This window comes from Lynx rufus, unplaced genomic scaffold (genome assembly GCF_022079265.1).
Source record: "Lynx rufus isolate CCGP_SWC_20201006 ecotype Redwood Valley unplaced genomic scaffold, mLynRuf1.p SCAF_21, whole genome shotgun sequence".
NCBI lineage: Eukaryota > Metazoa > Chordata > Mammalia > Carnivora > Felidae > Lynx > Lynx rufus.
This window is the reverse complement of record NW_025814836.1, coordinates 20,169,243-20,313,421: the sequence shown is the minus strand read 5'-3', so window position 1 is coordinate 20,313,421 and position 144,179 is coordinate 20,169,243. Positions and strand designations below refer to the sequence as shown.

The 144,179-nt window shown below is 38.7% G+C and overlaps 1 pseudogene; it reads left to right on the top strand.

The window, feature by feature from the left end:
• The first annotated feature begins 136,164 nt into the window (after nt 1-136,164).
• Nucleotides 136,165-136,278, top strand: LOC124517464 (uncharacterized; annotated as a pseudogene).
• Nucleotides 136,279-144,179: the final 7,901 nt, after the last annotated feature.

The following is a 144,179-nucleotide window of genomic DNA, read 5'->3' as shown; positions in this document are numbered from 1 at the left end:
TTTCACTGTGCTTTTTTGTAAAACACCCTAAAGCATTTTTGGAGGAAATATAGTGAAGAAAGTGGAGAGAAAGATGGGGAGGGCAGCGATAAGAAGGAAGAAAGCAAACAAAGAAGGAAAGACATGAGATATTTTAATAAATAAACGGCCTATGTCTGTTTGAATTATATTTCTGGCAGGGCTGCAATGACAAAATTTTGATTACAACAGATCAAGAATTAGGAGATAGATGTTCGAGAAAGACATAGAATAAATATTTGTGGGATGCAGGGTCATCGTCTTGGAAATGATTGCCAACAAGGCTATTCATCTTTCCTTAGGAAGTGAACAGTGAATCTAAAACCAGAGCTTGAACCTTTCAATAGTTAACTGTTGAGAGAGTTCAGGGTTAGCAAAAGCAAATCTTAGTATTATGGTCTGTTGTGGTATAGAGATTGTGAGGGTCCCATCCTTGCCTTCAACCTTCAGCAGGTTTGGAGGGCAGGGACTTAGGGTGGTGTGACTGTATTCAGGGCCTTTGGTTATTCTTAAAACCTGCCGAGGCTCTGATGCTCTGAAAGAGGGGGAGAAAGCCAGCACATAAGCAAGCAAATAAAAGATACTAGATCAAAAAATCTGTTTAAAGACAGTACATACACCAGCCCCAGGGTATTTCAAATATTTATAATTCTCTACATATTTAATCTTTAAGAGTTCTTGAGATGCTCTGTTCAGAATGTGATGCTAACATCTGTGGCTCAGTGCTGATACTGTCAAAGTCATTGAAGACATATGGAAGGTGAGAGATGAAGAAAATGTATGAAAGAGACAAAATAATCAAAACTCCTCAACAGGTCCACATGACTAGATTCATAGAATGACAGAATTGAAAGGGACCTTGGAAATCCCATCTCTGTGTTTCACAAAGAGAACACTAAAACGTGTGAAGGTTTCCCAGCATGTCTATACTACTTAGGACTGGATATCTTTAGATAGAACCTTGGAGTTTTCATAGGAAATAAACAAACAGTGGCTTACCAAAATCATACAATATTAACTTGAACAAAACAGGACAATCATGGCATACGTTGGACTAGCACATACCTTTATCCTTCGATAAGGAAAATATTAGTTACATAAGTTAATAAAGGCAGCTGTCTACCAGGACATATTTATTAAGAGTTCATCTTGGTGTCGCACTAGAAGGAACAAGGAGAAATGTAGGAGAAGCACTTGATAAGGATACACTCCCTGGCTGTCAGAGAGCTACCATTTTAATTGGGGAGAGGAAATCACAGAAAAATGTACCAAATGATTCATGATTGCTCAACAATGTGTAACCTGTATGGGCTATGACATAATGACACTCGTGCCCATGCCACAGTTCATCTTGTCCAACATTGACCCACTGAAGACAAATCATCTCTAAAATTCTGTATAGGTGATCATCTCAAATCTGCTTAATTTGTTGAATAACAACTCACTTTTTCCCCACTGGAACCCATTCCATTTTAAAACATTCTAAATTGTGGGGTGCCTGTGTGGTTCAGTCAGTTGGGCATCTGAGTGGCTCAGTCAATCCGGCATCTTGACTTCAGCTCAGGTCATGCTTCTGGGGTCATGGGATCAAGCCCCGTGTTGCACTCCACACTGAGCTTGGATCCTACTTGAGACTCTCTCTCTCTCTCTCTCTCTCTCTCTCTCTCTCTGCTCCTCTCCCCAGCTTGTGCCTCTCAAAAAAAAAAAAAAAAGGGAAAGAAAGAAGAACATTCTAAATTGCAAAAAGTTTCTCCTTTATATCGATCCCAGGCTCCCAGCCATTTCCTATGTATACAGTCATAGAAGAGAACTCCGTTTGCCCTTCTATACAGCAGTCCTTTGGATATTTTAAGGTATTTACCATGTTTTTTATTTCCATCCTGATTGTGAATTCCTTCAATCATTCTCTCTACAACACAGATCCAGGTCCCCCCACTACCTGAGTGTCCCCCAGAACCCAACCCAACACTTTAGGTGTGGTCTCATTGGCTCAGAAAGAAGTGGGATAACTGCCTTTTGTTCTGAAAAGTTCTTTCTATTTCTGTTCTTGTTGCCTAAGACTGCATTAGTATTTTGGCAACTACATTGCATAGTTGACCCATACTGAGTTCAAAGTCAATTAAAACCCTTGTCTCTTTTTCACATGTGTTATTGATAAATACCACCCCCCTCCCTGCCAATTATTCATGTGTGCAATTGATGGTAGTTTTTATTTTTAAATTTATATTTGTGCCTGTTAAATTTCATCATGCTATGTTCAGTCCATTATGGCAGCTTTTGTAACATTTTTTGGGAGGGAATCCTTTTTAGGTTTCCTTCACTGCTCTGTGTCATGCACAGGTTGATTTAGCCACATGTGTTTTCATCCAAGTTAAGGAAAAAAAAACCCAAACAAAACAAAACAAAAACCAAAAACAAAAGCCTGTGGCTTAGGTGTGGGCCCAAGTCCTGACTAAAGAATGGTGTTCTTGCCTCGTGAAACCTACCCACTGGTTATCAGTCTTTGTATCTTGTCATAGTAAAGGTAGCGTTGGACGTGAGGCATCCCGAGATTGGACAGCAGTGATCAGAAAGAAGTTCCTCGGAATGTCAATAATAGTGGAACCAAGCAGAGCTATGTCACAGACTTGAATTATCTGTTTATTTAAGAAAGGGTCCTCCAGTGGTAATTTAGAATAGGGATCAGTTTAGCTTAATTAATATTTGAGCCCATATTTTCTGTAAATTTTAATAGGAACATTTACTGAATACTCCATTCGTTTGGGCTGCTATAAAAAAGCACTATGGATTTGGTAACTTACATAAAATAGGAATTTACTCCTCACAGTTATAGAGGCTGGAAGTCCAAGATCAGGGTGCCAGCATGATCAGGTCATGGTAAGAATCCTCTTTGCTTGCAGGTTGTTGACGTCTTGTATCATATGTGGTAGAAAGAGACAGCTGGGTCTCTGGCCTCTTCTTCTTTTTTTATTATTTTAATTTTTATTTATTTGAGAGAGTATGTGTGGGAGAGGGGCAAAGGGAAGAGAGAGAATCTTTTTTTTTTAATGTTTATTTATTTATTTTGAGAGAGACAGAGAGAGAGGGAGAGAGAGAGTGGTTGTGGGAGAGAGGCAGAGAGAAAGGGAGGGAGAATCTTAGGCAGTTGCTATGCCAATGTGGGGCCCGATCCCATGACAGTGAGATCATGATCTGAGCCAACATCAAGAGTCGAATGCTTAATGGACTGAGCTACCCAGGCACCCCTTTGGTCTCTTCTTAAAAAGGCATTTATCCCGTTCATGAGGACTCTATTCTCATGACCTCCCAAAGTCCCCACCGCCAAGCACCATCACATCGAGAGGTAGGTTTCAACACATGAGTTTTGGGAGGACACCAACATTCAGCGCATAACAGATGCCTAACAAAAACCGGGTATATTACACCTGGATCAGCAAAGCTCTGATCTACAACCTATGAAAGGGATGGATAGATATCTTTAATGTAATTCTACTAAAGGTGGATAGAGGTGGTATGATAGTGAGTTTACCTTATTATTTATTTATTTTTTAAGATTTAGTTACTTATTTGGGGGGAGAGGTAGTTTGCGTGCACAGGTGCAAGCTGGAGGGGGCAGAGAGAGAGCGGTATGGAGTGAATCCGAAGCAGGCTCCGCACTGTCTGTGTGCGTGCATTGCAGGGCTTGATCTCACAAACCATGATTCATGCCCTGAGCCAAAATCTAGAGTCAGACGCTTAACCAACTGAGCCACCCAGGCACCCCACCTAGCCTATTATTTAATGGACTTTGTGGCCTAAAACAAACCACTTAATCTCTGTAAACTTTAATTTTCCTATATGCTAAGTGTGCCTAAAATTCTCTACTTGGCAGTAAAGATCAAAATCACAAATAATATCCATCAGACACATCATAGTCACTCAGCTAATGCTAGCTCTTACAAAAGAAAAAAAATGGCAAAAAAATAAAGTAAAATAAAATTGAAATGGAGAAGTTGAAGATCATTATAGTGTCAACCCTGAAAGACCAGAAGAAAGGGTGAAAATTATATAAAGTATTTCCAAAAGTGCCTCCCTATAGTCAAATTTGCATTAGCCATTGATGTATAAACAATAAGTTTCTCAAAATGATATTTACCTGGTCCCCCTTGGCCTCCTTTTTTGGCAACACTTCCTTAGCCATAATTGTATGTTACATGTGTCAGCCAAGAAGAGGCTGTAAAGCAATGAAAAATATTTATTCGGGGTCTGAGGGATTATGATTCTGGAAGCACAGCTGATAGGAAACTGTTAACAAAGTGTGCTCTGAGCTGCCAGCGGAGTGCAGGCTTCTAAAGGAAAAACCCACAAGGTCACATAACTTGTTTTGAAAGAATTATGACTAGTGCTGACAGAGTTAAACTGACGATCTAATACCCAATTCTCTATGTAGCTAACGGAGGTTGCATCATCTCTGTTTTAGTCCAAAGCAGGATGTGTTCCAGAAGGGGTTCAAGGTGCAGCTGACAAGTTGCAATTGACAAAAGTCAAGAATTCATGGTGTTCGAAAAAAATGGAACAGGTGACACGAGTGGGCCTTGCTTCCTCAATATCTTCCAGGACCATCTTCTGAATGTCTTTTAGCAATGTTTACTTCACTTTGGGATGTTCTCTCATACTTGTACACAATTAAAAGAGGTATCCGTAGATTTCTTTAAGAATATTCTGAATTTTGGTTTTCCACTCATCTGCACTAACCTTCATCCCTTCATTTCAAATCAGTGAGGCCTGTGTTTAAAGAACTCCATGTTACTTTCCTTTATTTTGTACATTAGAGGCAGAGAGCATGTTAATGCAGCCCCTGGTGGTCTCTGGGAGGAAAGGACAAGGTGACAAGGTGATGGATCTCAGGTGGTCCTCCAATAATAATTTTTTATCAGCTCTTTTAGAATCCTGAGATCTGTGTGATAAAGGATAAGGTCTGTGTGGCCAGTACCCCTGGCTGCCTTCCTCATGATTAATAATCGGGTGTAGATTAATATTTTAAAAGTGCACAGGGGAATAGTTCGTGAGATGACATGGTGTTCATCTCCTTCCTGCCACGCCCCCCTAGACACGCCATGCCGAGCTCTGTTGTGTGGATGAAGGAAAAAAGAAAGCACGATCTGGTATATTAAAGTCGAGCTGGTGCCCAAGCATTGGCATTTTTCCTGCCACAATTATTTCATCTGGCATCTTTCTGCCTTAGGCAGAAGCAAGGCTACCCCCTCACCATTCAGGGTCTACCCTTTTCTTTATCATCACTCATGCTCTATTGGGTTTAAAATGAAATTAAGAAACCCTACACCAATAGCCCCACTACTGCGTTTTAAGTACTTGGCACTCCTTATGCTACTGCTGAAACGTTCATGCTAATGTGTTAACAAAATCGCATACATTAGTGCAGACTTCCTGTTCCTTTAAAGTCTTGCGGTCTGCGCAGTCGCCTTGATGCCTAGCTCGCCTGCCTGGAGGAGGAAAGGTCCCTAAGTATGCTGCTGCCTTCCTGCCCCAGAATCCTCCATCCAGCCTGGAGTCACGATTTGCCAGGTGAGAGTTGCTGGCCGGTAAGCTCATCTTCGAGTCTGGACTGTAGGGCAGCAAGGATGTCAGGAAGGGCAGCATTCACTCAGAAGTACGTCTGGAAGGAATGGGCTTGGGTTTGGGGGAGAGAGCAGCAAGCTGAAACCCTTCCTAGAAGGATCTGGCTGTCTCCTTTTTGTGGTGACTGGGGAATCAGTGCCATGACAAACGTGGCACAGCTGGGGGACCGAGATGGGGGTCATGGCTCTGCCTTCTTTCAGCTGGTTCCCTGTGCCATCCCCTTAAGCAAGAGCCACTAAAGAGAAAATCTATTAGCAGGCTTCCCTTGGAGCACTGGGGGCAGCAGCAGCCCCGTTATCCGTCTTTCCCATTCGCCCCATGCCAGCGCTCAGTGAGGCAGCCAAATGGAGCTGCCCACTTCGCTGTACCCACTCATTTGACTTATTAGTAAGATGGTAATTATGCTGGGGAGGGATGAAGGGCAATGAGGGGGAGGTGACAGAAGCAATTTGTTGGTGCGATGGGATGACAGCCCAGGCACCTCCAAATAAGTGTCTAGGAGAGAGAGGGGAGAGAGGGGGAGGAAGAGGAAGACGGACGGGGATCTGCAATCAGGAGCGAACATTTCGTGCGCCTTTTTAGACCCTTGGTTACAGGGAATGGCCTCTATAATCAGGCCATCCGCCCACATATCCTTATGAAACAGCTACCCACACCACAGCCCAAAGGGGCCCCTTTTAATAAGGAAAGTGCATCGCTTATGGGTGTTTTTTTTGTAGACAGTCATAGCTCCCTATTCCTTTTAACTAGCTTAGTGATATCTCTTTCGAGAGAGTTAAAGCAAAGTTTGTGCTAAATTTAGACAAGCTAATATGAAGTCTTGCCCAGCAGCTGGGCCAGGTATTCAAAATGAGGAGCATCCTTGATGCGGTCGTTCACCAAAAGTATTTGTTGAGGACCTACTAAGTACTGGATACTGTCCCAGATGCTGGGGACATAGCAGTGAATCAAATAGACACATCACATTGTTTACATTCCTATAGACTTCACATTTTTGTGGGGGGGGCACAGAATATATATCAGCAAATAAAAATTTTAGTTGGCACAAAATAGGTTAGTGACTTGGGGGTGGGGCAGTTTTAGATTGTGTGGTGAGTGTGTGCGTCTGTCAGGAGGTAGTATGTTTGCCAGAACCAGTCAGGCAGAGATCTGGGGGTTGGGGGTGGGGACAGTATTACTGACAGAAGGCAAAGCGATGTAAACGACCCTAAAGTAGAAGTGACGTGGGCATTCTGAGCGACAGCAACGGCGACAGCAACAGGAGGGGCTGGAAAGATTGTCAGCCAAAGATGTGGTGAGGGACGCCGCAGGAAGGCGGGCAGGGGATTTAATCACCAGCCACGATGAGTTGTTTAAATTTTATTCTAAGAAAATGGAAAATTACTGAAGAGCTTTCATCAAAAGGTTGACACGATCAAGTTCATATTTTTGGAACCTCTCTCATGCTGAATGGAGAATCGGTTGGATGGAGGCAAGAGAGAAAGGGGGGAAACCTGGGGGCTGTTCCTCAGGACAACAGATTTGAAAAGGCTGGCACTCAAAGGAAACCAGTGGATTTGAAGGCAGAAAGTGTCATAGCCCCTATGAAGACGGGCAGTGGAATCAGCAGCTATTGTGCGCACCTGTTTCATCTCGGCCACTGGCCACTCTGACAATGTTGTTTTCACTTGTTGCCTATGGCACTGCTGGGCACCTCCATTTTACAGACGGGAACTCATAGACGTAAAATGCCTTGTGCCTTGTTCCACCTGCTCATAAGTGGTCGAAACAGAATTGGAACCTGGGAGTCACCTCTGAGGTCCAAGCTGTCCCCACTACACCACACTGCCTCTTACTCGAGGAGACGCTCGTTGCCCAGCACCAGAATGGGTCTGAAGCACAGGACCCCAGCGTTGGTTACTACTGTCCTCAGAAAGATGTCTGAGGAAGCGAATGGCTGACCCGATTGATGAAGGCATTGCATTGCTGGGTACTAAATTAGTCTACCCAAATTCTTGCGCATGCACTGAAGGTTGGTTCTGCAAACCAGGTGATGTCTGACTTGGAGGTTAAGTAGAACCAGGTACACAGGAGGAGGGATACAGAGATGGGAGAGTACGAGGCAGTTTGGTTACGGAAATGACTTGCCTAAGGTCTTATCAGAGAGTAAATCAGAGGCAAGTGGTCTCAAAACTCACATCTCCCTACTCTCTCTCCAGTGAGGCTGCATGGGTCCTGGGAAGGCATCAAAGGACCTAAGTATAAATCCCAGAGCTGATTATCAGTAGGCCTCAGTGTCTTCACCGAAAGAGAGGAATGGTATGGTCCACCCCTCAGTCGTGCAGTAAAGAATAGATGAGATAATGAATTGTGAGATGCCGAAACACGAGCACTGGCCCAATACAAATTCTGATGAATAATAACAGTTAAATAGTAGTTTTATTAGGGACCCTCTCTGATCGCATACTTGCACATTTGAATATTACTGTGTTACTCATGCAGAAGTATTGGAAATGATTCAGGTTCCTTAATCTGCTAAAAATGTATGTATCACTGAGAAATAGATCTTGGGTAGTTTCTTTGAAAAATCTGCTATTCATCAATCCACAGAAACTCGTGCACGCACTTATTAATTCAACCAATATTTTTTAGACTCTAAAAATACAAGATAATTGATATTTTGGCCAACTCCTGGGGACACAGAGAACAACACTGAGGATTCCAACAGGCACATATCCACGGGATTCTTGAAGTATAATGTGAGAGATACAAAAAAATATATGTGGGTGGGAAGAGAGGATAGTCAGAAGTAGCACAGAAATATGGAAAATCTTCATCTGCTGGTGGTTATTTTTTTAGCTTGTAATGATCACTGCCCAAAGTCTGAGGGTCAATACCTTATTTTGTGATTTCCATAGAGTTCTCAGGGTGTCAGAGAGAAAATGGTCAAGCGACCCTGTTAAGGATGAATGCTGTTACCCAGTTCAAAGTGACCTCATTACTCTCTTACATATGTGACTGTCTCCTTAATTTGACTATACATTCTCTAGTAAAGAGATCAAATCTCCTCATGTTTATTCCTAACTATGGCCACGACATTTAAATCTTTGCTGACACATCCTAACTGTCATCAAGGGATGCCTTCTTATCCCTAAGAATCTACCTTGTTTATGGATTGTGTGGAAGTTAAAAGCCCATCCATTCCATGGTTTCTTTTTTTATTACTTAATTTTTTTAAATTCAAGTTAATTAACATACTGCGTAGTATTGGTTTCAGGAGTAGAACCCAGGGATTCATCTTTTTTTAAAAAACTCCTTTTAATGTTTATTCATTTTTGACAGAGAGAGAGAGAGAGAGAGACAGACAGAGTGCAAGCAGAGGAGGGGCAGAGAAAGAGGGAGACACAGAATCTGAAGCAGGCTCCAGGCTCTGAGCTGTCAGCATAGAGCCTGACTTGGGGCTCAAACTCACGAACAGTGAAATCATGACCTGAGCCAAAGTCGGACACTTAACTGACTGAGCCACCCAGGCGCCCCCTTTGCAGTTATTTCTATAGTAAGTGTTTAGTCAAATACTGTTCCAACCAAAGACAGTTCATTGTCCTAGCAGGAGTCCAGGCATTAGCTGTTAAAGTCCTTATCGGACTTCAATAAAATTGGGTTCTTCTAGGAGTTGCTCCAACCACTCTCTACCTGCATAGTTTGTATTTCCGCCTGTGTTCTAGTCAGAATGAATTCTTTGTAAGCATTGCTCACTGACACTTTTGCATCTTTGCAGACTCTAGTTCCGAATCAGGGAAGCTCAACATCCACCTTGCATGCATAAGTCCTACTTAAAAGGAGACTTTTTTAAAAGAAGAGGTCCCTATCACTGGGTTAATGCCATTCTCCCCTCAAAAACGTGGGTACTCTGGTCATACCTCTGTTAACTTCTACAATTGGTCTTAAGAGTTTGATCACAAGCTTCTCACTCTCTTTGGTTTCTGATCACCTGGGGGCAAAGTCACTTTCACCTCCGTACCCCTCTCCACACATCATGGCTGGTTCATGAAATACATGAAATAGCTGCTGAATGAATGAAAGCGTAAATGCGTGAACAAATGAACCAGTGAACGATGTGGTGAATGACTACCCCTCTCACTGTCTCTGTAATAACAATGCATCTGTTTTGAAAAGAACTAAAAGTGCCACAAATATAACATTGTCTTGTTTTTCTCTCCTATTTCTTAAATTGCCGCAGCTTTGACAGCAACTGGATCATTTGGTTGCAAACACTGTGATGTGTTTTGGCCCTTGAATCCTATACATTATGGCATATGAAAAAAAAAGTCATAATTTCAAGATGATAATTTGAATGCAAACAGATGGTATTCAGTGGTGGTGCACATAGATTCTTGCGTCTTGCAGGTCATGTTCCTCACCACCCCCCTCGGGAAAATACTGCATTTGCCATATTTCTTTCCCCACCTCCCTATCCCCACCCCTCCAGCCATATGTTTCATAATGAGGGCACTTAAAATATCATAGAATTGGCCTATCCTCATGATATTTAAAATGTGAGATGTGACAATATCTTAACTTCAAACACATGGCTACACAGGAGAAGGGGGAGAAAAAGCAATGGAAAAAGTTCACACCATGTTATTTTGAGTGGAGGTCGGCAAGAAGGGAGGGGGCATCGTGTCAGGGATTTCAGAAAACCGAAAAAAAAAAAAAACGGTTGCTTTGGCATAATGCATGAAAGATGGTGTTTGATGAACATGCGATCGATGTTTTTGAGAAACAGACCATCATCGGTTGGAAAATATACATTTTAATTTATAGAAGCAAAGAACTGAGCCACCTAGAGATTCTGACTATCTGTTCTCTAGTCTGGAGAGCAGGAGAGAGAAAGGTCACCCATCTGGTTCCCTGGGTGCGATGATTCTGATTTGCTGGGATCGTCTGCCTCCGGGTCTGCCACGGGGGGAGCTTGGCTGGGCTTAGCTGTGTTGGCAGCAGGTGAAATATCAAATAGAAAGATGATAAATAATAAATGGGCCCATTTTTCATATTTGGATGGAGGGAAATGTTAATGTAGTTAGGGAAAGTTGGGCTGTCTTGTTCCAAACAGCTAGGCTTTGATAATTTCAAGATTGACCATTCAGTCTCCAAAGGCCTTGGTTAGTATTTCTGTCTGCCAGGAAGTAAAGAAGAGCTGTCCTGGCAGAGGACCCACATGCCTCAGTTCCTTTTTGAGGTCCAGCATTTATAGGTTCAGCTGGCTTTTGAATTCCCACTTGTCCTTAGGATGAGATTGGTAGATGTGAGAGCTACCCTCCTTCCACACTGCCTACTTCTGAAAGAAAAAAATTATCCTACTGATATTTACCATACAGAGGTAGGAGTACCCCCAGAGGGCCATAGGGACCCACAGTGAGTATTCAAAGCCATTGAGTTAGCATGGCATTTGTCCAGTAGCATAAACTTTACTCCAATAATAGAAAAGGACACATTACTTCTATATCAGAGTAAACACAACTGTGAAACAGAAGGCAAAAATTCACAATTCTAGACCGAAAGCATAAATGTAAAGGTTAAAACGTAAAAAAAATAAACTTTAAAGACATGTTCAGGCTTCCTGCAAGCCTCTTTGGCTATATGTCCCGATCCCCGGGGATTTCATTTCTGTCTCCTTTGCCATTAGTTCCACATGGGGGGTCGTGAAGGAAGGATGGATGAGAGGCACCCTCCTACAATGTCAGAAGCTGGTCTAGCAGTGTCAGAAAAGCAAATTACTCTTCATTTCTCATCTCATTGTTTCTCCTTTGCATGTCTGTAGGACAAAAATCAGGGCACACTCCCTGTCTTCAAGGAACTGACCATCATTTGGAAATGGAGCCTTGAAGTGGGAGTATGAAACCAGAGAACTATCTCCTGGACACCTTACATACTAACTAGTGGTTTGGAGAACCAGCGTTCATTACTGAGATTGGAGGAATGGCGTTCCTCTGGTGGCAAAGGACATATTCAGTGACATATGTCTCCATTGGTCATAATCACTAATTGCAAATGTGGAGACTTGGGAAAAAATAGGTCTAGACACCTATTTTGTAGCTCAGCTAATGTTCTTCACTTGAAAATTAATTGGGGAAGAATTATTTCAGAAGGATGATCACTGAGATGTCAGGCTCAGGACTACCCTGCAGAAATTCTGCTCCTGTTCCGTCTTTCCTCTGCAAGCCAAGTTTTCTTCAACCTCCTTATTTCTGGTAAGGGTAGCACAACCAACCCAATTATCCAGGCTTGAAACGTCATCTTTAATTACCTTGTGTCTCCCATACACGTTTTCTCTGTTCTAGTCCCATCATCTTCTGTTTTAGTTCATTAGATTCTAGGTTTGGTACCTTCGAATTCTCTTTCCATCCATCTTCCACACTGATGTCAAAATGATTTCTCTTAATTACCACTTAATTTCTCAATTATCAGTCTGATTGTGGTAGTTTTCTGATCAGAAGTGGCTCCTCATTGCCTACTAAATGAAATGTAGCCTCCTTTGCTTTGCCACAAATGACACAATCTCTGTAAAGTTCCCCCTCTCCTTACTCCCTCCCCATCCCTCAGCTCAGAGCAGAGAGCACCAATTTCTGTCCTCTGAAATGATTGCCCCATTTTGCCACGTGCCTTTTTGTTTTCACTAAGTCTTCCTGGAGTGCCCTCTTCTACCCGTTCTACTTAACAGCATCCTGGAGGCCTTCAAAGAAGTCTTTTCTGGTAATCTCAGCCCATAATGTCCTGGTCCACTTAGGAAGTTCATAATGCTGTCAGAGTAACTGCCATACACTGTTGAGTTAGAAACACTTGGTCAGCAATTTTATCTTTCCAACTAGATTGAAAACACTAGAAAGGCAGGGAGCTTCAGCTCTGAAAGATTCCCAATGCTTCATGGAGTGCTTTGAATATAGTAGATGCTTAGTAAATATCTGTTGAGTGAGTGACTGGATTTCTTAAGTGAGACACTATCACATAAACTTTTCAGATGTTTATTAATATTCCATGCAACACGCGATCACTTACAGAATGAACTGTTTGCTTTAAAATGCTGCCTGAAAGAGAGATTAATTGCTCTGTGTGAGATTAACCTGCAGAGCAGAGAGGTGAGGCTTCAGACAGAGAATGGGAAACTAGTTTAAACTCATAAATTAAAAGTTCTGCAGAAGAAACGCTGCTTTCCTGGAACAGATATGCCAGCTTATCGCCAAGTTCAAGATCAGTTCAAATCTTAGATATCTGTCAGAAACAATGTTGTTTTTACTATGAATATTGTAGATGCCGGTGCTGGCCTCTTTCTCCAGGATGGAGTGAACTCCAATTTCCAGGGGGGCACCATACTTACTCGTATTCATTTTTACCTAATGTCCTATTTCTGTCCAGCCAAAATATCACAAGAAACATTGTCATTTTGTCCTTAAGCCCCTTGACTGTAATGGTTTCTCAGACATTCCTTGCTTTTGATAACTTTGATAATTTTGAGGATTCACGGTTGGATATTTTGTAGCATATCTGTCTTTTGAGAGGCAGCCGATGTTTTTGTAGACTGGGGTTATGTGTTTCGGGGAAGAAGGACCATGTTCATCTTATGCCAAGGCAACCTACTAACCACATGACTTATCACTGCTGTTAACCTTGACCACTTGCCTCAGGTAGGATTTGTAAGGTTTCTCCACTGTAAAGTTACTCTATTTTACCCCTTTTTGTCTGTATTTATTTAAAGGAAATCCCTATGCCCAGTCCACACTTAGAGAATGGAGGGGGGAGTAGATTCCATCTCTATGAAGGTGGAGTAGCTACCTGATTTATTTGAAATTCTTCTGCATGGGAGATTTGTCTATTTCCCACCATTTATTTAGTCATTTATTTATCCAATAACTTATGTATATCAATATAGGCTTGCATATATTTGTTTTGTATTTTGGGCTATCATCCAAAATTATTTTGTTGCTCAAGTTCTTCCAGCTTTGGGCATTTAGAGCTCCTTCAGTTGTTACTATATACCTTTGACATCTTCCTTTCATTGTGTGTGTGTGCGCGCGCGCACGTGCTTAATGTTTAGCAATTGCTTACTTTCTGGCACTACAAGATTCTCCAGGTTCTTCTTGACTATTCCCAGCCCCAATCTTAAAATCGGCCATTTTCCAAGGTGTTCCAGTTATTTTAATTGGAGAATGGCATTAGAAACCACGATCAGGATGGCCAACAGACACACGAAAAGATGCTCAACGTCACTCATCATCAGGGAAATACAAATCAAAACCACACTGAGATACCACCTCACACTGGTCAGAGTGGCTAAAACGAACAAATCAGGAAGCTAGGGATGCTGGAGAGGATGTGGAGAAATGGGAACCCTCTTGCACCGTTGATGGGAATGCAAACTGCAGCCACTCTGGAAAACAGTGTGGAGGTTTCTCAAAAATTGAAAATACGACCCAGCAACAGCACTGCTAGGAATTTATCCAAAGGATACAGGAGTGCTGATGCATGTACCCCATGCATTGGGGCACATGTACCCCGATATTTACAGCATCGCTTTCAACAATAGCCAAATTATGGAAAGAGCCTAAATGTCCATCAACTGATGAATGGATAAAGAAGATGTGGTTTATACATACAATGGAATACTATTTCGCAATGAGAAAGAATGAAATCCTGCCATTGGCAGCAATGTGGTTGGAACTGGAGGTTTTTATGCTGAGTGGAACAAGTCAGTCAGAGAAAGACAGATACCATATGTTTTCACTCATATATGGAACTTGAGAAACTTAACAGAAGACCATGGGAGAAGGAAGGGGAAAAAGTAGTTACAAACAGAGGGAGGGAGGCAGACCATAAGAGACTCTTAAATACAGAGAACAAAGTGAGGGTTGTGGGGGGCAGGGGAGAGGGGAAAATGGGTGATGGGCATTGAGGAGGGCACTTGTTGGGATGAGCACTGGATGTTGTATGTAAGCAATGAATCACGGGAATCCACCCCCAAAACCAAGAGTGCACTGAACACACTGTATGTTAATGAATTTGACACTACATTGTATTAAAAAATAATAATAATGAAAAGAAAAGAAAAGAAAAGAAAAGAAAAGAAAAGAAAAGAAAAGAAAAACCAAATCAGGGGGCACCTTGGTGGCTCAGTTGGTTGAGCATCTGACTCTTGATATCGACTTGGGTGGTGATCTTGCAGTTTTGAGATAGAGCTCCATGTGGGGATCCACAATGAGCGTGGAACGTGCTTAAGATTCTCTCTCTCTCTCCCTTTGCCTTTCTCCCCTGCTTGTGCTCTCTTGCTCCAAAATAAAATAAAATAAAATAAAATAAAATAAAATAAAATAAAATAAAAAGAAACAAAGATCAGGGTGATAAATAGTTATTGCTGCCAGGGTACCATTGCTTCTAGGCTTTCTCGCTATCAAAGCAAGGAAATATGTGTGCATACTCATCTATGTATACACATATATCTGTAATATTTCCATAGGTGACCATCTCTATCTATGAGCTAAGTATGAATTCATTCTGATATCTCCAACTGTAAATATTCCCACAGGGATCATCCTAGCCTCATGTCCTTGTTTATCTGTAACCTCTCACTCTAATAGTGAGAAATATGCTTCCTACCATCTGCCATCCATTTTAAATTGATTAATGCCAGGATGTACCTATAATGCTTTCATAATTATTAACCGATACTTCTGTGAGAAACAGTTTTATCACTTAGAGTACTTTGGTATGGAGAGATCTTTTTGTTTTCCATAGTATAGACTCCGCTCATTTCCAAAGTTACTTAGATTAACACCTTTTCCTGAACTCTTCAGGGCGTTTGTTTCAGACATTTGTAATAGTTGTATTATGTTGTCACCACCCACTTTCCATACTTGGGTCCCCCAAGTGTCTCAATCTCCTTTTATTCTTGCATGCATGAATATTCACTCTTTGTGCTACATTCCTTGCAATGACTGATCTACTTACCATTATAATAGTTGTGGCTTTTACACATGGCATATCATTGCAAGCATGCAATATGTAACCTTTTCAGACTGGCTTCTTTCACTTAATACCATTTATTGAAAGTTCAACTTTGTTTTTGTTTGTCTGTTTGTTTGTGGCTTGATAGCTCCTGTCTTCAAGTTATTGAATAGTATTCCATTCTATGATTGCCACAATTTAATTATCCACTCACCTATTACAGGACATTTTGAGTGTCTCCAGCTTTTGGTCATTATGAATTAAACTTCTGTGAACTTTATGTGCAGGTGTTATAAGAATATAAGTTTTCAAATCAATTGAGCAAAGATCTGGGTTCACAATTGCTGCGTTGTGTGGTAATACCATGTTTTAGCTTTGTGAGAAATTCTCAAGCTGTCTTCCAAAGTGACTGTATTTTGCATTCCAACCAACAATGATTTAAAAGTTTCTGTTGCTCTGTATCCTCACCAGTAGTTGATATTCTGATTGTTTGCATTTTAGCCATTTTACCAGGTAGGAAGTGGCATCTTGTTTTTGCATTTCCTCAATGACAAATGATATGTTTATTTGCCATCTGTATTTTTTCTTTGGTGAGGTGTCTAGTCAGACCTTTTGCCCATATTTTCCTAAAGTTTATTTATTTATTTGGAAAGAGAGAGAAAGATCACATGAGTAGGAGAGTGACACACACACACACACACACACACACACACACACAGAGAGAGAGAGAGAGAGAGAGAGAGAGAGAGAGAGAGAGAGAAGGAATCCCAAGCAGGCTCCAAGCCACCAGCACAGAGCCCTTTGTGGCACTCGAATTTATGGACTGCAAGATCATGACCTGAGATGAAACCAGGAGTCTGATGCTTAACCGACTGAGCCACCCAGGTGCCTCTCTTTGCCTGTTTTTAATTGGAATGTTGGTTTTTTTTTTTTAGGAGTTTTTTATTTTAGGAGTTTTTTTTTAATAAGATGGATATAAGTACTTTACCAGATATGTCTTTTGCAAATATTTTCCCTCAGCCTATTCCTGTCTTTTCCTCCCTTTTTCATTGAGATATTATTGACATAACACCACTGTAGAAGTTTAAATCATACAGCCTAATTGTTTGACTTTACATATATTGTGAAATTATTGTTGTAGTATGTTTGGTTAGCATCTATCATCTCATATAGATACAATAGAGGAAAAAGGCAAAAAAAAATCCTTTGGTGAGAGCTCTTAGGATTTACTCTTAACAACTTTCACATATGCCATCAGCAGTGTTAACTATGGTCACCAAGCTTTATATTACTTCCCCAGGATTTACTTATCTTATGACTGGAAGTTTGTACCTTTGGCCTTCCTTCAAACCCCCTCCTCACAATCTCTGCTCTGGAAACCACAAATCTGATCTCTAAGAGTTTTTTTCTGTTGTTTTTTTTTTTAACGTGTGGTTATTATTTTGGTTTGGTGTGGTTTTAGTTTTGTTTATTTGTTTTAGATTTCATATATAAGTGAGATCATAACACATTTGTCTTTCTCTGTCTGATTTATTTCACTTAGCCTAATGTCCTCAAGATCCATCCAACATTTTTATTACAAATGACAGCATTCCCTTCTTTTGTTGTGACCAGATAATATTGGATTGTAAATATATACAACAACTTCATTGTCCATTCTTCTGTCCATGGACACTTAGATTGTTTCCATATCTTGGCTGTTATAAAACAAAAATGCAGGTAGCTTTTCCAGTTAGTGTTTTAGTTTCCTTTGGATATATTCCCAAAAGTGGGATGAGTGGATCACATGGTATTTCTAGTTTTAATTTTTTGAGGATCCTCCATACTGTTTTTCACAGTGGCTGTACCCGTTCATAGTTACACTGACAGTGAACATGGGTTCCTTCTTATCCACATCGTCAACAACACTTGCTATCTTAGGTCTTCATGGAGGTGTGCCTGTCTTTTGTTTCCCTTAATAGTGTCTTTCCCAGAGCTGTATATAATTTTAGTAAAGTCCATCTTATTAAGGTTTTCATGAGTCACGCTATTTGTCTTATGTTTGAAAACTTATCACGAAACTCAACATCATATAGATTTTCTGCTATATTTTTTTACAAAGTTTTTATTTAAAAAATTTTATATTTTTGCATTTTACATTTCAGTCAATGATCCATTCTGAATTATTTTTTTTGTAAGTTGCAAGGTCTATATGTGGGTTTTGAGTTCCTTGTTTTATTTTGTTTGCATATGAACATTCAATTGTTCTAGAACCTTTTGTTGAAAAGATTTTGCATACCTGGAATAAATAAATCCCACTCACTATGGTGTATAGTCAGACGTTGTTGGATTTGATTTGCTAGTATTTTTTGTGGACATTTCTATCTATATCTATGAAAGACATATAGCTACAGGATTTTATTCCTCCTAATATCTTTATCTGGTTTTGATATTAGGGTAATTCTGCCCTAATACAATGAGTTAGGAAATCTCCTCTCTGGTTTCATTTGCTGGAATTATAATTTCTCGATTTTATTTGTTTGTATTATTTCTTCCCTAAATGTTGGTATAATGTCCACTGGACCAGTATCTTAAAGTTTTTCATTTACAATATTGGTGATTTGTATGTCCTTTCTTTCTTCATTGTTTAACTCAAACTAATGTCTATCAATTTTATTGATTTTTTTCCTTGAAAAACAACTTCAGTATCATTGATTTTCTTTATTGTTTTCCTATATTCAATTTCATTGATACTTGGTATTTCATTGATAACTGGTACAACTTTTTCTTCTTTCTTTTTTCTTTCTTTTTCTCTCTGCTTGTTTTAAGATTAGACTTTTGTCTCTTTTTAGCTTCCCAAATTGACAGATTAAGGCGTGCCTGGGTGGCTCAATCGGTTAAGCAGCAGACTATGGCTCAGGTCATGATCTCAGGGTTCATGAGTTCCAGCTCCACATCAGGCTGTGTGGGGCTCTGTGCTGACAGCTCAGAGCCTGGACCCTGGTTTGGATTCTGTGTCTCAGTCTCTCTGCCCCTCCCCCACTCATGCTCTGTCTCTCTCTCTCTCTCTCTAACATAAATATACATTAAAAAATAAATAAATACAGTAAATAAAGCATCAGATTAGATTATATTACTGATTTTATATCTTCCTTTTTTTCTAATACAAGATTTTAATGTTACAAATTTCTCTCTAATCAGTACTTGTGATGTATCCCACAAATTTGGTAAGTTGAATTTTCATTTTCATTCAGTTGAGTATATTTCAATTTTTTCAAGAATCCTTTTTTGCTACATGTATTGTTTAGAAGTGTATTGTTTAATTTCCAAATATTTGATAATTTTCTGGCTTGCATTCTCTTACTGATTTGTAGTTTAATTCTACTGTGGCCTGAGGACATATTTTGAATGGTTTCTATTCTTTTACATTTGTTATGCTTTGCCTTATGGCTCAAAATGTGGTTGTTTTGGTGAATTTTCCAGGTCAGCTGAAGAAAAATTTGTATTCTGGTTTTGTTGAATAGACCGTTCTATAAATGTCAATTAGGTCAAGTTAATTGATAATGCTGTTCACATCATCTAGATCTTTGCTGATTTTTTTCCTGGTTAATACATCAATTACTGACAGAACTGTGTTGAAGTCTCTAACTACAAAAGTGAATTTATCTATTTGTCAGTTTTATCAGTTTTTGCTTCATTTATTTAGAAGCTCTGTTGTTAGGTGCATATACTTTCAGGTTTATTATATCTTCTTGGAGAATTGATCCCTTTTTCATTACACATTTTCCTCTATTTGTCCCCAGTATTCTTCCTTGCTCTAGAATTATCTTTGTCTGAAATTAATATACCTACCTTAACTTTCTTTTGATTAGTGTTTGCATGGTTTATCTTTTCCCATTTCTTTACCTTTAACTTATATGACCCTTTGTTCTTAATGTGGGTTACTGGAAGTCAACATAGAGTTGTGTGCCAATTTTTATTCATTCTGACAAATCTTGGCCTTTAAATTGGTGTATTTATACTATTAACTTTTAAAGTGATTACTGACATACTTGTTTTGGGCTGTTTTCTATTTTCTGCCTTTGTCCTTTGTTTCTTTTTTCTATCCCATTTTATGATTTATCTAGTTTTAAAAGAGCATTTTTGTGCTTTCAATGCATCTCCTTACTTAGCATATCAATTAAGTTAATGTTTTAAAAATTTAGTAGTTGTCCCAGAGTTTGCAGTATACATTTACAACCAATACAAGTCTACTTCTAACAACACTCTATTGCTTCAGTGTAGTGCACATGCTTTATAACATGTGATTCTCAAATCCTCCCTCTATCCCTTGCAATGTTGCTGTCATTCACTCTTATTATCCATAAATTATATATTATAATCACCTAATAGATTACCACTATTATTATTTTAAGCACTAATCTTTTAGATCAATTACAAATTATAAAAATAAAACTTTTTTCTTTCTTTTAAAAAAACTTTTTAATGTTTATTTATTTTTGCCACAGAGGGAGAGAGAGAGAGAGTTAGAGCATAAGTGAGGGAGGGGCAGAGAGAGAGGGAGACACAGAATCCAAAGCAGTCTCCAGGCTCCGAGCTGTCAGCACAGAACCTGACGTGGGGCTTGAACTCACCAACCACAAGATCATGACCTGAGCCGAAACCAAGAGTTGGATGCTTAACTAACTGAGTCACTCAGGTACCCCCAAAACTTTTTTCTCTCATTTATTCCTTCTATTATGTTCTTTCTTTCTTTATGGAGCTTCAAAATTCTAACTACATCGTTGTCTTTCTGACAACTGTTTTTTAACACTTCTTGCAGAGAAGATCTGTTTATGAGGAATTTGATCAATTTTTACTCCTCTAGGCCTTCATTTCTTCTTCCTTTTTCAATACTAATTTTACTGCATATAACTCTAGGTTGTATTATTTCTTTAACACTTCCAAATTTCATTCCACTCTTTTTACTTGCATGGTTTCTGATGAGATTCTGTCATAATTCTCATTCCTGTTCATCTAAAAGTAAGGTGACTCTCTCTCTCTCTCTTAAAACGCTCTCATTGTTTTTGGTTTATGAAGTTTAAATATCATAAGCCTAGGTGTGGGTGTACTTACCTTATTTAGTATTCGCTGAGCTTCTTGGATCTTTGGTTTTATTATTTTATTAGTTCTGGGAAGTTCTCACCCATTATTACTTCAAAAATTTCTTCTGCTCCACTCTCTCTCTTTGCCTTCTTGCATTCCAGTAACACATATGTTACATCTATGTAAATTGTTCTAGAGTTCTTGCAGTGTCTGTTTTTGTCTTCACTCATTTTCTTACACCTCAGTTTGAGAAGTTTCTATTCACTAATATTAAGTTCTGATTCTTTTCTTAGTCATTTCCAGTCTAGTGATGAGCCTGTCATAGGTATTCTTTGTTCTTGTCAGCATTTTTGATTTATAGAATTTTTTGATTCCTTTATGAGTGTTTCCATTTTTCTCCTTATATTACCTATATATTCTTCCATAATGTCTAATCTTATTTTCCATTAGAACCTTTAACAATTTAATCATAGTCATTTTAAATTCCTTGGCTGATACTTTTAATATCAGGTTATATCTGAGTCTGGTTCTGATGATTGATTTGTCTGGCCAGACTGTGTTCCTGCCTCTAGGCATGCCTTGTAATTTTTTGTTAAAAGCTAGTCATTTTGTATTAGGTAATAAAAAGTGAGATAAATAAGTCTTTAGTGTGATGATTTTTGTTAACTTGGATATAAAAAGGGCTGTGTGGGTTTTTTTAAATGTTTATTTATTTTTGAGACAGAGAAAGACAGAGCATGAACAGGGGAGCGTCAGAGAGAGGGAGCCACAGAATCTGAAGCAGGCTCCAGGCTCCTAGCTGTCAGCACAGAGCCCAGAGCGGGGCTCGAACTCACGGACTGTGAGATCATGACCTGAGCCGAAGTCGGTTGCCCAACCGACTGAGCCACCCAGGCGCCCCAAGAAGGGCTGTGTTTAATATTTGTTATAGCTGTAGGTACCAAAGACTTCAAATTCCTATAGTATCCTTGTTTTTATTTCCTCTAGACCTTAGTCCCCCAAGTCCTTCTTAAAGTCTGTGTTTTGCACTTATTTCAGTTATAATCCACTGTGTTTATAATGTAGTACTGATGTGGTAGTGTTCAGTGTGGGCGGATGGGGAGCACTGTGTATTCTTCCTGTTAAATCAGTCTTTTAGTGGGCTTAGGTCTCAAGGCTGTGTTCTCCACAATTGTCTCTTCAGTGTCATAGTATTGTTTTCCCCTAGATCTCCAATTCTTTCCTTGGATTCAATGTTTTCAACTATTTCCTTGAAACTCTGACTCCTACTGAATATTTTTTCCTCTTAGATGATATGGGAACCCTGAAAGGGAATAAAAGGAATTATCTTCCTAGCATAAGTGTTTGGCAAAGACTTCTCCTGGGATTTTCTTATACAAAAATCTCTGAGTATATTTCACAATGTTTTCTCTTCTTTTTTCCCTGCTAGAGTGAGGAGAGGATCTTTCTCAAAACTCCATATAAGAACTCTGTCAGGTACCTGAAGATAAAGCCCATGAATATATGGGAGTCCATCCCTCCAAGACAATGCTCTGCAAAAGTTTCTCACTCTCATGCTTGTCCACACTCAGCTTCCTGCAATTCATCTTAAGTGATGAATTGCTACTTAAGTGACTCTGTCAGAGGTCCCCGAGACCACCCCAGGTTCAATAATTTAGAAGTATTCACAACACTCAGATATCATCATACATCTATGATTTATTATAGCCAAGTGATACAAAGAAAAGTTATCAAAAGGAAAAGATGTATCAGTGAAGTCTGAAGGGAATCGGGCACAAGCTTCATAGAGTCTTCTCCCACGGGAGGTACACAGGATGCTCTCAGCTTTTATGCAGTGAGTGTCACAATGCATATGCAATGCTGCCTCTAAGGGAAGCTCATCAGAGATGCTATGCCAAAGGTTTTTATTGGGGTCACCCTCTGCCTAGCAGATATGAAAGTTTGAGTCTCCCAGAAGGAAAACAGGTGTCAGCCTAACACCACCACCACCTGGTTTATACAAACAGTCAAAGCACAGTGGGCATTATTGTCAATCCTGGGGATGGTGACAATCTTTCTAAAATGCAAGGTCCCAGACACCAGCCAAAACCAACCCTGCAAGCAGGTCTTAATAAGGCTAGCAATCTCAAGCCAGCTGTGTTAACTTTTCTGCACATTGTTCTGACCAGTTTGTGATTCCAGAGGCTTCTGCGTCAAACAAGCAGATTTCAGTGGCTCTAGCTCTCTGAATTTGGCTCTCTCCCAAGATTTCAGGGTAGTAGTTTATCCTATAACCTCAATTCTGTGAGGTCTAAGGAAGGTCATTGTTTTTTAGTTTTCTCAGCTTTTTCTTGTTGGAAGTTATCGGAATGATGAGTTCCAAACTCTTTATATGTCAGAGCTGAAACTAGTAGTCCCAGGGAACAATTTTCATATCATAAATTCTCCTTGAGAAATGTTCTTGCAATAAATCTAGTGTTGTAGTTGACAACAGACAGGTCTTTCTCTTATCCCTGGGGAAAAAAAAAAAAAACTAAACAAAAAAGAAACATACATAAAAGAATGTCCAGAGAGTGTGTGTGTGTGTGTGTGTGTGTGTGTGTGTGAATGACCAAAGAGCAACATCTGTCAAGTTTTAAATAATTCTCAATGTCTACACAGTAAAATTCTATAGAAGGATTTCTATAGGATACTTGTTTCAGCCCCATTCAAAACCAACTAAAAAAAATTGGAAGAACAGGGCTCAGGCATTGCTTTTTGTTTTTAATCCTCTCACATTAAAAAAATGTAAAATCGCATTAAAAGTAACAGTTGATAGAAAAGAATCAGGGAAGCCAAATCTTAATGAGGAATGGAGAAAAACTTCTTATGAATGAAATCACTAGTCTGAGATTGATCTCTGTCTTCCAGCTCAGGTTAGGCTGGGAGGTAGCAAGCCCTGTCAGTTCAGCAAAGGCTGGAGAGGGTATACTGGCAATATCTTTCCCACAAGGTCACCTTGCTTGGTACAGAAGGACAAGTAACAAGCACGGGTCACAAATAATAATGATGATATTCATCAAAGAAGAAAGTAAGATCATCTGCAATCATTAACCACGAGAGCCAGAGGAAAGATGATCCCTGAGATGTAGCACCAGCCAGCAGATGACGAACAAGAAAATAAATATCAGCAATCTTGAGATGACCTGAATCAACTCCTTCGAGAGGAGCTTAAATGTATAGAAGATTTCTATAACTAGCGCATACGGTGTACGCAGATTATGTACATGTATGTAGATAAGTAAAGCATATTGTTCAACCTTACTTTCAGGAGATAATCTTAAAGGAGCAACATTTCACATATACATACAGAAATGTTCATTATAATTGTGGTAGTTTGCAGTGTTGTCCCCAACCCTTACCCTTCTCAGCTTCCACGCTTTGTCCCCTGTTCTCTTGCAGTTTCTCTTAATATAGGTGGAGTGTACTTTGAGCCTGCATATGTGGTTTGCTTTGAACAACGTTTACAGGCAGACTTAATGTCCACGAGGGTTTGGAACGCGCTTGCAGAGTAGGGCTTGCCTCTGCTATTACTATGGAAATTGCATGCTCCAGTTGGCCTGATGGTTCAAGAAAGATAGTACTCTCACGGAGAAGATCTGAATTGCAGAGCTTCCATGGCCAACCAGCAGATGTATGAATATAAAGCTTATTATTTTTAGCCACTGAGTTTTATAGTGGTTTGTTACCCGTCATTATTTTAACAATAGCTGACTGATGTAACCGCATAATCCACACTATTAAAAAATTCAGAAACAAGTTAAATATTTAACAATAAGACTGTTTAAGTAAAATATGGTATATTCACACAATGGATATGCTGCTATTAAAAACAATATTATTGAAGGATATTTATTGGCATGAAAAATGCTCAAATATACTCACTAAGTGGATATAGGGCTATAAAATACTGTGCCCAGTATGCTTTTCTGGGTAGAAAACTGTAAATTTTTATCCATGTGTATGTACGCATTTATATATAAATTTAATTTTTTTTTTTACAAGAAAGATTAAAAAGTTTAAGAGCAAAATATTGAGAGGGGTTATTTCAAAATGTCAGAATAATAATTTTTTCCCCTACCTTTGTACTTTTGTTTTCCAAATTTTGGAATTGCAAATAAGGGAGCAGGGGAGATTTAAGATAACTAAATATTCCACACAGAAAGCTGTAGATTTCTCCCTCGGCATTTCAGACTTTGAGTTGGGTCTTCTGCATGCTAATACTGATTGGAAACATCTGAGAGAGTGTCTGCACATCTCAGTATTTGTAAAATCTAAATGAATGACCATTTGAACAAGAATGAACAGTTTATTGGTGTCAATAAGTGTTTTCATCAGCATGGTGTATCATTCGTAATTTGCATCAACTCTTCTTTCTTAATTCAGGGTGGAACTTTGTGCAAAACAGAATTGTTGACACAATAGGCACTTAGTGTCTATTGGTGCGTGTGGGAAAGAGCGTTTGAATGGCTGAGTCAGTGCTGGAACGAATATCAGACGGGTCAGAGATTATTAAGCAAAACAATGGTTCTTGTTCAATCCCACTCGTCCACAAGGGGACACCAGGTGGGAGGCTGGCCCAGCTGCCAGTGGAGTTGAATCCACATTCCAAAATATGAGGGCTGGTCCTACATGACGGATCGCCATGATATTGTTCCTGTTCACAAGCAATTCGTCTGTCTTAGAAATGTGTGCAGCCCTGTGTTTCGATAATACATGAACATGGGGAAATGACTTGAATCATACATTGTCATGATCCCCTAAATTTTTGTGCCACCAGATAACAAGCGTGATCAGACTCCTGGCTGCCTTCTTTAAACAGATGTGTGAGCATGAACACGTTTGGGGAACGACTTGGAACTGGATGGATATTAATGTCCTATAAAATAAACCAAATAACCGAAGAACTGACAACAAAATCGCTCCCTCTCCCTGAGATTTGCCCACATTCTTACTAGAGTGATGTGAGTTTGAGCTGCACTGTCAGTTTGAGTCAAACTGCTTCAAGACAAACATAATCGTCTGAACTTCCCTCATCGTGGCAATGCTAGCTGGTGTGCATAAAAGAAACTACTTGTTTGCTGTAGGGATGGGTAGTAAATAAAGCAGTTAGATGTTATTGTACATGACTAAGTTCCTGGCCCTAGCTCAGCTCCTCCTTGCTGTGTGACTTGAGAAAGCTCTAGCTTTTCTGAGGTCACCTGTGGGCAGCGCTGTGGCAAGCACCCAACAAGACAATGCTAAAAGAGCCTAGTTGTGAGTAGATAAGTGAGTGAACGCACTCATCACTTCTGGCTTCAGTGAAATCAGTTAATTTATGTGAGCTCTTCTCTGAGGATGGGAATAACAGCACCTAGTTACTGTGAAGATAAACAAGGTTACTCATATAATGTGCCTGGCGTGATGTCTGTTCCCTGTCAAACACTCCATAAATGTCAGCATCCTCCAGGCTTTCTTCTCCTTTAATCTCATCTTTCCCTGTCTCCACTCTCTACCTCTTATTCTCTTTTTCCATGTTGTGTACTAGGGATTACAGACTTGGAGCAGATGTCTGGTAAGGGAGACTCACTGTCAGGGGTGAACTTACACCTGAACTACAGCAAGAGGAGATGGAAACTGAAGAACTCCTACTGCAGGCGGGTTGAATAGATATTGAGGTGCTTCAGTGAACAAATCGAACTTACACGTAATTTCATTCTCTTACCAGCCTCAGAACCTTCCCATCCTTGCAGCCACAGCCCCTTAGGCAGTATACAGGATGCATGGATTGGTCTACATGGCAAGATTTTAGGAGCATTTTTAGCCTTAGGGCACCAATCCATGGGCAGAAGGCAAAATTTCAGAAATGTTTAAGGTTTATATATGAGACAAGAAGTTGCATCCAATATTACAGTGTCTCCTCCAGTTTTTTTCCCAATTTGTTTTTTTTTCCTATTATTTAAATGATCCAACTATTCCATAATTAATTAAGGAGACCACAAAAGAATCTTCTCTTGTTTTCTTTTCTGTGTCTCATCTTCTTTAACATTCTATCATCTGTAGCATCAACAACTACTGAACTGGAGAATACTTGGTGCCAATGCCATGTGTTTCATGTGTTTGAATGTCATCCCCATGTCTCGTGGTATGCATTCGGCATTTCATATCACATAGATTTTTCCAGAAAAGTGGCATAAAATCCTGTAGACAAGGAGTGTAAAAGAATACACACACACACACACACACACACACATTAGGACATGACTACAGAGACATGAACTCTAAAGGAAAGGTGATAGTTTCTACAGATTCCTGCTTAGAACCCACAGAAACAGGAAGTAAATAGACTGTAAATCCTCTTCTAAGCATTTCACTCCAATTCCATCACACCTGTTATACCAACAAGATTTTCCCCAAAACACAATCATGAAGCAGATCCAGCTATCCCTATTCACATATGACAGCAGAAGCTTCCAGAAGTTTAATGTCTTTCCCACCAAAATTCATTAAGACTCAGCAGACCTACCCTTTATTTGGATGTGGGGAGACATCAGCCTTGTAGCACACACACACACACACACACACACTCACACACACAACTACAAACAAATTCACTTGGGTGAAACTATAATTTCTTATGAAACAGTGCCCACATGTCACTGATTCTATTAATTCATTCTCCAAATCAATCAATTTTGTTAAAAAACAAGCCATGAAATTGACTGAACCTTTCACTTTTCCACCAGTCTGATGACTGTATACATAAGCACACACACCTATAAACACAACCCTGTGTGTTCTCATGTATAACTAACAGGAAACATGAAGAGAGGCAGACAAGGAAATTAAAAAGTATATTGAAGACAATCCTGAGAAATCAGTAAAGAAGGGGAGCAGAAAGGCATGGCAGTCTACATGGCAGGCATCCAGAATTGAGGGACCCTAAGAGGAAACCATTAGAGTCAATCTTGGGAAGGCTTACATTGTTAGAGTTCTCATTATAAGACCAAGGACTGTTTTAAGCTCATTACATGTATTTAACTCTCCCCTAGACAATGAAGTGGGCACTATTATAATTACCCCATTTGTAAAGATGAGAAAACTGAGGCACAGATTGGTTAAGAAATTTCTCTGAGGTCAAAAGACCCTAAGAGATGAAAGGAAGCTGTGATTCCAGGCGACGCAATGTCTGGGCCCCAACCCCCCCCCCCCATCCACTGCTTGGGAAGGAGAGGTACATGGTAGACATGGGACAGAAGGTGGGGCTGTGAATTACTGTTGTGTTTAATACAAAGCACCTGTTATATATTTAATGTGTATTGAGAGGATTCTAGTGGGGGCAGGTGTAGGGGTGCATGAGAAATGGGCCCACCATAAAATAAAGAAGGGGGATGGGCAAGTCAGGAGAGAAGAAAGAAAAAGACATTAGTAACTTAAATAACAAAAGCCTTGAGGTTTACTGAAACACAACTAGTCCCACAAAAGCCTTGAGGTCAGTCTCTGCAATGTCCGTCCTCAGGTTATGTCCACCAACTCCACAGGCAAGCCCCACACAAAAGTGTGGTGGGTCCATTCTGGGGGCTGATGATATCTGTGAAGAACTGAGCACAAGATCCAGCAAAGGGTAGACCCTCCATAAATATCAGCCCCTTACTCAGTGTGAGCGATAATAGCTAGTATGTCCAAGGTACCTGCTAAAAGTTAGGTAGCAGTGACACCAAAACATGGCAGAACACCTCAGGATTTGGAGTCAGGCAGTTGGGAGTTAGAATCCTGCTGCTTACCATTCACTGAATCTTTGGCAAGTTTCTTCACCTTCTTTGTTAGATTTCTCTTTTCTCCGAAATGTATCTAACAGATGTTGGCAAAGTACCTGTGACATCATGACGGCTCAAAAACTGTTGGTTGTTGAAGATGTCTTGTCACTATTATCCAAGTATCAATGCACAGTCCTCACAGTGGGTGGAACACATAAGCCATCACATTCACATGGAGCGTGAGCGACACCCTGGTGAACACAGGCGTGAGCTGCTTTCTTCCCCCCCAACACATTAGAGTTTCTGCTTCCTTATTTCCAGGAATTTGCACTTGAGGGTATCGACAAGGTTGAGGTGACAATATAGTCACCTCAAAAAAGCCTGAGGGATGAGAGAAAGATTCCACTGCAGAGTTCAAACGTGATTCTTAAAAATACCCAAGAAAATGGCAAGGTTGCATTGTATGTTTAAGGATAAATTTCACCCGAAGCCTGGGAAATATTTCTGAAGTTCTAAATTCAGGCCACAAACCTGAAAACAAACCTTTGTCAAACTGAGAACTCCCTTACAAAGTGGATCCTCGCATTATTTGACATACATTTGTCACACAGTAATTATCCTATTAATCCAAGTTAAATCCTTATCTTAGACTCTTCATCCAAAGGGTGCAGATAACAATTACTGGATGGCTAAAAGGAAGGTGATTTCAGAAACATGCCTTGTTATGAGAGCAGACATTGTGGGTTTTGGCAGCAAGGAAGGAAGACAATTTTAACATCTATAGGAACTAAGATGCGTGAGTGTATCTAAGAGATGTGATAAATTATAGGTTTTCAAAGATCTTCAAGGTTCTTATAGTGATCTTTGGAGGGATTCTAAAGAGACAAGCTGACTCAGTTCCTAGGTGGATCGGATCTTCTGACACCTTATCCCAGAGGCTTCTATTTAATTAACGAAAGATGCGATGCCTATATTTATTTTATTTTTTAACATTTTTTAAATGTTGATTTATTTTTGTATTCATGTTTATTGATTTATTTATTTTTGACAGACAGAGAGTGAGCAGGGGAGGGGCAGAGAACAAGGGAGACCTAGGATGTGAAGCAGGCTCCAGGCTCTGAGCTGTCAGCACGGAGCCCGCCGTGAGGCTCAAACTCATGAACCGTGAGATGATGAAGTCGGATGCTTAACTGACTGAGCCATCAAGGTTCCCCTAAAGATGCCTTTAAAAGACCTTCATTTAATACAGGATCCAGTGACATAGGTCCAAAAGGCAACAGCAGTGGGACCATTGTTCAGGACTTGCCAAATGCCACCCAGAGCCCCTGTGTGGCTGCTTTGTAAAAACGCCCCGGGGGCTTGCTAAGACACATGTCTTGGGGGCCCGCTTTGGAAACTTCCATTCAGTGGGTCTGGAGTGTGGGTTTTACCAAGCTCTGCAAGTGAGTCTCGGAGCTTAGAGTGGAAACCACAGCCAAACGCCAACAGCAACTCTCACCTGACGGTGAGGCCAACACCTAGGCTGTTAGTTAAAAATGCAGATTTCCAGGACACTGCCCAGATCATTCTCAGCTTCTGGCCTCATGAGAACTTATGCATGAATGCTTTGATGTGTATAAATCAATTTTCTAACTCAGTCCACACCTGCAAACAGTTCTGAGTTTTAATGCAGCTCCTTGAGCTACTAGACTTGTCACTCTGGACGGTTTATAAACCATACAAAGTCTCAGGCAACTCATCTGTGAAATAATCACAGGTTATTGCAGAGATCAAAAAAAAAAGCAATTCTAAGGTGGCCCTGGTAAACTGACAGATAGTGGATATTGAATATTCATTTCTCTCACCACGACTTTATTTACCTCCTAATATGAATATAAATGCACATATTAGAGGAAGTCTGAAATAGAACATTCTGATTAAGGAATTACGATAAAAATAAAAATAAGGTCGCGTTTCACTTTTGCTAAAAAAAAGAAAAAAATGAAAAATACCGATAATGCCAATTTCAGATGAGGTTGTAATGAAAGTGTGCATTATACATCGCTACAGGCAGTGTAAATCGGCAGGGTCTTTGAAGATTTGATATGCTTTTAAAATTATAAAAATGCTCAGATTTTTTTTGACTTAGCCATTTCCTGTGGAAATTGTTCCCAAAGGTGAAAAACACCATTTTCATAAAAATGTTCATTTCAGCATTATTCAAAATAGTTAAGAATTTTTAAACAGCCTGAATGTCCAACAAGATATTTAAGACAAGGTACATTTCTTTGTATGTAATATTATGAGGCCACTAAAAGTAATAATTAAGAGTACAGTGAAGTAAGGAAAAGTAGATACTCTGGAATATAAGTGAGAAAACAGTATAAAATTGTATCTGTTCTCTGTAAGCGTAAAATATTTATGGACAGAAGATATGGGAAATGAATAATTAAGCTGCTGTGGGATTGAGAAGTTGTGATTTTTTTCTTTTTATCTAATAATGCCATGATTGTCACAGTACTGTTGTATGAGGACTACTTTAAAGTATTGCCCATCCTTTCTTTTATTTAGAAGAAAGAGGTAGCTCATAGGCTCTGTTACATCCACAGAGGGTCCTGATATAAAACCACTTTGGTTATCTCTGATATTAAAGAAGAATGGGGGCGCCTGGGTGGCGCAGTCGGCTAAGCGTCCGACTTCAGCCAGGTCACGATCTCGCGGTCCGTGAGTTCAAGCCCCGCGTCGGGCTCTGGGCTGATGGCTCGGAGCCTGGAGCCTGTTTCCGATTCTGTGTCTCCCTCTCTCTCTGCCCCTCCCCCGTTCATGCTCTGTCTCTCTCTGTCCCAAAAATAAATAAACGTTGAAAAAAAAAATTAAAAAAAAAAAAAAGAGTCTGAGTTAAGAGTTGACTGGAAACTAGACGGGCTGTCCCAGGGAAGGAAGGATTGATTCTCTTTTTCTGGGATTATTCTTTCCTCCCTATTCCTGATAGGTTCCAAGGCCATGTCTGATTTCATGGGCATAGTTTTGATGTCATTAAGTAGTTGTATTAGTTTGTTTGGACCGTCATAACAATATGCTGCAGAATGCATGACTTAAACAACAGAAACTTTTCTCACAATTCTGGAGGCCAGGAGTCCAAGATCAAGATGTTAGCATGGCTGGTTCTTCTGAGGCCCCTCTCCTTGGCTCATAGCTAGCTATCTTCTCCCTGTGTCCTCAGATGGCCTTCCCTCTGTCTGTGCCTGACTCCAAATTTCCTCTTCTTACAGTGATACCAGTTATATTGAATTATAACCCACCCCAATGACTCCATTGTAACAATCACATCTTTACAGACCTTATCTCCAAGTACAGTCACATTCCGAAGTCCTAGGGATTAAGACTTCAATGTATGAATTTTGTGGGGATATAATTCAGCCCATAACAGTTTGCCATGCTTTAGCTCAGACATGAAAACCAGGGACACCTGGGTGGCTCAGTCAGTTAAGTGTCCAACTTCAGCTCAGGTCATGATCTCCAGTCCCTGAGTTCGAGCCCTGCACTGGGCTCCCACGCTGACAGTGCTGAGCCTGCTTGGAATTCTTGCTCTGTCCTCCCTCTCTCTCTGCCCCTCCCCTGGTCATGCTTTCTCTCTCTCTCTCTCTCTCAAAATAAATAAATAAAAACTTAAAAACATTTTTTAAAAAAAGAAAGTGAGAACCAGGTGACAAGTCATGTCACACAATATATACGTGGGCAATGGCACTCTGGGTTGGGAAGAATTTTGGACATTACTGACCTAATACCACAGCTCACAGAATAACGTCAGGCTTGGGTGGGTTAAGTTGGCTTTCAGGGATGACAGAAGACAAGTTCACTGCCAATCTTTACAGCCTCATGGTCTGGGAGACCATGCAAGTCCTCACTTCTTTCTTTCCTCCTTTGTACCCCTGGACTTCCCCTTAGTCCCTTGAAGCAGTCCTACCTAACCGCATCCCAGACATGAGTCCACATAGGTAGAGGCACAGTACAGAAGGGTTCTGAGGAAAGGGCTTATGAGTCCCACTCTGCCTCCTGAGGTATGGACCTGTCAGGTCCCATGGCCGAGCAAGATAAAAAGTACAGGTGAGTACACTTTACCTCACCTGGTGCAGGCAGATGAGAGGAGTCTTTCTTGTCAGAGAACTTCACCTCCCCAGGAAGGAGAAAAGCCTAGACCGAGATGCCCCCTGATCTTGGGAAATGGCCAGGCGTTCAGTCTTTCTGTGCCTCCTCCTCCTTCTGACCTCATCTCCTACCCTCTCTGCTCACTTGGCTCCCATCACCCTGCCCTCCTTGCATCCCTAGAACATGGCAGACATCTTGCTTCTGTCTGGGGACTTTTGCAGTGTGTTGTGGTCTGAATATTTGTGTCTCCTCAAAATTCATATGTTGAAATCCTAACCCCCCAAAATGATGCTATGAGGGGGTGAGGCCCTCATGAATGAGACCTGTGCCTTATAAAAGAGGCTTCAGAAGGACCCCTAAGCCCTTCTGCCATGTGAGGACACATGGAAACTCTGTGACCTGGAAGAGAGAACTCACCTGGCCATACTGGTACCCTGGTATCCAGATCTTAGACTTCTGTGCTCCAGAACCATGAGAACTAAAGTTCTGCTCTTATAAGCTACCCAGTCTGTGGTATTTTGTTATAACAGCCCAAGTACACTAAAACATAGTCACCACTCCCTCCATCTACTATCTTTTCCTTCAGATATCCATGGGCACAACTTGCCAACCTCTTTCAAGTTCTCTCAGTGAGTCCTACACTGATCATCCTATTTTAAAATATAAGCCTTTAGACCCACTAACTCTGCACCACTAATCAATTATACTTCTTTTGAGGTTTTTTTACAGCAGTTATTGCATTCCAATATATTCTTGAGTTCATGTACTTACTGGATTTTGGTTTGTTGTCTGTCACCTTCCACTAAAATAAAAGATAATATAGTTTTTATGCATACCAAATTTAAGAGCAAAGTAGGCACTTAAGTAGTGTCTGTTGGATAGGTGGATGGATGGATGGGTAGATGGATGTCTACCAGGCCAAAGTCTAGGGCAACTAAGTACTTTTTGCTGTAGCCAACTTTAGTCCCCTAAGAAGTAAGGATCAGAAGTTGAGAGAAGGATGTTGGCTAGTTTTCTATGTATTGATTTGGAAAAGCATAAAAACATTAACTCTAATTACATAATAATAGAAGAAGGATCTTACATTTACTGAAAATCTATTTGGTTCCAGTCAATTCTGCATGTTACATCACATAGCAACTCCATTTTACAGAGTCAAAAAGTCAAGTTCAGAAAAAAACTAGGTTGCTGGCTCAAGGTCACATAGCAAGCAAGAGGACTCAAATTAACCATCAAATCAAGAGCAATATGGATCCCATGTCCAAAGGCTTTCCCTACACCATCATTACAGTCCTTCACTTGGTGACACACAGGATGCTAACACTCCCTCTTCCTCATCTTCCTAGAGGACAGGCAGTATTTTGAGTTGGGGAAAATTAGCTCTGTAAGAATGCTAGGTAAGATGTTCTTTGGCCCCATCTGAGTATCAAATCAATGTCCCCTCTAACCCAATGAGTCCCCATGTTAATGTTGCAGTACATATGCATGTTTGTTAGTTTTGGGGTGTGTCCTCTAGTGTTTTTTTTTACCAATAATAGTGCCTTATATGACTGGGAAATTTTACAAAGTGGAGAAGATCTAAGGTTATCTTAAGAGCGTCACTCTGATTTTTCTGTCTATGTTCTTGCTTAAGTTGGAGAAAAATGGATGGAGTTACAACTGCTGGATAAACTAAAGGAATGAGCTTCCCATGTGAATGTTCCGTATTGCATGGGTCCGCTTGGGCCATGGCTGGCCAAAGATCTGTGTGGTGGGGCTGGAACTGGTTCTGCTCCTGAGCCACAAGGGTCCGCAACAGATATGAATGTTCATATCACTTACACAAAGCAGTAAAAAGAGCATTCTTTTTTTGTCTTAAGTAGGATTTAATATCTCCTTTAAGTCCCCATTTTGGCAGACACAAACATCCAATCTCAATAGATTTAAGAGTCATCCTGTCACTTGGCCTGTGGTCTCCCTTATTTTGGGGCAACAGGTATCAGATGCCAAACTTTTCTGAGGATGCAGGTGAAACACGTGTCCTATCAGCAGTCTCTGCCGACTGCTGTTCATCATTCTGGAGACTGGCAGGAAGACCTGTTCACGTCCACTACCTTCTCCATCCATGTTGTCATCACCTATTCCCTGGAATCACAGAGAATGATCCTATTGCCCTTCTGCTCAGGGCCACCAAGAACTCTCCCTTCCCATGAGATGTTCCTGGAAATCTGAGGCAACCCAGAGGCAAAGCCCGGGTCTTCTCTTCCACAAACCGATGGGGTGCTAGGTCTCATTCTGCAATCCAGGATACAGGGTGCATCATGCAGGACTCATGAACAGCTGAATTTCCCCTTTGGTCCCCTGACTCTCTTCTCTGTGGACTTTCTACCTCATACGGGAGCAAGTTTGCCTGTATCCTTATCTCTTCTTGTTCATTCACTGATAGCCGGCATTTTATGCCCCCAATTCTTTGTGGCTTAGGATTTTGAAGATAAAAGTTTATGTCTTCCAATTTCCAAAGCATTTCCCTTCCAAATCCGCCTTAAAACTCAAAACCCTAGAATTGACTTCTTTATTTTCTAGACCTCACTGTAATAACTCTAACTCGAGACAGCAGACCCTTCAGAGTCTGTATTGCATAAAGAAGAGCTGTGAGCTTTAAAAAAAAAAGTTGGTAGGAATAAAAACACATTAGCGAAATAATGCTCTACTAGATACCTTAATCAATGAGGAAAATACATGGGCCAACACATCTAAAACCGTGACAACATTGCTAACTATGAGCTGTTAGGCATAATCTCTGTTACAGAAGACAGACAAACAAGGAGAATCCTGAGAATCTTCAGATGCAGTTTAGTTGTTCACTGTCTTGATTTCTGATGGGTTTGTGTCTGTCCAAGGCTGAAAACTCTGTTTTTATTTTCACCATCATTTTGGCTAACCCTTTAGTTATTCTGTGCCCTAGTCCAGTGGTGCTCAAACTTTACCATACATACGAGTCAGCTGGAGGCCTTGTCAAAATGAAGACGGATTCAGCAGGTCTGGGATGAAGCCTGAGATTCTGTATTACTAAGGAGCTCCCAGAGGCTGCTGGCCGTGCTGGTCCATGCATACATGACATTTTGAGTACAAGGTAATAGTTTCATTTCACCTGAAATTTCTCCATATTCATCCTCAACTCCAAGCATGCAAAAGACTAGTCATTTTTTTTTAATTTTTTATGTTTTTCGCTCATACGTGGATCCTGAAAAACTTAACAGAGAACCATGGGGGAGGGGAAGGAGGGAAAAAGTTACAGAGAGGAAGGGAGGCAAATCATAAGAGACTTAAATACTGAGAACAAACTGACGGTTGATGGGGGTGGGGGAGAGGGGAAAGTGGGTGATGGGCATTGAGGAGGGCACCTGTTGGGATGAGCACTGGGTGTTGGATCTTTATAGTTTTCATTGTTCAGATCATGAATCCTCAATGCCTCACATCATCCACCTCCTGTGCAGGGGGTTTGGATACATATACCTCATGTGTCCTAACACACCACACAGCACTCTAATTTTAGTTTACCCTCCTTATTTTTCTTCCACATCATGCATGAGCAGGTTAAATCTGGGATTTCTTTTTCTCCTTTCTTATGACCTCATACAATGTGCCGCCAAAATCTGATAACACTGACTGCTTAAATGAATGAATGAATGAATGAATGAAACTTAGGGTTCACCATGTAAGCAAAGGTACAAATAATGTGAACTGTAGGCAGATGTACACAGAGGGAAACCCCTCCCCACCCCAATCTCATGTCTTGACAGGAACAGGCCAATGCAGTGTGTAGATTCAGACCATTATGGAACTCTGTCCTGTCACTAATGGGAGGAATCAAGCACTGGAAGTATCTGGGAAAAGGATGCATCTTGTACCTCAGCCCTTGGGGGTGGGCACAACCAGGGAGAGGTGAGGACAAAGATTTGCCCAGAGCTCTAAGGAGAACCTCCTTGCGTAGCACAGATCACAAGGGGAGGCCCATGGCAATGATTACCTTTTGAAGATGGTGGATTCATTTCTGCAAGAGCCAATTCCAGGTTTGTTCCCATTAATCCCTTGCTTGATGAGAACGGCGGGGTGTACCGCTAATGGTTTCTGGTTGCTCGTGGGCTGATGTGAAATGCATGTGATAATTAGCTAACTAAATTAGTTCTGTTCTCATTATTTTTTATATAAAACAGTTTTGTAGGGATGGCTTTTTTTACAATGATTTCTGGTCTAATTTCTCATTATCACCATTGGAAAAAAAAGCTGATAACATTTTTCCCCATTCTCTAGGGTATCTCTCCCACTCACCACTCACCAAACCCACTTGAGTATGACCTGTTATGTACGTTAAGCACTAAAATCACGGGATGTGTTCCTCTTCTGTCTTTTCCTTCGGATCACAGCACTACCATCACTGTTGGGTTTCCTCTTGGCATTCACAGATTAGGAGAGATTATCTTCATGACTCTAAATGCAGATGGAGGCATATGAGATTTAGCCTAGTGTTCTGCTACTACAGGCACTAGGACTCCCCACCCCAACATGTGAACATTCCAGCTGTATGACATGAGCCACTCTCTGGGATCTTGCCCATCTGTCCTCAGCCTCAGCCACCTGGTGATTATGCAGAAATGGAATGTGGCTTTTTTTGTCCTGGCCTGGCCATTAGGTTTTAGGGCCTTACAGATCCTTGCACATCCAACCTGACGTGGAGGGCTCCCTGGAGGGTTTTTCATAGCTTTGTGTTGAGTTGTTTTAAATAAGTTGCGTTTGTGCCTCCTTCCTAAAGGTGGTTTCTTATTGTCGAACAAATCAATACTGGGCAGCCTTATATGTGGGAAAGTTCCTAGAAAATGTTGTGAATTTGATTGCATGACTTTACCCACCTGCATTTTAGCAACTTCAGCAAAGTAAGACATCCTCTAGGGTTCGATTACACGAAATGTGATAAAATGATGCCGGTGTATGGTACATCAAGATTCAATTCTCATACTAACTGAGTTACCTTGGTATTACTTTTTAAAGATGCCATAGTTCCTCTGGCACTCTTTTCAATGACAGGTGGTGTCAAATTTCCTCTCCTTTCACTGGAGCTGGTCTTAGTGACTGACTTCACCAAAAGAAGTGACATTCTGAGACTTCTGAAGACAGGACATCGGACCTCTGGGGCTGCTCACTGCCCTGTCTAGAAGATTCCAGCCACAAAATAATGGCTGTGACAATCCTCACACTGCCATGCTGTGAGGAAACCCACATTCACCACGTGGAAGGTCACATGGAGAGAAAGAGAGAAATGCTCAGCCAGGCCCCTGCTGATCAAACCATCTCAAGTGACACTGAGACTAAAAAGGTGCCATCTTGGACGTCCAGCTCAGCAGCATTTTCGGGTGACTTTAGCCCCAACTAAGCATTAGAAGGCTTGAGCAAGAACCATCCAGGTGAGCCAAGCATTCCCATGAAGCCACGAGAGATCGTAGAATTGTTTTAGGCCACCGAATTTTAGAAAATTTGCTGAGCAGCAATGGGTTGCTAGATTATATGAGCCGGTAGCTCAGTTTCCACATCTGTGAAACAGAAATACCGATACCCAGCACATGTGAATATTGAGAGGATTTAAATACAAACAGGTAAATGTCCTAGCATATGACCTGGCAAGAAGAGATTCTTAATAAATTCACTTCCCCAGTCCCTCCTACTTCTAACAATCTATATGTTTGTGATGATAAAATTTGCAGGTCTGCATTTGGCTGACAATCTATGCATTTGCAATTATAAAATTTGTGGGGCTCTATTTGGCATCCTAAGTTCATATGTCTGAAGCCCCCTCAGAAAGGGGTTGCACTTAAAAATCATCCATTTATTTTGTCAGTCACTATTTTCAATAACAACAGCTAAATCGTAACTATCCAGAAACACCAAAGAAGGCATTATCTAGACAGTTAAGCTTTGCAGAGATCTCAGTGCACATTTTTATAATTTTCAAAACCTTTTGAAAAATCCTTCTAATTTTGACATCTTTTTAGCATCTATTACACTTTTTTTTCGTGCTACTGAGGCACAATATACTGAACGTAATGTACAGGCTTACTGATCGCTCAGGGATTAGAAAAACTAGTTACTGTATTTCATTGTCATACAGTTATTTGTCCATAAGGTACAGGTCTGTGGTTACTATATATTTTTTTTCTCTTGTTGAGTGGATTCAACAAGAATCCCGCCCATGTCTTTCTATTAATAGATCAGGTGTCACATCTTAGAACTGACAGTGTAATTGCTGCTGGGAAACCTCTCTGGAAGTACTGGGGTCCCTGGCCAGACTGTAGATGTCTGCCTTTAGGTCTGATGGCCATCCCTGGTCTTGTCAGCTATGACAGGTATGGGTAACATGACATAAAACATAATGACCTATTGGGTAGGAATTCTACAGAAATAGCAAGAGAGTCTCCTGCTTGCCCCGGGAGGCACACACTAACTAATACCAGGCCACTCAGGGGTCATTTGAAGTCCACCTAATATCTAATACACTAAAGTTGTTCCCACTCTGTTATTCTTCCTGTCCCCATATTAACCCACCCTGTAGGACTTATTTCCTGATTTGCTGTCTGCTTCTCCTTATGGGATAAAAGATCCTCTTGGAAACTCAAACCACGTGACTGGGGCCTTAAAAGTATTCCAAACCCTTGGCAATCCTAGTTCTTTCTCCCTGGAGTCCAGACTTGTTCCAATCGGCTGCTATCTGGGGACTTAATTCACATACGAAACAGGATCTAGAACCAAAACTCCACTATCATTGAGTATTCCTGATCCCTAGAGGCTAATATGGAAAAAGGGACAAAATAAAACCTGGGTCAGTGCAATTCAGGATGAGCTGAAGGTCGTCTCTTCTGGGCAGCACTGCACGGTTATTACCATCACCCCAATCATCCTCATAACGATTTCTAACATTCAGGGAATAACTCAACATGTTCTTCCCACAACTTACTCTCACGAGCTACATCCTACTCTTATGCACATTGCATAGAGAAGAAATGGAGGGCAGAGAGCTTGAGAGAAATTCCCAAAGCTTGACCGTGAGTGAGGAGAGCCAGGATTCAAACCCAGGCAGGCAGACAAGAGAGTTTTTCCTATCACCGCTGCACTGTACGAAGCCTCGCAAATGCCAACCCCACGCCTGGCCTTCACACCCGTCTCTCTCTTCTTTTCAAGTGTCAGCCGGATGCCTCATGGCCCGGGTCCTGTGTGCTGTCACCGTGTCTAGTAACCATTTTGGAGGTTTCTTCAGATCCTGTGTCAACATAATGAGAGAAGTTTGAAGACACTCAAGAAATTAGCAACCCTGGGGCTCCAGAGTGGCTCAGTTGGTCAAACCTCTGACTCTTGGTTTCAGCTCAGGTCATGATCTTCTCATTCTTGAGTTCCAGCGCCATGTCTGGCTGCACACTGACAGTGGGAGACTGCTTGAGATTCTCTCTCTCCCTCGCTCTCTGCCCCTCCCCCACTCAGTCTCTCTCCTTCCATCTCTCTCTCTCTCTCTGTCTCTCTCTCAAAAATAAATAAGTAAACATTTTTTTAATTAGCAATTTTGACCTCAAAACAAGATCCCTTACATTCCTCCTGTCCAACAGTGTCTTGTTGACAGGATTTTAATCTTTCGTACTGTTTAAAGTATTACATTCTTGGGAACATACCTCGAAACTTCCACATTGCTTGTCAACATTTTTCTGGTTCTGCCCTACTTTTGATGCTTAATTCCTGAAGGGAAAAGAATAAGTAACGATGAGAATTACCAGGAAGCAACACCATTTCTTCTCACCCACAGATCCTTCTCATCTTTCATTTTGCTTAAAATTAAGTGGAAATGATTTAATAAATTAGTGAAGTCCATAAATATCACTCAGAAATACTGATTTTATAGCTAACAATTTCTACTTAATTTCTCTTTATCTACTTTAAAAAATAACAGCTCTTTGCCAAGGTCTTAATTAAGCTTAAATGCTCAGTGCCTGTTTTTTGTCTTATTAATAGGGGATTTAAAATTCTCCTCACCATTTTATTTTTAGCCTGGGTCCATCTTTTGCTTCAATAATGTAACAGGTCAGCTAGCCTGTATTTTCAGTCTTCACTTCTTGAAGCTGTGGGTATCTTAGCTTCTCAGGGGATTCAAATGGATCCCCTGGAGAATTGAGTTTGGTTTTCTGCTGCACATATGACATTCTTAGAAACCCTGATCCAGTAACTTTTTATATACATGAACACAGAAGGATCAAAATGTAGATGCCTTTAACAATATTGGTTTAGAGATAAGGATCTTCTCATTTTGTTTTACCCTGTGATTTCTTAGAAATGACAAATAATAGGATGCTTGTGTTGGCTCTGAACTGCACAAACACTAATTAAGATGATTAAGAAATTGCCTTTGTAACAGCACATTCTACCCCAAGACTACTAAAGAGATTCCAGTCAAAGCAGGTCCAAAGCTTCTTGAAATATGTTGTTTCTCTCTTTCCTTGTACCTCCATTACCCGGAGACAAACAATAAATAGCAAATACAATGAGAAACAGGGCGATAGAGAGAGAGGACACAAGATGTAATTTAAACAAAATGAAACAAAACTCTTGGCTCTAAAAATGAGAGGCTCAGTTGAGGATGTGGCAAACAGGAGTTGCTTCTAGGACACAGACAATGATGAGGATATTTCTCATCGAATTCTTAAGTGTAAGTAGTCAGGAAAGCAATTCATTTTGAAATGAGCATACATGGGATTTTTAGTGCTTTCATTTGGATGTAATCTAATGGACCAAAACCTGAACCATTAATCTCAGCTGCTATGTCCTAACCAGCCTGGATCCTGTTCTTACCTTATGTTTATGTGGTTTCTCTGTAATTTGGTGCCCCTGGTAGGAGATGGTTTTGCTTAACATTATAGAGGGCCGGCCGATTAAGGTTAGAGTACACCTCCCTCACAAACTAACTCCATCCTAACTGACTGCTACTTTGGAATTGAGTCCAAGGAAACTCTTTAGCACTTTAGCACTGAATAATAATCTTTAGTTCCTCAGCTGGAGAGGTATAGCCTGGTTCCTTCCATTTCTTCCTATCTGATCAGCTATATTCTATACCTTTGTGTATTTCTCAGTAGTACTCTAGGTTAATTACATTTGACCTTTCTGTAAGCTAGAAGAGCCAAAGTCCATTCTTTACTTTAACCTTTGAGGTTTCCTATGCTCTTTAATGTTTGGTCTGTATCATCTGGATCAACCTAAGGTAGGAAGAGTTATAGACCTTCAAAACGGTCCTCTCCTTAAACCTATCTTCCCAGGACACAGGTCCAAGGGAACTCTTGGGAGCAATTAGTGAAGGGCTGGTGCAGAGAATATTATAGGAAGCTAGCAGGAGGGCAGAACAACCCAAGACAGAAGTTGTTTTTTGCAGAAGAGCATTAAGAGACAGAGGTGGTACTGAATAAGGGTCATGACAATCTATACCTACATATGTGAAGAAGCATGGGATTCCATTCTGAAAAAGGAGAATTGGGACTCAGGGAGGTATTTGCTAATAAGACACAGAATGCTAGATACGTCTTTGCTGTCAATTTATACTAGGAGGCCAGTATTATCCTGAAACCAAAAACAGACAAAGATAACACAAGAAAATAAAACTATAGATAAATATCCCTTATGAATAGGGACCCCCAAATCCTCAACAAAGTGCTGGCTAAATGAATCTAGCAATGTATTAAAAGGATTATACACCAAGACCAAGTGATATTTACCCCAGGATTATAACGTTGGTTTAACACATGAAAATCAATTCAAGTAATAAATTATGCTAATAATAAAGGCAAAAGCTCTAAGATCACCTTCGTAAATGGGGAAAAAATGATTTTACAAAATTCAGTATCATTTCATGATAAAACAGTCAACAAACTGGGAACTGAAGGGAGATGCTTCAGACTAATAAAGGCCATCTATGAACAACCCGCAGCTAACATATTCCTGATGGTGAGAAACTGGATGTTTTGTAAACAAATCCTGTTTTGCCACTCCTATTAAACATTGTACTGGAGGTTCTTCCCAGGGTGTTTAAATAAGAAAAGGAAAATATAAATCATCCAGATTGAGAAAAAAACAGGTAAAGTTATCACTATTTACAGATGACAGGATCTTGTGTATAAAAATCCACAGGAACACAATTAGAAGTAACAAGTAAGTTTAGCAAGATTACCGAAAAAACTATCAATAGACCAAATTTCTGTACCTTAGCAGTAAACAATGCTTAAAAAGCAATTATATTTATAATAGTATCAAAAATAATAAATACTTAGGAACAAATTTAACTTAAGAAGTGTAAGAATTGTATGCTGAAAACTATAGTTTTCATAGTTAAAACTATAGTTTATAGTTAAAAAGTTAAAGACCTAAATAAACAGAAAGACACACCTTGCCAAAGATCAGAAGACTGGATATGTTAAAATGTCAATAATACTCAAATTGGTCCACAGATCAATGAAATTTACATCAATATTCCAACTGCCTTTTTTTTCCTTGGAATTGACAAACTGATCATAAAATTCATATGGAAATGAAAGGGACTCAAAATAGCCAAATCAATCTTGAAATACATGAACAAAATTAGAAGGTCCAATGATCATTTCAAGCCTTAAGCACAAAGCTAAAATAATGAATACAAAGTAATCATACTGCCCATGAATAGGTGAATAGACTATTAAGTAGAATTGAAAGTCCAGAAATAAATATTATATTTGTGGTCAACTGGCTTTCAACAAGTGTTCCAAAACAATTAAATGAGGAGAATAATGGTTTTCCCAACAGATGCTGAGACAACTGGAAGCCCACATGTAAAAAAAAATGAATTTGGACCCCTTCCTAACACTATATACAAAAATTAACTCAAAGTGGATTGAAGACCTAAAGGTAAAAGTTAACCCTATGAAATTCTTAGAAGAGATCATAAGGGTAACTCCCATGATTTTTAATCAGGCAATAGTTTCTTAGAAATTCAAAATCACAAGTGACAAAATAAAAACAGATAAATTGGATTTCATCAAAATTTTAAAATTTTGTGTTTCAAAGACATCATCCAGAAAGTGAAAAGGCAGGGGCACCTGGGTGGCTCAGTGGGTTAAGCGTCCAACTCTTGATTTTGGCTCATGTCATGATCTCACAGTTTGTGAGATTGAGTCTTGCATTGGGCACTGCACTGACAGGGTAGAGCCTGCTTGGGATTCTCTCTCTCTTTCTCTCTCTGCCAGTCCTCCACTTGTGCATGCATGCGCGCTCTCTCTCTCTCTCTCTCTCTCTAAATAAATAAATAAACATTAAAAAAGTGAAAAGACAACTCACAGAATGGGAGGAAATATTTGAAAATTATATGACTAAGAGACTTGTATATAGAATATATAAAGAACTCTTACAATTAAGCACACAGCGGCACCTGGGTGGCTCAGTCGTTGAGCAGCCAACTCTTGATTTCAGTGATTTCAGTTCAAGGTCGTGACCTTCAGGGTTGTGTGATTGAGTCCTGTGTCAGGCTCCACACTGAGGGTGGAATTTAAGATTCTTTCCCTCTATCCCTCCCCTGCTCATGCTCTCACTCTCTCTCTCTCTTTCAAATAAAAACTTTAAAAAAAAAAGCACAATATCTGAATAGATATATTTCCAAGAAGTTATACAAATGACCAATGATACTTTATTGATCCCCAATAAAGCTACTGAGGTATATGTATGGGGTCCTTAGTCCTACAACCACACAAACTTAATTCTGCCAACAACTTACATGAGCTGGCAAGTAAGTAAATTCTTCCCCCAAACCTCCTGGGAAGAGTCAAGGTATTGCTAATACATTAATTTCAGCCTTGGGGGTCCCTGAGCAGAGAACCCAGTTTTGCCTACCCAGATGTCTGCCCTACAGAACTGTGAGACCATAATGGAAGTTGGTTTAAGTGACTACATTTATGGCGATTTGTTATATAGCAACAGAAAACTAATGTATGTTCCTTACATCTTAAAAAATGAAATTCTTCCTAAGACCACACATCTTCCCCTATTTGTCAATCACTTCTTTATAGGAAACATTCTCAGAAGAATTATTATCTTCATTTCCTTACCTCCTGCTCACTCCTCAGTACACTCCAACATGGCTTCTGAACTCAACCTTCCATTAAGGAAGTATTTCCAGTCTCACCAAAGAACTCTTGATTACTAAAACTGGTGTGCACTTTAAAGAACTCACGTTTCCTGATATTTTAGCAGTACTTGGCCCAGTTAATCTTCCTCTTCATAAAACTCTTTACTTGCCTTGACTTCTGTGACAGCCCTGAATTTCTCCAGCTGCCCCTTTCCCTGTTTCCTGTTTCACCTCTTCCCCTCAGGAATTGTGTGCCGATGTCCCTCAACATTTGATTTTACCCTCTCTCTTCTTGCTCTGTCCTTTAAAAGAGGTAGTAAACATGTGGCTCACCTATTTTTCTCAATATCTAAATATTTAGCTCATTTAATATCCACAGTATCCCTGTGATAGAGTTCAGACAAAACTTGATCGTGCCCAAGACCACATACTAATTAATAAACAGTGCTGGGTTTCTAATCCAGGCAGCCCAGAGGCTGGGGAAACCTCTGTACTATATCACATCCAGGCTCTCTTATCTCCATCCCTTACTTCACATATCTGTAGGCCGATGACTCCAATGTTTTATCTCCAATTCTGACCTTTCCCCTAAACTTGAAAACTATACTCAATGGTCTTTTGACAAATAAATTTGCTACCTCAATCTTACCTACTGGTGAATTCAGCACAATCTATCAAGTGTGCAAGAAACCCAGTTGCGATCTCTCAGATCTTCTGTCCCTTACCTTGGATATCTTGGAGGCAAACTCAATATGACCGAAGTCTATATTATCCCCAGCCCTTCCATTGTAGCTATTAGGGCATAGCAAACCATTGCAACATTAGGCTAAATCAGCAGTGTGTTCTTTCTTAGAGATGTGGGGTTGATTAAGAGGTTCCTTTTCTGATTCACTGCGGTTATTCAGTTGGAGGGCCAGCAATCTGAAAAGTCTAAATCATTCTCATGTATGCACTTGATTAGTGCTTGCTGCTTGCTGGGTTGCCTGGGTTTTCTTTCCAATGTGGCCTTTTATCTACCAGTAGGTCAGACCAGCTTGCAAACATTACAAGGGAGAGAAAGCAGAACCCATAGGAACTTTCAAGGCTCCATCTCAGGAGTATTTTAATGTCAATTACAACATATTCTGTTGATCAAAGTAGGTTCTGAGATGAAACCAGGTCCAAGGAAATAGATTCCGCCTCTTAATGGGAGATATATGACTTCATCTGCATAACCACTTACCTACTACAAACTACCATCACCTTTGCGTGGGATACTGAGATAAGCTTTACTTTTGTGTCCCTCTAGCCCACCCTGCTTTGTAGCCAGATTTATAATTCAAAAAGAAAATCTGCGTGTGGAACTACCATACCTCAGTCCAACACTTAAATCATCATCATTTTCATCATCCTCCAAAAAATTTTCAAATTTTTTAACATTTATTTATTATTGAGAGACAGAGACACAGAGCATGAGCAGGGGAGGGGTAGAGAGAACGGAGACACAGAATCTGAAGTAGGGTCCAGGCTGTGAGCTGTCAGCACAGAGCCCAATGCAGGGCTCGAACTCACGAACTGTGAGATCACGACCTGAGCTGAAGTCTGTCGCCTAACTGAGCCACCAAGGCGCCCCCCCCACCCAAATTTTTAGTATGATCTGAAAGGCAGTGTGATTTGGCCTCCTTTTTCTTCCACGGTCTCTTCAAGCCCAGGGCCTTTGCACATGCTATTTCTTCCTCCACCTGGAATGCTCACCTGCACCCCCATTCAGTTGGCTATCCCCTAGGCAATCTTTAGATTTTATCTCAAACATCACTTTTTAGCAGAACTTTTCCACGACTCCAGATGAGCTAAACATCTCCTGTCATAGCTTTTTCACATCACCAGGAGCTTATCCTTCACAACACTTAGTAGAGTTGTTATTTTGTAAGTATAGTTTTACTCATTTGATTAGTAACTCTCACCCCACTTAAATGGTAAATTCTGTCAAGGCAGAGCCCGAGCAGGTTTTTATATCTTATGCCCAGAGCTATGTCTGGGACGATAAGTAAGTGTGCAATAATAATTTAGTTAAATGAATGAATGTTGTACGAATAGCTGGAGGCATGCAGCTATTTTGTTTATATCATACTTCTCCATTTACCAGCGATGTAACACTCGTGTAACCTGCCCCCACCCTGGCCTAGAATTCTTATGTGTAAAAAAGTGCATAGCAATGTTATGTGATTCCTAATCGCACCATTTTCAGTACTGATTAAAAGAGATAATATAGTTAACGTGGTTCTAGCATAGTGCCTGGAATACAGTAAATGCTCGCTTTTCTGGCAACATGAAGTATGTGTACTTCATCATGTAACAAAGATCTAGAGAAGAGTGTGATTTGCAGAGTACTATAACTGCAGTGTGTGTGTGTGTGTGTGTGTGTGTGTTGGGCACTGCCCAACTTTCCTTTCCTAAACCACACCTCCAGTGGCACTTTGTTATATTAATGGACTCTGACATCCACAATCGCATAACCCCCAATGCCCTCACAGGAAGACATCATGCAATTCAAATATCTTCAATTGTAAAGTGGGGGGATCCTTCTGAATCTAAACTCGCAGTGCTGTCCCTCAGATCAAGTCAGATAACGCACACAGACTTGCTTCTTCACATTGTGAAACGCTGTGTGTTCTTCTTAATCTACCAAGAGAGTGAAGCCTGATTATGACTTAGAAATGCCTTCGGGTGCAAGCTCTTTGGTAAAAGGCATTGCTTCTGCAGTGGCACTTGTGAGCAGTGCTATAGTCACCTGTGTGTTTTGTCTCCCTTCGCAACAAGGGCTTCTGAACTCAGGCTTGTTTTACAGGAATCTGAAATAATCAGAAAGCAACAAGAGGGAGGTCCATGGGGGTGCAGCTTAGTCTGGGAGGCAGGGAGTCTGTAATTCACAGTTCCTAGTTCCTGTGACAAAAGCAGCTGACAGCCTGGGGAGGGGGCCTTTTCCAGGCTTGTTTCCCAAGCTTCACACATCACCTTTCACTTGCATCCTCTACCTATAAAAGAAAAGAGAAGAATATTTGGTTTGAGTTGCAGAAGGGGTCCAGTGCTGATAACTGCCCACAATTGCAGATATCTATCATGGAATCTTCTTAGCAGAGCCAGAGAGCCAATTCTAATTTCTTTGCCCAAGTACGATTTCCTCTCCTAGCTCTGTTTTTTTCCCCCTCTCACTCTATTTTTAAAGGGGAAGAATCATTGCTGCCTAATTAAATCAACAACCAGTGTGATAGACTGAATATGTACCCCCAAATACATATACTGAAGCCCTCACCTCCAATGTGATGGCATTTGCAGACAGAGCCCTTGAGAGGTAATTAGGAGGGTCATAAAGGTGGGGTCTCATGATGAGATTACTACCCTAATCAGAAGAGACACTAGACAGCTAGAGATCTCTCTCTCTCTCTCTCTCTCCACATGCATCCACAGAGGAAAGGCTATGTGAGAACATACAAGATGGTGCTGCCTAGAAGCAAAGACAAGAGGCATCAGAACAAAACCTACCTTGCTGACACCTTCATCTTGGACTTCCATCCTCCAGAACTGTGAAGAATACATTTCTGCTGTTAAAGCCCCCCAGTCTGTGTATTTTGATATGGCTACCCAAGCTAACCAAAGCAATTAGAGGCCACCATCCAATGAAAAACAAAAGATATAAAAAGATGTGACTTTTGTGACCTCAGAGAAAGCTGTGGCTACTTGGCAAATCAGGTGAAATGTCTTTTCATTTATCACCTGCAGAAGGTGCCTCGGGCCAGAGGGACAGAGTTGCTTTAGTTAGCACTCTCTTAGTGGGGCTCTGCCTTGCTTTAAGCTTCTCTTGATTCAAAGCCCCCCCTTGGACTTCTTAATAACATCAGCAAGGGCCAGTCGAGCCGGACATTGATTTTTACCATTTCTAACCTACCATTGGAGGTAAACTGTTATTATTAATATTGGTCTCCAAGTACTTCAGATCATCTTGAGAATAGAAGCTTGGACTGAATACTTTCTTAGTTCCTTGTACTTAATTCTTAAGTCGATCCTTGGATTCAACTTTCCAAGAGTGTGGGACCAAGTGGAACAGCAATCCCCCCAGCGTATACTTCCAGAAATGATTAGAGAATTCCCCTCTTTCCTTGGACCTATGAATTTGGGGGAACCTTCAGCACTAGAAGTTGCATGGCTGAAAGAATTAAGATTCATGTCAAGGCTTAACACAATCATGTAACCCAGCACTCACTCAATCTTCTCAGAACTCAAGGCTCTAAGTCTGCAAAATGAATGTACCTAACAGTATATTTATGCTTTCTCTGAAAAGAATGGTGCTCTACATGTGTCCCAGCTTCTATGACTTTGGCAAAGATTTCCAATGCATCTTTTTCTATATTACATGTTCCCAAAGTGTAAAGCAGCAAACATCAGCATTACCTGGGGATTTACAAGCAACACGTAATGCTGAGTGTCACCCAAAACCTACTAGATCATCAGTTGAGAAGGGGATCCAGTGATCTGTGTTTTCACAAGCCCTTCAGGAGATTCTGATACACAGTCAATGTCAAGGACAACGGCAACTCTATTTTCAAGCACTTATACCAACCTAAAAATGAGAAGCTGTGCAAGGTGATCCCATCCCTCTTGGGGAGTTATTGGCTCAGGTTGATTCAACTGTTTCAAAGCCTGTGACTTCTGATCTGTATTTGGTGAACAAGATATCTTTTCTCTTCTCCTGAGTGTGAATGAGGAAAGCTGAGGTGTGGGCTGCTGCTGCTGATGACCATCCTGCACCAGGAAAGAAGCCAGCCTAAGGACAAGATCCACCATGGAAGAGCACAAAAGGAAAGAACTGCAGAGAAATAGACCTAGATTCCTGATACAATCCTGCCCAAAGTCTGAACTGTTGCTATAATTTCTAATTAAGTAATACAATAGATTCTCTTTATCCCTCAGCCAGTTAGACTTGGATTTTCTCTTACTTACACTTAAAAACATCCTAATAGCAATAATAGAGAGTCCAATTAGGAGTCTAGTGTAGAGCCAGGAAATGTACAAGGTTGGCTTATAGCGAGGGGGTGACGGAATTGAGAATGAAGACAAGTCAATGGTTTCTACATATTTGGAAATAAGAAATCATGGGGTTTAATTTTGCATGGGAAAAGCAGTGGAGACTATTCTAAGAATCAGAACAGAGGGGTGCCTGTGTGGTTCAGTCGGTTGAGCAACCGACTTTGGCTCAGGTCATGATCTTGCGGTGAGTTTGAGCCCCGCCTCGGGCTCTGTGATGACAGCTCAGAGCCTAGAGCCTGCTTTGGATTCTGTGTCTCCCTCTCTCTCTCTGCCTCTCCCCTGCTTGTGCTCTGTCTCTGTCTCTCAAAAATAAACATTAAAATTTTTTTAAAAAAGAGTCAGGAACAGAAATAAACCCCAGATCTTTTGATCTACAGGTATTTTAGTATTGTTGCCCCTCTCCCAGCCCCCATGATGTATCCTGCCCACATGCCACACTTTTTGTCCCTATTATAATCCTCTCTCTTAATCTGTCTTTTCTTTATATCTCAACCTTTGTCCATTTCTGGCCCATAGTTTTTCCTGCCCATATTACCCCTCACCCCATTTTCCATTACAAATATTCAAGTAAGGGCACCTGGGTGGCTCAGTCAGTTAAGCATCCAACTCTTGATTTAGGCTTAGGTCATGATCTCACAGTTTGTGAGATTGAACCCTACAGAGGGTTCTGTGCTGACAGTACAGAGCCTGCTTGGGATTCTCTCTCTGTTCCTCTCCTGCTCATGTGCTCTCCCTCTCTTTCTCTCAAAATAAATAAGTAAACACTAAAAAAAAAGTCAAGGAAACACAAAAATAAATAAAACTTTAATAATCTACACTTATCTCAGAATTTAAAGAATATTCCTTCTAATAATCCATAAATACCAAAAAAAAATGTTTTTGAGTGATATCTATGGCTGGAGTGCTGAGTATGCTAACAGAAAAAAGCAAAGCTTATCCTCAACATTTTTATGGTCAAAAACAATATCAGCCACCTTGGACTATGAAGGTTCAGGTAGTAGGGGCGCCTGGGTGGCGCAGTCGGTTAAGCGTCCGACTTCAGCCAGGTCACAATCTCACGGTCTGTGAGTTCGAGCCCCGCGTCAGGCTCTGGGCTGATGGCTCAGAGCCTGGAGCCTGTTTCCGATTCTGTGTCTCCTTCTCTCTCTGCCCCTCCCCTGCTCATGCTCTGTCTCTCTCTGTCCCAAAAATAAATAAAACGTTGAAAAAAAAATTAAAAAGAAGGTTCAGGTAGTAAATGCTTTCAGCTTTGTGGGCCTTACAATCTCTGTTATGATTACTCAATTCTGCCATTGCAGGGTGAGTGCAAGCATTGATAATATGTAAATATGTAAATGAATGGGTGTGGCTATGTTTCAAACTTTACAAAACAGGCAGCAGACCAGATTTGGACCTTAAGCCATAGTTTGCTGACCACTGATCTAAATAGACATATAAAAAGGAAATGATAATGCAACATAGTAGAAGCAGAGAGAGTATTTTCTAAGTGAATGGAGTACATAGACAATGCTTAAGGGTACAGTTTTAAGGGATGACTGGGGGCCTTGGTTGGTTAAGGGTCTGACTTCGGCTTAGGTCAAGATCTCACAGTTCATGAGTTCAAGGCCCACATCGTGCTCGACGCTGACAGTGCAAGGCCTGCTTGGGATTGTCACACTCTCCTCTCTCTGTCCCTCTCCCATTCATGCTTTTTCTCTCTCTCAAAATAAATAAACTTAAGGGGGAAAAAAAAACTAGTGTACAATTTTAAGCTAAGGAAATATTTTCATGTTTCTTCTTTGTGGGTCTTGCCCACAGGCCTGCTGTAAGTTAAGGACAAGAGCTTCTGGGACAACTGTCCTTCTACAGGACTGATACAGAAACCAAACTTGTTAAGACTTACTGAGGGATTAGCCTGCTTACCAATCAGAAAGCACAAATTAAAAAGAATATATAGGAAAGTGATTTTGTTATTCCTTACTACATGGATGTAAGAAAATAGTGGACCAAATCGTTATCTTAACTCCCAACTGGATCTTCCCCTTCTTCTTGTGCTGGGAGCCCAAGACCTATGCCCTGTCCTTGAGATCCCCAAACCCTACAATAAATTTACAGATAAATGTAGAAATAATCAAATTCTTTATGATATTGAATCTTTATAAAAAGTGCACTTTCCCCTTTTCAGTTCTGCTTTTATGTCTCTCAGTAGAGTTGTGTCATTTCCTTCGAACAAACACTGACCATTTCTCCAGTTTATTCCTGGATAATTTATCTTTTTTGTTGCTCTTGCAAATGGGATAGTCCCTGAATTTAATTTTTTACCTTTACTCTCTGTGTCTAGCAAGTGATTGATTTTTTTTTTTAATTTTTTTTTTCAACGTTTATTTATTTTTGGGACAGAGAGAGACAGAGCATGAACGGGGGAGGGGCAGAGAGAGAGGGAGACACAGAATCGGAAACAGGCTCCAGGCTCCGAGCCATCAGCCCAGAGCCCGACGCGGGGCTCGAACTCACGGACCGCGAGATCGTGACCTGGCTGAAGTCGGACGCTTAACCGACTGCGCCACCCAGGCGCCCCAAGTGATTGATTTTTTTAACATTAATTTTTTAACCAGGAAATTTATAAGAATTATCTTACTATTAAAATAGTTTTTCAGTTGAATATCTTTTTCAAGTATACAACCATACCATGTCAAATATTTATAACTTTGACTCTGTTTTGTGATCCTCAATACTTCTTTTCTTACTGCATTGACTCACACTTTCAAAACAACTTAAGTGAAAGGTGCTTTGTTCCTTATTTTAATGGCAATACTTCTTGTATTTCACTTATCAATCATGATGTTTACCTTGGATTTCATGTGTATTTATCAGATTAAATATTTATAAATGTATTCATAATTTATTGAATTTTTTATTGGTAGAAGTAAATAAAGAACCCAGAAATAGTTCCCTGTATATATGTGAATTAAAATGGCAAAATTTATTTCTCAAATCAGTGGAAAATGATGGATTATTTAATAAATGGTACTAACAGAATATTATCCATCAGATGAAAATATATTTGAACCCCTATTTTCTACTGTTTCCCAAAGAAACTCCCAGTGGCATAAACACTCCAATGTTAAAAAAAAAACACAATATTGACAGCAAAATATACTGTTATCAAAGTCAATAGATGATAAAAATAGGTTTTTTCTAAAATTTTTTCAATGCAGATAGATACCAAGGATAGTAGATAAAAGGTCATGCGTGTAATGCCCAAAGAACATTTATAAACTTACCAGTAAAAATATGTAGAATCCAACATTAAAAAATGGCCAACAGCTATAAAAAAAGAAATTCACAAAAGTACATAGTCAAATGGCCAACATACATGAGGGGCTCAAATTTAATAGCAGAGAGGGAAATATGGAATTTAAATCATAAAGATATATTCTCATAATTATCAGGAAACAAAAAAAATATAGCATCAAAGATAGTGTGGAATGCAGGTAGGCACTGTTAGGTTCATTGTACAGATTTGCATTTTTACAGCTTTTTGGGATATGAATCCTGCAGCGTCTATTAAATTTTAAAATGCATGTATTCTTCAATCCAGCCATCTTAATCCTGGGAGTCAGTTTTCTGGGAATAAAGCACTGTGATGGACACTATAGAACACCACCAGATCTCCTCCTCAAGACCGATTCACTAATTCCTCTGCCGGTGAGGAGTGCTGTGTCAGTGTTCAGTCGGGGGAACAGATCTGCTATGTGTGATATAGAATAAGGGACATATTAGAGAGAGTAGCCTTGACACAGTCACAGGAGGTGGTAGAGACATCTGTCACCGGGATCTGGTGTAGGGCCCTGAAGTCCCTGTGGGTCACCCAGATCGGCAGGCAGGAAGGAAAGCTGAGCATGGACAAGAGGCAGGGCACATTGAACCCGGGAGGCTGTGCTGCAGTGAACAAAGACAAGCTGTAGTCCAGGTCTCTCACCAGCTCCACCCACAATGCCATGGGACCCTTCATTATGGAGCAGAGTGCTCACTTGACCCAGGACTCAGAGAAACTACAGGAATAGATGTGGTGGGAGGGATTATGGGTCCACGCACTCACCAATCAGGTGAGCTGGTAGATTAACAAAAGTGCGTGCAAGTTACCAGCGCCTGGTGGCCTATGTGGACTTTGAGGCATGAGAAGACGTCTGCAGCATTGCTTCTGTCTTCTGAAAGTCACACAGCTTTCCTGCATATTTACCATCAACCTGGAACAGTCCGGGGAAAGGGATTCTGGGCAGCCTAGTTCCAAGTTAGCTAAAGTGATATGAGACAAAGCTCTGCAATAATTCCCAGCGAGGTTACTCTCCAGGAATTATCATCATCTAAAAGGAGCTGCCCCATCCACCCAAGGTTACCCCTTCCCTGGAAGCAGCATCTGATATGGAGGTACAGGGGTTTGGTTTCCCTGCCTCACTGAGATGACTGAGCCAACACCCAATGTCAGAGCTACCCAAACTCCTTGAGCCTCCTGATACAACTGCTCTGCTATTCCACCTCTCCTTCTGCCTAAACCTCGTGTCTCACCCCAAACAGATATGGTCCCCGGGAGCAATCTCCAATAAGCCTCCTGCAGCAATTCCCAGGCACTCGGAATTTGTTTTCCCGGAAACCCAACCTATTACAATTACACACAGCTATCTTATAATGCATTGCTTATAGTGACAAAATGAGGAAATCATGTGAATTCAAATTATAGGTTAAATATATTATGATATACCCACACCGTAGAATATTTACTAGAAATAAAATGTCCAGAGCTAGAGATGTGGATGTGGAAGGAATCCCACCAGGTGTTTTGTTGAGGGAGAAAAACGATATACAGAAAATTCTGTATATTATAAAAATACTTTTTGTTAAATAATGTCAAAACTCATGAACAACCTCTTTTTGTATACGGATTTTTGTGTATGTATGGTCTATGGGGATATATGTGCATACATGTATGTTTACATGTAATTACATGGGCATGAAATTAGAACGTATAATGCTAAGCTGATGACCTGGCTTACTTAGTCGGGAGGATAAAGTTTGAAAGGGAAGAAGAGCGAACCAAGCAAAAATGCATATGCTGTTAAGTAAGCTTAAGATCACATCTATACAAGGGCGCCTGGGTGGCTCAGTTAAGCATCCAACTTCGGCTCAGGTCATGATCTCACAGTTTGTGAGTTCCAGCCATGGTTTGTGAGTTTGAGCCCTGCATAGGGCTCTGTGCTGACAGCTCAGAGCCTGGAGCCTGGAGCCTGGAGCCTGCTTCGGATTCTGTGTCTCCTTCTCTCTCTGCCCCTCCCCAGCATGTGCTCCATCTCTCTATGTCTCCCCAAAAAATAAATAAGTGTAAAAAATATATGTAAGATCACATCTATACAATGATATAAATAATATATTTATGTGTCTCTGTGTGTATGTGTATTTTTATGATTGTTTTTAATTCATTTATTTATTTTGAGAGAGAGAGAAAGAGCACAAGCAAGAAAGGGGCAGAGAGAAGGAGAGATAGAATTCCAAGCAGGCTCTGCACTAATGGTGGGGCTCAAACTCACGAACTGTGAGATCATGATGTGAGCTGAGCCAGCCAGGCACCCCTGTGTGTATGTGTATTTAAAGGGTATATATGCATATACTTATGCATAAATAAAATACACATAAATAAAATATGATGCATTTATATCTACTTACATTAAATAAATTAAGATGTGCTGCCTTTTCATAAGGTATTGACAACATAATAAAAATACAACTTAGATCAGAAATAAGTGCTTCACTTTATCAATAGAATTTGGGGTCTATATAGGGATCGTCATTAATAAGTTAGACACAATTTCTAATGTTGTAACATCCATTCCTGTCTGTTAGTATACATTAATCTCTTAATGTGTCATAGGATCCCATTTAGTAATTTATTTATGGTGTTTGGCTCAATATCTTTAAGGAGATTGTTTTATTTTTATTTTTTATTTAGGGGAGCTCTCTGTCTACCAACTGTGGTTAGGTCTGGAGAATGAGATGGGGAGAGCATGGTTAGGAGAACATTGGAAGAGTCTCAGGGAGAAACAGTGATTTAGAGGAAGACGGTGGTATGAGAAGGGACATAAAATTATACCAGAAATATCATGGAAGTGCGAAAGAGAGGCTTTGCTGCTGGATTCGGTGTGAGGGATTGAGATTAGGAAAGGGGACAGGATGGCTGCCAGGCTTCTGTATTTGGAAACTGGGCTGCCATTTATGAGTATTCGGAAGATGGAAGAAAAGACCAGTATAGCATCGGGGCGGGAAGGGAGGAAAAGAAAGACAAGACATGACACTCAAGATTGCTAGGAAATTACAATGTGCTCTCCAAAACATTGCAAAATTGTATTTTTGCCACAATGAGAAAAAAGGATCTGACAAGTGAATCTGTCTTCTCTTTTTTAAATTTACGCTCCTCAAAAACTCCCTAGACTCTGAGATGGTGTCCATCTCTGACACATGTGGTAGCAGAGCCCATAAACAGCATACCTGATGTGCCTGACTTCTCAAATACATGGGGCCAGAAGCTCGGAACGGCATTTCTCTGGGGTCCCAATCACGTTAGTCATGAGAGTAGATGCTTAGAGCTATGACTTCTACATCTGAGTTTTGCATCCCAAGTGAAAAAAATTCTCCATGTGTTCATTAGCAAACATCTTATGGGGTGCCTGGGTGGCTCAGTCAGTTGAGCACCCGATTTCGGCTCCGGTCATGATCTCACTATTCATGAGTTCAAGCCCCGCGTCAGGCTCTGTGCTCTCAGCTCAGAGCCTGGAGTGTCTCCCTCTCTCTCTGCCCCTCCTCTGCTTGTGCTCTGTCTCTCTCTCCCAAAAATAAATAAACATTAAAACAAACTTTTAAACAAACGTCTTGTTCACGTGTGTTATGTGGGGTCCTCTAAAGTGTGCGGTCCAGGGGAGGCATCAGTCTGGTCTTAGTCTCAGCTGATGCTAAAGATCAAGACGGAGAGGGAGGAATCAATGTTCTCCCATGACAGTGGGTTTTTAATGAAGGCAAGATGGCGGTAAGTACATCCTAAATGGTGGAGTCCACTGCAGTCTCAGGTGGGAACTTGCAGAAAATACAGTTGAAGGGTTAGGAGTGGGGCGTGTGTAGGGAATTGAATCAGAGTAGAATATATCCAAGGACTATAGAAAGACAAGAAAATCCTAGTTACAATGAACAACCAGGGAGAATTAGATCCCCAAGAGGTAAATAAGAAGAGATGTTATGGAACCAGTTCTTTGCTTAGGCTCCTCCTGCTTCTTAGGCAGTTGGGGTTCTTGAGATGGTAGTAGTTGGGGTTTCTCTCAGCAGTGTGGAGGTGATGCATAGCTATTCACTCAGGTCTCTCTTGTTGAATCAGCAAGAAATTCCAGGGAATGCACTGTCTAGGTCTTACGTGACAAAACGCATCAGACTGTAATACCAACACACCCCTGGGGGGAGCCTCCTGATCTCGCTGATGCTGCCTGATGTGGGACAAGGAGTCCCAGATCTGTGCTGATTTCCTCATTTTCTTTTTCTTTCTTCTTTTTTTTTTTTTTTTGTAATTCCTTCTTTCACTTCCTTCTTTCCAAATTGCATGCCAATTTTTCTTGCCTCAAATACCATGTGGTAATGACAACTGAGTAAAATGTTCCAATTTTTTAATTTATATATTTTATTTTTTCCAGCCTTATTGCAATATAATTGAGACATTTTGTTGTTGTTATTGTTGTTGTTGTTATGATGAGACTATTAAAGCTGTTTTTTATAGCAACTTCCAAATACACATTTTAAAACTGTAAACCCTAGTCACTGTGCTGTGCCCTAGATCCCCAGAACTCATTCATCTTATAACTAGAAGTTTGTACACTTTGATTTTCTTTTTAAGAAAGTAGAGGGGCGCCTGGGTGGCGCAGTCGGTTAAGCGTCCGACTTCAGCCAGGTCACGATCTCGCGGTCCGGGAGTTCGAGCCCCGCGTCGGGCTCTGGGCTGATGGCTCAGAGCCTGGAGCCTGTTTCCGATTCTGTGTCTCCCTCTCTCTCTGCCCCTCCCCCGTTCATGCTCTGTCTCTCTCTGTCCCAAAAATAAATAAACGTTGAAAAAAAAAATTTAAAAAAAAAAAAAAAGAAAGTAGAGAATTTGTTTGCATTTCTGGGTGCTTTTTAAAATTTTGGTATCTGTTTTGAGAATTCCTTAGTAGTTTTCATACAAATTATTCGGGAATGTGGTTCATACTATTTTCACTTAAGAATTGACTGAGGATTTCTGATTTCCTAATATGTGGTCAATGTTTGTAAATAGTTAAGCCTGTGACTTTAGCTCAGGTCATTATCTCATGGTTCATGGGTTTGAGCCCCACATTGGGCTCTGTGCTGACAAGCACAGTCTGGAGCCGGCTTCAGTTTCTATGTCTCCCTCTCTCTCTGTTCCTCCCTTGCTCATGCTCTGTTTCTGTCTCTCAAAAATAAATTCAAAAACTCTAAAAAAAAATTTCAACTGCACTTTCAATACTCTGTGAAACATTTAAAATGTACCTATTCGATATATGGGAAGAGAGAGAGGTTGAACTCTGCTAGTTAACATTTTTTCTATTTTTTTTCCTTTTATTACCTGCAATTCTTGGTTACACATTTTAATTATTTTGTTATTTGGTGCATGAAGACTCATGAGCATTTGGTTCTCTATGTGTTTGTGCCCTTTATTATGATAAAGCACTGTTGTCATTTATGTTTGTATCTTGGATTGAATTTGATGTTAGTATTGCGGCCTTTGATTTATGTTTTGTTTGTGTTTGCCTCATGTGATTTTAGTCTGTATGTCACTTTCAACTCTGATGAGTCCATTTCAGATAAGTCTCCTATAGATAGCATGTAGTTAGGTTTTATTTTTTTGATATAATCTGAGCCTTTTTCTTTCAATGGCTTAGTTTATCCCACTGACATTTCTTGCTATAACAGATATTTTTGTTCTGAACTCTGTCATTTATGCTATTCCATTTGTTTTTAATGTTTCTCTTATGGTACCTGTTATTTGCTCCACAGCCAATGTTTTCACTCACTTTGTATGATTTGGGTTTTAGTTTTCATATAATGTTTATAGACTCTATTTCTTGTATCATTGCCTTTATAACTTTAAATACCATAATTTATACAAATATCCTTACTAATCTATCAATTTCAAGCAGTATCAAATAAAAAATGAGGACTGTAATACTCTGACACTTTCCTCTCTCCATATATAACACATAATGTTGGTAAGTTACATTACGATTTTTAAATTGTCAGGATTAAAAACACTTACACTTTGCTGAGAAACTTATCATATCTCTTTAGTCACAGTTCTAAATATAAATTGAATCAATGCTTGCCACCCAGGCTTCACCTCTCTGCTTCCCCTACCTGGAGCTTTTCACTTTCTTTAACCATTCACTTGCTGAAAAGTCACCAGCTTTGTAAAACACAATCCTCCCAGGGCTTTTTCCCTCCACCTCCCCCCATAACTCTGCAATGTTTCCCATTGTCTACAGCTCATAAGCCACAATTCTGAGTATTAGACACAAACCTCTCTATGTGTCTGTCCCTTCCTGCTTTTCTATCTCCATTCCCCATCAATTCCTGCCTCAAAGTTTCCACTTCATGGGCACATCTGCTATCATTGACACATTTATCCTGCTCTTTGATGCTCCTGAACCTGTGCTCACACTGCCAATTACTTAACTCTCCTTGCCTTACTTTCAGCTAATTCTCATTTACTCATAAAAACTCAGGTCAGAATTTAGACTTACATTTAAAGAACACTTTTATTGAAATATAACTTACATATAAAAAAAAAACTACAAATAACTGAGAGTACAGCCTGATGAATCTTCATGCACCAATGCACAAAAACACATAGTCAAGTTCTTCACTATCCAAGTGAGGAAATAGAAATGTATGTGCCAACAAGAACCCCCGGTGCTCCTGGTCTCTGCCTCCTTCTCCAAAGGTAACCATGATCATGACTTGACACCCCTAGTGATTCTTGCCCGTTTATAACATTTAATATGCATGGAATGATATTGTATGTGTACTATTGTGTCTGATTCCTCAGACCCTCCAGACTTTTGTCACCTGCTTGACTCTGGTCACCTCCCTAGCCCCAACCCTTCAAGTCTTAACAACCCCAGCTGCTTCCTGAGCCCTGTCTGCTTTTTCAGTTCCAGCTCCCAAGTACCCGACCCCCAACCCTTCACCCTCAACTTCCAGGCCACCTGTGAGCCTTGAGTGGCTCCTCTGGTGGGGCTCACTGGCCTGGTCACCTCAGAGAACACAAGAAAAACAAAAGAAATGGAAGACAAAGAAAGAGATGGGTATAGAATCATTTTTTTTTTAAGAAAACAAAAGAAAAGAAAAGGAGAAAAAGGAAGAGCTCGTCTGTAATATAACATTCTTATTCTGAAGTATTGAGATTATCAGCTCTGGTGTTTCATATATATAATGGAATATATAATATCATATATATATGTATATGTATGTATACATATGTATATACATATGTATATGTATGTATACATATGCATATACATATGTATGTATACATATGCATATACATATGTATGTATGTATATGTATACATATATATGGCATACATATTTCACTCTCTATATATGATTTATACATATGACATATATATATGATAGCCCCTTCACCTAGAGTGCTGGGAATATAATGTCCATCTCTCTCATGCCATAATGCTTCTCAGATTCTCAGTCCCTCAGCATCTACTTTCTTTTCAGATTTTCCACCTTGCAGCTGGCACAAGGCACACATCAGAGAATGCAGGGATGAGAAAAGTAGTTCTCACTTCTTTCCTCTTTCCTTCTATGTGGGATGTTGGGCACTCAAGAAATGAGACCTGTGAACTCTGATTTCTTCCTCGTATCCATATGAGACCACTAAAAGCTCTGCTCAAGTTCTCTGCTTTGGAGCAGCTGTTCTTAACTTGTTTCTCAGACTCTTCACATATCCTGTGAGGGAATCAATATGGGCTGAAAAGGTAGAGGAGAATATTAGACTCACCTTAGCACCTTTCCTTTGATACTTTGGCATATCACATCCTGGCTGCCTTGTTAGATATCTAAGACCCTCACATAAATGTGTTTTTGTTTTTTGTTTTGTTTTAATACATGTTATCCAGCTTTTTTAGTTGCTCTCATGGGGAGGGTTGCCCTGCTGTGTGTTAGTCCATCATAGCCATAGTAGAATTCAGAGCTGGGTTTTTGTTGTTTTGTTTTTAGCTAGTCAGCTAATAATTCACTCCACATGTCTCCCAGATTCATTTTGATGTAACAAAATGTAAACATAAGAGTTATTTGTAATTAGTGTCAAACACTACAAATATCTGTCATTCCCGTATCTGACTTCTTGAGATTGGTGGATGCAGTATAGTTGCATCTGGATGGAAAGAAAGGCTCACCCAGGTGTCCTCTTGTGCAAGTGCAAAATTCCCAAGCCTGAAAAAAAAAGCATGTGGACTATGGAATCACAAATATCCACTAAAATCTACTAATCTATTAATATCTATTTATAAATCTATTAATTTGGGGAGATAAAAGCCTGATTTGAGGGTGGTGTGTAGCTTATTAACATTTGAAAAAAAAACATTTGGAACACTCCAGTGCAACAAAAATCACATTTTTGCACATTGGACTCCTGCACTAGACAGTAAGGTGCCTGAGGGCATAAATTTCATCCTTTTTTTTTTTTTTCTCTAAAGCCAAGGTTTTCAGTAAATGCTGGTTAAATCGTGTGCCCTAATGACTTCATCAATGCCTAATTGATAATTTATTTTGTTAGTTCATTCATTCTCCCCCCGCCAACAACCTAATGCATGTTGGGAATGAGCGTTCTCTCCTAAGGAAACAGCAGGGATAAAAGCAGCTAGAGGCAAGGGTCTTATGGGACTTACTGTCTGGTAGCATTTTTACTCAAATATGATGCTTTGACACTATGACCCTGTTCCCCTAGCTATCAAAGACCATATGCCTAAATACAGAAAACTAAGAAACTATAAAGAAAGAAAATAAAGATTAAAATCACCCATCTTTTCAGCTGGATTGAATCACAGTAATAGCTTCTGCTTCAGTCCCTCATGCATTCTACTATCGTTAAACACACTTATGAATATATATTCATCCATATGGAGAAAAAATTGGGTCATACCATACATATTGGCTTTCTAATACTATCAGAATACTTTGAATTACTTGAATAACTTTCTATTTTTTGAAGTATGTGTATGCGTGTGTGTGTAAAATGGTACATGGAGTGGCAAACAACTTTGCAAACATTTCAAAGTTTAAAAATATTAAAATATTTATCAAATGCCCATCTATTTTTCTCCATTACACATTCCCATCTAACCCCTCCTACTGTACCTCCAGTTTTACCAAAGATAACCACGTTTTATGTTCATCACTTCCATACATTTTTCTTTACTTACTAAGTATATATGTATTCCTAAATATCATATTGTATAATAAAGTGTATCTGTAAATTTTATAGAAAATCATATTTATGAGACTTGCTTTTCCTCCCCTTAAATCACAGTTTTGAAACTTATCTGTAGAGAATTATGTAAATCTAGTTCAATTTGTAATTTACATATAATATCCCACTATATAGTATAATATGATTTGTTTATCCATTTTAAATGAATATTTTGTGTTTTTTTCTAATTTTTCACATTTGCCCATAAGACTGAAATAAGCATTCTAATCCATGCCTTCTCAAGTACATATGTGAGAGCATCTCTAATATGTATATAAGCCTGAGAATAGAATTGCTGGTTAAACAGTGCATGCAATTTCAGATTTACTGAATAGTGCCAGTGTCTCTGCAAAGTAGTTGTACCGATTAAAATTCCCGGTCTCAATGCACAAGAGTTCATGTTGTTCAACATCTTTGCCGATACTTAGTATTTTCAGGTTTTAATTTTTTTGCCAATTTCATGGGTATGTACTGGAATCTTATACAGTGTTAATTCGCAATTCTTTCATGATTAGTGAAACTGATTATTTTTTCAATGTATTTATTGGCCATTCAGATTTGTTCTTCTAAAATTTAGGCCTATATATTTTTTAATTTTTTAAATTTATTTTTGAGAGAGAGAGCACAAGTGGGGGAGGGGGACAGAGGATTTGAAGCAGGATCCTCACTGGCAGCAGCCAGCCCCATGTGGGGCTCAAACTCACGAACCATGAGATCATGACCTGAGCTGAAGTCGGACACTCAACTGACTGAGCCACCCAGGTGGCTCCAAGGACCTATATATATATTTTAAGTTTGTTTATTTCGAGAGACAGAGCACAAGCAGGGGAGGGGCAGAGAGAGAGGGAGAGAGAATCCCAAGCAGGCTTCGCACTGTCAGCGCAGAGCCCAAAGCAAGGTTCAAACTCACAAACCCCTGAGACCATGACCTGAACCCTAATCAAGAGTCGGATGCTTAACCGACTGAGCCACCCAGGTGTCCCAAGCCTATATTGTTATTCAATTGTTTGTGTTTAACTTTTTTTAGGGATCCTTCCTGTAACTTGCATACTAAATTTACTGGTCACACGCCATACAATTGTGACAGAATTTCAGGTCGTACATGGTATCTTCACTACTTTTGTTACCTGAAGTTCTAATTTCATTGTTATAATACTAATCAAGCTTTTTCCTTATGGTTTGTGGGCAATTTTGGTAAAAATATTTTTTTCTTTACTTTCTTTTTAAAGTTTGGCTGTTCACTTTGAGATCAATGTCCCATATGAAAATAGTTTCATTTCTAGAGATAGATTTTTTTTTTCTACAAGGATAATTGTTTGCCACAGCACAGCTAATTACAGGGTGTATGCTTTCATTCCTAATACGGAGTGGAACTTCTGTCAGGTATCAGCATTCTATAGATATTTTAGGTTTGTTTCTAAAATCCTACTCCGTTCATGTTCTGTTTTTCTATCCTCACATCAAGGCTGTATTGTCTTAGTTACTATAGCTTATAATAATTCTTGGTATTTATTATGACAAGCTTCCCTTTTATTCTCAATTAACTTGATTATTCCAGGACTTTTGTTCTTTGAGGCATATTTTAGAATACTTTTCCGGTGTCGTGATAAAACTTCTGTGATTTTGAGTTGAAATGCTTTAAATTTATATATTCATTTGGGGAGATTTAATATTTTAACAGTTGAGTTTCTATGTCCATACGGCAGCCATGTAAATTATCATCAAATGGCATATGTATATCTATGAAATATTTATGTATGGATCAGCATATTGGTATATTATATTAGTGAAACTATAAAATAATTCTCTTCAAAAACCAGTTTCAAAAGTTACATTATAGCTAAGAAATAAAAATAACAAATATCTGGGTAAAAGGGGACAAAACTAGAAAAAATGATCTTGTTTAGGACTATTAAAATATAACATAAACAGTAGAGTGATTCTTAACATAAATATTTAATCAATTTCTTAGCTCTTTCTGTCTGTAATATGGAGCAACTAACACTTTTCTGAAAAATTTTTTGTTATGTCTTTAAAAATTTAATTTTTAAAATTTGAGCTCAAAGTGCATTTTATGATTAATAAACCTGAAATTGTTAACACCTTAACTCTACTCTTCCCTGTGTATATAATAGTTTTCTTTTTTTGACAAATATCTTTATAAAAGAAATTCATCTACTGAGTTGCTCTATAATTATTTTGAATTTTTGCCAATTTTAGTACTATGAAATCATAATTTCAATGTTATTCCATTCTAGTAGAAAATAAATGTATCAAATTAAAAATAGAAGCTCCACCAGAATATTTCCCTACAAGTTGAGATATTTCAAAATATAATTGTACTTTTTACAATTGTACAAAATACAACAGTACAATTAAATCGGTTTTATAATTTAAACTCTTTTTAATTTACTTAGAATGTTTTGGGCCTTTGAGGGGTACATTTTTATGTAAAACACACTTTTAGACAAGTGTAAATATAAAAAATGTACACTTTGGTCTGGCAACCAGCTCCAGTTCAAGAAGCAGAACACTGCCCCTCCAAACCACCAACCAGACCCCCCCCATCCTATTCCCTTGAGGTGACTACACCCATCCTTCATCAAAAGACACCGCTAAGTTGATTTCTAACACCATGAATTAGTTTGGCCCCCCTGTGTACTTTATAGAAATGGTATCATAGAGAATGTAGTTTTTCATATCTGGCTTCTTTTATTGGATATTATAATTTGTGAGATCCCATCATGTTTTGGAGAATAGTTTCAGTTCATTTATTTTCATTGCTGTCTGTTATTCCATTGTATATAGAGACTATAATTTATTTATTTTACATTATGCTAATTTTCAGTTTCAAGCTCTCATGAAGAGTGATGCTATGAACATTTTATTGTATGTCTTTGGGTGAACTTATAAACACATTTCTTTTGGATACACAAGGAGGAGTTCAATTCCTATTTCATAGGAATTCTCAAGGGGAAAGCTCTCAGCTTTTCCCCATTGAGGATATTAGCTGTGGTCTTTTCATGTATGGTTTTTACGATGTATGCTGAAAACTATAGAAAGTTTATGAAGGAAATTGAAGAAGACACAAAGAAATGGAAAAACATTCCATGTTCACGGATTGGAAGAATAAATATTATTAAAATGTCAGTACTACCCAAAGTAATCTACACATCCAATGCAATCCCAATCAAAATTGCACCAGCATTCTTCCCAAAGCTAGAACAAACAATCTTAAAATTTGTATGGAACCACAAAAGACCCTGAATAGCCAAAGTAATACTGAATAAGAAAACTGAAGCAGGAGGCATCACAATCCCAGACTTTAGCCTTTACTACAAAGCTGTAATCATCAAGACAGCATGGTATTGCACAAAAACAGACACATAGACCAATGAAATAGAATAGAGAACCTGGAATTGGACCCCCAAATGTATGGCCAACTAATCTTTGACAAAGCAGGAAAGAGTATCCAATGGAAAAAAGACAGTCTCTTTAGCAAATGGTGCTGGGAGCACTGGACAGCAACATGCAGAAGAATGAAACTAGACCACTTTCTTACACCATACACAAAAATAAAATCAAAATGGATGAAGGACCTGAATGTGAGACAGGAAACCGCCAAAACCCTAGAGGAGAAAGCAGGAAAAAACCTCTTTGACCTCAGCTGCAGCAATTTCTTACTCGACACTACTCCAAAGGCAAGGGAATTAAAAGGAAAAATGAACTATTGGGACCTCATCAAGATAAAAAGCTTCTGCATTGCAAAGAAAACAATCAACAAAACTAAAAGGCAACCGACAGAATGGGAAAAGATATTTGCAAATGACATATCGGATAAATGGCTAGTATCCAAAATCTATAAAGAACTCACCAAACTCCATGCCCAAAAAACAAATACTCCTGTGAAGAAATGGGCAGAAGACATGAATAGACACTTTTCCAAAGAAGACATCCAGATGGCCAACAGACACATGAAAAGATGCTCAACGTCACTCATCAGGGAAATACAAATCAAAGCCACACTGAGATACCACCTCATGCCAGTCAGAGTGGCTAAAATGAACAAATCAGGAAAATATGGATGCTGGCGAGGATATGGAGAAATGGGAACCCTCTTGCACTGTTGGTGGGAATGCAAACTGGTGCAGCTTCTCTGGAAAACAGTGTGGAGGTTCCTCAAAAAATTAAAAATAGATCTACCCTATGACCCAGCAATAGCACTGCTAGGAATTTACCCAAGGGATACAGGAGTGCTGATGCATAGGGGCACATGTACCCCCATGTTTATAGCAACGCTTTCAACAATAGCCAAATTACGGGAAGAGCCTAAATGTCCATCAACTGATGAATGGATAAAGAAGATGTGGTTAATATATACAATGGAATACTACTTGGCAATTAGAAAGAATGAAATCCTGTCATTTGCAGCAACATGGACAGAACTGGAAGGTATTATGCTAAGTGAAATAAGTCAGTAAGAGAACGACAGATACTGTGTTTTAATTCATATGTGGACTTTGAGAAACTTAACAGAAGACCATGGGGGAAGGGAGGGGGGAAAAACAGTTACAAACAGAGAGGTAGGGAAGCAAACCACAAGAGACTTTTAAATACAGAGAACAAACTGAGGGTTGATGGGGGGGTGGGGGAGAGGGGAAAGTGGGTGATGGGCATTGAGGAGGTCACTTGTTGGGATGAGCACTGGGTGTTGCACGGAAGCCAATTTGACAATAAATTATATTTAAAAAAACAAAAAACTTTAAATATTTAAATGAATTGACATAATGCAGAGTATGCTCTTGGACCATAAAGAATTATACTAGAAATCAATAATAGAAAATTATCTAGAAAACCTCCAAATATTTAGCAATTAAACATGCACAACTAAAGACACCATGGGTCAAAATGGAAATCACTATAGTGAAATTAGTAGGTATTTTGAATTGAATAAAAATGAAAACACAATGTATCAAAATATATAGGTGCAGCTAAAGCATTACTGAGAGTAGAGTTTATACTTTAAAACTTATATAAGAAGAGAATAAAAGTCTCAAAGAAATTAGCTCAGCTTCCATCTGAATAAATAGAAAAAGAAAAGTAAATTAAAACCAATACAGTAGAGCAGATAAATATATACTCTGTGCTCATGAATTGGGAAAATTAATACTGTTCTAATATCTATACTACCCAAAGACATCTATACATTAAAATAACCCCTATCAATATTATCAGGGCGTACTTTTCAGAAATAGAAAAAAGAAGTCCAAACTTTGTATGGAGCCACAAACGACCCCAAAAAGCTAAAGCAATCCTAAGAGAGAACAAAGCTGAAGACATCACACTTCCCGATTTCAAACTATATTACAGAGCTGAAGTAATCAAAACAATATGGTAGTACCAGCACACATACATAGACAAATGGAACAGCATCAAGAGCTCAGAAATAAGTCCTTGCATATACGGTCAACTAATATTTGACAATGCAACCACAAATACTGAATGGGGAAAGAATAGCTCTCCAATAAATAGTGTTGGAAAACTTGGATAACTACACATAGAAGAATGAAATTGGACCCCTGTCTTACATTATGCCCAAAAATGAATTTGAAATGGATTAAAGCCTTAATAATAAGACTTAAAACTGTAAAACTATTTGAAGAAAATGTAAGGGAAATCTCCTTGACGTTTGTCTTGGCAACAATTTTCTGGATAGACACCAAAAGCATAAGCAATAAAACAAAAATTAACAAGTGGGACTACATCAAATTAAAAATCTTTTACACCTGAAAACGAATAATCCAGTGAAGAAATGGGTAAAAATCTTTTACACTGTGAAAGAAACCATCAACAAAATGAGAAGGGAAGCCTACAAAATGAGAAAAAAAAATTGTCAATCATATAGGTGACAAGAGGTTAATATCCAAAAATATATAAAGAATTCATACAATTCAATAGTAGAAAAACAATCTGGGGCACCTGGGTGGCTCAGTCAGTTAAGCATCTGACTCTTGATCTCAGCTCAGGTCATGATCTCACAAGTCGTGGGATCAAGCCCTATGTCAGGCTCTGTGCTGACAACATGGAGCCTGCTTGGGATTCATTGTCTCTCTCTCTCTCTCAAAATAAATAAATAAAACTTTTAAAAAATCTGATTTAAAAAATGGATATGGGAACTGAATAGGCAGTTTTTCCCACAGAAGACACAATTGCCCAATAGGTACATGAAAAGTTATCAGTATCATTAATTATCAGTGAAATGCAAATCAAAACTACACTGACAAATCATTTCACACCTATCATTAAAAAGACAAAAGATAACAAGTGTTGGCGAGGATGTGGAGAAAAGGAAACCTTTGCACACTATTGATGAGAATGTAAATTGGTACAACGACTATGGAAAACAGCATGGAGTTTTCTCAAATAAATAAATAAGTAAATAAAAATAGAACTACCATATGACCCAGCAATCCCACTTCTGTGTATATCCAAAGGAAATGAAAAGAGGATCTCAAGGAGATATCTGCACTCCTATGTTTATTGCAGTATTATTCACAATAATCAAGATATGGAGACAAGCCATGTTTTGGTTAACAAGTGAATGAATAAAGAAGATGCAACATATAAGTAATATATATACATATATTTATGTATATACATAATATTTATATACAATTTATATTATATATTATACATAAATATATTATAAATATATATATTATAAATATAAATATATTATAAATATTATGTATTTATAAATATATTTTATATTATATTAAATATATTATATTATGTATTGTATTATATATTATAAATATAATGTGGTATATTATTACTATAATATAATAAATTAATATAATATAATACAATACAATACAATACAATACAATATAATATAAATTCAGTCATGAGATAAAAGGAAATCCTGCCTTTTGTGACAACTTGGAAGAAACTTGAGGGCAATATGCTTAGTGAAATGTCAGACAAAGAAAGATAAATACTGTATGATTGGTCACTTGTATTTGGATTCTAAAAAAGCTGAACTCAGGGCATCTGGGAGGCTCAGTTGGTTAAGCGTCCAATTCTTGATTTTGGCTCTGGTCATGATCTCATGGTTGGTGAGATCAAGCCCCTCACTGGGCTCTGCGCTGACAATGTGGAGCCTGTTTGGGATTCTCTCCCCCTCTCTCTGCCTCTCTCCCGCTTACACAAGCTCTCTCTCTCTCTTTCTCTCTCTCTCTTTCTCAAAATAAATAAACTTAAAAAAAAAGCTGAACTTAAAGAAATATAACAGAGTTATGGTTACCAGGGACTGGGAGAGTGATGTAAATGGGGAGACATTGGTCAAAGGGTACAAACTTCTATTTATAAAAAGTTCTGAGGATCTAAGGGCGTCTGGATGGCTCAGTAGGTTGAGTGTCTGACCTTTGGTTCAGGTCATAATCTCCTGGTTCATGAGTTCAAGCCCCCCATCGGGTTCTGTGCTGACAGTTCAGAGCCTAGAACCTGCTTCAGATTCTGTGTGTCCCTCTCTCTCTGCCCCTCCCTTCCTCTTTCTCTCTCTCTTAAAAAAAAAAAAACATTAAAAAATGTTCTGGGGTTCTAACATACAGAATGTGATTATAGCTAATAAAGCTGTATTATATACTTGAAAGTTGCTAAGAGAGATAGTAATTATTCTCACCACAAAAAAAGGAATGGTAATGATGTGACAGGAGGTAGGTATGAGCCAAAGCTACGGTGGTAATGATTTTGGAATAGGTAAGTGTAGCCATCCAACAGGTTGTCTTAAATATCCACAATATGTCAATTATATCTCAATAAAGCTGGAAAAAATAGAAACAGAGCAACAAGCTCTGAAACCAAAAGCTGATTCTTCCCAAGAACCAATGCAGTTGGTTACACCAAGTCAGACTGATTAAGACAAAGAGTGACGACATAGATTAAAAACATCAGGAATGAAATAAGCAACATCATTAAAGATACTATAGACATTAAATGAATAATAAGGGAATAGCATTACAGTATTTATGCCCACTGCTATGGTCTGGGTGTTTCTGTTCCCCTCCCCTCCCCAGTTCATATGTTGATATCCTGACCCCCAAAAGTGATTACATTAGTAGGTGCAGACTTTGGCGGTTGTTTAGATCATGAGGATGCAACCCTTACAAATGGGATTCTGTGCCTTATAAAAGAGGTTTCGGAGAAATCTCTTGCCCCTATGTTTGAGGACACAGCGAGAAGTCAGTAGTCTGCAGCCTGAAAGAGGGGCTTCACCCACCCACGATGACACACATCCCAGACTTCCAACTTCTGTCGTGGTGAGAAATAGATTTCTGTTATTTATAAGTTCCCCGGTCTGTGGTATTTTGGTATAGCAGCCTGAATGAACTAAGACAGTGATACTTCTGATAACTTCGATGAAATAAATCAATTCCTTCAAATATATAAACTACCTAGCTCATGCATGAAGGAGTGATTGTCTGAATAGCCCAATGTCTATCAAATACATTGAATTTGAAAGTAAAAATTTCAACAGCCAATGTTCCAGTTCCAGATAGCTTCACTGGCAAACTGTACCAAAAGTTTAAGTAAGGATTAATACCAGTTATATACAAATTCTTCCAGAAAATAGAAAAGATAAAGAAAGTTCTCAACTTGTATTATACCAGTGTTACCATCATATCAAACACCAGACAAAGACATTATAAGAAAAGAAAACTACCTAGCACTGTTCCTCATGAACATAGGTGCCAAAGTCCTCAAAAAGATTATGGTAAATAAAATTTAAAAATACATGATGAAGTAGAGTTTATCCTGAGAATGCGATTCATTCTGAAAGTAATAAAGTGTTAATGTATTATTTTTGCCTGTGAAGAGTATTCAGTCTCTAAGTCTTGAGATCAAGAAAAGTTGGAATAGATTGAGAGACGTTCCCAAGTCTTCTGAGGTAAAGATAAGTATTTTCACATAAAAATCCTCACCCAATCAATATATTATTCTTTCATGTGCTCACTAAAAACGTGAAATGATATTTTAGACAACATTCAAAACAACTCTAAAAAGGACTTGGAGTGATGCATGTACAGAAAAAAAAAAGAAAGAAAGAGAGTAACATTAATGAAAGTATGTCCTACTGGATGTTTAAAAAAATATTTTAAAAGAATAATATTCAATTTGATACTTAATAGATTTCTTCTTAATAACATTACTTCATTGTTTTCTGACGTAGAGTGTTGCTGAAGAGAAGGCTAAGGTCTGTGACTTTTTTTTTTTTTCCTCTGTGGGGAACAACGTTTTGTTTTGCTTTTTGTTTTTTCTTTGTTCTCTGACACTTTTCAAGCATTCTTTTCTCCAGTTTTTGCATAGATGTAGTTTCGTTTATTCTTCTGACTTGGCACTTGTTGGGTTCTTGCAATATGAAAACTCATTTATTCTCAAACTCTAATAATATTTATTCCTTTATACCCTCAGTTCATGTTTCTTTATTTTCTTACAAACTCCTATTAAATGCTTGTTGTGCTGCTGGATAATTCTTACGCTTAGCTCTATTCTGTAATTTTTCTCTTGCCAAACATTTTGGACCTGTAAAAGAAATATATATGCTCATCTTCCAAATTAACTTTTAGCCCAAAAGATATATTTTTATTTGTCTCTGATAACTACTTTTTGTGACATAATGTTAAATCATGTTTTTGTATAACTTCTTCTTTAGCCCCTCTGATGAAAAAATCCTCTAAAGGTTTTTTTCTATTACCTGAATAATTTATTTTACTTTCAGGTTCGGTTGGTCCGGTTGGTCTGTTTCTAATGATTGTGTGTGTGTGTGCATGTGTGTGTGTGCACACACATGCAGGCACACTGTTGGTTTTTCTTGAAGTGCCTGGTGATTTAACTTTTTATTGTTGTTATATAGGAAAACTATTTACTTTTATACATCTACTTTGCATGCAACCCAATTACCAAATTCTCGTAATTTTTTTTAATCTTCCCTTTTCTAATTAATACTTTTATTTCTTCTTTTTTTCTATTTTATTGGCTGGAACATTCAGTAAAACTTTAAATATACTATGATAACAAGTAAGGGCACCTAGGTGGCTCAGTCAGTTGAGTTTCTGACTCTTGATTTTGGCTCAGGTCATGATCCCAAAGTCATGGGATTGAGTCCTGCATTGAGCCCCATGCTCAGCGCAGAACCCACTTAAGGTTCTCTCTCTGTCTCTCCCTCTGCCCCTCTCCCCCACTTGCTTTCTCTCTCTCAAATAAAAGAAATAAAGATATACTTTATACAGAAAATATAATAAAATAGTACATATTATTTATTATAGTATGCATATGATAAGATGTTTTCATTATTTAATCATTGATATTGGCTATTGATTTTGAAATCTTCATCTTATAGAGTTAGTATTTCTCTATCTATAGTTTGTTCAAAGCTTTTTTTAATATTGTATGTAAAAAGTACAGATTTTCTTCAAATTATCTTTAATATCTATTGATAGTTTCCCTTTTTTGTTTAAGTAATAAATTATATTAATATATATCTTAAGTTGGGTAGTCTCATATTGCTGCATAAACTTTAATTGTATGCTATTATCTTAATATGTTAATTTAGATTATTAATGTTTTATTAATATATTTCTGTTCTTAAAAAAGCCTCTGGATTTTCTTGAGTTATTTTCACGATTTACTATGAAAATTGCATCGCTTCTCGGCCTTTTAGCTAAAATCAAGTGTATTATGAAAATTGCACCTGATTTATAAATTTAATTGAGAAAAATATATTGCTTTCCATAATGGAGAAAAATGTAGAAAGTATGAACATTATTTGTTCTTTTTTATTTTCACCAAATTTAACTCTGGACAAAGAGTTTGGGGGAAGGTTAATAACATGTTTAATTTCCTTCTTTTTAATACATTTATTATAGTGCCTCTTCTAGTTTGAGACAAAGCATAGACAGTAACCCATTTCATATAGATATTTCAAAGTTATCCATGCAATTGTATAGTATAAATCTTTGAAACTTTTAATCTCTCCCATATCTGTGCCCCTGGGGGTATACAGATTTCTTATTTTTAATTTCTTGAAATTTCTTGATTACCTTTACAAGAAACTTGACTCTCATTAGGGTTTACTAAAAACAACAACAACAACAAAAACCTAGTTCTTACAATTATTTATCTTTTTAATTTTCTGTTTTCTAATATATTAATTTCAGATATTATCTTGGCAATTTATCAAATCTCCCCAAGTTTTTTTTTAGAGGGTGAAAGAGAAGGGAATTATCATTTCAAGAGTTAATTTTTATCTTCCCAGTTCAATATTTAATGAGCATGCCTCTAAAAACGGATCTTTCTGCCTTCTTTAAGTTTTCATATGTGTTTATTATTCTAATTGGCATTAATATTTAAGGCTGTAGCTGGACAAATTGCTTTGTCTTTCATCCTCGAGCTATTTAGTAAGTACATATTTTGTAAACATTCTCTAATGACTTTTTTTTTTGGCTATTAAAGTACTTGAATCTCATTTCTTGTAATATTTCATCTTCTCCTTTGCTATTATTAGGATGACAGTTCTTACCCAGCTACTATTATGATGTTTAATATTTAGTCATGTTCTCAGTCCTAAAAATTGTTTCTAATATGATATAATCTGAGAAATCAGATATCCAACTCACTTTATTAGTATCTCAATCAAGAAATTTAGGAGGAGATTTTAGGGTTTTTGTTTTTTTTTTTAAATCTCCTTCTGAATTTGGAAGCTAAGCTCTAAATAAAATCCTATAAGGTAGCATTTGTTTTTTAAAACAGACAAAAAATTACAAATTTTATTTCCCTCAGTGCAAAGGTTAATCATAACTCAAAGAACTTTTAAAAATCAAAGCATTTGGGCCAGAATTAATAATGTGGTGTCATAAGAATAAATTAGTTCTGACAAGAGTTGTGTCCTTTTTAGTCCTTCGAAATAAGTAATCAAAGGGAGGGAAATGAAGCTTAGCAGAGGCTGAGAGACAGGAATTTTTTTCAACACATCACAAATATAGGGAAAGTCTATACTGTTTCAAGTTACTCTCTCCATTGATTTCTCTTTTGACCTTTCAGTAAGAGCGGGCTCATGTTCATCACGATGCACTCAGGACGAGGGGTAGGATGTCCATGGCAGCTGCTATCAGGGATCCTATGGGTGTGTCTGAAGCTATCCAATTTCCTTTGAAACTGTGCGAGAAGCTGCTGTTGCTTTTGATATTGCAAACACAAGAGCAAAACGGTTCCTCTTACTTGAAGCCTCACAGCGTGGGAGGGTACACTTGTAGGATGACTCTCAAAACATGTCTTTGGCTACAGAACATGACTTAACTTTAGTCCTCACCAGATTAATCACTGAAAAGCCAGACTCTGAATCCCTTGCTTTGAACTCCAAGATCCTTACTTTATATTCATTTCCACCTAGCCATAACTGACCTTTCTTCTCACCTTTTGGCATCTAGCCTGCTTCCTATATCCAACTACTTATGTTTCCAACTACTTATGTTATGTCCCTATGTGAACATCACTTCTTGATTTATGAATGGCTCTCTTTACATCTAGTTAATGTCAGCTTTTGCTGTTGTTTCTGTCTTGTGATGATTACAATGTTCATGAGCAACCACTTCTTTGTTCTGCAACAGTAGGGAGTATGTTGAGCTATTCAGATCACACACACACACACAAATCCATTTGAATAGAACCAAGACACCCTTATTTTGCACACCATCTCACAGGTACAAAACAGGGGCAAGATACTCATAAGCTCTCACACAGCTTGTCTGTATGAGATGTAAGACTGGAATCTGACTTTCCTAGATTTAGTACTGTGAGTTTTCTCATCTACCAGACATTTTCTAGCTTTGTAAAGCCCAGAACAATTTAAGCGATATATTCCTTTGAGTCAAAGAACATAAAGCCCACTGAAGAGAACTGAATTAAAATAAGTGTTGGTGAACTAGACCCTGTCTATTCGACTTCCCCATCACTTCTTCAGTGGGCCCTGAAGCAAGACTGCAAACATCTCATCTGAAACCCCCCACTGTGGGAAAATTTCAGCAACCGAAAGGGCATCTGGGAGTGCCGGAGCCCAGGGAAGGAGGTTGTGGGACATGGGAATGGGGAGCAGTTGGAATTTTAAATTGGGTGCCCTAGGCAAACATCACGGTGAAGGTGACATTTGAGTTATGATTTAAAGTAGGTGAGGGAGAAATCCATGTGGATGTCAGCTGGGAGAACATTCCTGGTAAAGGGAACGACAATTACAAATTCCTAAGCATGTCCAACAAATAGTAAGATGGTGCATTTGGCAATATGAAAGAAAAACATTGAATCTTCCAGCCAGCCTGGTCAAATCAGACAAACTGGTGGATACTTGTAGTGAAAGATGTTGCAGGTAAATCACTTTCTGCATCATCTTTATTAATATACCAACTGCTCCCGCTCCTTTCAGTGGACAAGGACTTAACCAACTTTGCTTTTCTTCAATGAGTGTGCAAGTGTATGTGTCTCTGTATAAATTTTATATCTATTAACAGGAAGCTTGTTAATGGGCTTGTTCTAGACGGTGTCACTTATTGCTATCATTTTTAGACCTGGTTACATGCTAGGGCTCCTGTCAAACTGAGACCATGAAACAACCTGGATGAAACGATATACATATGAGATATGTCAAAATCACTACTAGGCATATAGCATCCAAAGATGCTGGGCCCATAGTAAGGTGAGTGATTTGAGAGTCAGAAAGCTGTATCATTTCTTTGACCAGAGAGTCAAGGAGCCCTTTCCCAAGAACTGAGTTTAGTCACGCTTTCCAGTATCCCACAGGACATTTGCCCCACTCCAAAGTCGCAATGTTCCTGGACCACCCTAGTCCCTTTCCCATGGGGTATGCTCTGCCCAGAATGCTTTTTCTCTGACCTTCCGTCCTTCATCACCCAAACCACCTGGACACCTCCAGTTCTTCCTCCAAGAGTCAGTTCATTTATCACCTGTTCTGTACCAAGCTGTCTTCTCCATGTTCTGTCAGCGTTCTGCTCCTGCCTCTTTTGTAGAAAAAGCTAAATACTATCCCTGTTGCATAAATGTTCTCATCTCTGTCTTGTACCAGATTGTGAACTCCTTGAGGACACATGCTGACTATTGATTCATTTCTGTATCCACGGGCTGAACCCAGTATCTGATGAAAAGTAGCCTCTTAAATAAATGTATATCTAACAAATGCATGAGTGAGTCGTACTAGTTCAATCCTATTATGTGGGCACACGCTGAGTAAGCTAACAATTTGGACATCCTTGGAGAAAAATGTCAATGTTGAAAATCAAACTGATATCACTAGTCACTGGGATTGTATAAAAAAGTGAACCGTCCTCAAGTCTCACCCAACATGAACTAGCTTTGCGTGGAAACATTTTTGATTGTATAGGTTGGAGGTCCTGAAAACTAGAAAAATCATTCCCATTGAGTAGACGAGGTTTATATATCAGAGAAATAAGAGCCTTCGCAAAGACGCATTCATTTATTTCTTCCACACATGTGTATTGAGCTGCAGGCACTGTGCGAGACTCATGAATACATCAGTGGATAAAGAAAACAAGATCTGCTTTCACACAACTTTCATTCCATCTCTAGTTAACAGAAATAATTCACTAATTTCTTTTTGAACAGGGCAGAATAAGGATTAGTAAATGCAAGGAGTGAGGGGGCAGGTTTTAATTTTTTTTAATGTTTATTTCTGAAAGAGAGAGACAGAGCAGGGGAGAAGCAGAGAGAGAGGGAGGCACAGAATCCGAAGCAGGCTCCAGGCTCCAGCTGTCAGCACAGAGCCGGATGCCACGCTCCTACCCATGAACCGTGAGATCGTGACCTAAACCAAAGTCCGCCGTTTAACAGACTGAGCCACCCAGGTGCCCCGGAGGCAGGTTTTAGCATGAATAAAGAAGTTGGCCTAACTGAGCGAGGTGACTTTTGAACAAAGGAATAGAGACCTTATAAGAGGTCTCGGCTCAGCAGTGTCTCGTATGAACTAGAACCTCCTGCAGCAAGAAGCCCAGACAAGCGACCTAAATAGCCAGGCAAACCCAGCAAACACTTCCTGGCACCATTTGTTAAGCCTTCCAAGTACCAGGAGACCTGCAGAAATGGCATCCATAAAATATTCTAATAGCACAGCCATCTCCAAGATGAATCTGGTCTATGCATTTTAAAGATAGCAAAATGTTTCCATCATCGCAGCACTTTGCAAATATTTTTAAAGATCAAGGAAATTGGCCAATTTGGAAATGTTTAAAATGGAACATTTTTACATCACCTCATATATTACTCATCTCTTAACAATACATTTTGTGAAGCCCGCATAAGGGATACAGTTGTGCCCCCATCACTCCCACCCCCTCCTAGGATGAATGTACTGAATGGATGCTTTTGGTAAAGGGCCCGGCGATGATAGATTCTTGGTGAGTTCTCTGGAGGTCGCTGTGCTTAAGGCAGGTAGATGTTCCTTTACTTTGTGGGCGCCTATCAGATTTTGCCACTTGCAGAAAATTGACTTAGGCAGAGCTATCTTTATTATTACTATTATTTTATTCTTGCCTGAAATTGCCTTTTCAAAGTGTGCTCCTTTCTGGATTGAAAAACAAAATAATGAGCCCGTATTTGTATTTCCTGGGAGGCCACATTCATTTATATTCACTTACTGTTGAGACTCCCCAGGTCTATAATTTGCACAAAGTTTCTAGACCCAGACAGACAATCCCTACAGGGGAGAAATGGTCTCCAAGGCCTTCACAAGATGCCAGCGTTGTGCTTATGTTAGCTCAGGGGTCTGAGTGCCTTCGGCACTGTATCTCTACAGCCATGTTTATGTGCAAGACATTTGATATAGAGCAATCCGGGTCCTTGCTTATGCTAAATCTGGGATGGAGCTGCGCATAAGGCCCAGCACAATAGTGCTCTCTGCTGGATAAATCCATCAGGCCCCTGGCCTGTCAGGATGTTTTTTTTTTTTTCTTTTGTGATAGGTTAATAACACTAACTTCCATTTATATCACACTATCAGATGAATAGTCTCTTTGTTCCAGGCCAAACCAGATTAGTGATAAATAGTGACTTTGTTACAAAATAATATTTCTAGTCCTTCTCTGACCCCATCCACTCTGCGTATCCAAGCCTCCAGCCCACCTACCTCTGAGAATCTGTGAAAAAATCTCATTGATGTATTTTGCCTACCAGCTGCTCTCCTCTGTGCTTTTCTTCTTTCTACCCCTTCCCGTGATGACTTCCTTCTCAAGTCATCAGAGCATCCAAAATGAACAAGAATGATTTCTGTTCTGGTTATCTCTTGCTTCCTAACAATCACACTAAAGTGTAGTGGCTTAAAACAACCACCATTTTATTTGCCCACAATTATAATTCATGGACTGGGCTCAGCTGTTCTTACTAAAACTCCTGTGATTGCTTTTGGCTGGTAGGTCAGTTAGTAGTTGGGCTCAACTGGGAAGCTGGCACCGCTGGGCATCTTTGCTTTGGGCCTCAGAGCCCTCTCCCTTTCCACGTGGACTCTCCACTTTGTCTTTCCATGAGCTCTCGGCAATAATACGATGCAAACTCTTGCATGGAGACCCAAAGTTCTCAAGAGCACAAAAGCAGTAGCCTCCAAGCACTCATAAGGGTTGGGCTTAGGACTGGCACAGGGCGACTGCCAACACATTCTGTTTTGCTAAAGCAACTCACAGCCTGAGCCTGATTCCAGAGCAGAGTCAGGACTAGAGCGAGAAAAGTTAGAAGACTTGAACACAAGTCTGAGTAAGCAGATCTTTAAATTCTGTGCCCTGGGCACCTCCTTTGCCTCACCCTGGACCAGACTTTGTTGGAAGAAGGACAAGGAGATAAATATTATCAGCTAGGATTTACTGGAAATAACCAATGGAACAGAGTACCACAATCCACGCTCTGATTTATAATGATTCACATTCTTCCCACATGCAAAATATACTCACCTCTCACACCACAGGAGCCCCAAAAGTACGACCACTTTTAACATCATGCTTGGGTTTGACATCTGGGGTAGTGTTTTCTAAATCAGACCCAGGAGTACAGGAGGCTCCTTTTGTGTTTTCCTCAGGGCCAGCTCAATGAGTACAAGTCCTCTTGATCTGTAGACCTGTACACTGACTCACATACCCAAGGGCGTGATGCAGAAGGAAACACAGAAGTAGAATAACTCCAGTGGATGCTTCCATGCAGATAGGAAAGAAAAAGAGATGCTCATCAGCCACTCGTTTATGGAAATTCTGAAAGCTACCTGGGTAACACATATCACTAATTCTCCTACCCCAGGAGTATGTGGAGGTATGGATATTCCTTGTTTAGGGCTTGGTTCTACTCCTCGGAAACTCTGTGTGTGTGTGTGTGTGTGTGTGTTGACTCTGCTCTCAGAGGTGCTCGTCTTGACCTTTATAGCATCTTTCATTCTTTCTTTTAAAGATGACATGGCCTATGTTGTACTGTAGGGTCTTGTCAGCCCACTTCCTGTATATAAGATGATCAGGTGCCCTAAAGACTGTCATCATTTAGAACTCTCCCTGTCCCTTTTATTCCAAGCTGGTAGTGCTTCCGTCAATTTAAGCATATTAAAAACTCTGCAGGTTTTCTCTGAATTGTGTCAGTGTTCACTTCATCAGATAAAAGCCACACCCTCACAAATCCTCAAGACAAGCCATATTCTACCTTGGGCAGCTGTGATACCATATTCCTAAGATTCTTAGAAGTCCTTCTGTCTAGTTTAGTCTACAAGGCACCATATGAAATCTTTCTGAAGTCTTAACAAAAGACTTACACCTGCATTCTTGATTTGATCTGACCCCAAAGCCATCTTTTACCAAAGGAGCCCTGGATTTGATCCAAGCTCTGAGAACATTTCTTACTTGGAGAATCTCTTTCTGACTGGGGAAGCTGGGAGTGAAAACCAGTTCTATTTTCCAAACTAGTAAGTTCAGATTTTATTTTATTTTTAGATTCTACTCAAAAAAAAATTGAACAGTTTGTTCTTTAGTTCCTCTGCCTCTGTTTGTGTATTACCAAACACAGCTAGAAAAAGGCAGTTGGCACTTTTAACATTCAACCTGGAAATCTCAGCTAGATGCACAAATTCACTGAGTAAATTTTCTATCTTCCAGGTTACCAAAGGTGACAGTGTTGCCAAATGTTTTGTCACTATGCTTCATGAATTACTTTTCCTCCAACCTTCATCTGTAATGTTTCCAATTCCTTTCTAGCTTCTGATAGCAAGCTTCTTTTTACTCTTCTGCCTATTTGCAACTGAGGTGCCTATTCGCAACTCTGTCCCCAAATCCCACTTATTAGATATTTGTTACAGTGGCACACCATTTTGAGGTATCAGTTTCAGTTTTAGGTATGTATTATGACTGCATAACAAAGAACCCCAACACAGGGTGACCTAAAACAGCACCATTTTATTTTCTCATGATTCCGTGGGTCAGGATGCACAAGGTTCAGTTTGCCATTTCCACTGTTCCATGTGGGTCTATTATTGCCTTAGGTCCTTCCTATGGCCCCTCTCTGTCTTTGTGGATACATTGGGCTTCCTCAGAGCATGGTGGTTTTAGAATAACCATGCCTTTTACATAATAACTGTTTTCCACGAGGGAACAATCCCAAAGTGGAGATAACTGCTATATAACTCTTGAGGCTCAGTCATGGAAGTTGACTCGAATCACTTTTGCTGCAGTATATTAGTTAAGCAAGTCATAGGTCCAGCCTGGATTCAAAGGGAGAGAATGCCCCAAGAGCAACCAACATAATGGATTATATACAGATTACTACAGTCTCCTTATAGAATCTTTCTTCTCTCTAATAGGAGAAGCTAGCCTATTTTCTGTGTGATCAGTCTGCCGGTTCCACTAGGACTTTCAGCGTGCTCCAACATGTTCTAGCTAGTGCCTGATTAGGAAGTAAATCCTTCTCTTCCCTTGGGGAAGCCTCTGTCACATGGGCTACAAAATCTTCTACATCGTAGCTTAAAGATTCTTTAGAGATGCTACTGAGTCAGTTCTCTAATTTTGTTAATTGCAGCTCAGTTATTTTTTTTTTTAATATCCTATCTCCCAGGTTTTATGAGTCCATGAGAACTGGGCTTAGTTGATTTGAGCAAAAGAAAATTAGTTCTCTTCAAAATCCCTGTATGTCTAACTTTCCTTATATCTTTGAATCAACTTCTTTGAAGTATATTTTGCATACAATAGACGTGTGTGTGTGTGTATTGTTTGGTGAGATTCAACAAGTGTATACATGGAATTAACCAGCGACATAATTAACATAAAGAACATTCCCACCACTTTTTCACAAAATTTCCCCCTGCTCTCTGCCAGTCTTCCCTGCTTCCGACAATCCTAAGACCCCAGTGATTGCTCATCTTTTATACCCCTTATTAATTAGTATTTCCTGTAATAGAATTCCATATAAATGATATTAAACAGAATGTACTTTATGGTGTCTGGATTATCTGACAGCATAAGTGCTTTGAGATCCATTCATGCATTGATAATTAATTTCTTAACATTGTCAGGTAGCATCCCATTGTACAAATACACCACATCTTGTTTATTTAGCACCTGCTGATGTACATTTCAATGGTTTCCTTTAAACACTTTTTTTCTGTTGTGAATAACGTTGTTATGAATAATCATGTGTAAGTCTTTTAATGGTCATGTGCTTTATTTCTCTTGAGTAATTACGAAGAAGTTAAAGAAACGGAGTGGGAGCAGTGGTATAGTCCTGGTCAGAATTAGAAGACCTGAGAACCAGAAGCACTGATCTGATGTCTAAGGGAAGGAAAAGGTGGATGTCCCAGCTCAAGCTCAATCTAAGACAGGCAATTTGCCCTTCCTTATGGATGATCATCAGCATTGGTGAGAACCATCTTTTTTACTTAGTCTAGGGATTCAAATGCAAATCTCTTCTGGAAACATCCTTGTAGACCCAGATGTAATGTTTTACTAGCTCTCTGGACATCCCTTAGCCCAAACTGATACATAAAAATTAACCATCAAAAATATCCATAGTGAGTTTTTCATTTCAGTTATAAAATCTTCAGCTCTGGGGTTTCTTTTTGGTATCTTTTTTTATAATTCCTATTCTTTTTTTTTTTTTTTTTAAATTTTTTTTTTCAACGTTTATTTATTTTTGGGACAGAGAGAGACAGAGCATGAACGCGGGAGGGGCAGAGAGAGAGGGAGACACAGAATCGGAAGCAGGCTCCAGGCTCTGAGCCATCAGCCCAGAGCCTGACGCGGGGCTCGAACTCACGGAGCGCGAGATCGTGACCTGGCTGAAGTCGGACGCTTAACCGACTGCGCCACCCAGGCGCCCCAATAATTCCTATTCTTTTATTGATATCTTCTATTTGTTTGTACATGATCCTTCTGGTTTTCTTGAGCTCTTTGTCCATGATTTCCTTGAGCAATTTGAGCATATTTGAGATAGTTTATTTTAAAATATTCCTCTAGCAAGTCAAATGTATGTGCTTTCTCAGGGATAGTTTCTGTAGAATTCTTCTGTAAAGAGATGCATTTTTCTTGTTTCTTTGCATACTGTATACATTTTTTTTTGTTAAGAAGTGAACATTTTGAATATTATAATGTGGTAGCTCTGGCAAGGAGATTCTCCCCCCACTTCTGGGTTCATTTTCATTGCTTGTTGTAGATTGTAGCTGTTTTTCTAGTGATTTGCTGACTCATTTTATAAAGTATATTTTCTTTATCATGTATGGTCTCTGAAGTCTCTGTTAAAGGAATAGTTCGTGTTCAGCTAGTTCTTTGACAGATATTTCCTTGAATGCCAAGCTCTTGCCTCCCATAATGGGATGGGGGGGGGGATGGAGAATGGAAAAAAAAAAAGAAACACAGATAATAGTGATGATGATGATAACAATAACAATAAAGGTCTTTTTGAGTCTCTTCACACTGGCTATGTGCTGGGGCACTACTCCAACATTTAGCCAGACCATGGACAACTCTGCCTTAGCCTTCACATCCTGCTTGCTCTGAACCTCGAGATCAGCCACAGGTGAAAGCTTGGTGTTCTCTCAGGTCTTTCTTTTTTTATTATTTTTTAATGTTTATTTTTGAAAGAGAGAGACAGAAACAGAGCGTGAACAGGGGAGGAGCAGAGAGATAGGGAAACACAGAATCAGAAGCAGGCTCCAGGCTCTGAGCCATCAGCACGGAGCCTGATGTGGGGCTCACACCCATAAACCGTGAGATCAGGACCTGAGCCAAAGTTGGACGCTCAACCAACTGAGCCACCCAGGCGCCCCTCTGTCAGGTCTTTCTTGAGCATGCATCTTGCCCTGGGTGTATGCATGACTCTCTAAATTCCCCAGTATGCACATGTGCTTTTGAGTGACCTATTTCTGGAAGAATCTTCTTCCAAGCTTTTGTTCCCTGAGTCCCAGGTGCCTATCATATGCCTCAATCATAATCTTTTGACACAAGGGACTGTGGCTCCTTTATTTGCTTTACAATGTTTTTGAGGAAGCCTGGTGATTTTCCACCCCAAGTGAGTTCTAGGAGAGGTGAGACAAAGGCTAATGACTTGTGTCAGCCCTTTAGGCAGCCCCCAGGCAGACACAACACAGTCGTTTGCAAACAAGGTCTGTTCCTGTCTCTCCAGAATCAGGGACTCCATTCCTACACTGAGAAAATGAGCTGCTGCCTTTAAGACTACCACCAAACTGTGAAGTGAAAAGAGACAGGGCAAGTAAATATGCAAGATAGCTTCCTACCACTTGGTTGCTTTAAACTTTTTTTTTTTAATATGAAATTTATTGTCAAGTTGGTTTCCATATAACACCAGTGCTCATCCCAACAGGTGCCCTCCTCAATACCCATCACCCACCCCCCCCTCCCTCCCACCCCCCATCAACCCTCAGTTCTCAGTTTTTAAGAGTCTCTTATGTTTTGGCTCCCTCCCTCTCCTTTTTTTTTTTCCTTCCCCTCCCCCATGGGTTCCTGTTAAGTTTCTCAGGATCCACATAAGAGTGAAAACATATGGTATCTGTCTTTCAATGTATGGCTTATTTCACTTAGCATCACACTCTCCAGTTCCATCCACGTTGCTACAAAAGGCCATATTTCATTCTTTCTCATTGCCACATAGTATTCCATTGTGTATATAAACCACAACTTCTTTATCCATTCATCAGTTGATGGACATTTAGGCTCTTTCCATAATTTGGCTATTGTTGAGAGTGCTGCTATAAACATTGGGGTGCAAGTGCCCCTATGCGTCAGCACTCCTGTATCCCTTGGGTAAACTCCTAGCAGTGCATTGCTGGGTCATAGGGTAGGTCTATTCTTAATTTTTTGAGGAAACTCCAGAGCGGCTACACCAGCTTGCATTCCCACCAACAGTGCAAGAGGGTTCCCGTTTCTCCACATCCTCGCCAGCATCTATAGTCTCCTGATTTGTTCACTTTAGTCACTCTGGCGTGAGGTGGTATCTGAGTGTGGTTTTGATTTGTATTTCCCTGATGAGGAGCAACGTTGAGCATCTTTTCATGTGCCTGTTGGCCATCTGGATGTCTTCTTTAGAGAAGTGTCTATTCACGTTTTCTGCCCATTTCTTCACTGGATTATTTGTTTTTTGGGTGTGGAGTTTGGTGAGCTCTTTATAGATTTTGGATACTAGCCCTTTGTCTGATATGTCATTTGCAAATATCTTTTCCCATTCCGTTGGTTGCCTTTTAGTTTTGTTGATTGTTTCCTTTGCAGTGCAGAAGCTTTTTATCTTCATGAGGTCCCAATAGTTCATTTTTGCTTTTAATTCCCTTGCCTTTGGGGATGTGTCAAGTAAGAAATTGCTGTGGCTGAGGTCAGAGAGGTTTTTCCTGCTTTCTCCTCTCAGGTTTTGATGGTTTCCTGTCTCACATTCAGGTCCTTTATCCATTTTCAGTTTATGTTTGTGAATAGTGTAAGAAAGTGGTCTAGTTTCATTCTTCCGCATGTTGCTGTCCAGTTCTCCCAGCACCATTTGTTAAAGAGACTGTCTTTTTTCCATTGGATATTCTTTCCTGCTTTGTCAAAGATTAGTTGGCCATACTTTTGTGGGTCTAATTCTGGAGTCTCTATTCTATTTCATTGGTCTATGTGTCTCTTTTTGTGCCAATACCATGCTGTCTTGATGATTACAGCTTTGTAATAGAGGCTATTACAAAAGGAATTGTGATGCCTCCCGCTTTGGTTTTCTTCTTCAAAATTACTTTGGCTATTCGGGGTCTTTTGTGGTTGCATACAAATTTTAGGATTGCTTGTTCTAGCTTCGAGAAGAATGCTGGTGCAATTTTGGGATTGCATTGAAGGTGTAGATAGCTTTGGGTAGTATTGACATTTTAAGAATATTTATTCTTCCAGTCCATGAGCATGGAATGTTTTTCCTTTTCTTTGCGTCTTCTTCAATTTCCTTCATAAGCTTTCTATAGTTTTCAGCATACAGATCTTTTACATCTTTGGTTAGGTTTATTCCTAGGTATTTTATGATTCTTGGTGCAATTGTGAATGGGATCAGTTTCTTATTTGTCTTTCTGTTGCTTCATTAATAGTGTATAAGAATGCAACTGATTTCTGTACATTGATTTTGTATCTTGCGACTTTGCTGAATTCATGTATCAGTTCTAGCAGACCTTTGGCGGAGTCTATCAGGTTTTCCATGTATGATATCATGTCATCTGCAAAAACAAACTTTTTTCTTAAGTTTATTTATTTTGAGAGAGAGGCAGCGGGAGTAGTGGAGGAACAGAGAGAGGGAGATAGAGAATCCCAAGCAGACTCCACACTGTCAGCACAGAGCCTGATATGGGGCTTGAACTCACAAACTGAGAGATCATGACCTGAGCTGAAACCTAGAGTTGGACGCTTAACTGACTGAGTCATCCAGGCGCCCTGCAATAAACTTTTTTAAATTGTTTTTTTCCAGATTTCTGACAAAGAGGATTCTGACAATTTGGCTTGATGTTTCTCTGTCTCTGTTGAGAAAATGGGTTCTTGGAGCTGCCTACTCCCCCACATTTGCTGACATCCTATTTTTATTTATTTATTTGGTTGGTTGTTTTGCCACAGTGTCACTGGTAGACACCAAGAAGCAACGACAACATAAGGAGGGGAATCTCTGCTGCATTTCTGTTCTACTCATAGAATTGACTTTGAAATGGAAGTCAGTGTGGACTTCTACAAACTCCATGGTCCAAGTCAGGTGGAGGTGTCTGAAGAAAGCTGAGAATTGTCCTGGATATCTCTAGTTCCCAAGAGAGATTTCCATTTTAGCAATTCCACATTATTGCAACCAGTAATCTTAGCAGCAGAAAGGAGACTATACCATAATGCCCCTGAAATGTGGCCATGTTCCCATTTTTTGTTTGTTTGTACTCTTAGATGATTAATTTTGGCACCATGAATCCATTATTTATTCATTCAACAAATATGTAAGAACCTCCTAATACATATAATACAAGTTCCCTGTATACATCAATATATACTTCAGTGGTATAGATCAATGAAAAAGAAATTCCTGACTTCATGAGGATTACATTTTTATGGTGGAAGAATACCCACATAAGAAATAAACAAAATAAACACATTTCTTGTATGCTGTATTAGCAAAAAAAAAAAAAAAAAGAAAAAAAATCATAGAGGTTAAGGGGATTTGGTAGTGCTACTGATGAGAGAGGGTGATAATTTTAAGAAAATGGTCAGAGTCAGCCTAATTGAGGAGGTGACATTTGAGGAATGTGTTAAAGAAGGTGAGGGAAGAAGTAAGATTGATTCAGAAAGAGGGTTCAGTACGTGTCCAATGTGGAAGCGTGCATGCATATTTGAGCCACAACGAAGGGTCCAGTGTGGAATAAGGAGAGTAGTAACAGGAAATGGGTCAGAGAGGTACTTAGATGATAGGTCCTGGGGGCTTTATGGACCATTTTAAGGATTTTGGTTCTTACTCTGAGTGATGTAGGAAACCATCTGAATATTTTTAGAAAGAGACATGATCTGATGTAGATTTTAGAATAATCTTTCCAGTTTCTGTGTTGAGAATAAGCTCTAGGGTAATATGGTTATAAATGCACTTTTTTTTTTAATCTCCTTCCAACTAGGTTGACCCTGTTTCTTTGTCCTGCTGTATCTATCTGGGACTTCCATGGAAGAATTATACACAATGTTATGACATCCTTACATTTTTGTAACCACGTCCTCTAAAGCTTTATTAATGAGATCTATTGGTCTGAGTCTCAAGACAGTGAACATCAACATCATTTCATGGTCTGTTGCCTTCCCTGTCCAGTATGGGCAAGATTCAATGCCCTGTGCCTTGAGCAGTGAGATTCACAGTGTCTTGGCACTTGGGTACCACATTTCATTACTAGTTAAGATTCCTAGGGTTGCAAGCAACTTAGAAAAAATAGAAGATTTTTTAAAAAAAGGTTATAGTCGTATTTCAACAACAAGCCCAGGGGCAAAAAGAAAGCCAGCTTCAGGAGATGCTGGAATCAACATTTGGCTAGTCCTTGGGAATGCAGGTTATACTCAGAAAAGTGAACAGAGTTGGGCCAGCTTGGGTCAAATGATCAGGATCTAATCAGTGATGTCCAAATGGATTGTCACACTGCACAAAGGTAGCCATAGGGGGCCCCTTTGTGGAAGGAGGTGGGGTATTTTTAAAACAGGGAAGATGGTTCAAGATTAGCATATTTTTTCGTATTGTACCTCAGTAAAAGCCCAATACATTAGCTCAAGAAACCCATTAGATCTATCCTGCTCAATGTAGTAGCCCTTTCGCCACATATGGCCACTGAACACTTTAAGTGAAACTGGTCAAAAATGAGATGTAAGTACAAAATACATAATTTGATTTTGAAGGCCAACTACAAAAACATAATGTAAACTATCTCATTAATATTTATCAATCACATGTTGATATATGGAATAAAATAAGATATTGGTCCCTGAGGCTACCTGAAAAATTTCAGATGACGTATTTAGCTCACATTATATATTTTTAAAAATTTTTCTCAAATTATTTTGTTAAATTAAGATAAAATTGACATGTAACGTTATATTTCAGGTGTACAACATAATGATCTGATATTTGTATGTATTGAGAAATGATCTCCACAATACATCTAGTTAACATCAGTCACCACACGTAGTTAAAATTTTCTTTTTCTTTTGATGAGAACTTGTGATGTTACGGAATCAGGCTGGAACGCTGGTGGAAAAACCAAGCGGCACTCAGAGACCTTGGTGGATTAGAGATTTATTTAACACCGGTGGGCTCAGAGGAGACCGTTTCTCCAAAGCTCTGAGCCCCAAATGCGACTGGGAAGGGTAATTTATACTTATCAGCCTCCATATTGGGGGGGGGAGGGTGGTTTTCACACACACAGCAAACAAAGGAAAAAGAACCTGGAGGAGGGGTCTCTAAGCTAGAGACCAGAGTTTGTTTTAGTCCAATCAGCCATCTTTGGTGTACTTTATCCATTTCTCCAACAGTGAAAGTCTACTCTCTTAGAAACTTTCAAATATGCAATACAGTGCTAACTACAGTCACCATACTGTACATTACATCCCATGACTTACTTATATTATAACTGGAAGTTTGTACCTTTTGACTCCATTCATTTCACCTCCTGCCCCCTGCCTCTGGCAACCACCAATCTGTTCTCTGTATCTATTCTTTCTTCTCCTTCTCGTTCTCCTTCTCCTTCTTTTCCCTCTTCCTCTCCTTCTTCCTCTTCCCCTCCTTTAGATTTCATATATAAATGAAATCATATAGTATTTGCCTTTCTCTGTCTCACTTATCTCACTTAACATGCCCTCAAGATCCCTTCATGTTGTCACAAATTGCAAGATTTCCTTTTTTATGGCTGAATAATGTTCCTCTCTCTCTCTCTCTCTCTCTCTGCGTGTGTGTGTGTGCGTGTGTGTGTTTATGTATCACATTTTCTTTATCCATTCATCCATCAGCAGACACTCTTATTGTTTCCATATCTCGGCTATTGTAAATAATGCTTTAATGACCAGGGGGTGCACATATCTTTTTGAATTAGTGCCTTTATTTTCTTTGGCTCAATACCTAAAAGTGAAATTGCTGGATCTTGTAGCTTTATTTTTAATTGTTTTTTGAGGAACCTCCATAGCTGTTTTCCATAGTGGCTGCACGAATTTACATTCCCACCAACAGTGCACGAGGGTTCCCTTTTCTCCACATGCTTACCAACACTTGTTATTTCTTGTCTTTTTAGTAATGGACATGCTAACATATGTGATTCAGTATCTCATTGTAGTTATGATTTGCATTTCCCTCATAGTGATGTTGAGCACCTTTTCATGTACCTGTTGGCCGTCTTAGCTCACATTATATTTTATTGGCCATCTCTGAACTAGATTCATAGTACATGTTGACACTGAATCAACAGAATACAAAATATGTGCAAATATTTCTAGAAGTAAACATGGCATAGCAAACATTGTCAGTGCTCCTCTGAGGTCCCTTTGGATTCTCTTTATCATATCTGTGAATTTATCTCCACCTTCTGTGCACTTTAGTTCTAATGACCACTACCTCTTTATATAAATCCCTTTGGCTATCATACCCCCCCCCCAACCCCAAATTCCTAGGAGTTTACATGCCTCTTGAGCAGTTTATAGCCAATGGCTGACTGTTACATGATTAAGAAAGCCCAGATCTTGGGCTTTGAGTTTTGACAAACTATGAGGTACAAACTACATTTCACAGCACCCCACAGGATCAGGTTGAGATTAGACTTTGCCTGAAATCACAGCCAGGACTAACTTCTTCCTGTTGCCTGTCCTTCTTCTCCCAAACTTTTACCAGTTTATCTTGGGGACACTCCCTCAAAAAATTACCTGCACATGAATTGTCATCTCAGGCTCTTCTGGGGAGCCTAACCAGAGACACATGGTGAGTTTCTTTAAGTGGCAGTTGGACCAATTTTAGTAATAAGGCTGTGATTCTCGATGAGCCACATTTTCTTCTCTGCTTCAGGTAATATGTTGTTTAGAGACATGGAGGCTACAGAAATCTACAATGGCAGAGTCTTAATCTAGATTTCTGTTCTCTAATAAGAGACAGGTAGTAAGTGCACACAGCACTGAAGGATGATGCCTGATTGGAAGTCTTTTGTTTGGCTCCCGGGAAGATTAAGTTTCTTCCAAAGAAGACCAACTTGATCTTGAAAAAAAAAAAATCTTCTGATATAGAGAAAAGTGTTTTGGGATTGTTCTTTTTAAAATTTCATGTGTAGACATGTGCAGGGCATGCATGACATGGAATGGGACATCTTTGACTAATTAGGTAAGTGCCCGAGGACTTGCCAGGTCTATTTGTCAGGTGAAATATGGACCAATTCCCAATCTCCACTCTGGCCAAAGCAAAGCAGCAAAGCAACAATAGTGACAATAACAAATGAAGTCAAAACGATGTAACAAAACATGCTAAAGTAGATACAGTAAGAATTGAAGATATTGAAAAAAAGGTAGAACTTTAGGGGTGCCTGGGTGGCTCAGTCCGTAAAGTGTCTGACTCTTGGTTTCGACTCAGGTCATGATCTCTCAGTTCATGAGTTTGAGCCCTGCGTCGGGACTCCATGTTGGTGACAGTGTGGAGCCTGCTTGGGATTCTCTCTCTCTCTCCCTTTCTCTCTGCCCCTCTCCCCTCAAAATAAAGAAAGAAAGAAAAAAAAGAATAGAACTTTAGTGAAGAAACTAAGAGGTAAAAAATGCAGTAAATAGTAAAAATCCATTTATTTGCCTAGGTTAAACACATAATGTGATTTGAAATAAAGATGGGAGTTTTTATTTGCAGTTAAGGCTGTTCTGTTGTCTTAGTACAAGAGGTGAGCTATGTATCCCTGTTAGGTATAAATGGATATTTTCTGTAAGAAACATGTCTCTATCCTATTAATACATCTCCTTTCTCTAATTTTCTCACTGACTAATCCCCCACTTTGCAATTATGGTTACATCAGAGGATCACAGATGTTGGTTAAAAAAATATACTGAGAGGCTAATGAGGCAAAATATCAGGAAATGTTTGGAAAGTTGCTTCCTTTAATACACAGAGCTGACACATAAAGATATTTAAGAGAAGGTTGAATTAGCTCTGGCTTACAGAAAGCTCAAGGTGTAGTGGGACCAAAGACATAGGCAAGTATGTTTGCTTGAAAATGAAAAATCCTTTTTTTTTTTCCTAAATAAGAGCAAATATTTACCTTTGGTTGAGAGTAAATCAGTGTCACTCTTCTTCGAAGTAGCATCAGTTGCATCGAAAAGGAGACCTTATGATGCTGTCCTCTGCCATTTCTCATCTGGGCAGGAGCACTTCATATGGAAGGGAGGTTTCTGACTAGTGGAAATGTGTTTGTGAGAGGCTGTTGACCGGGGCAAGCAGAGTGAAAGAGGTCAAGTACCATGGTAGTTGGGAAAAATACACCCAGCGAAGGTATATGGGGAGGTTTTTTCCAAGCAAAAAATATTTCGCCTTTGTGGGAAGGTAGTAAATTGGTCAATTTCCCCAATATAGTTAAAAATGCCAGTACATAAATAAACTTATGTAAAATAAAGAATCAATTAAGATGCTCAAAGCAGCTTCATTCATATGCATAAACCACCAGGAATAATTTTGCTGGGCTCACCTGCAACAGCTGTGCTCTCTCTGTTCTTTCCTTAAGTGTTTGTCATGGTGGCAGACTGACTTTGATGATTCTTGCATGCTTAATATCAGTGGTCTTGTTAGTAATGTGATCTACATCCATACACAGACTTTCAAATGTAATGCAGGATAAGGAAGAGCACCTACCTTTATTATTCATACTCAGTAAGAAACACTTCTCTGTTTAAGTTGACCCAGTGGAAATAAAACTGATATCCAGGAATGTGGTTCTTCAAACCAGTGAGTATTTGGACACTGATATTCAAAATTGAGTTTCGCACAGTCTTAATGATAGAATCACTTCTTCTTTATTAATTTTATCTTCTCAGCTGGTTAACCTTGTGTACATATGTCCACCGTAAGATTTTTAAGTCCTCATTATCATGCTAAAAATAGTAGGGATGTACAGTAGATGCATAAAGGTAATACCAGCAATATTAACACTAACCACAGCTATAAATGAGCTATTCAGTATAAGCAAACAGTTCATATACCTGAAGTTTAGTGTATTTTAAATATCTAAACTTTCAATTTTAAAATTGTTTTGAAAATGCAGACATAGGAGGTGGTTCGGTCGGTTAAGGATCCGACTTCGACTCAGGTCATGATCTCAATGGTTCCTGAGTTCGAGCCCCGCGTCAGGCTCTGGGCTGATGGCTCAGAGCCTGGAGCCTGCTTTGGATTCTGTGTCTCCCTCTCTCTCTGCCCCTCCCCCACTCATGCCCTGTCCCTCTCTCTCTCAAAAATAAATAAACATTAACAAAAAAAGAAAATATAGATATCTCTTCCATCTATCCTTCGGCAAAAGGATCCAGTGGAATTTCACTTTTACTTCATTATTCAAAATTATCTTTATGTCATAGTCAATGTGCTATCCTAGGAGCCATGGAAGGGTAGAAGGTCTTAAGCCACTAGACTAAAATGTCCCGAGCTACTGTGCATTTTTGTGTTATAAATTTTCTCTGTCTGTCTTTTCTTCACCTCTCTCCATTTATTAGCTACTGTGGGTTAGGAAATCAGATAAATGAAGGCAAAGATTATATCTGAGAGACAGATAGGTATAGAAAGACATTAAAATTCTCATTTCCCTGCTGATGACCTTTGTGACACTGAAAAATAAATTAAACTCTCTAAATTTCAGTGCCTTCATTAGAAGGTGGGCATAATAATTGTACTCAACTTACAGGGTTGGTGGAGAGATGAAATAAGATATCGTGTGTGAGGAAACTGCTCCCAAAGGGGTAACTGCCCTTCTTTTTCTTGCTGTTCCCACTTTATCACCACTGTTGTTGTGGAGCTCCTGTGAAGAGTTCTAAGAACAGTGCAAAGAGAAAAACCCCAGCACGTCAGAGCAGGCATGAACTAGAGCTTCTCTCCTTGCTGCACAGATGCACCTTAGTTTTGGTCTATGTTTCAGTGAGTCAATTCTCCTAGAAAGTAAGCTCTGGATAAATGAGTTGTGTCCATGCCGTGTAAAGGATATTAGGCCCCAGCATTACGAAAACCACTTGTGGCTCTTTGAACCGAAACAGGAAGCACGATCTCAAATACAACAGAACCCTAGACAGAGATATGGTTAAGGCATGAGTAGAAAATGGCTCAAGTCAAGTGCCTTTACAATTGTTCCCTTTATTTAGTTAATACAACTTCCTGAGTGGCGGTCTGCCTTCCCAATGCTCTGACTGTTGGGAACTATGACCCAGGTAAGTGGAGTCTGCTTTTGTGAAGCATGTGTGTGTTTATGTTTCCAGAAAGGCATACAAGATGAGGGGCACAGACACAAGGAAGCAACAGTTTCCTTAAGACGCCTGCTATATCTTACGGGTTCTAAATATATTCTCACACACCCAGGAGGAGCTTGACATATGGTGAGATCTTAAACACTCACTCATTCGAAGAGAGTCGCATTAAGCATCACACAGTCTCAGTGCAGAAGTAGTCTCATTATTGTGCTGGAAGTCACGCGACTTGTGTCTGTCACAAGTTTGACAGAATGAGTGACCTCACAAAGATATAAAACTTGTTTTCATCGTCTATGAATTATAGATAACTATGCCTGAATTTAGGTTAGGCACGGAAATGATATCTCTACTCTACCACTGGAATGTAAGCCTCTAGAAGCATGGATTTTGTTTTGTTTACTGCTTTATCCTCAGTGCTCAGAATAGCACCTGATGCCTAGAAAATGTTTTATAAATGTGACTTGAATGATTGGATGATTTAAAAACATAAGGTGGCTAGGCAAATTCCAAATATTTATGTTATTTTAGTATCATCACTATAATTATTGTTCGCTTTATGTATGAAATTAATCTTTAAAAGTTCTATATGAAATTGAATACTTGAATGCCATCAATTCAATTCAGTTATGCAATAACTGCATTTGGGTGCACACGGGCTGGGTCCTCTGAAAGGCCATATGGATACAAAAGTGGACAAGAAAGAAAGTTTCTATCTGTATGGTAGTTATATTATAATCCAGCTTACCAAGTACTTCTATTTTTCCAGTAAAGAGAAGTTCTTATGAAGAAAATTCCACAAGTTACTACACTGAACATTTTTGAGGTGGATCAAGAGGCAAATGACATTGAACTTGCCCAGTTTCTAAACTTATCATCAAAACAGAGAGCAGTAGAGAAGCAGGGGGCATGCTTTTCTTTATTTTATAGATGAGGCAACCGAGACCATAAAGAGAAGGATTTTTTGAGCTTCCCTTTGTTGGGACCATCTTTCCTTCTCTTCTCAACCTGGCAAGCCCCCATTCATTCTTCAAGGCACAGACCCCATGTCCCTTTGAGAAAGCATTTCTAACTCCTCCAGGCTGAGTTGATTGCTTCGCCTATACTTGATTCTGGCCTCTACTATAGCAATAAGAACAATCATCTGAAATTTTCCTGGGTATAAGAATCACGTAGGGTACTTTTTAAAAAACCCAATCCATGGGCCCCATTTTGGTACAAGTGGATGGGAGTTTCTGATTCTCCATATGCATCACTGGAGAGTCTGTATCTTAAATATGAATCTGAGGGAACTGTCAGGAGACATGGAAAGCATTAAATTAAACCAGAATTCAAGGGTGCCTGGGTGGCTCAGTTGGTTAGGCCTCCGACTTCAGCTCAGGTCATGATCTCACAGTCCATGAGTTTGAGCCCTGTGTCAGGCTCTGTTCTGACAGCTAAGAGCCTGGAGTCTGCTTTGGATTCTGTCTCTCTCTCTCTCTGTCTGTCTGTCTCTCTCTCTCTCTGCCCCTCCCCTGCTTATGCTCTGTCTTTCTCCATCTCTCAAGAATAAATGTGAAAATTTTTTTTAAAAAATTAAACCAGTATTCAGCTAACATGCTTTTGGCTGCAAGTAAGCACACATTTAGTTTAGACTGGGTTAAGCAATAAAGTTATTTATTAGCTCATATAAGATGAAGTCCAAATGCAGAGCAAGATTCAACTAGTTGCTTAATTATGTTATCCAAAGCAGTTTCTCTCTCTCTCCTCTCTCTCTCTCTCTCTCTCTCTCTTTTCTCTGCTATCAACAGCTTTAACGTCTTTAAGCTAGTTTCACTTATGGGTATGGAATGGTCTTTTAAGACAAACCAAACGATGGGGAATTTTTTTTCCTACCAAAAATCTCTAGAAAGTCACTTCTAGTGTTTCAATACCCCAAAGTGGCTTAGACCCACATTCATCCCTGAATCCATCAATAATAATGAGGTGGTGGGGGTGAGATTAGCATAACTGACTAGGAATAATCAGCACTGGGAAATCAGCCATAATGCTTTAGGAATCTGTAAAGAGGTGTATTTGCACACAACATCTGGTCTTCTCCACTAGAGCATTTTTAACTGAGGTCAAGAATCATGTTGTATTTATGTTGGTGTATGTGTAACACCTTGCACAGAAGGTACTCAGTCAGACTTTGCTGAATGGATGTTTGTATGAATCATATACTTGCTGGAGGCAGAAATGGTAGACCCAAGTGTTTTCACTCTCATGGCATTGCTCTTACACACTGTGATTGAAGGAAGTTCCTTTAAGCAGCCTGTGATACAAAGGAAGTAGGAAGGTGGAAATGGTATTCGAGACAGGCCTCCTCGTTCAGCTATTCCCCTACTGAGCCTGGCAATACAAGTGATAAAATAACTTCTCTGCCTAAAATGTCCAGGAGTGTGAAGCATTGAAATATCAGGGTCCTTTTCTGTACCTCTCCCTTCTTCTGATTCTGCCTTTGTAATGGACTTTATAATCACATATCCGTTAATCCGAACACTTCTTAGGAGGTAATCATAATAACTCGCCTAGATCTAATGTTGTCGAGAAACATTTTATGGCCCTAGGATACATTTTCATCCAAGTTATTAAAGTCCAATTACATCATGTTTTCTTCCAAGGAATGCCAAGTACTTGAGGGACATTATTGCAGTCAATCTCACTCGTCTCTTGGAAATAATTTACACAGATATAGCCTTGATATTGCAGTAGAGCCCTCTGCTCTTCCTCCCCAAAGAGATGGGAAAATGTACTTGTTTGCCTAAGATCACACAATAGAGCCATACAGGGGGGTATGGGGATGAAAATGGAAATTCTCTTTTTCCATTAGCTAATACACGTAGCCTTCCTTCATGAAATCATCAGATCTGTATAGTGTGCTTTTGATGAACAAGAACCTACCATGTCAAGTGGTCAGGTAAATTTCACATACAAGGAATAAAACTTTAAGTTTTCTAAGAATAATTTCTGGGCTCTATCATGACTCATATCACAAGTGCCTGTCTTAAACCAACCAGCCTGTTAGAAATAATCATGAGAGAACTAAGAATTATAGTATTTATTATTTCTTAGTATCTATGATATTTTGGGGTAGATTAAAGCCATTTTATAGGACCAACAACAACCCCTGAAAGATAGACTGTTCTTTCTCTAAGACCTGAAGCTCAGATGCTGTTATGATGTGGACAGTCATTCAGACGAAAAGGGATGGTCCCAGAACTCAGATCAAGTGTCTCTGTCCAAAGCTGAACACCTCTCTCTTACACCATACTGCTCTGGAATATTTGAAATGGGGATTTGGCAGAAGTCTTTTTTGTTGAATTTGGACAAGTCACTTAATGTCTCATTGAGTGAAATTCTTCAAAAGAAGGCAACTTCCTCCGCTCCAATTGTACAGGTGGACAACCTCCACAACTCCTCTAGAAGGAAAGGACTCCAACAGGAGGGGCAAATCCTTCTCATCAACTGGACTCAGAAAAGGTGTGTAATCATTGTTGCAAGATCACCTGCAGGTGTTTTAGGACACTGCCTATTTTTTTCAATCAGAATAAATCCTTGGAAATCCTGTGGAAAAGTCCTCCAATACAAAAGAATATTCAACTTCTTCCTTTGCTGTAAACTAGGTTGAAGTATTTTCAGTGTTGTTGAAAGGCTCAAGCCACTTCTAAACAGCAGGCATTTCTGCTACAGTTGTTGTAAAGAAAGCAGGACCCCAGTGGGCACAGAGCAGTAAGTAAGCTCCATAAAGCCTAAGATGAACACAATACCAATGGAACATCCAGTGAGAGAGCAAAGAGAGCATGGTGTCAGCTTAGTTTCACCCAGCCTCTTTATCTTGCCAAACCTTTCAGATAAATAGAGCACGCATATTTAAATTCAAAAGGGTTTTTATGATTATTTAATAAAATGGGGATGAAGTAAGCAAATAACTGTTGAGAAGTAACATTTAATTTCCAAGAGTGCCCTGAGAGACATATCATGGAGTGAAGCCATTGCAATTACTTGGAAATTCATTGTCAGGACCATTAAACTAATTCAGGCTACAGGAAAGTACCCAACAGTACCATGAAGTAGGTGCAAGTGGCCAGGGTCAGAAAATAAACATTGTAGCAACAGCATACAGGACTGGGTGGAGGGTTAGAAATTCCAAATCAAAGGCAAAATATTCAGCCAATTATCTCCCAGCTCAGGATCTTAAAGCATCAAAGTGCAGGGCTGGAAAGAGATTTGAGACACCCTCAAGGGCAATCAGTTCCCACTAGGTAAGAATATATTTCAACCATACCAAACTGATGGATTTTGACGTGTTTTTAATTTCAGGTTTCACTTTTTATTTCGCTTCTAGCTCCCCGTTTGGTCTGCTCCGCTGCTGCAAATGCCAAAAATAATATTTGTCATTGACCACACTGGACATGTTTAGGATGGGATTTAAAAATGGCTCCTCCCCCATTTTAACACCAATATTGTACAGAGGAAATGGCAGAATACAGCCCCAGCACATTCAGCACTGTTTCCCTCTCTTCCAAATCTCTCATCCTTCCTTTGTTCATCACTGGTACCCAAGTCCTTCTTACCAGCTGATGGCAAATAATTTCCTTCAAGACAAACCATCATGTCTAATTCAATGGTGTATCTCTACCCTCCACCCCACTGTATGTATGTATGTATGTATGTATGTGTATATATAGATATAGATATACATGCATATATATATATATATAGAGAGAGAGAGAGAGAGAGAGATTAAATGCATTTAATTCAACATATTTTACCTATATAATCATTTTAGTTGCCCCCTTCAAAAGGAAGAAAGTACTCAAAAAAATAATTGATATGGAAATAGAAAAATCAAGAAATTAGTTTGATGTTACTATATCCTTATTGGAATCTTTTACCTTGCTTGGGCTGAATACTGATGTAGTCATATGTGTGTGTGTGTGTGTGTATGCAAAATATTTGCACACACACATATATATTCACATATACATACATTTGTGTACACATACATATACTCAAAGGCACTGTAAGAAATTAATATAAAGGGTCACCTTGATTTAAAACAGTATTTCTGAGCCTGTTTTCCTTCTCAGCATTTATATTTCTAAATAGAGCTATCTCTGTTAAAAATTAGAGATAGTAGCCTCTATTGGGTCTTTTATAAACCTCAACAGAAGAAAATTAAATTGGCTATTGTTTTTTTTTTTAAGTTTCACAGTGAGATAGCTTTAGGAAGGTAAATGGAATATGTACCAGCTTGTTCTCATCTTGAAAACTTTGATGACTCTTTTATAGATTTTCTGCAAAGTAATTAAAGTCCAATTAATTGGAAAAATATACACAATGGGTATTCTGAATATTATATCTCCAACGGAAGCAACTTTTATTACCTTAAACGAGTGGCTGAGCCAATGTTGCAAGTTTAAATTCTGAGCTCCTAAGCAAATAACTCAAAAAACACACTCTTGCACTTTGCTAGCTTCCAAATAAATTCATCTCCAGTCGAGAGGTTCCTCACCCGCTTTGGGAATCCATTTTGGAGCAATCAGTCTGGGCAGTATGCTGGTATCCCGTTCGTATCTAATGGCCACACATGCAGAATTATGCTGTAAATACAATGATTTTCAATGGACAGGAGAAATTGACCACTGACAGGAATCCAAGGGGAATATTTCTATGACACACACAAAAAAAATTATCAATGAGTTTTTATGTGTTCTCGGAACCTAGACTTTTACTTCCCAAACATAAATTCAGCCGTTGGCTACACAATGCCCCTGTTTTTCTCCCATTTATGCTCTATTTGTAAATAATAGGAGTTGCCTTTACAATTCCATATTCTGAATGGATCAACACACTTAAGACTTTCTTTTTCATTCATATCGGGTCCAAAGGAGTCAATATGGGACTCAGCCCACGCTCTAGGCCAACCATTCAGGGACTCAGGCTTGCTCTTATCTGGTAGCCCTTCTTCAAAACACAGCTCAGCGTTTCCCAGTTATAACCCAGCTGGCAGATGGGAGAGAGGAGACACATGGGGAAGACACACTTAGGTACAACTTTTATTATTTAACTGTAAACAAATCACTTTCACTCACTCTCCATTGGCAAGAACTGCTCACATGGTCTCTCTCACCTGTAAGGGAGTCACATAGTTTGCCTCGAGAGGAAGAGGAAATGTGTTTGTTAGACATCTCGCTGGGCTCGGCCACGTTTTCTAGGCTTTGCCATTTTCTAGCTCTCTTCCACCTTCACCAAAGAAATCTATCATGGGAACATGATGATCCAAATGTTTTTTTTTTCTTTATGACTTCCATTATTCCCCTTTATGAAGGTAACACAGACTCAAGTTTCAGATTGAACAGACATCATTCTGAGTCTACCACACTACAAGAAATTGCCATCTACCTTAGGCCATTTAATGTAGAAGCAAACATTATAATCTGAGTTTTAAGATGAGAAATCTGAGGCCCAGGAATTGACGAGCCATATACAGAAGGTAATTTGTGGAGTTAGCTTTCCAATTTGTTCCCGAGATGGATTTACTAATACATCTAACTCAGCCGATTCTTTTACTAGCAAACATTTTATTTTGTTGTTTTATTTTGTACCCAGTTATTTTCTTAATCCCTTTCTCATTTGCACTCCTTCTTCCAACTTCTTATCTAGTTATCTCTAAACAAAACACCTCACTCTGTGTATCCCTATTCATGCCTGTTGTGAATGAGAATAGTACTAGCAATATATTTGTATCAAGAAAAAGTATGTTGTTTTGTAAAGAAATTAGAAGTAACAATATATGGTTAGTGGTAGCAGTTTTTAAAACTCTTACAAAAGCCCAGAATCCTCACAAATTTTCCATTACAGCTGACTTTCTTGAGGAAATAATTTAGTTAAGCAATTTATTTTTCTCTTATGGGAGTTTATTTCCTTGTTGTTGTCTAATATGTATCATTTCTAGTGTCTGGCATTCTGTTAGTTTCATTACAAATGTATAGCATTTCAGCTGCATTATTGTTACCTATATTTCTAGCTAGCCTAAGAACCTCTCAGCAATGTAAAACATTGCCTTCCTGGAAAAAATGAGTAGGAAAAGAAATTTCTTGCAGCAGATTTTGAAAAAAAAAAATTGGACACCATCTCTGTGGCTCTTTTTTGAATTCTTTCTATAACTTCATTAGCCAACTGATTCTTAGGCAACACTAGAGAGTTCAAACTGATTTTCTACCTCCCCTAGAGTATTATTTCTGTATATCACAACTTAGACCCTGTTAATATTTCACCTTCTCTTGTATTTTGGAGGCCAGTTTCACCTGTGTTACCTAAAGCTCAATCCCCTATCTTATTCCTGACACATGGAACCAGGACTCACAGAGGTCTCTCTTTCCTTTTTTCCTATTCCCATTTTCATAGGATCTAGTTCAGGTTTTGGAATCTTGGCTCTGTGTGGTATTGGGCAGGCTAGGCTAATTTCTCTCAACTACTGCTTTTTCTATGTCTTTGCAATGTAGAGTCATGCCTATATGCCAACTAAAGCCATACCTTGCAGAATGGTTGTTAAGGCAAAAGGAGGTTCTGTGCCTCAGGCAGCTCTCTTCCAAGGTCCAGTACAGAGATGACACTCCACAAACATGACCATTCTGTATTCATTATCTATTGCTATATAACGGATTATAATAAATTTAGTGGCTTAAAGCAATGCACACTTATTATCTCATACTTGCTGTGGATCAGAGTCTGGGCATGACTTATTTGAGTCTTCTATTTCAGAGTTTCCAAAAGGCTATAATTAAGGTATTGGTCTGGTCTGGAATCTTATCTAAAGGCACAACGGGGCCTGATGTGGTTGTTGGCAGAATTCATTCTTCAAGGGCTGTTGGACTAATGGCCTCAGTTCCTGGATGACTGTTAGACAGAGGCAGCCCTTAATTCCTTGCCTCTTCAAGATGGCAGTTGGCTTTATTAAAGGTATCATGGGGGACAGTCAATAAAGAGACTCTGCTAGCAATATGGAACTTACAATCTCTTATAACCATTCACTAAGGTGAGATCCCACCATCTTTGCTATTTTCTATTATTTGAAATCAAGTCACTAGGCTGGCTTATGCTTAGGTGGGGGGGGATCAAACACAGCATACATATCAGGAAGTGGAGACCATTAATCACCATCTTGAAGCTGTCCAACATACTTCACAATCATATTTCCCCTAAACTTTAGCTTCTGCTATGTCTTTGCCAATATATCGAGTATTTAGTATATGAAAAGATATGAAATATGTTTCCTGTCATTTACAAAACTCATAGTGAAGGAGTTTGTATTCATTCTTCCATTAAGCCTCTTTTAAAAAGAAGCAGAGATATTAAAATAATGGACTTTACAAACACGCTCAATGGCTTTCTGTGTGATTTAATGATCCGGCATGGGGAACCCGTGAAGAAGAAAATCCAGCAAGTCAATCAATCATAAAATCAGAGACTCCAGGCCTGGAGGACACAGTCTATCAACCGATCAATCAATACCTATTGTGCACTTGCTGTTTTCAAAACCTTTGCTAATTGCCAAAGTCCAGAGTCTGAAGGGGGAGAAGAACTACCACAATTGAAAAGGAGCTTGATAAATTAAAGCTGAAAATTAATTTAGCCCTCAATTATTTTGATATATAAACAAATGTTGAAGCCAGCTCCTTAGAGGCAGGGGAAAATGAAGGAGAGGATACTGCAGGGAGAGATGGAAAAAAAACCGGTAAAACTGGAAGAATGCTGGGAAGAGAGGGCATTGCCAGGAGGCCACAGGGGCCCAGCAACTCTAATTAGGGAAGTTGGCCAAGCATTTGGTTCTCTGTATGGAAATGAGAGGGAGGCATACACAGTTAGACTCTGGAGTGCCATGGGACCAGGAAATATGATTACACCACATACAAATCATTTAAGTTCAGAAGAAGGTTAGAGGAAGAGGGGCCAGGTTCATTCAGAGATGCATAATTGAACAAATACAAATCAAAACAGCAAGCAAGAAAAAAATCAGCCATGGAATTCTTTTTTTGTTTCTTTTTATTTTTGTTTTCAACTGCAGCTCTATAGAGATGGTAAGATCAGGATTTTCGAAAAACAAGTTTAATAATGGATTTTCTGTACATGCCTTTCTTAAATAATTCTGGAAGCTAAATATACACTGAAGCATTAAGAGAGAATAAAAAGAAATATTCAGTGTTTACAAGTTTGGGTGTGTTTTATTTTTAATAGTGCTGAACTCAAAGTTTCCTCATTCTGGTTTATGTAAAAGTCAAAAAGTGTCAGCAGTGTCATTAGTATTGGATTTTAAATGATTTTATCAGTCAAAACCATGCATTAAGCTTTCAAGTAAAAAATGGCAGATTAATCCAATGTACTTATTTTTCCTCTATTTTAAAACCTATTGAAGTGACAGCACATGTTTAATAAAAGAAATGAAAACCAGCAATTTGACTCCTAGGTATACTCCTAAAAGAAACTCATACATATGTTCAGAGAAAGACGTATAATACTAAGTTCATATCGGCCTTATTCATATAATCCCAAACTGAACACTATCTAAATGCCCAGCAACAGTAGAAAGTATAGACAAAGGGGTAATAATTTCATGTTGATAACATGTGCAACTATGAGAACAAATGAAGTAAACACATGTAACAGTATGGGGAAATCTCCAAATATGAGGCTGAAGTTCCTTGAAGACACAAAATATATAATATAGGAACCTGCTTGTATAAAGTATTCAAACAGACAAAACTAATATGGTGTCAGGAAGCGGATGCCATGGGCGAGGCGAGAGCTAGTCATGATACACGCACAGAAGGAAGGTTTCTGAGATATCTGTTAAGTATCTTTTTCTTAACTTGTGAGCTGGTTATACAAGTGCACTCTTTCTACAAATTAATCAAGTTGGGACCCCTGGATGGCTCAGTCAGGTAAACGTCCAACTTGGGCTCAGGTCATGATGTAGCGGTTCATGAGTTTGAGCCCCGCCTTGGGCTCTGGGCTGACAGCTCAGAGCCTGGAACCTGCTTTGGATTCTGTGTCTCCCCCTCTCTCTTCCCCTCCCATGCTCACACTCTGTCTCTGTCTCTCTCTCAAAAACTGAATAGAGCATTTTTAAAAAATTAAAAATTAATCGAGTTACATACTTATATGAAAGTTTACGTATGTGTATGTTTTATTAACAAATTAGGTATGTTCACAAATGAATAAATACATAATCATTAGCAGGGCTGGAAAGATGGGAGGGGTGCCGTCAGCCTATGTGGCCCTTGTAGCATTTGTAAGAGATGGAAAGCTGATGGAAAGAGCAGAAGAGACAATAAAATACCTGGGAGCTGAGAAAATTGCTAACACATGCAAGTGAAGGAGAGAATCTTTAAAAAGTGATTTTTTTTCCATCAGAGTTCAGAATAATCTCAAGATGACAAGCAGTGGTGTCATACAAACAGAACCTGGGGGCTTGAGAAAATGTCCTGCTACCAAGACTGAACAAGGCAGATTCTCGTTCACGAATATGTAAAGATGACTGAGAATTGTCAAATATGCGAGGCAATCCACCTCTGTGAGAGAAAGCATGGAACCAAACACAGAAAATTCGAACACAAGGCGGGGTGGGGGGGAACTGTTAACATTGAAAAAGGAAAGCTTAATGTAGCAAGGTACTATTCACATAGTCGGAAACATTCCTGGCAACGTGCAGTCTTTCAGGTCAGGGGAAATTTCTTCTATTACGTCTTCACATACTTTTCCTCTCTGTTCTTTCCTTGTGGAAATCCTATGGAGAATGTTCTGAAATTTTATTTTTGTATATATATATATATATATATATATATAATTTTTTAACATTTATTTATTTTTGAAAGAAAGAGAGAGAGAATGTGAGCGAGGAGGGGCAAAGAGAGAGGGAGACAGAGAGACAGAGAATCCCAAGCAGGTTCTGTGCTGTCAGCATGGACCCGTGTGGGGGGGGCTCCAACTCACAAATTATGAGACCATGACTTGCGCCAAAGTCAAGCGCGGGATGCTGAACTGACTGAGCCCCCCTGGGGAATCCTTGCTTTTGTTTTAAACACGGTCTATGTCTCCTACAAGGCTTCTGCTTCAGGAGCTTCACAGGGGCACTTTTGGATCTGTTTGGCTATGAATTGTGGTCTCATCGACATGAGTGGGCACATTATCCTCTGTAGGCCTCAGTGTCTTCATCTTTAAAGCAAAACATAATACGGGGATTATAGTATGGACTAAAGAAAATATGTAACAAAGCCTTCATCCTAACAACAAACATAAAGCTACCTTTCCACCAAAATATTAAGTTTGTGCTAGGTAAACACCGGTTTAAAAAAGAAAGTTTAGGGGAGCCTGGGGTGGCTTAGCTGGTTAAGCACCTGACTTTGGCTCAGGTCACCATCTCATGGTTCATGTGTTCGAGCCTCGCGTCGGGCTCTGTGCTGACAGCTCGGAGCCTGGAGCCTGCTTCAGATTCTGTGTCCCTCTTTCTCTGCCCCTTCTCCGCTCACACTGTTTCTTTTGCTCTTAAAAATAAACATTAAAAAAAATTATTGTATTCTACTTTCCTTTTCATCTGGTAACAAATTTTCATTTCACCTGACAACATCAGTCATTTCTGAGCATTACTGAGGCGAAAAAAGAAAACAAAGTTCAGCATGGCATGGACATTATATTGTAACGTCAGCTTGCAAGGTGACTGATTGGAATATTTAGATGGATTCTTGGAAAATGTTTTGATGACATAAAATATAACAGAGTGCACATACTATTTGAATATAACTTTGTTAGCATATCTTCTCTAATCACTTTTCTTTTTTTTAAAATTTTTTTTAACGTTTATTTATTTTTGAGACAGAGAGAGACAAAGCATGAACAGGGGAGGGTCAGAGAGAGGGAGACACAGAATCTGAAACAGGCTCCAGGCTCTGAGCTGTCAGCACAGAGCCTGACGCAGGGCTCAAACTCACGGACCGCAAGATCATGACCTGAGCCGAAGTCGGCCGCCCAACCGACTGAGCCACCCAGGCGCCCCTTTTCTTTTTGCTCTTCATTTAATTCTTTAAATTATTCTTTTCTAATTTTTTTTTAAGTAGGCTCCACACCCAGCATGGGGCTTGAACTCACGACTCAGATCAAGACCTGAACTGAGATCAAGAATTGGAGACCCCCCAATTCTTCAAATTCTTCTCTGGTGAAGATACACACTGATCCATTGTCTAGAAATACATGTTTCACTTCCTCAGGGGCTGGAAAGTCTTTAAAGTCATGAGTATGACCTCAACAACTACCGACCATTTCAGACTTAACTCTTTCCATGGCTTGAGGTAGAACAGTATGGCAGATGGCATCTCGTTCTTTTATCTCTCTTTTCTATTTTCAATTGAATTAAATTAAATGCATATTTACCACCTCCTTCATTGTTTAGGATTCTCAATATTGTTCAAGTGAAATTTGGTGCCCCAAATTCCTAAATACCATCTTAGTTCTAAAGCTAGGTCACCAGAAAGCAATCTAATCCACAATTTTTCACGTAGAGAACAAGTTTCAGCTTCTCACACAAAATTCCCATCTGACTACTTTGATGCAGCAAACTTCCTCTGTTGGAGGTCTCCACGGGCCCCATCTTTAGTTTCAGAACTAAACTAAACTCTCTCTCTTTGAGAGAGAGAGAGACAGAGAGACAGAGAGACAGAGTGTGATTAGGGGAGGAGCAGAGAGAGAGGGAGACACCGAATCTGAAGCAGGCTCCAGGCTCTGAGCTGTCAGCACAGAGCCTGACACGAGGCTCGAACTCACGAACCATGAGATCAGGACCTAAACTAAAGTAGGGTGTTTAAACGACTGAGCCACCCAAGCACCCCTGGAACCCATAGAACCTTTGAGTTCGTGTAGAGCTCATGTTAGGATCAGTATCTCAAAATTTTCTTCTCACACCCACCTCCCCACAGGAATCTGATTTTTCTTAATGTTGCCCAGTAAAGGAGGGTCTAAAAAGTCACCTCTCAAAGGCAGACCAGTGCTAATAAAATGGTTTAAAAAGAAAGCATACAAAGAAGAGGATATGATATTTGGAGTGGAGATTCTTTAAGAGTCTGGCTGCAGGCATAAGCAATTGTTTGGATTCAGATCCTAATATGTGTGTGTGTGTGTGTGTGTGTGTGTGTGTGTGTGTGTTTCCTCCAAATTTTCATTGATGAATACCATATGTAGAGAAAAGTGTACGTAGCACAATCATAACTGTAAAGCTCCCTGAACAAATTGAGCATGACCATGTAACAAGCAGCCAAATTAAAAAGAAATAGTATACCAGCTCTGTCCTTAGAAACTCCCCCCGTGGCTGCCTTCAAGCGACTACATCCACCCAATGCAGGGGCTTCTCCTGTTGGTTGTGGAAGAACCGGCAGGTTTGCTTTTGAAACTTTGTTCCCTTGCCTCCCAACAACAAGGCTTGGGAAAATTTGGTTTAACCTGTTCATCTTTCTCATCTGCCATGTGGAGGAGTTTAATAGCAGTGTTATAGCCTGGGGTGTGGTTGATGCTCAATAAGGATTTGGAATATAGATCTAAAAGGAAAACAGGAGTTGCTATACAAAATGTCTTGGAATAAATTGTGACTCAGAGGAGAGAAAATACCAACCTGGCTACTTAGGAACGTTTGTATCCAGTGAACTATGATCGTCCACATTTCTAATTAACACCCATTTATTCTATTTCTCCTTTGTATTACAGTTAGGGCACAGTGTTGATATTTTGAAGCTACCTGTGCAGAATGTTACATCACTTTTGCTTTTTATCTCAGGATAATAAAAAATTTATAAATGTTTGCCATTAAAAAGGGTGTTTATCCTTACTGGGGTGAGGATAACTTATCTATTTAAATTGTTCCACCCACTCGCTGTGCTGGGAACACGTTCAGAATGTTCACGCCTCTTTGCATGTCTCAAGCCAATCCTTCCATTTGAAATGATCACCTGGAAGGAAACCATGACTTGATAATAACCGAGTTGAAAAAAAAAAAAAAAAAGCCAGGAACAGAAGTTGTCCTGAAATGTGTCAGACGGCCATTGTACAGTATTTAGCAGTTTAGACATGGTTCAAGCTGTTGTTGATATTGGAAAGGCTTGCAACTAGAGATGATGGTGAAAATCACTGCATAGAGCACAAAAGGAGGCAAGCCTGGTTGGCAAGGAATATTCAAACACAGGCAGGCAGTAGCCCTGTCCCCATGGCGATCTGGCCATTCATGGCAATACACCCTGGATGAAGGAAGTGACAAGCCAAGTGCAGTGTCAACACCTGTCCAGTACTGGACTTTAGTAAAGGGTGATAGTTGCTGTGGATTCTGGTCATTGGGACATAAATCTAATAAAATATCCAGTTCTGTGTTCAGCACAGTAAGCTAAACTGTGATTTGCTGCAGGATGAGAGTGAAAGGCAGAAGATTTCAGGTTGAATGGGAATCCATTTTTGCATTAACCAAACATTTGCTGAGTATCTAACATGTCCCTGGTAGAGAGAAGATGCAGGAGAAAACAAAGATGACAGTCTTGGCCTACACCCAGCTAGTAGGATCTTTTCAGTTAAGATTTAATTCTGGGGAACCTGGGTGGATCAGTTGGTTAAAGCGTCCAACTTTGGCTCAGGTCATGATCTCACGGTTTGTGAGTTCAAGCCTCACATCAGGCTCTGTGCTGACAGCTCGAAACCTGGAGCCTGCTTCAGATTCTGTGCCTCCCTCTCTCTCTCTCTGCCCCTCCCCAGCTTGTGCTCTGTCTTTCTCTCTCTCAAAAACAAATAAACATAAAAAAAAAAGATTTAATTCCAAGAGTGCCGAGCCAGGTAAGGCTGAGACTGGGATTTTGGATGTCCTTGATGATTAATGAAAGATTGATACTGACCAGAACTCAAGGAGAAACCATAAGTAGACAAAGTTGGGAGTTCAAGGCAGAGAATTGATGCAGATCTAAACAGGCTTGTATCCTCATCCCTCTGTCTATATAGAGCATATGCAGTATTCACCATCAAATTCAAATCTTAGTTTCTTTCCAAAGTCCTCTCTGGTCTCTCATCTCTCAGTGAAAAGTCATTTTTCCTTCCTCTGAAATTATGTCTTTTTGACTAGGTTATTCTTATGGGATATGCCCTTACATTGCCTTTGTCTTTCATTATATGTGTGCATTTTACCTTGCTAATCTTACTGTAAACTACGAATCAGAGGCCATTTATTATAATACTATTTGCCCCCAACTTTCCTAATATAGCTCTCTATTCATAACCTATTTCCATAAATATTTAGAGCTATGTTCAGCTGGAGCACAAATGTCTGCGTTTGTCTGTTCCACATTCTGATCTAGTCCTTGCAGACCATTTAGACTTGATTTTTCAGCCCACTCACCAGATCTCCCTAAGTCTTACAAATTGTAAGTACACACCCAAATTCAGAGATGTGGCTACCTAATATATGCTGTTTAGGATTTTGAAAAATTCTCAAACTTTATATACAATGTATATATTGCATCATATGCTAGATAACATATAATTACTTAAAACATGTAATATTGCATATATATATATGTGTTATAAATCTACATCATATAAGTATATAATATAAATGTATACATATGTGTGTACATATGTATGCACATATTTGGTATATTTACATATAACGCATGTACATATTATATGCATACCTATCTACAAATAAGTATATATATATATGTTTGTGTATACACATAGAATATTTTCATACACATGTACATTTCATATACCTAAAATATTTTCTTCTGTATTTACTGCTATTTTATTCTCTCTTAAACTCTAGTTCCCTAAGCATTTGGAAAACCATTTAAAAAAAAACAACTAAAGATAAATCTGAGATGAACAAAAAATACCTAAGGGATCTGGAGGACTTCACTCTTGGGGAAATGATAGAAATGACCAAGTGTGCGTAAGCAGCTAGGACGCTGAGGGAATTTCAGAAGCATGTGATTGACAGTTTTCTGCAAGAAATAAAATGTGGTCTTTGGTGCCATCACACTAGCAATGCACAGAGCTTCATTTGAAGAAGAAGGAGGTGGAGGAAGAGGAAGAAGAGGAGGAAAGGCGTTTTCTATCATTCAGCCAAGAACATTCAGATTCAGTTTTCATTTTAAATAATAATCATTCTGTGTAAACAGAGCAGGAGAATACAGCAAGAATCTCAGCTTCTCTACTTCTTTGTCTTCCTTCTATTACAGAAAAGCTCACTGTGACTCTCAGACTCAGGAAAACTAGGTATCCCTTTTAAAATATTGATTAACAGTAACAATAGAATAAATTTTACAATTCTACTCCTCTTCCATTAGCTTCAATAAGGGGATCTTCTTGTATTCTTTCTAAGAGTGGAGATTTCTATCCTAAGCAACACATCTTTAATAGCAATTAAAGCTTCTTTGGCCCTCCCCACTGGGGCCTCAGGCAACGTGTAAATCTCTCCCCATTGAGTTCTTGTATGTCAGCTTGTGGCCTGGGACACTTCCCTAGTGCTATCTTTAGAGGTAGACCTTGTTTGTTGTTTCTGGGCCACCAGTCTATCCCTTGACCCTTTTAAAACATGAACAGGTGGGGGTGAGGGGGACGCCTGAGTGGCTCAGTCTGTTAAACATCTGACTTCAGCTCAGGTCATGATCTCACAGTTCATGAGTTCATGAATTTGAGTCCCGTGTTGGGCCTGTGCTGCCAGCTGGGAGCCTGGAGCCTGCTTAGGATTCTGTGTCTCCCTTTCTCTCTGCTTCTCCCCAGCTCACGCTCTGTCTTTTTCTGTCTCTCTCTCTCTCTCTCTCTCAAAAATAAATAAAACATTAAAAAATAAAATAAATAAAACACAAACAGGTATTTCACCTCCCTGTACCTCAATTTCTTAATTGCTTTTAAATCAGAATTAAAGCAATGATAGCAGTTACCCTCTGAAATTATTAGGAGTGAATGAAAAGTGTATGTATTTACATAGCCCTTAGCAGAATACCTGGAAAATACTAAGTGTTATAAAAGTATTTGCTATTTTTAGGGACATTCAGTATATGCACAGAATCCACACCTTTTTTCCTTACCCAAGTAAACTTCCTCTGTCATCTGTAGTCTTGCATCAACTTCTTAACTTCCTGCTTGCTTCTACCTCTGACCTCTTACATTTTCCCCATCTTTCACAAAAAAGGTAGAGTATTGTATTAAAGATTAAGTCACACTCCGAGTCTCCAGTGTTTTCTCTACTTCAGAAAAACAGCCTAGTTCTGACCATGGTGAAGGCCCTATGAGGAAGCATCTGATTATTCAGAACCTACATAATTTGACATTCTGCTGCTTCTTTGACTTTATCCACTACCACTCATACTGTTACTGCTCCCTCCCCTAGTCACAAAGACCAGCCGGTCCTCTGTGTTTCTGCTGCGGGGCCCTGACACTGCCCATTACCGTTGCCTGGAAAGCTCTTCCTGCATATATACACACAGTTCATTTTCTTACTCCCTTCTAGTCTCTGTTGAAATGTCATTTTTATCAGACAGGACATTCATAATTTTTTTTAATGTTTATTTTTGAGAGAGAGACAGAGAGAGAGAGAGTGAGGGGAGGGAGGAGCACAGAGAGAGGGAGACACAGAATCTGAAGCAGGCTCCAGGATCTGAGCTGTCAGCACAGAGCCTGATGCGGGGCTGGAACCCACGGACCTCAAGATCATGACCTGAGCCGAGGCTGGACGCTCAACGGACTGAGCCACCCAGACCCTCCATCAGACAGGACATTCATAAACACCTGCTTCAAAAGGGAGAGCTAAGGGTGGAACGCTGTGGTTTGAATGTTTGTACCCTCCACCCCCAAATGTAAATATTAAATGTCCACCATTTGAGGACACAGCAAAGAAGACCCCACTCCGGACCAAGATAAGGGTCTTCACCATTATGAGACCGCACTGGTGCTTTGAGTTTGGACTTCCCAAATTCCAGAACTGTGAGAAATATCCTTTCTATTCTTTATCCACTTCCGGTCTGGTATTTTGTTACATCAGCCTAAATGGACTTAAGACAAGCACCTACCAATCTCTACCTTGTTTCATTTGTGTTTAAAACACTTATCGCCAAATGTCATCTTATATATTTGTGTGCTTGTTTCGTTTTGCTTTCTTCTAATAATGAAGGCTTTAATCATCACTCTTTCTTTCTTCATTGTTGTGTATTTACTCCCAGATCATAGCAAAAATACCTGACACAATGAAGACAATGAGTGATTGCCGAGAGGAGAATCAAATTCAACATTGATTTAATTTTAGAAAACCTTTTAATGGTTGCTCACATTAACAGATGAAAGGGGGAGATCCTTATGATATTTCTTCAATAGAAGGGAAAAATTGATAAAATTTAGCATCTATTTGTAATAATAGTAAAGCTCTCTTAAAACTTGGACTCTATAGAAGGAAAGTCTCTATCCTAATAAAGATTATCTATCAAAAACTCATTAGACTTTACAATAAACACTTAAAAGCACTGCTTTTAAATCAGAAACAAGCAAAAAAAAATAGCTATCACTTTTATTCAATATTCTATTGGAAGTCTTTACCAGTAAAGTAAGAAAAAAAGTAAGCAAATAAATCCTGATCATAAGGGAGAATATTAATAATATATACATAAAAGAAGCCTGGGGCTGTCAACAGTTAATTTACTGAAATTAAGAATTTAAAAACTATTTAAAAAAAGAATTTAAAAAGTACAGTTAGGTTTCTGGATGTAAGACCAAAGTAAAAAGTAAGGTGAAGTTTTTTTTCACCCCAAAGTTTTCTTATAACTCTTTTTTTTTAATTTTAAATTTATTTATTTAAATTCAAGTTAGCTAAAGCATAGTGTAGTATTGTTTCGGGAGAGAACCCAGTGATTCATCATTTACATACAAAACCCAGTGCTCATCTTAACAGGTGCCCTCCTTAATGCCCATCACCCATTTAGTCCATCCCCCACACACACCTCCCCTCTAGCAACCCCCAGTTTGTCCTCTGTATTGAAGAGTCTCTTATGGTTTGCCTCCCTCTGTTTTTATCTCATTTTTCTTTCCGTTCCTCTATGTGCATCTGTTGTGTTTCTTATACACCCTCAATACACAATTACAAAATGTAATTTGAACATACCACTTGCATTCCCGAAATGTTAGAAACAATAACCTTGGGACAAGTCTAACAACAAAGATACATGGACAAAATGATAAATCCTTATTTAATGGTATTAAGGAAGGCAAAAGTAAATGATTTTTAATAGGTTTGCTCTATATTATAAGAACTTAATTCTCTCCAAATTAATCTATACAATTTAATGCCATTACAGCCTAGAGCAGATATGAACAGGTATTTCAAAGACAAATAAAAATCCAGACTCAGCAAAAAAAAATTACCAGCAAATGTTGGTGTTTGTTTACCAAGAAATAAAACCACAAAGGGATACCAGTTTGCATGAACTACACTGCAGAAAACAAACAAACACCCCAAACTTTAAAAGGCACATGATCCTAAGAGTTTGTATGCATATGACACATTAATCAGGTCATCTCGTTACACTTGTGTGAATGTAAATTAGTGCAACCACTTTGGAAACAAATTATCATCCTCTTGTAAAGCTGGAAAGGCTTTGCTGGTGTTTGTTGTTGGGCTTATCATTTATTTCCTGTCTCTTAGTCCAGTCCTAGTTTATGGTACTTATAAAAGTGTAAATATCGAAATCAATGGAACAGAATGGGGAGTCCAGAAACAGATTCAAACATATATGGTCGACTGATTTTCATAAAATATATTGAGGTAATAGAGGAAATGAAAGTGTTTTTCTTTTTAAGCAAATAGTGTTGAAACAATTGATGTCCATATAGAAAAAAAAAATGAACGTCAACGGGTACCTCACATTGCATGTAAAAATGAACTCAAAATGAAACACAAGACTAAAGGTCAAAGCTAAACCTATAGAGCTTCTAGATAGAAACTTAGGAAGAAATTTTTATACAACACCGACAGCATTAACCATAAAATAAGGAGTTAAGTTGGACTACATTTAGGTTAAAAGCATTTCCTTTTGGAAAGACACCACTAGTAAAACTACAGTTAAGCCATAGAATAGGACAGAGTATTGGGAAAACACATAACTGATAAAAAATTACATCCAAGAAAAAAATTCTTAAAAACCCAAATAAGAACACGAAAAATTGAATAAATATGAGTTAAACAAGCCTACTACATGAACCCACCTAAGTATTTACCCAAAACGAATGAAAATAGATACCTACACAAAGACTTGTACTTAAATATTCCTAAAGGCTTTATTGACAATATGAAAAAATAAGATGCGATCCAAATACCCATCTCCTAGAGAATGGATGAACACAATGTGGCAAAATCAATCTATGCAATGGAATAGTATGTCACAATAAAAGTCGTAAACTCCTAAACCAGGTAACAACTGGATGAATCTCCATGGGTGAATCACGATGCTGAGTGAAAGAATCAGATATAAAAATGGTATGTTTCCATTTCTATAAAATCTGAAAGATGCAAACTAATGTATTTTGACAGAAGGCAGATCAGCTCTTGCTTGTGATTGGTCAGGATTGGAGGCAAGGATGGATTGCCAAGGGGAAAGAAAACTTTTCAGGGTGATGGAAATGGTCCATATATTTATGATGGTGGTGGCTTAATAGGTCAAAACTTATCCCATGTGCATTTTATTTTTTTTTTTCAACGTTTATTTATTTTTGGGACAGAGAGAGACAGAGCATGAACGGGGGAGGGGCAGAGAGAGAGAGAGACACAGAATCGGAAACAGGCTCCAGGCTCTGAGCCATCAGCCCAGAGCCCGACGCGGGGCTCGAACTCACGGACCGCGAGATCGTGACCTGGCTGAAGTCGGACGCTTAACCGACTGCGCCACCCAGGCGCCCCGCCCCATGTGCATTTTAAATGGATGCTGTTATTATATATAAATTTTACTTCAATGAATTTAATAAAAATGACATCATTAAGAAGATTAAAAGGCATGCCACTGACTGGAAAAACTATGTCTAATATATATAAGAACATACGTTAAAAACATATATGTATTATATATAATATGTATGTGCCATATATATACACACAAAACTCTTGTATCCAGAATATATGAAGAAACTTTTAACTCAACAATAAAAATAGAACCTAATCTGAAAAAAAGGACAATGATGTCAATAGACACATAACAAGGAAAATATATGAATGACCAATAAGCACAAGAAAAGATGCTCAACAGCATTCATCCTCAAGGAAAGCAAATTAAAATCACAGTAGCTAAAATTTTAAAAAAAGAAAAAAGAAACTAAACTTACCTAGTGGATAGAGATTAATAGAAGCATAGTGGTGTAAACGTAACATAATGCAAACACTTTGAAAATGTTGAGTTAAACATAGACTTTACATACACCAGTTACATATGGTAAGTTTTACCTATAACACAAAAATTTCTCTTCTCTATATATATCCAAGAGAAATAACAACATACACCTGCACAAAGTATATACTCATGCTTGTACATAAATATTTATAGTAAATATATTAATAATGGCTAAAAATAATAGAAACAACTCAACTGTCCATCAGCAGGAGAGTGGGTATGCAAATTATGGTGTACAATGACATGCAAGTTAGAACTAAAAAGGAACTACCTACTTATACATGAAACAACATGGATAAATCTCAAAAACACCATGCTGTGCAAAAGAAGCCTGAGACACCAAGTATATAAATATAATGTAAGATTATATTTATATAAAAGTTTAGAACACTGAAAAAAATCTATGACAGCTTATCTTGGTTATTTGAGGGCACAGAGTTAGGGGGCTATTATTTGCAAAAGAACACACAGGAACGTTTGGGGATAATGAACATGCTCTCTATCTTGATTATGGGAATATACACTTGTTAAAGCATACCCAACCCTATGCTTAAATTTGTGTGCATTTTATTGTATGCAACTATGTCTTAATTAAATTGAATTTTAAAAACTCACAAGTGTGGTTAACATAAGAAAGAGTAAAGGGCATCCAGGAGGCTTCAAAGGCATTGGTGATATTTTTATTATCAGATGATATGGTGTGTATTCAGCACAAGGTTTTTTTTTTTAATATTTTAAGCCTTCTATATGTACACCATATCTGTACTTTGTATGGATGAAATACTTCATAATAAAAAAATAAATTAGCTGTGATCTGGGAGATGATAGTGGCCATGTGTATAACTGACAAATATTAATATACTGACTATATTAAAAATTCCTGAAAATCAATAAGAAAAGATAAACAATCCAATAAAAATTGGGCAAGATCTATGAGAAGGAAATTCAATGAGGAGGAAAGATGAAGGTCAATATACATATAAAAAGAAGCTCCACTCAATAATAGAGAAATGAAAATTAAAACCATAAGACACCTTTGATCACAATCAGAATATCACTAATTAAAAGGTGTGATAATAGTACATTCTAATGAGGGATAGGAATTTAAACTGGTAGAACCACCTTGAAAATCAAATTTCAAGTCAAGTTGAGAAAGGAGCATTTCTGATCTAGAGAAACTCCCACAGATACTCAAAGATATGTATAAATGTTCCTATCAGCAATGTTAACAATAATGAAACAGGAAAAGGGGAAAGAGGAGGAGGAGGAGGAAAGGAGGAGGAGGAGGTGGAAGAGGAAGAGGAGGAGGAGGAGGAGGAGGAGGAGGAGGAGGCAGAGGAGGAGGAGGAGGAGAAGGAGAAGAAGAAGAAGAAGAAGAAGAAGAAGAAGAAGAAGAAAAACAAGCTAAATGTCCATCAGCACTATACTTACAAAGGAATACTATAACACAATAAAACAAATATGAATATGTGCAAATTTCAAATCATAGTGTTGGGTAAAAATATTGAAATATCGTTCTATACTTATGAGTGTATACCATATATATTATATATATACATATATATGCATATATACACATATATATACATATATACACACATATATACACACATATATACACACATATATATACATATATATGTATACACATATATACACATGTGTATATATATATATGTATACACATATATATATACATATGTGTATATATATGTATACACACATATATATATATGCGTATATATATGTTATATATATGTATAAAGTTGAAAACCATCCTAAACATTTCAGGATTGTATACCTATATAATTATGAAGAAATTCTTAGCAATGATAAACTTAGTGATAACCTGAAGACAGTATCTTTTCCTAGTTAGGGAAGGATAAGAAGAATGTAATCAACACAAGGTTGATTCAACACAGGTGGCTTCAATCTTTTAGTGATAATTATTTCTTAAGCTGAACATTCATTATATGAGTGTTCATTATGAAGGAAATAGAAGATGTAGGGAGTTGTCTGGTCTCAGGAAGCAGTCTTTTGATGGATAAGATGTGATTAAATTCTGCTTCTCCTGACACAACTCAGTTGAGATAGCTCTACAAGACTAATGGTTTGGAATGGTAATGGATTCTGATTTGTTCCAAGACCACTTTAGTTTTCCAGGGCACAGAAACTGGTCTTCTTAAGATACAGGTATAATATATGAGGATTCAAGTAGAAAGCTATTATATCAAGTAGAGATGATCATTTCAAGTTCACAAAAGTGCAGCTACACAAAAAGTTTCACCAATATCCTCCATTTGTGTGCCTAATAACACAGGAGCAATATTCATGACAAAAGTTTACATCATAACTATGTAAAGAATACTTACAAATCATAGAAAGAAAACTGATGCCAACAAGATACATGGACAAAGCCCATGAACAAAATATTCAGAAAACAGACAAAAAGAGCTAAAAACCTCTACAAACATTTCTTATAAGAAACTAACAAATTGAAAATTAAGCAAAAAGGCAGCTTTTCTGTCCATCAAACAAGCAAATGTGAAAAAACAATGACAAATGATAATATTGCATAGAATGCAGTAAGAACGACATTGTCCAATGCAGCTTCAGAAAATGAAAATTAATAAGATCTTTCTGGAAAGCACATTGTTAAGATAAATTAATGCTTCTAAAATATTCATGTGTTCTGGACAAGTAATAAATATTGTGGAATATACTCTAAGGAGATAGTAAGATGTGTTGGCAAGGGTTTATTTGCTTTTGAATATAACTTACCTATTATATGCTCTTAAAAATTCTGGATATATTTGAATAAAATGTTGAGGGAAAATGCAGAAGAGAGCTAGGTGTTAATGAACAGAAAAATTCAAAAAGGGCTCCCTCTTTGCAGTTAAATACTCAAAAAGAAATGGAGAATGCATATTAATGAAAAAAGTTTTTTGAAGCATTATTTATAATATTTAATAATTACATAAATCTTAAATATTCATCAGGAAAAATAATTATAATTATAGAGTCATGTTTTAAAAATAGTATGTAATGTAATTTTGCATTTTAAAATCATATGAAAAGCCAGGGGGATGAGTAAGCACACAAAATATTTAACGAAAAAGCATAATGCAAGACCTTGTGTCTCTTTATGGTACCCATGTTATATAGCATGTGGATGGTGGGATAGATATTTGTTCTCATATGAAAGAAATAAAAGAGACATGCTTTCTAAACAAATTAGTCTGATGTCTCTGTTTCATTTGACAATTTAGGAGAGAAATTTGTGACCACAGAGGAGACATGGAAGTTGCTTTATAAATATTGCCAGAGGTTTAGACTTCAGGGGGAACCTGCCTTAGTTGGATTTTCTGGGTCATTCCCCCTCACAATTTTTGCAGCTTCTTTGCAGTATAAAACTGACTTTGATATTCATATGCCCAGCAACTAATGCAGTTTTCTGGAATGCTCCCCCAGGTGGGAAAACTCCCCCTTCAAATGGCCCATTAAATATAGTTTAAAATCACGATAGCACAGAAAAAAAGGAATCAGCCTGCAGCTCTATAACTCCTGGCCACCCCCTATAAACAGGTTGTTAAATTCTTGTACCAACCAATTCCTCAAAGCGTGTTGGCTAAAATGCCATTTCTGGTTTAAGACTAAGATCTTACTGAGTCGAGCACCTCTAGGAAGGTAAAAGATTCAAGATGTGAAGTAAAGACAGTTAACATAGTAAAGGTTTCTTAACTTTAAAAGAAAGTTTTTAACGTTTATTTATTATTGAGAGACGAAGAGACACAGAGTGTGAGCAGAGGAGGGGTAGAGAGAGGGGGAGACAAAGAATCTGAAGCAGGCTCCAGGTGCCTAGCTGTCAGCACAGAGCCCAACGCGGGGCTCGAACTCACAAACTGTGAGATCATGACCCGAGCCAAAGTTGGTTGCCTAACCAACTAAGCCACCCCGGTGCCCCAAAGGTTTCTTACTTTTTTTTTTTTTTAATTTTTTTTTTCAACGTTTATTTATTTTTGGGACAGAGAGAGACACAGCATGAACGAGGGAGGGGCAGAGAGAGAGGGAGACACAGAATCAGAAACAGGCTCCAGGCTCCGAGCCATCAGCCCAGAGCCTGACGCGGGGCTCGAACTCACGGACCGCGAGATCACGACCTGAGCCGAAGTTGATTGCCTAACCAACTAAGCCACCCCGGTGCCCCAAAGGTTTCTTACTTTTAAGAAACCCCTTCCAGGTCTTTGGTCCCAACAACTTTTCAAGCAGTATTTGAGGATCTGTTCATTAGGGGAGACAAAGGGGAAAGAAAAGTGAGAAATTACTCTTAGCTGTTGTTTTTTTTTCTTTTAATGTTTATTTTTGAGAGAGAGAGACAGAGTGTGAACAGGGGAGGAACAAACAGGGAGACACAGAATCAGAATCAGGCCCCAGGCTGTCAGCACAGAGCCCAAACTCACAAACCACAAGATCATGACCTGAGCTAAAGTTAGACGCTCAACCAACTGAACCACCCAGGTGCCCCTACTCTTAGCTGTTAAAAACAGGCTCTTAAGGGATCCAAGCAAAAATGCCTTAGTGGCGATCTCTGACCGCACGGGATGGGAGAGGGGGAAAGAAAGATGTGTGGAGGTGGGAGATCCTTTATTGCAAGATTGTTTCAAGTTCTTCAAGAGGGTGCCTCCATGTTGGTTATGATTATTGGCTCCCTTGCCTGTGAGTTTGCAAATAATCATGAATACACAATTACTCTCAATTGCCTCATATGTTAATATAGTAAGATGACTTTGTAATTTGAGGAAATTTGTGGAAAAGTGTGTGCTTCACAATTGTGGATACTCTTATTGTCCTATTCAGAAGTGAGGCACACTTGTATTTATGTTCGCACCTTGAACATCGCCCTGCAATTTCTACATTGTCACAATGGATTTTCTTAAAGAAAGGCCTATGCTTTATGGTTTATATTTTAATTGCTCAGATAGATATGTCTTAGTATTTTAAAAGTTCAAGGACAAATGGCCAAAATTTACAGAAATTGTAATTGTAATGGCAGATTAGATGAAAGTAACACCGAACAATTCAAGGAGGATTTGACTACTTGGTGTTTCATGCCAATAAACAGGAAAAAGTTTTTTCTGAAGTAGTGCCTGTGTCAATTCCAGAATGTTCTACACAGTTTTCGTGTGAATGTGAAACCAAGAACTCATTAGATTATTTCTGTCAGCCTTCTGCTTTAATTCTCTACTTCTTGTGGGTCCCCCTTACTGAGTCCATTGGTCTACACAAGTTCATATTTGTCTCTAAGAAAAAAATAGGTTGAAGACTGGAAGCATGAAGAGACATGGTGTCCCTTATCGTTATTGTGATTTTAGGTAACCAGCAAGCAGTGACCCCAAACTAACCACTAGCCCTTCCCGGCTGCCTGGGCCTGAGCTTGACCCTTCAGTATTCTGCTGTGATCATGGGAGTTTCAGGGACTACATGACTCTGCTCCTCCAGCTGGGATCCATTCTGGGATCAGTCTGGTTTCTGAGTTACCCCTGTTTCTTTAAGGAGTACTTCTTGTATTATCTTGCTGTAGGGACTGGACTTGGTCCTTAAATCCTCAGTCTAGAAAATCAGGCTCTGCAGCTCATAGCCACTTCCCAGAAGCTTGTCTCAATTCCTCATTGCTAAGTTTGTCCTGTCGTCTACATTTAGGACTGAATAAATACATATAAAAATTGTTGTGAATATTGCATAATGTATAGAATCGTCGCATCACTATGCTACGCACCTGAAACTAATATGACATTATATATCAACTCTACTTAAATAAGCAACGTTTAAAAAAAAATTATGTGTTGGGACACCTGGGTGGGATTCTTTCTCTCTTCTCTCTCTGCCCCACACCATGCTCGATATGCCTCTCTCTCTTTCTTTCCCCAAAGAAACAAATAAAGTTAAAGAAAACTATATGTTAAAAGTGGCGTATCAAGAAAAAAATTGTTGTCTAAGTCGTATTGAGATACATACACTGAAGGACTCCATAAAAATCTGCTTTTTGTTCCTTTTGCTGCTTCTCTTCTTGCGAGGACCTGCACGTCCACTTTACACATGCCTCAGAATGCAAAAAGTCCTCATTGTAAGGACCAAGGAGGTAACGATTTCTCTAGAATACATAACGACTGAGAAAGGCCCAGGTGAGAACGACAGGACCGAACCACCATATGCATATCCCAGTCCACCAGCGCTAGACGCCTCGGCACCAAGAACTGCTGGCTCCAAGGAATAAGAATTGGGCCCTCGTTTTTGTTCTAACTTGTTCTTGGATGCCTCAGAGGACAGGTGCACCAGACTGCAATCCTCAGTAGAAACACCCAGGTCCCAAACAAAGACAAGACTCAATCCTCTCCTTTCTGAGTATTCCAGCCACACTGTCTCTACCTGCATTCTTTCTATACTTTCAATAAACTCTGCTTTCACCTCCTACTGGCTCACGTTTGATTTCTCTTCTCCATGCAGCCAAGGACCCTCTTGTCTGGTCCTATGGGACCCCCTCTCAGCCTGTGGTATCAGTATTTGATGGAACAACCAGAAATTTATTTGAAAAACATATGGAAAAAAGTTAGTTCATAATGTGTAGCAACCGAAACATAAAATCTTTATTAAGATGTGAGACACACACACACACACACACACACACACCCTATAAATAACAAGAAAATAACAAAAGAAGATATAACTGTCAATGTATTAAAATGTGTCACTATATAACAAATCAGTAAATTAAAATCAAAAGGGATCAACCAGCTGAGAAAATATAAAATGCTTCAAATGAAGTAGAAGATCGTTAAAATATAAGTTTTAATATTTATACATTTCTGAGAAAAAAAAAAAACCTCAGGTGAGGAGAGCAACAGAAGGGGGCGCCAACTTCGGCTCAGGTAATGATCTTACTGCTTGTGAGTTTGAGCCCCACATCAGGCTCTGTGCTGACAGCTCGGAGCCTGGAGCCTGCTTCAGATTCTGTGTCTCCCTCTCTCTCTCTGCCCCTGTCCCACTCACGTTCTGTCTCTCAATCTCTCAAAAATAAATAAACTTAAAAAAAAAAAGAAAAGCAAAAGATACATACAGAAATATGAAAAAATATGATCTTTATAAATAATATGTGTCATATATATAGAAAATTCAAGATATAATGCATGAACAAAATAAGATTTTATAAATATGCATATATGAGTATAAATACATATTTGCATGTATTTGTGTCTATGTGTAAATTCAACCTTCTTTGTAATCAAGAGATACAAATTAAAATAAAGTACAAAATTTTGTCTATCACCTTGAAAGAGTTTGATAAGGAGAATAGAAATAATATTCTTGAGATCAGTGTGACTAGATATTCTTACATCTTGCTAGTGTGAGAAAGCTTTGGAATCATTTTCCTTTTAAAAACAATTTGGCAATATGTATCAAAATATTAGACTAAATAATTCCGTGTTCAGAAATTTATCCTAAGAGCAGGGCATGAGAAAATTAGCAAAACAACTGATTATTCCACAACTGTTTACTATAAAATATTTAAAATAACCTAAATGCCAACAATAAGCTATTAGTTAAATAAATTGAGATATTTGACAAAAAGCCACAAGACTACTTAACTATTAAAAATGATTTTGGTGAGGGGCGCCTGGGTGCCTCAGTCGGTTAAGCATCCGACTTTGGCTCAGGTCATAATCTCACAGTCCGTGACTTTGAGCCCCGAGTCTGGCTTTGTGCGGACAGCTCAGAGCCTGGAGCCTGCTTTGGATTCTGTGTCTCCGTCTTTCTCTGCCCTTCCCCTGCTGGTGCTCTGTCTCTCTGTCTCTCTTTCAAAAATAAATAAACATTAAAAAATTTTATTTTGGTGAATAACAAGTTACGACCTTGGAAAATTTTCATGGTATCAATAAGTTATAAAACAGGCTTATGGGGGTGCCTGAGTCGCTCAGTTGGTAATGCCTCTGACTTCCGCTCACATCATGATCTCACAGTTCATGAGTTCGAGCCCCACTTCGGACTCTGTGCTGATAGCTTGGGGCCTAGAGCCTGTTTCACATTCTGTGTCTCCCTCTCTCTCTGCCCCTCCCCTGCTCACGCTCTGTCTATTAAAAATAAATAAACATCTAACATTTTTTTTTAAAAAAACAGGCTTATGAACAATGAGTGCCCAATAATCCAATTAAATACATATATATCTGCATATATATATATGAATTCATATATATATATGAATGAACATCTGCATTCAGATGATTGGAAGGATTGTAATAACATACTTTATTAATATATTAATAAGTGATAAATAAATAATAAATTAATAAATTATAATAAATAATTAATCTTACATGATATAAATATCTTTGTCCTACTTATAATTTTATGTTTTCATATTTTTCTACACTAAATTCACATAACTACTATAATGATAAAATATATTTTACAATTGTAAAGGGTGTGTTTCCTTTGCTCATTTACTAAGCTATTCCTTAACACATCCAGCAATTATTAGTGAACAGCTGCAGACCTTTTATTGGTACTGAAGGTACCAGGTAACACTGCCTCTGCCATGGGGCTTATAGGCTGTTGGATCGCCAGCCAAATAATGATGCAGAAATGTCCATGATTTTGAACACATCAGACATATAGGAAAAGAACTGATGTGTTCTTGAGAACTTATAACAGGGATCTGATTTGGTATGGAGTCTCAGAGGATGGTTCTCTGAGGTAGTGACTGGGTACCTACCAGAGAGGATGGGTTAGGATGGGTAGAGAGGATGGGTTAACTAAACAAAAAGGTAAAGAAAGGCGGTCTCAGCCAGAGGGGCATCACTTCCCATACTCCTTTTTCGTGTGTGGAGAGCATGGTGCATCAGAAAAACCACAAAAATGGTGCCGTTGAAGATGGAGAACAATGGTAATATTTAGAGATGGGGTTCAAGTTGTACTGATGAGGTTTTTGGGGTGATGGTGGGGTCTGGATCCAACAGCCAAGAAAGAATTCTTGAGATATCTTGGGTGCAAAAAAAAAAAAAAAAGGTGATTTTATTAAAGCATGGGACAGGACCCATGGACAGAAAGAGCTGCACTGGGTTGTGAGGTGTGAGGAAGGACTGGTTATATATATATATATATATATATACACACACACACACACATATACATACATACATATATACATACATTTGGGAGGTGGGGAAGTCAAGAGGTATAGAAAATGAATTTAAAATTTTGTATGTCTTGCCTATTGTTCGATGTGAGCACCGTTAAATTTTTCTAGACTTAGTTTGCTATACCCTAAAATTATGAAAATACTTACTCACCAGCATTTTCTCGCTTCTGTAATCTTGCTTGCTTAATACATTCCTCCCCTTCCCCCTTCCCCCTTCCCCTTTTTTCTCCCGCCACAAGTAACGGACAAAGCCTTCCCGCCAAAGGACAGACAAAGGACACCCAATCAGAGAACAACAAATGTCCTTACTTTAAAATCAACTAATCAGGCCCCCCATAATCTGAAACCTCCCCTATGCTATTTGTCTCTGTCTATAAAAACGCTGTACCAACCCTGATCGGGGCCTCTTAGCGTCACTGGCAACGAGTGCGCGGAGGTCCAGGTTCGAACCTGCAATAAACGACCCTTGCCGCTTGGCTTTGACTTACGACTCTGGTGGTCTCTTGTGGGGGGTTTCACGACCTCGGGCGTTACAGAGGAAGTTTCCCAAGAGATTTTCCTCTACTAAAGAAGACTCACAGGATACTGGAGGCCTAGTGTTGTCAAGCTAAGGTTGTTTTTCCCTCTAGCAAAGCATTAACATTAAGATAGTAGGGATTTCCTGGAGAAACTTTTACACAGCTGGCCTCAAGTAGTTGTCAATGGGCTGCGGGTTATAAGGAAATGTAATTCCATCTGCCATTTCCTTCTGCCTTTGTTTCCCACATCAATACCCCAAGATACACTGTGTTTGTACCTTAAAAACAATGGGAAGCCATTTGGGACTTTTATCCCACTGCTCTGGTCAGAAGCTCCTTGGGAGGGTGGTCCTGTTTCTAGAGCCTCAGAGCTAATAAGAAATGCTGCCCAATGAACTCTACGAACCACTTCTCAAGACCTTATTCCCCTGCTAAAACTCCCCAACACCATGAAAAATGGCATTTTTTTCTCCATAAAAAAAAATGTTCTGTTTCATATCTCTGCTTAAGTAATACAAAAAATTACCCAGAATTAGGATTTCTCTGTTTTCTACTCATAAAATTGTTACTACTAACCAACATGGTGTAATGGAGTAATTTCTACCCATACCCCCAGCCAACTTGCTTATGGTTCTGTTTTCTGTCTGGCACAGAGTTGAAATTAAAAAAAAAAAAAAGAATATGTATAATTATCTATTGTTCACATATTTTCTATTCTGATCATTTTATATTTATTATTATTATTATTATTTTGCAGAAAAGTGATTTATCCATATTTATGGCACATTGCAGATGTTTTCAAAGCATTAAGAACCCTGGAAAGCAGGTGGATTTTATAATTCTACTTTTCAGTGAAGAAGCAGATTCAGGAGCACCTGGGTGGCTCAGTGGTTGAGCATCCAACCCTTGATTTCAGCTCAGGTCACGACCTCATGATTGGCGAGTTTAAGCCCCTTGTCAGGCTCTGCGCTGACCATGCAGAGCCTACTTGGGATTTTCTCTCTCTCTTTCTCTCTCTCTCTCTCTCTCCTTCTCTCTCTCTCTGTGTCTGCCTGTCCCCCACTTACACGCTCTCTCAAAATAAATAAACATTAAAAAGAGGAAATAAACAGATTCAGAGTTGGAAAGTGAACTGCTAAAGGATGAACCCAGTGAAGTCGAGTCTTTCTTGACATTGGAGGGAACACTCTTTTCACCAAGATACACCCCTTCTCATTCTACACAAAGACACTCTCTCCTTCTCCCTGAAGAAGTGCTTTGTTTAAGACAAGGTACTAGATTCTGGGGCTATGTCTGTAGAATTCACTGTGCACACCATAGTTAGCAAAGCATTATGCTCTTTTGGGTGACTGATAAATGCCTTTGGATGATTGATGCCCAATCTGTGATCTTTCCTGATGGTACCAGGACAACCTGACATGGGGAATCTTGGGAGGAACCAGTTCCCTAAAGAGTAGGTAGGCTTTCTGACACTGAGTGACTTAGAAATGGCATGAAGTCAGATGAAATTGCTACTGTAGCTAAAATGGCCTTTTAAGTAATTATATGTAAAATAGATTTCGCACCATCAAGAAGCTTCAGCTATTAATGGTAGAGTAACTAACAATAGTTAGATTAAGTCACAAAAGTAAGTTTAGGTATCATGGGCATAAAATCATTATGGACCTAATGCTGCTCTCATGCCACTGTGTTTTCCATGTGGCAACTTAATGCCATTGGAGTTATAAAGAAGGAATAATGACAATAGCTAATACATACTGAGTGCTAACTAATGGGACTGCTGAGCACATCCCTTTATCATTTCATTTGATCTTACTAAAGCTTACAGCATCGTTAATACGCTCTTATTACTATCTCACAAGCACCAAAAGTGAGCCATAGAAAGATTTTGAAGTTCACTAAAGGTCACGTAGCCAGACAGTTGCAAAATCTAATATGTCTGATACAAATTTTTTGCCCTTAACCATTCAGGTATACATACTGCTTATTTCTAGATTATAATGAAAGGAACAGAGTTGGCTGGTCCCGAAAATCGGTTTTGGATGGAGTTTATTGAGACACTGGATCTATCATTGTCAGGAAAAAAAATTTTTAAAAAAGCAAAGAATTGGGGAAATTACATGTAGGGCTATGCAAAACTAAGTTTTAAGGGAATGCAAAGAATAAGAATTGCAATATATTCATATAGAATACATGTGAGAAATCTAGCTTTTGTGAAACAGAATATTCACATTAGGATGATCAGTGCATTCTTTCCCCATAGGGAAAGGGGAGGCAGATAAATATACCAAATGTGTGATGATCACAAATGAGTTTTATAATTCAAACATTTAATGGCATGCAGCCAAAAGTTTGATGTGTCCACAGAGTGACGGTAGCCTTGGCAATTATATCCATATGGTATAATACAGTGGACTTAGAGCCCACTGTGGACTAAACCCAGATGAAGTCTGAATCTTGGTATGGAGCTACACCAAAAGATGTCACCACCTCATAGAAGCTGCCAGAACTTTACCTCTTTGTCACAGGTTGGGCCAACTCAGCCTGTTTCAAGGATGCCAATTCTTATAACTATGAAACTTCTTTCTCCTTCTCTCGTCAGATAAATAATTTATGACAGAGTTGGTAAGTAGGGTTTAGAGAGTAATAATTATCTACCAACTGTGGCTTTATTACATATTGTGTTAAGAAAGATTCTAAGGTAGTATCCAGGGTGAATGGAAAACTATCATGATCAGTTAGTTCAGTTGGACAAGTAATTACCCAAGTAATTTAAATTAGGCAGTAAAAGGAAAGATCATACATTTTACTTTCCTAGTAAAGGTGCTGGGATACGAGAAATTTCTCTTTTTTTCTTTTTTTCTTTCTCATGGAGTCAGTCAATATCTTCTGCTTTTGACCATTCAGTTAAAAAGCACAGCCCTCATCCACACGCCTGGGTCAGTGGAATAGTGTGAGTCAGGATTTAGCATTTATGTCAACTTTCACGAACATGACTTCTCCCATTATAAGGCTTTCACTTGGTTGCAGGTGATCTTGTAAACAAGTTGCATAAAAAAAAATCTTTTCATTATTAATGCTGACACCTTGTATGGAAGAGCAGTTCTCCTCATGTTGGTATTCATAGGCTCCCAATGGTGGGTCCCATTAGAAGAACTAGGTCCATACCAGATGAGGTCCGATATACCAAGGGAATCAGGATGGATTTTCTTAGATGAAGAGCCTTCCCTCATTTCTTTTAAGACCTCTTCAGCCAAACTCAAATGGCTCTATATTTCCAGCAGAAGGCTCAATTGCTGGGCTCCAAAGAAACAGCAATTTTAATTTGATCTTTGGTGTCTTATAGGAGGGAGTAGTCAGGGGGCTTCCAGTGTTCAAAGAGATGAAGAATGGGAGGCTGTTACAAAGCACAGACAGCAAAAAGAGGAGGCTGAGAGGCAAGAGACAGTATGTTTGTTCTTTAAAGAAAGAAAGTTCTATTATGGTTTCTTGGGCTGGCTTCACAGACAACAGGACCCTCTCATTTCTTCCTTTTCCCCCTTCTCCTCCTCCTTTCTCTCTTGTCTTTTTCCTCGTCCTTTCTATTCCTTTTATCTTCCTTGTTTTCCCCTTCCTTCTATCCTATCACTGGTGTTGTTGTTCTATGGAGATAGAATGCCGACATTTTTTATACCAAAGTTTAATCTTTGTTCCTCGCTGGACAGACTGTCGATTTCCTTCCTCTTCCAGCAAAATAAACTGCAACATGTACAAGGAAAACTGAGAACACTTGTACTTCTCTATCATGAACTTCAGCTTAGTTCAAGAAGGCAAAAACAATTGGTCTCCTTTCTCCTTTTCTTTGGGTTATATCAGAGTGTCTCTTAGTTTTCCAGAAGTAAATTCTTTCCAACATGTAAGTCATGTCAAGTTCTTAAAATGAATGTGACAAAATAGTTTGCTCTCTATTCCCAAAAGTCTTAAGAAATTTCTCTTATACACTGTGATAGCCACCTGATATTTATAAACACTTCCCTGTCTTAAGAAATTTCTCCTATACACTGTGATAGACACCTGATATTTATTAACACTTCCCTGTACTTCTGCTCCAGAGGGGGTTATTCACTGTCTGTGATGCCATTCATTTCCAGCGTTCTTAAATATTGTGCTTCATATCCCCCCTGCTACTTTACCTCCATAGAACATTCCTTGTTTCATATCCTTATCACCTCTCAGTGGAGTTATTGACACAGTCTCTTCTCTGTTCCTGACACCAGTTTCTGCATATTTGGGGCCATTCTTTTTGTTTTGTTTTGTTTTTTAAGATTTTATTTTTAAGTAATCTCTATACCCAACGTGGAGCTTGAACTTACAACCCTGAGTTCAAGAGTTGCATGCCCTACAAACTGAGCCAGTCAGGTGCCCCAGTTTAGGCCATTCTTTTATATATATATATATATATATAGAGAGAGAGAGAGAGAGAGAGAGAGACAGAGAGACACACAGAGAGAGACAGAGAGAGAGGCAGAGAGAAAGAGAGAGAGAGACAGAGAGAGAGATAAAGTTTATTTATTCTGAGAGGAGAGTGTGTGAGTAGGGGAGGGACAAAGACAGAGGGGGAGAGGGAATCCCAAGCAGGCTCCCAAATGACAGTGCATAGCCTACCCACCAACCATAAGATCATGATCTGAGCCAAGATCAAGAGTCAGACACTTAACTGACTGAGCCACCCAGGCACCCCTGGGCCATTCTTGATAGACTTACCTCTTATCTTTTTCTAAATCCTAACAAATATGATCATATCATTCTTATCTTTATAAATAAGAATACCTATCTTAATGAGCACAGATATCACCAGTTAGACTTTATTAAATTATCCTCTCCTTATATTTTGGTTACCTTCAGTACAGGGAGCAGCCACTAAACCAGAATCTGGGACACACACACACACACACACACACACACACACACAGGCATGCCCATGAACACACAGTATATTTCCTGGCTCACATATTTCATTAGCTTAATTGCATGCAAAGCTGGCTTCCCTTCTTAAATTATGCCAATGTTTTACGTTTGAATCACTCATAATTCTTTCTCCAAGATCTCTTATCCTGAGCTTTACATGTATGAACTCTGAGATCAGCTTGATACTAGGTAGTGCTGAAAAGAATCAAGCATCCACTGGGAAGCTACTGTCTTCAAAGAACCATTGTTCAGAAAAACCATTGAACAGTAGTTCAATAAGGAAGGCAGGAAGTCAAAAAAGACTAACACAGAGTCTTGGAAGAAAGAGAATCTTACTCCACCCTCTACCTATATACTACACTAATTCTCTACTACCTCTGAGTGATATGAGAAGACACAGATAAATAATGACATGGGGATTTTTCCAGATCCTTAAACACACTCTCATATGTACCTAACATCTGTCATGTACGTTTTTTTTTTTATTTATAGAACTCTTTGTCGTAACCTTGCAATGTGCATGCTTTCAACCTGGTGGATTAATTATAATCCATCTAATAAACAAGATTATGCACCCTCTCATGGGAAATTTTATGTCTTACTGATCTCAGGATAGTGTTAAATCCAGTGAAAATACTTGTGAAATGAATTCATAAACCAGTAAGTGAGTAATGCACAAATGTTAGCACAGATATTTTCAAATAATAAGAATATTTCTAAGCCTTACAGTTGCCCCTTTTGGAAAATGGAATGAGGGTTCTGTGTATAATGTGTCAATATAACTACAGCATATGTGTGTGACCAAATGCTTTTCCCTTCTCACAAGAAAATTGTTCTAAGTCCCAGTCAAAGGGCGTCTGGGTGGCTCAGTTGGTTGGGCAACCGTCTTTGGCTCAGGTCATGATCTCACAGTTTGTGAGTTCAAGCCCCGCGTCAGGCTCTGTGCTGACAGCTCAGAGCCTGGAGCCTACTTCAGATTCTGTGTCTCCCCCTCTCTCTACCCCTCCCCTGCTCATGCTCTGCGTCTCTCTGTCTCTCAATAATAAATAAACGTTAAAAAAACAAATCTAAGTCCCAGTCAGATGGGAGTTGTAGCTTTGTTCTGGTTTTGTGTATTCTGCCATTCTCTTGATTTAATCATACATGTTGATCCAGTTATTTGGATCCAGACCCAATGCTGATATGCATTTATTTAAACTGGTCACCTCTTCAAGGTTTAAATTATATATATGTATATATGTGTGTGTGTGTGTGTGTGTGTGTATGTATGTGTGTATATATATATATATTAATTTTTTAAATGTTTATTTACTTGAGAGACAGACAGAGAGAGACAGAGCATGAGTGGGGGAGGTGCAGAGAAAGGAGACACAGAATACGAAACAGGCTCCAGGCTCCGAGCTGTCAGCACAGAATCCAGTGAGGGGCTCAAACTCATGAACTGTGAGATCATGACCTGAGCCGAAGTTGGACACCCAACCGACTGAGCCATCCAGGCACCCCTAAGGTTTACATTATATTTTAATATAACTTTTACTCTCTTAAAAATTTTTCAATGTTCAAATTTTAAAAGACAAACGCCATTAACCTTAATTATATAATTCTCGTTTGTGTTTCCCAGCTTGCTTACAGAGAGGCATGAAATCCATATACTTTAGAAAGTCTGAGAATCTGCTGGGGTGCCTGGGTGGCTCAGTTGGTTAAGCATCCGACTCTTGGCTCCTGCTCAGGTCATGATGTCATGGTTTTGTGGGTTCTAGGCCCACATCAGGCTCTGTGCTGATGGTGCAGGGCCTGCTTGGGATTCTTTCTCTCCCTCTCTCTCTCTGTCCCTCCCCTGCTCATGCTATCTCTGTGTTTCTCCAAAATAAACTTAAAAATTTTTTTAAAGTTAAAAAAAGTGTGAGTCTCCTAAAATATGCTTCCTCACACTTTCTGTGCAGCAGAGTAACCTGGGGCTTCTTAGAGATGATGCAAGATTCTGGTTCCATAGTTCTGGGGCAGAACCAGAGTTCTGCATTTCTAACAGGTTCTGTGGTGATGCCAATGTTGCTGTTCCAGGAACCACACTTTGAATAGCAAAGACCTAAATAGGTCTTGCCTCAAAACATGTCTTGTAAAATTCTGTGGCTTTTCATGAAAAAAAATAAAAAATCTTAGAATTTGAGTCTTATCTTTAAAGGGATGCCTTCCATAACTTGAAATCTATTTACACTGCATCATTGTTTCTCAAAGCTCTGAGAATTGCCAAAAAGGCTTCTTAAGAAAAAAAACGTGTTATGGTTAAACAAATTGGGGGAATGTTAAATAAAGTAAGACGAGATTTCTTTAAGGATGTTTGGACTCTTAAATATGTTTAATACCTTTTATGAATCTCTAGGAGAAGTTGAATTATGCAGTTTCCCAAGCTTCACTGGCCATTAAAAAAAATATGGGCGCCTGGGTGGCTCATGGGTTAGGCATCCAACTTCGGCTCAGGTCATGATTTCACGGTTCATGAATTTGAACCCCGCGTCAGGCTCTGTGCTGACAGCTTGGAGCCTGGAGCCTGCTTTGGATTCTGTGTCTCCCTCTCTCTCTCTCTCTTGCCCCTCCCCTGCTCACAATCTGTCTTTCTCTCTCTCTCTCAAAAAAAAATAATCATTTTAAAAATTAAAGAAATAGAGTGTCCCTCATGGAGGATCATTTTGGAATACTGTTCCAGAAAACACACAAATCCAGATTCTGTCTTAGGTCTGACCACCAAAACTCCCTTGCTCCATTTCTACCCCAATCTGGATTTATCAGCTGTCCATTTTCAGTTTTATTGGAGCTTATATGTGAACAGTTTTGTATTTCTATATGTGTTTATAAACCTGTGTACTACTTGTTCTTCTTTTCAAACACTGCTAAGCTTACTGGTTGGCTGTCTCCAGGATAATTGAATTTGGGAATTGAATTTGCAATTTGTAATAGAAAATAGTAACATCATATGACTGCAAATAAGGACTCTCTTGACACAACACCAGAGGTTTGTTTAGCGTTTTATGGGGGAAAATGAAGCAAACGATGGTTTTTCCTGATTTTCAGGCTTTCTGGCCATTCCGCTATCTGGCTGGCATCAGGTCCTTCTGGTTACAGCCCTTCTGCAGTCTCCTGGAAAGCTGTATTGGGACCACTTTGGTCACCATGGTGATAGCTTTGACTTCACACTGACTGATTTTTCAGGACTCCTATAGTAGAGCTGCAGGGTGGACCCTCTTTGACTTCTTTTTTTCCTTCTGAGAGAGTAAAAGGGGACTCAAACTCTGGGTGGGTACTCTCCCAGGGGTCATGACAATGACCACCTCTTGTGTGAAACCAAATTCCAACCTGATCTGCACCTGATGGAAATAAAGCACCTCTCATCTGCAAAGAAAGTGGTGAATGTAGTTCATCTCAATCAGATAATTCACACTTGTCACTGATATGGGATTGCCTGGAGTTTATAGGTCTGAGTGTGTGAGTGATAAAAGGAAAGAGAACTTAATGGTAATTAGAGTGACAGCCTTGAGTGCATGTCAGATTTGGAAGAGGTGCCTAAATAAAAACTCAAGGGGGAGACATCCACTCGAGTCCTATGCCTGTCTCTCCTTCCAGAGAAGGTATTTTGAGTCAGACCTCTTTGTGGAGAGCAAGATAAATCGTATCCTGTACTTTTGTTTTGCTTGTTTTCAATTCAACATAGAAAGGTTAAAGAGGTAGGAGGCCTACTATTAAATTATTAAAAACAACAACAACAACAACAACAACAACAACAACCATATTTTGAAACATTATCCACTCTGTATTTCCCCCAAACTTTAAAAGTTTTTACATATCTTTAGAAATGACATAATCAAAGTAGATCTAATCTTATTTCCCTTGAATAAGACAAATGAATGGGGGCAATAAAGATCCAGTGTACTGTGTAAACATCTAATCAATGATCCACTGGTTAGGCCAAATCTGTGCTGGAAATGGAAAAGTAAGGAGAGAGCCGGATAAGAATAATGTGCATCATTATTTTGGCTTTGGAAGAAAAAGATAAGCCCAGTGAAAGGACATTCAAGCAAATGAGAACAGAGATGAATGTGTTGAGGTGAGAAAAAGAAGTAAAGAGTAAAGAGGGGAGAAGAAGAAAGAGAGGGCTCATTAATAAACGGAAGAAAAATCACTTTGATTCATCAGTTAGCTATCTGTATTATAGAAAAATTTGAATTCATGTTGTCATGCATTAAAATTCATTTGAATAAAAGTGGAAAGCCTGCTGCAAAGTCACAATGCAAAACAGAAGAAGGTTTTAAAGTGTATGTTTTGATCACCTCCCAAGCAGGAAAGAGAACATCCCTGTGTTCAGTTGGCCCTCATGCAGGAACGTGGAGCCTTTGCTAAGAAAACTCGGAAGCACCCTGTATCTTGTGCAGGGACACTTTTACAGGAGAGGGATGCAAAAGAAAGTTTGCCTTGGAAGTCACCTTTGGCCTGTCAACCACTCATCTAAATTGCATTTTTTTTTTTTATTTTTTAAATTTTTTTTTCAACGTTTATTTATTTTTGGGACAGAGAGAGACAGAGCATGAACAGGGGAGGGGCAGAGAGAGAGGGAGACACAGAATCGGAAACAGGCTCCAGGCTCTGAGCCATCAGCCCAGAGCCCCACGCGGGGCTCGAACTCACGGACCGCGAGATCGTGACCTGGCTGAAGTCGGACGCTTAACCGACTGCGCCATCCAGGCGCCCCTTAAATTGCATTTTTTATATTTATAGGTAGATTTAATTTTGTCTCTAGACACTAACAATATCTCTAATCCATGGTACAGGCAACCAAGAATGCCTTATATTTTTATTATGAACACACTTTCCACACATAGAAATAGCTATCTATCTATCTATCATCTGTATATAATATAGTTTTATGTTTGATGATCAAACGTTAACAAATATTAAAATCGTGCCACATTTCCTTCAGAACATTTTCTAATTACAGATTTATTTAAATCTGTAATTAAAATCCCACATCATCCCTCTGTCTGTCCTCCCCTGCTTCTCAGAAAGATAATTTTTTTCCTCCTGGTGTTCCATCTATTAATATATTTGTAGGCTACTATAAAATATGTACTATTCTATAGTGTTTTATTGTTTTCACATTTTAAATATATGATATCTTACTGTAAGTATCAGTTTACAATTTGCTTTTTTCTCTTGGTATTACTCTTTTTTTTGGAGGTTTACTCCAAAATTGCTGATAGTTTTAGATCTAGCTAATTCATTTAAACAGATACATAGTATTCCATTAAATAAAAAATAAAGTGTATTTGTCTTTTTATTTTTTTTATTTTTAAAAATTTTTTTTTTCAACGTTTATTTATTTTTGGGACAGAGAGAGACAGAGCATGAACGGGGGAGGGGCAGAGAGAGAGGGAGACACAGAATCGGAAACAGGTTCCAGGCTCTGAGCCGTCAGCCCAGAGCCCGACGCGGGGCTCGAACTCACGGACCGCGAGATCGTGACCTGGCTGAAGTCGGACGCTTAACCGACTGCGCCACCCAGGCGCCCCTAAAGTGTATTTATCTTAATGAGAGATAGTAAAATTGTTCCCAATGCATGTTTTTGCTCGTACAAACTGGGGCAAAATAAGTATCTGAAATATCTCCTTGAATATATGTGTGAAGTTGTTCTAGGACTGATTGATACAAATGAAAATGCTAGTAAAAGGTTGGATTCTGCTTTAATTTTGCATTCAGATCTTCACACTTAGTTCTTTAATTAATCAGAGATTTATTTTTTTGTATGATATAAGACATCTATTTGACTTATCAGTTTCCATAAGTAGCTAATTATCAGAGAATCCTCTGTTGAATCTTTCCCCTTGAATTTGTAATAGCACTTCTATATATGCCAGATCCCCATGTACATCTGATTCTTGTTTCTTTCCTCTCTGTAATGAGTCTGTCTGTCTACACCAATGCCAATATCGAATGATTTTAATTATTTTAACGCAGTGGTGCTCAATCAGGGCAATTTTCCCAGAAGGGGACATGTGGCAAAGTCTGCAGACATTTTTCATTGTCGCAACTGCAGAAGTAGAAGCCAAGGATGCTACTAAACATCCTGCAATGCACAGAACAGTTCCTCACAAGGAACGATCTGGTCCCAATGCCAGTAGTACTAATGTTAAGAAACTCTGAAGTGACTACATAAGTTGAGAGATTTAATCGCTTCTCGGCCTTTTGGCTAAGATCAAGTGTGGTATCTGTTCTTATCAGTTTAATAAGTTGAGAGATTTGTCATCATATTTACTTGAAAATTTAAGTATCACCTACCCCACTGCCTCTTAACCTTTTGTTTTTCCCCCAGAAGTACACTGGATGTGTTTTTTTTAATTCATTTTTATGGATTTTAGAATTAGTTTCTCAAGAAAAACCCTTTTCAGATTTTAATCAGTTTGTGTTTAGCTAATCGATTACTATGACAACAATTGACAGTTTTATTATATTGATTCTTCCTTTTTAGTACAGTATAGATCTATGCTTTTTTTGGTCTCTTTAAAGGTCCTTTAATTAAAATTTATATTTTTACTCTGAAAGATCATTTATATTTTTGTTAGATATATTACAGGATTAACACCTGATTTCCTTTTGCTGCAATTTTAGAAATTACGTGTTGTTTGCTACTGCTATATAGGCATGTTATTAATTTTATATATTGGTATTTTATAATATATCACATATTAATAGCACCTGGCTGGCTCAGTCAGTGGAGCATGTGGCTCTTGATCTCAAGGTTATGAGTTCAAGACCCACTTTGGGCATAGAGATTACTTAAAAAAAACCTTCAATAACCTTGCTGAAATTTTCTAGTCCATCTAAATATTTTTGTATAGATTTCCCTACATTTTCTTTGTAGACATTCATCTATCACCTGAGAATAATGAGGCGTTTTTAACTTTCTTCCAATCATCATATGTTGTATTTATTTTCTTGTTCTGTGTTAGTGCTGTGTCCCTCATGACCATGTGATGACAGAGGTGATGGTTGACGTCCATCTTAGAGACATTTTCTGTAGGATTTTAGTAGGTACACTTCCCAGCTTCAGTAAATGTCCTTTAATCTCAAAGTGCCATAGAATATTCAATATGAACTTTAAAAATAGTTTAATTGTGTTCAATTAAGATATTACACTTGATTCTCTATCTCACGTGCACAGAACTGAGTTAATCATACTCCTCAGTCCCTAGTGAATGGATGCTCTTAAATTCAGATCATGCAAGGCACCTCCAGTGTTTCATGTATTTTTTTTCTTTTTGTGCTTCATCACCTTTGCACACTCCCACCTAGATGTCCACTACATTTTGAACAATCTATGCTACTCTGTTTTATGTGTGTGTGTGTGTGTGTGTGTGTGTGTGTGTAGTAAATTGCATGTGTTGTACTTACATAGTCATCCCATTCAGTTTCTTATTTACTTTACTAATATTTTTGAGATACCATTATATTGCTCTTTGAAAATCTGGTTCATTACTTATTTTTTTAACTTTATTTTTTATTTTTTTTAATTTACATCCAAATTAGTTAGCCTATAGTGAAGCAATGATTTCAGGAGTAGATTCCTTAGTGCCTCTTACTCATTTAGCCCACCTCCTTCCCACAATCCCTCCAGCAACCCTCAGTTTGTTCTCCATATTTATGAGTCTCTTCTGTTTTGTCCCCCTCCCTGTTTTTATATTATTTTTGTTTCCCTTCCCTTATGTTCATCTGTTTTGTCTCTTAAAGTCCTCATATGAGTGAAGTCATATGATTTTTGTCTTTCTCTGACTGACTAATTTTACTTAGCATAATACCCTCCAGTTCCATCCACGTAGTTGCAGATGGCAAGATTTCATTCTTTTTGATTGCCAAGTAATACTCCATTATATGTATACACCACATTTTCTTTATCCATTCATCCATCGATGGACATTTGGGCTCTTTCCATACTTTGGCTATTGTTGATAGTGCTTCTATAAACATGGGGGTGCATGTGTCCCTTCAAAACAGCACACCTGTATCCCTTGGATAAATGGCTAGTAGTGCAATTGCTGGGCCGTAGGGTAGTTCTATTTTTAGTTTTTTTGAGGAACCTCCATACTGTTTTCCAGAGTGGCTGCACCAGCTTGCAAATATCCAATGGAATAAAGACAGTCTCTTCAGCAAGTGGTGCTGGGGAAACTGGACAGCGACATGCAGAAGAATGAAACTGGACCACTTTCTTACACCACACACAAAAATAAACTCAAAATGGATGAAAGACCTCAATGTAAGACAGAAAGCCATCAAAATCCTCAAGGAGAAAGCAGGCAAAATCTCTTTGATCTTGCCCTCACCAACTTCTTACTCAACATGTCTCTGGAGGCAAGGGAAACAAAAGCAAAAATGAACTACTGGGACCTCATCAAAATAAAAAGCTTCTGCACTGTGAAGGAAACAATCAGCAAAACTAAAAGGCAACTGACAGAATGGGAGAAGATATTTGCAAATTACATATCAGATAAAGGGTTATTATCCAAAATCTACAAAGAACTTATCAAAGTCAACACCCAAAAAACAAATAATCCAGTGAAAAAATGGGCAAAAGACATGAATAGACACTTCTCCAAAGAAGACATTCAGATGGCCAACCAACACATGAAGAAATGCTCAATATCACTCATCATCAGGGAAATACAAATCAAAACCACAATAAGATACCACCTTACACCTGTCAGAATGGCTAACATTAACAACTCAGGCAACAACAGATGTTGGCGAGGATGTGGAGAAAGAGGATCTCTTTTGTAATTCATTACTTATGATTGCTAAATAGTAATTCATCTCTGACATATGTGATGGTTAATTTTAAGTGTTGACTTGGCTAGATAATGGTGATCAGTTGTTTAGTCAAACATTAGGGTGAATGTTTGCTATAAGGGTGTTTTGTAGATGTGACTAACATTTAAAAGCAGTTGGCTTTATCTATGACAAAGGAGCTAAGAATATATGATAAAAGAATATATAATGGGGAAAAGACAGTCTTCAAAAAATGGTGCTGGGAAAACTGGCCAGCTCCATGCAAAAGAATGAAACTGAAGCACTTTCTTATACCGTTTTCAAAAATAAACTGAAAATGCATGGAAACCTAAATATGAGACCTGAAATCATACAGCTCCTTGAAGAAAGCATAGGCAGTAATCTCTTTGACATTGGTCACAGCAACATTTTTTAGATATGTCTCCTCAGACAAGGGAAACAAAAGCAAAATAAACTATTGGGACTACACCAAAATAAAAAGCTTTGCCACAGCAAAGGAAACCATCAACAAACGAAAAGGTAAACTACTAAATGGGAGAGGATATTTGCAAATAATATACCTAATAAGAGGTTAATAGCCAAAATATATAAAGAACTTAATCCAACACACATGTACAAAACAAATAATCTGATTAATAGTGAGAAGAGGACTTGAATAGACATTTTTCCAAATAAGACATGCAGATGGCTAATAGACATTTTCATGTCTATTAGCTCAATATCACTAATCCTCAGGGAAATGCAAATTAAAACTACTATGAGGTATCACCTCACACCTGTCAGAATGGATAGTATCAAAAAGAGAAGAAATAGGTAGGTGTTGGTAAGGATGTGGAGAAAAAGGAACCCTTGTGCACTGTTGGTGGGAATGTAAATTGGTACAGTCTCTGTGGAAAACAGTATGGTGCTTCCTTAAAATTTTTAAAAAAAATTTTTTTTAATTAAAAGAAAATTTAAATTAATTAAATTTAAATTAAATTTTAAATTAAAAAATTTTTAAAAAGTAGGTTCCACTACTGGGTATTTACCCAAAGAAAACAAACATACTAATTTGAAAAGATATATTTACCTCTATGTTTATTGCAGTATTATTTATAATCACCAAGATATGGCAGCAATCCAAGTGTCCATTCATAGACTAATGGATAAAGAATATGTGGCATATATGTATATGCAATTGAATATTATTCAGCCGTAAAAAAGAATGAGATCTTGCCTTTCATTACAACATGAATGGACTTAGAGGGTATTATTCTAAGTGAAACAAGTCAGACAAAGACAGACTCCAAATAATTTGACTACTGTGTGGAATCTAAAAAAAAAAAAAAAAAGGAATAAACAAACAAAAAGCAGAAACAAAAAAATATACAGAAGAAATATATGGCTGCCAGAGAGGAGGGGAGTGGGGAATGGGCAAAATGGATGAAGGGGAGTGGGAGGTACAGGCTTCCAGTTTTGGAATAAATAAGTCAAGGGAATAAGAAGTGTAGCACAGGGAATACAGTTGGTGGTAGTGTAATAGTGATGCACAGGGACATATGGTAGCTCCACTTGTGCTGAGCATAGCATAACATGTAGGCTTGTCAAATCATTATGTTGTACACCTGAAACTAACATACTTCAATAAGATAAAATAAAACAAGATAAAATAAGATAAGATAAAAGAAAATAAGATAAAATAAAATCAGCTGGCTTCAAGTAAAGCAGATTAGCCTCTAAAATGTGGATGTAGGTAGGCCTCATGCAATCAATTACAGAGCAAAGATTGAGTTTTGCCAAAGAAGAAAGAAAAGAAAGGATTATGCCTCCAGACGTCAATACAGAAATTCTGCCTGAGTTTCCAGCAGGCTCAACTCTCACCTGAATCTCCGTGCTGCTGGCTTGCCCCATGGCTATAGGCTTTGCTCCCCACACAATCATATGAAATAATTCTGCAAAATCTTTCTCTCTCTCTTTCTCTCTCTCTTCTAAAGCCATAGCTGCAAGTCTCACTTCCATCAGAAATACTTGAGACTACATGTTTCTCCATGCCCACAAAAACATTTAATTATTGAATTACAAATTTTTTACTTGTTTTAGTATCGAGCAAAGATTTGTAATTCCATTTCAATATATTAAAAATGCAGTCTAATTGATTTTTACATTTTTCCTCAAATCTGATTGTTTATATATTTTGTAAAATTAATTCATTTCATATAATTTTATACACCTAATTATGTGTATTTCATACCTTTTCAACATGGTAAAAATGTCTGTTAATTTTGTCATTATATCTAGGTCACAGTCAGGATTTATTTTCATCTCTCTTTTTTAAAATCATGCTTGTCAGAGGCTTATTTATCTTGTTTTTTTTAGGAACCAACAATTTGTTTTCTTTTCAATCTTTATTTTTTCTTCCCTTATTTTTTCATTATGTTTTTCATCCATTTCTGCTGCTGCTTCTTCTTTTCTTTGTCTGCTTCTTGATTTGGGTTTACTCATTTCTACTTCTCACCTGTTAAATTGAAGAATTACTTTCTTTGTTTCTAAACATATTTGTTTTCTGCTTAGGGTAGTTAGAACTATAGATTTTCTTTTACAGCCTTTTTTTTTTTTTTAACAATCCATTCATTTTTAACCTGTAGGATTTTCATCACGATTCTGTGGTTCATTTATAAGCATTTTCGCATTGTGTTTAGGATTTTTTTTTAAATTTATATAAGTACCATGGATATTTAACAAAATATACTTTAAATTTAGATACTGAATTGTGATATTGAAAGTTTCTGTCATTTTTAGTGAGATTTTCACTGGAGTAAACCATATGTGCGAAATTCGTATAAATCTGCAAGCAAAAATCATAACAGGATTGCAGGATTTAAAAAATATGTAGCAGTAAATATATGACAGCAATAGTATAAAGACCAAGAGAAGAGGAATGGAAGTATATTTTTGTTTCTTGTACCCATATGGGAACTTACATAGTAGAGTTTAGACTCCGATAAATCAAGATATGTAAACCCTAAAGCATGACTAAAATAATAAAACTAATAAGTAATAAGTTGATATTAGATGTAATTGACTAATAAGTAAAAAAAGAGATATAATGAAAACATAAAGTAATCTTCAATTAATCCAAAAAAGGAAAAAAATAAAATGCGGAATAAGTAACAAATGAGACATAGAGAAAAAAAGCAAGACAGTAGTTCAAAACTTGACCTTACCAATAACCACATTAAATGTAAACATTTAGGGGTATCTGGGTGGCTCAGTTGGTTAGGTGTCTGACTTCAGCTCAGATCATAATCTCATGGTTTGTGAGTTCAAGCCCTGCATCGGGTTTTGTGCTGATAGCTCAGAGCCTGGAGCCTGCTTCAGGTTCTACCTCCCCCTCTCTCTGCCCCTCCCCTGCTCACACTCTGTATCTCTCTCTCTCAAAAATAAACATTAAAAAGGTAAAATAAATAAAATAAAATAAATGTAAGCATCCAATCAATTAAAAAGTAGAGATTGTTAGATTGGATAGCATATCAAAATCCTAATATACACTGCCTACAAGGAACAGACTTTAAATATAAAGAAGCACATAGGTTGAAAGTAAGAGGATGGGAAAAGATATACCAAACTAACACTAATCAAAAGAAAACAGGTACAGGGCGACTGGGTGGCTCAGTTGGTTAAGTGTCCAACTCTTGATTTTGGCTCATATCATGATCTTGCAGTTCATGAGTTTGAGCACCAGATCAGGCTCTGTGCTGAGCATGGAACCTACTTGGGATTCTCTCTCCTCTCTCTCTGCCCCTTCCTTGCTCACTCTGTCTCTCTCCCAAAATAAATAAATAAACTTGAAAAGAAAGAAAAAAAGAAAAGAAAAGAAAAAAAAGAAAACAGGAGTATCGATTTTAGTTTCAGAGCAAAGAATGGTTCCATAAATACATAGAGTTATTTCATAATGATAAAATGTCCATGACGATGATATGCCTATCCTAAACTTTTAAAAAATGTTTATTTATTTATTTTGATAGAGAGAGAGAGAGAGAGAGAGAGAGAGAGAGCACGCATGTGCATGCTAATCGGGGAGGGACAGAGGGAGAGGGAGAGAGAGAATCCCAAGCAGGCTCTGCACTGTTATCTCAGAGCCCCACAAAGTTCTCAATCCCAGGAACCATGAGATCATGACCCAAGCTGAAATCAAGACACATATTCGACTGAGCCACCCAGGTGCCCCTGCCTATCCTAAACTTGTATGAACCTGATAATAGAGTTTCAAACTATAGGAAGACAAATTGATAGACTTGCAAAGACCAATAGACAAAAATTGCCCAAATAATCAATGCGTAGCTGAATAAATTTCCAAAATTTTCAGGAGTTTCACATCAAGATGTGTGATATCCCTGGCATTGTGGAAGTTCTTCTCTGTAGTGCCTTTTCTCTAAGACCACTTTTCTGACTTCTAATTGCATAGATAAGTTTTATCTTCTGTTAAAATTACTATAAATCCATTCATATGATCTTGTGTGTTCTTCTGCTTTCAGTTGAAAATTCTATTTGTGAGATTATCCATGTATGTATAATTGACATTGTTAAGTCTTCTTTTTGCTTTATACTATTCCATTGAATTATTATACCTAAATGTATTTACAGATTCTTCTTTTGATTGATGTTAGAATTGTTTTCTCTGGGGGCAATGTAGGAATTTGTTCTCATGAGCTATCTCAAACTTGACTTTTGACAAATATACGCATTCATTTGTCTTGAGTGTATAACTAAGATTAGGACAGCTGTATCATAGGGTATGTGGATATGAATCTTAAGTAAATATATCAAAACGTTTATCAAGGTGGTTGTGCCAATTAATACTTACATAGCTTCTGTCCTCAGCAATATTGAACATGAGGGCCATGAGTAGGGTGAATCAACTAGGGAAGAAAATTGAAGACAGTGCTCATTTTCATGGAGTTCTGTACTGTGGCTTCTTGCATAAACCTAAGAGGGTTACTCCTTAAGATTTAGATACCTAGAGTACCAAATTTATGGAGGCACTTACTTTCAGATTTGTGCAAAACTCTGCACTTGGTCAAATTTAAGAGTAAGCACCATCTGAAATTTTGCACCCAAGATGTTTCACTCACCACACTCCACTCTCAACCCAATAGAGTCATTCTTTGTTATTTCTTCAGTGGATGTGTGGTGCCATTACACTGTGGGGTTTATTTACATTTCTCTGATGATTAATGATGTTGAGTACATAGTACATTTTCATAAGTTTACTGATCATTTTGGTGTCCTCTTTTGTGAATTGTCTGTTCAAGTCTTTTGTCCAATTTTAATTGGATTAGCTATGCTTCCTGTTATTAATTATTTGAAGTTCTTTTTATATATTCTGCCTGCATCCTTTGTTTGGTTTTTCTATTGCAAATATCTT